The 144179-nt window shown below is 43.1% G+C and overlaps 3 protein-coding genes across 7 annotated transcripts; 1 reads left to right on the top strand and 2 right to left on the bottom strand.

Annotated features, from left to right (window-relative positions):
* The first annotated feature begins 5756 nt into the window (after positions 1-5756).
* Positions 5757-49360, top strand: SMAD9 (SMAD family member 9). 3 transcript variants are annotated; one of them, XM_054808584.1, is made up of 8 exons: positions 5757-5894; positions 20210-20836; positions 27385-27642; positions 30509-30646; positions 32428-32649; positions 37072-37328; positions 41653-41745; positions 42837-49360. In XM_054808584.1, exons 2-8 carry the CDS (start codon positions 20425-20427, stop codon positions 42867-42869), a joined length of 1413 nt encoding a protein of 470 aa, XP_054664559.1. In that variant the 5' UTR covers positions 5757-5894; positions 20210-20424; the 3' UTR covers positions 42870-49360. The 3 variants fall into 3 exon arrangements, with proteins under 3 accessions (XP_054664559.1, XP_054664549.1, XP_054664568.1); XM_054808574.1 differs by having other exon boundaries at positions 41653-49360; XM_054808593.1 differs by having other exon boundaries at positions 30509-30619; positions 41653-49360.
* Positions 49361-50223: 863 nt separating this feature from the next.
* RFXAP (regulatory factor X associated protein) lies at positions 50224-58103 on the bottom strand. Its single transcript, XM_054809054.1, has 3 exons — positions 57480-58103; positions 54713-54820; positions 50224-51938 (listed from the first exon to the last, which is right to left on the bottom strand). The coding sequence occupies exons 1-3, from the start codon at positions 57930-57932 to the stop codon at positions 51828-51830; spliced, it is 672 nt and encodes a 223-aa protein (XP_054665029.1). The 5' UTR covers positions 57933-58103; the 3' UTR covers positions 50224-51827.
* Positions 58104-107266: 49163 nt separating this feature from the next.
* Positions 107267-125926, bottom strand: SERTM1 (serine rich and transmembrane domain containing 1). 3 transcript variants are annotated; one of them, XM_054844098.1, is made up of 4 exons: positions 125846-125926; positions 124090-124219; positions 118692-118790; positions 107267-109913 (listed from the first exon to the last, which is right to left on the bottom strand). In XM_054844098.1, the coding sequence occupies exon 4, from the start codon at positions 109726-109728 to the stop codon at positions 109405-109407; it is 324 nt and encodes a 107-aa protein (XP_054700073.1). In that variant the 5' UTR covers positions 109729-109913; positions 118692-118790; positions 124090-124219; positions 125846-125926; the 3' UTR covers positions 107267-109404. The 3 variants fall into 3 exon arrangements, with proteins under 3 accessions (XP_054700073.1, XP_054700084.1, XP_054700094.1); XM_054844109.1 differs by lacking the exon at positions 124090-124219 and having other exon boundaries at positions 125846-125919; XM_054844119.1 differs by lacking the exons at positions 124090-124219; positions 125846-125926 and adding an exon at positions 124792-124814.
* Between the last annotated feature and the right edge of the window lie 18253 nt (positions 125927-144179).

Raw genomic sequence — 144179 nt, forward strand, 5'->3', positions numbered from 1 at the left:
TGATTTGCCCTTAGTGAAGCCATGTTGGCTGTCACCAGTCACCTCCTTATTTTCCATGTGCCTGAGCATAGTCTCCAGGAGGGTCTGCTCCATAATCTTGCCAGGCACGGAGGTGAGACTGACCGGCCTGTAGTTCCCTGGGTCTTCCTGTTTACCCTTCTTAAAAATGGGGGTTATGTTCCCCCTCTTCCAGTCAGTGGGAACTTCTCCAGACTGCCAGGACTTCTCAAATATGATGGCGAGTGGCCTGGCCACTTCATCCACCAGTTCCCTCAAGACCTGCGGATGCATCTCATCAGGTCCAATGGACTTGTGCACCTTCAAGTTCCTTAGATATTCTCGAATCTGATCTTCTTCTACAGTGGGCGGTTCTGCATTCTCCCAGTCCCTGCCTTCTGTGACCTGGGCAGTGTGGAATTACTTAAAATTTATGTTCTTGTAGCTCAGAGCAGAATTTGGCCCCCAAAATCTTTAATCACAAATAATATGACTTCATTCTTGGTGCAGTTGCTTCAGCAGGTACTTACATACACACAGTAACAAAAATCTTTAGCTCAATTACCGTGCTAGGTAGAAAATTATCCTTTCCGATTCTAAAAGCTGTAGTAACCTGGCCAGTTCAAATGTTTTCCTGAGTCTTTTTTGCTGAGTAATTGAAAGTCACCAAGAATGTTTTAAATTCATTTGTCCGTATCACAGTGTGCTCATTCACTTCTTGACATCTCTTTCAACTCTGAATGAAATGTGCCATGAAGCTAAATTATGAATTTTAGATCTTACTGGTCGTCTGACCCAAAAGGGGCAGAAACCACATTCTGGTGGCAGTAAATGAAGCCGCTCAGCCTGCTTGCCTCTGTGTCTCCCAGTGTCCTGGTTTCCACTGAGATAATTTTCTTCATTGTAGCTAGTATGGGGCTATGTTTTGGATTTGTGCTGGAAACAGTGTTGATAACATAGAGATGTTTTTATTATATAGAGCTGTTGTCATTATTGCTGAGCACTGCTTACACAGAGCCAAGGCCTTTTCTGCTTCTCACCCCACCCCACCAGTGAGGAGGCTGGGGGTGCACAAGAGGCTGGGAGGAGACACAGCTGGGACAGCTGACCCAACTGACCAAAGGGATATTCCACACCATATGATGCCATGCTCAGCATATAAGGGGCTGGGAGAAGAGGAAGGAAGGGGAAGGCGTTCTGAGTGATGGCATTTGTCTTCCCAAGTAACTGTTATGCGTGATGGAGCATTACTTTCCTGGAATGGCTGATCATCTGCCTGCCGATGGGAAGTGGGGAATGAATTCCTTGTTTTGCTTTGCTTGCATGCATAGCTTTTGCTTTACCTATTAACCTGTCTTTATCTCAACCCATGAGTTTTCTCACTTTTACTCTCCTGATTCTCTCCCCCATCCCGCCGGGGGGGAGTGAGGGAGTGGTTGCATGGTTAAACCACAACACCCAGTATTTCTGAACTATTGCTTTACAGTCTTCTCAGGTGCTCCTTGTTATGTGTCCACTCTACTGCTCATTCCCTTTTTTCCTTCTCTCCCTTTAGGCATGCAACTCCAAACCTGCCTGCCTGCCTCCTTCTTCTGCCTCTCTGAATTTATAGCTTCACTTTTAGAGTCTGAAGCAAAGAGGATGAGATGAGCAATTCTAATGCCTTTGCTGTGAGGGAACAGAGAACCCAGCTGCCCAGCACAGTCTCTGCAATGCCGCATTCACCCACATGTTGCACAAGATTGCAGCTGCTTTTTCCACCTGTTTTTCTTCTAAGAACTAGCATCTTAAGCCACAAACATGCAGAAAATTGCAGTGAATAGCATGAAACATGTTTGTACGGAGCAAATGTTTTATCCTGCTTGTGCTGGAAAAGATGTGTGACACAAGACTCCCTGATGGTTCAAGTGTTTACTGTTAAACCTGATACAGATGTGTCCAAACTGCTCAGACCTTAGTTAGGATACCAAGATACCCACACTGCCTGTGAATAAGCAGCAGGCTAAACTGAGCAAGCCCCAAGCTTCTAGACAGCACAAGCAACGTCAAACTTAGCCAAACCCGAGGGTGAGGGGTTGGGGCTGGCCCAGTCCTACCTTGGAAAGGGGAGCAAAAGGTGTGGGGCTAGGCATGCTGCCAGCGTTTGGACTTGTTGTTCATGCACCCACTGAGGGAGTGAGATGGGGATTGGTGCTGCTTGAATAGTCAGCTTCTCCTTCTCAGCAACGCTGCCCTGCATGTCTGACTCCACCCTGCAACACAGGAACAGCCCTCGCTTTTCAGGGCTCTGGCAAAGGCAAAGCGGGCAGCGGAACCACAGCTATGTGGCTGTTCCCAAGAATCTGCTGCCAGAGGCAAGTGCCTGCTGTGTCTTCGCCTAGAAAAAGCCCATGAGGAAAATGTAACTCACGCAGTAAATCCATGATACTGTGGCTAGAAGCCATCTAATGCCTGCGCCAGCACACTTGGAGCCGTCTGAGGTATCTCCATCGCGCAGCACAGGACACTGCTGTTGTAACAGCTATTTCTTGTTCAGTGGTGGACAGTGCCAGTACTTCGCTGGAGCCCTGGAGCAGTACATACAGAGTCGATATATTTACAGCTCTTAGGAACTTGCCGTTCCCTCACAGTGGAAAATTCATGTTATTCTATGTGTTTTACACAGTTTCAGTGCTAAAAGAAATTAGAACCCTTCCTTCCCTTTTACAGCTACATCCAGTCTTTAGTATTTTCTACATATCCTTTTACTGATGATTTTCTTTACAGAGCTATCCAGCATAAAAAGGCAAAATACAGACGAAAAAAAGGAGAATACTCTCAGATCAGGTTTTGCTTTATGAGTAAAGACGGTTGGTCCATTTCTTATGGGATGGGATTTGAGAAGGAAAGTTTACACCATGTGCAGGCTAAGGGAGGGCATTTGCACTTACATGGGGCAGGATGGAAAATGGGGCTCTCAAGAGGGATAATGGCAAATGAGAAATGGAATTAGCAGAGCCCAGGTGGTGCAGGGGAGTGACAGGTGATGAGTCATGCCAGCATGAGGGGAGAGCAGAGCCTCACAATGAGGACACAGGCTTTGAAACCCACGTGGACAACGATTTGGACTTGGGGATGGGTCTGAAAGACTGTGTGGAGAGAGGGGAAAGGAGAGGTGGGATATATGAGCCCTGCTCCTGGGACAATACGTAGTTCAATAGCAGATCACAGGTAATGCCAGCGTGTATTCAGCCATTGTAATAAAACAGCTACGTGCATGTGCCACATGATCTGAAATACAACTGTATGCAAAAAAAAGTGTTCCCTGCTGTATAATCTGTAGTACATCAAACTCTATATCCATGTGATCTCTTTTAGCTAGACTTTTTTAAAAATGGTACAGTTAAAATTGGCACCACACGAATATGAATGCAGTTTGGTCATTTCACAAATAGTTTATGCCTATTTAATTTGAAGATACTATCAAAATAAAGATTTAGGAAATGTCTGGTAAATCTAGGCAGTGGCTCTGCCACTTACCCCACTGGTTGGGATCGCTCCAGTAGCAGAATTGGCATTTTAATTCACCCTGCCAACAAAGATGGGCTGGAGATAGCACAGCAGGCTGTGCACCAGAAAGGCAAGAGTATAGACTCACCTTGCTCCACCACCTCTTTGCTGGCAGCAGCAGAGCACGAGAAACCAGAGGCCTCAACACCTGAAAAAGATGCAGTGAGAGCCAGCAGAACTTGGGTACCAGAGCCCTCAGATTCATGATCAAAAGCCACGCTCAGTAAGTTACACACCACACCTCAGCCAAGACACCCTAACTGTCCCCGTGTATATAGCATTTGCAGTATGAGGTCTTAAGTGCGTAAGTTAAAAATAAACAGCATTATGGATATAAAATCTCAAGTCATGCTGAGTTAGGATGTGTGACTGGCACTTTATAAATGTTTACAGTGATTTATAAATAACAGCATTTCTTCTGCCACTCATCTGTCAAGAAGTCTCCTGTAGGAGAAGCGAGACAGCAGTGGGAAAGCTGCTGATATTTTAAGACGTTTCGTGCCAAAGTGGGAAACAGAAGTATTTGGGGTGTTACATTATATCTCTCTGTTCCCCCACAACCCTCTCTCACACACACGCCTCGATAAATTTGTGCTCTGGAGCTGTAATTGTATTGTGGCTTTTTGATGTCTACTCAAACAACATTAGCTTTTCTGTCATTTTTTACAATGTAAAAAATTTTGGTGAAAATGCCAGCAGGATGGTATCTTTAATCATATTTATTGATTGACCTGAAAAGGCTCAGCGCAATTTAACTGGAACCCCTCAATGCAACCAGGGTCAGGTTCAGCCGGTACCTATTCCTAGCACTGCCCAGAGCCCCAGTTCCACGAGCACCTTTTATTTCTAGTGTCCTTGAAGCCACTTGACTTCCCTGATATTTGTCTTTCAGCCTCCCCTTATTACAGCTAATACAATGTGCTACGTAGCTAGAAATGGTTACTCATAAGTAGTATGAGGGTTTAACAGGTAATACCTAGAGTAGAAAATAGATCTGCTCACAGTAACAGCTGCAGTTCGCTGCTCTCTGACCAGTCCCATGAACTGATGGGACCATTCAAAAATCCTGTGCAGGTATTACTAATCCTATTTACGAACGAGTGGGGGTTTTTTGCATTGCAGTTAAAAGCTAAATGGCTGTCCTACGAGTCCTGCTCACAAAATCGCCAGGAAGATTTTCAGGACAGCAAATTCAAGGTGCTGACTCCGCAGGCGGTGGGAGCCCAGCAGCTGGCTGCCATGGCCCCCAGTGCTGGTGTGAACACCAGACAAAGGGGATTTCTGTAGGACACCCCACATGGGGACAGCCCCAGTGTGGGGTCCAGGCGGAAGAGCTGAGGGCACACCTGGGGAGAGCCAGTGGGCTCTGCACAGCCCAATGGCCCCCAAATCCCTCTGCTTTGTCCAGCCGCCCAAGAGGGACATCTTCCCAGTCTCTCCCCACAGCCAAAGTTTGTCCCCCGTGTCCAAAAACTGGGTCAGCATCACCCGGGGCGGTGCAGGATGGAGGGGAAGTCACCCTGCGTGCCACTTGACTGCTGTGGCCATCCTCGGGTGCTCGAAGGCTTGTGTGAGGGGCCGCAGGCGATGGGCTCGCTGTGGAGGCACCGGGCTCAGACTCTGCCCCGGGGGGGCCCGGCGGTCACATACAAAAGCCTTGCCGACCCCGCACAACCCCAGGCCCGGCCTTTGCCGCCAGCCCCGCACCGGGCCCTGGGCCGCGCCGGGCAGGGGAGGGATCGGGGCGCCCCCTCAGCGGGGAGCCGCGGGGCGGGGAAATGGCGGCGCCTGAGGCGGCTGCCCTCCCGCGGGACGCCGGGCGGGGGGCGAGTGTGAGCGCGTGTGTGTGACGGGGGGTGAGGTGTGTATGAGAGGGGTGCGTGTGAAGGGTGGATTCTGTGCGAGTGGGTGTCTGTGCCGCGGGGTGAACTCTGTGAAGGGAGTGACCGTGTCCGTGTGTTTTGAGGGGGTGAACTCAACGTGTGCGGTGGGTGAGCTGGGGGGCGGGGGGGCACCGTGTGGTGGAGTGCACGGCGTGTGTGGGTGCAAGAGGAGTGCACTGTGTGTGTGAGAGAGAGCGTGTGGTGTGTATAAGTGTGTGTGTGTGTGTGTGAGCGCGGGGCGGCGCGGCGGGGGGGGCGCAGGGGCGGGCCAGCGGCAGCGGCGCTGCTGGCCGCGGTCCAGCCCGGCGCACTAATACAGGCTGGCGGCTCCCGCCTGACTGACGCCGGCCGGGGCTGCTGCTGCCGCTGCCGCTGCCGCTGCGCCCTGGCCCCGCCGCCGCCGCGCAGCTGCAGCCCCGCTCCCGCCCGCGGCGTGCCGAGACCCCAGCCCGCGCCCGGTGGCAGGTAAGAGCCGGGGCTCCCGGCCGCGTCCCGGGAAGGGCGGGGAGGGGGGAACAGGGGAGATGGGGGACGGTCCCGCCGCCGCCCCAAACTTCGCCGCATCCTTTCCCGTACCGCGCCGGGTCCCGGGGAGGCGGGCCGCAGCATCTCTCCTTGCGCCCAGCGGGGCACCCCCGGCGGCGCCCCGGGCCGGTGTCCCCGCGGGTGCCGGCCCCGGCCCCGCTGCGCTGGGGCGGTGTGCGGGCGGGGGCTGGGGCTGGGGCAGCAGCGAGATGAGACAAACCGACGCCAGGACGGCGAGCGAAAGGAGGAGCGCGGGGAAAAAAAACATTTTTATGGATGGCTAAACGCTGACAAGTCTTCCCGCTGTTAGGATTTCTTCTCGTTTAAGTAAGAGAGAGAGAAAAAAAAAAAAAAGAAAAAAACCAAAACACACCAAAACCCCACATGACACGTTTGGAAATACTTTTCCTTTCAGAGGTTATTTTCTGTTCAAGAAATGCCGCTCCTGGACACGCTCCCAAGCAAAACGGAGCAGAATTGCTGGGATTTGGGTTTGTATTCCAGCTAGAAACGGGGACTGACTTTTTTTTTTTTTGGCTCCGAAGTTAAAACGTTACTTGTTAGCAAGTAACCAACATTTCCAAAAACAATAGCCCTCAATATGGCAAATTGTGAATTATTGTAATTTTATCTCCATGCCCGGGCAGCTCTAAGTGGAGGGAATTCAAAGTTCGGCTCATTTATAACAATTTGGATATTGTGCGGTAACTTTGTGTTTTCCTACTTTGATTTTATGGGTAAATTTATTTGATGTTATCCAGGTCTGTTTTAAAAGAGGCATTAGTGGGAATAAAAATAAATGACACACACATGGACGCGCACGCACACATGCATGCTGTTCATTACTTGCGTTTTATAAATTAGTAACAAAAATTTTCAGCCCTGGAACGGTCAACTTTTCAGTGAATGAGCTCTCCCTTGGCAGAAGTGGGAAACGATGTGCACGGCTCGGGAATGTGTTCGAGTTTGCAGCAGTTTGGGAAGGACGCTGCAGATAACGCAAGTTTCAGTACTTTGTATCTCTGATGTGTGGAAATGTGCATCTTTATACATGCATATATTTGTATGGTAGGAGTAATCGTCTCATCTTCAGGAGTATAAGCTGAAGAAAGCACTGCAAAATTCTTCCCCTCAGCAATGGTAGGACAAATGTCATCACTCAAAACAAACCTCATCCGTTTTAATCCAGCCAGACAACTCCCTTCTTTCAGATTTGATAAGTAGCAGTGTCTGGCTGGTTCATGTTTGTTTCCTGTTAGATTTTTAAAGCAGAGGCTGGGGATGTTTGTGGTTTGTTTGTTGTTGTTTGTTTGTTTGTTTTTTTAATATTGGGATAATGTGAGGTAGTAGCTAAAATAAATGTGTCCAAAAATATATTTGAAGTGAGTTGTATCAAGAAGGGTATCTTGTATTATATTTACTGAGTTTGGCAGTAGTTCCCATTCTTGTCTGTCCTTTGTGATGGAGTTACAAACGTTTTCTTCTTCACTTTGTTAACTTGTATATAAGCTGATAAACAGTAATTCTGTAAAAAAGAATGGAATAATGGTCAAGTGTATTTTATCATGAATCCTTTTGATAATCATTATTTGTAAATTGATAGGAGTTGGAGATACAAGCTTTTCTTTACGGACAGCAACTGAAACGAATATGCACAAAGCTGTCAACTGCACAACTTTGTGAAGAAGTTGAGTATTAATATTTTATTAATGCACTTGCCCAAGGCTAAGAGGCACACACGTGTGTGCTAAATATCTGCAGAAGATGGGGATGTGTAGAGAAACGGGGTAGCACCTCTGGTTTGGAAGGTGCTCTCATGGAAACTGGTAGTAGTGCCCCATGTTGTCTTCAGTGGGTACCAGACAAGGCCTAATTCACTAAAACAGGAGTGTAGAAGTGTCAGTATAACGTATCACATAGCATCTGGACAGTTAATCCTCCTTTCTCTCCTTTTATTCTTTTACAGACTTTCTGCATCTCGCGTTTGAATCCTTAGCTATCTGCTGTTATCAGCCCAGGAGATAGTGTGTCATGTAATCCTCTCTCCTGAATGCTGAAGTGCTGTAATTTTGATGGCCAGGCTAATCTGTCTCGATAAAGTTTTATTTTTCCATTGTTAAATTCAAAGGACAATGACTACTAATTACAAGTGACCTCTAACCAAAACACTAGCTAGAGTTTATCACCAGTGCTGATACTGGCTAACAGTAAATCCAGCATCAGCAATATCAGGCACCCTGTTTCAAAGAAATTTAACAGAATAAGGGGAACCAGAATGGAAAAAAATATATGTGCATTGGGTAATTTGTCTGCTGCAAAAAATACAGTAAAAGTGTACAGAGATTCCATTTGCTGTGCAATATACCCCTTACAAATAATAATTACAGGGATGGGGAAGAAAGAAAAAAAAATCATAAATATTTTAACTGAAAACAGCACAGCAAAAACATACATAGGAAAGGTTGTTACGGTAGACTGCCTGGTTTCCTGCTGCAGGCAGGTATAAAGAATCATTAGTGTTATTGTACTTTAACAGCAAAAGATAGTAATAACAATGACAATTTGAGAGAATCATTGCTGTCCTATTAATGTCTTTGAGAACATTTGTTGTAAGGAAGCATTAGACTCTGAATACAGTATAATAAAATTAATTTTTCAAAAATATCCCCAATTATTTCCCATCTTATATTTTGTCTGTAATGTTTGAGTGGTTAATACTGTGGGAATTTTACAGATGAAGAGGTGAATTAAAGAGTCTCAGGCCCTGTGTATTTATTATAGCAACTGAAAACCTTGCTGTGCATTTGCAGATGAGTGGATGTAATAGACTGTGGGATCAAAGCCCAGACTGAGATCCTGACTAATACATGTATGCGTTTAAATCACAGCAGGTGAAACATTATCTGCCCAAGTTTTGTGCAGATACCTGTGATTTTTAGACAGATTGTTCTACAGGACCACTTGCAGGTTTCTGCAAGAGCTATTGCAACATCTTAGATGGGTATAAGGTTGAGCAGTTTGTTTTGAGATTCAGGTCCTCTGGACAAGGGCACAGCAAGGACATGGTGGAGGTGGACACAGAGTGGACTCCATTTCCTAGTTTATGCAGTCAACCCTACATAAAAACACAAAACAGAAGAAGAAAATCTGATAATTGATCTCTGTTCTTCTGAGACAGCATTAAGATCAAAGTGTGTTTCTGACTGGGAGGAGAAATGCCTTATCTTTCCCACATCCTTCTCTCCAGAACTGGTTTCCTTCCCACTCTTTTTCCTTGTCAGTAGCATCACCATCCTCCCCTCTGCCAAACTTAGCATCATCTTTGACTCTTCAGTTTCCTCACAGGTCTTGGTACTCCCAGATGTCTCTTGACGCTTTTTCTTCATGTTACTTCTTACATTCCTCCTTCCTTTTGTTTGCAGCTGCCAAAGCATTAGTCCACACTGTGGCAACCTTCCAGCTTGATACTGCAACCTCCCGTTTCCCAACAAGCTCTTTTCTCCCACCTACGTTCTGCTCCCAGTCAGCATGACCCCTGCCAAAATCCTGTGTCTTTTGCTTTTCTTTCTGAAACGTCTCCATGCAGACTCCTGTTCTGGAGTCTCTCTGTATGCCTGGTCTTTGTTTAGGCTTTGAAAATGTTTCCCACTTCCAGAGTTCCCCAGAACTATTGGCCTCAAACTCACCATCCACTGAAAGAGAGAAATGAGGAGGAAAGAAAATCAACAGACCCTTGGGTCATTACAGTTTGTTCTGCTTCAGGCTTCCTTTCACTCTCATTACCTGGCTGCAGTAGGAGCCGGATTGGCCGTTTCTTGCTAACGGTTGTTCTCTGTTTGTTCGGTCTGGTGCTGTACTTGGTCACACAGCTGCACTGTGAAGAACAGGAGGCAGGGAGCTGGCGGTGGTGGTACCCTTTCCAGAAAGCGGTGTCTGCTAATAGCAAAACTCCATGTAATGAAGAATCCTTTATAACGCAAATTGCTCTGCTGCTGAGCTCAGTACATTTCAACAATACATAATCATTTTTTTGTGTGTGTTTTCTTACCATGCCTTTTCTTCTTTTTTTTTTTTTTTTTTTTTTTAGCATTCCTATGCAGCGTTCCTCATCAGGAGAGGTCATAGTGCTTTATAAAGCTGTCCCCATCAGGGTACCTGTATGACAGATGCAGAAATCGAGGCACTTGAGAGAAAGCCATTTACCCGGAGCCTGTGGCTGGATGCAATCTCACACAGTGCCCAGTAGGCACAAAACTGACCGGAGGCACAACTAGTTCACATGGCTTTTCCAGATTCCCTTATGGTTACTTGCTGGCCTGGCCTATCCAAACCTACTTGTCTCTGTCAAGTTACTCTGGCCCAGCTGCCAACATGCAGTTTCTTACCCTGCAGCACATATGAGGTAGCTAATATATCTCTCTCTCATCAACAGATCTTGAATTACTCCACACAGGGTATGAGGCCTCCATAGGGACATCTAGAGTAGAGAAACCAAAATTCATTCCTGTGCGAGGCAGCAGCCTGTGGCTGCCATGCCTGCCCTGCTGCATGTCCTACAGCACTGGTGCTGGGACCAAGGCTGCTTGGTGATAACCTGCTAGAGACTTCTGGGCTACAGGGGCTGCATGGGGCAGAGCTGAGTGCTGGGAGGGGAGAGGAACAGCCCTGGAGAGATGGGACATTCCTTGGACGCCTGGGGTGGGTCTGCAGAAGAGAGATCTGTGTCTGTTGAAGACTCAGGCCCTGTTTCTGCCTGTTGCTCAGTATTCTGTGTTTTCTGAAGCTGGTCGTTAGCATGGCATGTCATCTTACATGCTAAAGAGAATCCAGCCCTCGTTTTGTACTCCCAGGCTCAATGTAGGCATATGAAGCCTGTTTAATCTCATAAGCAAGTGTTCTGGTTTGTAGAGAAGCCAAGCACCCACATCTTCGGCTGAAGTTACTGGGAATGGCCAGCTGTCTCCTCCTTTTCCCCCCACAGGAGGGAACTAGATAGACAAGTTCTTCTTCGTTTTGTTCTTAGTCCTGTTGTTGTGAAATAACTTCCATAGAGACTCCAAGCATATCCAGATATTTTTAATGGAAAATGGCCTCAGTGCTGTTTCCTGGGAGCATTGGCCCCTTGTCCAATGCAATCCCTGCCACTGAATCAGATCTTTACATGGATCAAACGCACTAACACTAGTGCTTACCTGTCTTCCACACTCTTATTTTTTGCAGTTCTCCAAGATGTAGGCCCTGTGGATGCTCCACCCTTCCTCCCCCCTGCAGGGTTTCACAAGCCACTGAGGGCTCAATTAGCACAGATTACTGCGGATGTTCATGCAGGAGAACCTATATGTCAATCTTATTGCATTAGCAATTTCCCACAGTGATGCACAATGAAAGCCTTTTAGGAAAAACAGATTTGAATGTGATACGGTTTGAACACAAGGAAATACTAATGTGATTCCGTGGAAAACTGCTAACATGATGTATATGGAAAGCCTTTTGTGTGTGAAATACATCCCCCCATATGCACTTGGCCAGGCTTTCTCACCTGGGAGGAAGGAGAGGTGGCCAGCAGTACTGCTGCTCCCTCTCCAGGCCTGCTGTCAGTCAGAGAGGAAGCACTTCTGGAAGTTCTTCCTTGTGAGTATTTTATTGATGATCTATATCATCTATTGATCTATATTTAACTTGCCAAGCTGTGTGAAGCTAAATCTTCCGCCAAAGATGTCTGCCGTGTTAACATGATAGCTGAGTGAGTAACCCTTCAGTCAGACCTCCCAGATGTCTGTCTGTCTCTGGGATGTCAGGTGTTAGGCAGGGAGCCGCTGTGCCAGCCTACATCTAGGAATGTGGCTGGGGGTGTCCTGTCAACCTGGGGTGCTTGGAGGCAACAGACTCCCCAGCTAACTCCCGGTGTCACAGATTATCTCTGACTTTGTGGCATTAGATACCTGGCACAACTAGGCAGCAGATCTCAAAAGCATGAGATGCAGTCCTTGCATGGGGAGAACCAGGCGCCAGAGTTTCCATCACCAGGATCAGAGCTCACAGATCTGCCAGCAGCAGCCAGCCTCCTGTCAGTTCTGTGTATTCCCCCAAGAAATGGAGGTATTCAGCACCGTGCTGAACCTCACCCAGCTGGCACTCAGGTCTCCTGTTAGGTAGATGGGATGTGCTACCATACAAGATGATGAGAACATCTGCTTTATCTGTTTCCCCTGTGTGCACTGTAAATGTACAACCAGAGCTCCAAAAGTGCATTCCTTTCTAACAACTTCAGACACTAAACTTTCAGGATAGGTTACCATCAGACTTGAGCACCACATCCTTGGTGAAGTAATTGTTCTTTAGATGTATCCTTATTCACAGCTTTCTTAATATCTAATTCTAAGCAAATCCTTTTCCTAAAATGGATATTTGGGAATGGCTCCAAGAATGCCAGTGATTGATAAGGAGGATTACAGGATCCGATTAGTGTGGATATAAACTTAAGGCCAGCAATGAAGCTGAAATTCTTTTCTAGTCCCCTTCTTCCTTTGTGAAGTGTTTGTTCTGGGGGCACTTGGCGGCATGCTTTGTATTAGAGACGAGTCAGCGTTTATTTTAAAAGCAGGAACTCTATTTTTTGTGTATTTCAAACCGTTCCATTTTTAGAAACACCGATGGGCTTTGCTACAGTTTCTCTGGGAATGGTGGGTATGTGAGGAATGCAGGACCAACTGTCTATAAAATGGGGATAACCAGAGCCATGAGAAGACATTTTGGCTCTCCAGGGCAGGTTGATGCACCTCCCCATCATATCCCACTGCCTCCTTCCTTCTCCCCCAAATACATCCTTGGAGCTCCCCCGTAGCATGTGTGCTCCTTAGCCTCTGGCTCTGCGGGAGGAGGGCAGCTGAGAGAGGGGCTCTTCCTCAGAGCTGCAGGTCTGAGCCTGAGCAAGGCAGCCGCAGGAAGGGATAAGGCAGGGACTGGGTGAATGGGTCTTCCTCCTGCCTGCAGGGAGCAGGGCGTGGGGCAGAGAAGAGGATGTGTCCCTGTGGGATTGCATCTCAGAAACTTCGGTGTGGCCCAGCTGGGGAACATGGTGCGGTTCACTCCATATAAACATCAGATGCTGGTTTCCTTTAAAAATTAATACCAAGGAAGGAAGTACAGTCAAAGAGAGATCATAGTGATAAGTTGGTCTAGTTTCATATTTTTGCACAGACTTTGGTTGTGGTAATTTTGTGGAGTTCCTTCAAATATTGTGGGAGATTTTCAAAGACACAAATGAGTGAGAACATCCAGCCCTTTGGTTTGGGTTTACCGCGAGCAGCAGGATGCAGGTAGCCCAGGGGCCAAAGCCAGCATAGCTATGTTAGCCTAGCGCTGCACCTGAAGAGAGGGGCTTTTTTGCTTGGTCATAGTAGGGGACATAGGATCGGAAGGGATCATCTCAAGGGGTTTTTCCAGTCCCTTCTTCCTCCCCAAGGCCAACACAGTTCTTCTTGAAGAAAGCTGTGCAATCTACGCTCACAGACCTCCAGCAGCGGTAACTATCCCAATGCGTAGCTATCCTGTTCATACCTTCTCCCTATTTCTTCAAGTGGACATGAAAGACAGATTGCCCGTATCCTGCTTGCAACAGCCTTTTGCACATTGGCGTACTGTTACCATGTCCATGCCCCTCTCTTCTCCCCATCTTAAGTCACACTAACAAACCTTTGTTGAAGCATCTGTCGATGTGCTCACTCAGAGCAGTCCCACCGCAGGAATTGGTACATCCCTTTCCAACTGGGCATCATGGGCATACCAAAAATGAGCTGGGTACTTAATTTTCTTTTGTGCCTGAACTGACACCTCTTACACACACCCACAAGTGTTTGACATATGGAGATTTGTGTAGCTGTGTTAAGGTGTGCAGCTTACATACTCTAATCTGTCCTTCTCTATTTCAAATAAGAATGTGTTATTCCTGTCAAGAGAAGCTGAATGATACTGAGCAGATGAGTTGTTAATATTTGAGTGATTCCACAAGCTCAGAGAAATTATTTGGAAGTCATAGATTTTCAGGCACTGGCATCAAATTTTGTCATTTTATCCAGGAGGCAGTGAATTCAATGAAAACTCCACAGTGTGGACGAGTGGCTAGAGGACATGAAGTGCTGTGGGATTTGCTCTGTGATATTGATGGCTTCACATAAAGTTCAGTGTAGAAGGGCTTTCAGGACAAACTTGAAAAAGTCCAAGAAAATTAGTTTCAGAAGTTTGCATTATTCATTTAAGCTTATAGGAATAAACAATGAGATGTTGCCAGGGCTGTGTGAAACATGGATAAATTTGAGTCTCAAGTACTTTACCTCCTCTCATTGCAGCTGTTTTCAATTGGAGCAGTCCAGGGTCAAACCAGGAAGAAATTTAGTTTCTTAATTAAAAAAAAAAAAAAAGAACAACCTTCTTTACATGCCATTTAATTAAAACCCTGGGTGTCAGGTTCTGTGGTTGTGGAAGAACTTGGTAACATTGTAATGAATAATTCATTCTCTTTATTTTGTTGGGTGCAAAAGACAGTGGTTTCAGATAGGCTCATAACAGCACCCTTGTCTGGCTGGTCCTAAGCACAACAAGAAGCCCTGGGGGATCCCAAATGATGTTGTGGGTGCCACAAGTGGAACATGAGTCTTTTCCACTGATTTGCATACGTCAAGAGTAACATGTGGCCACTGTTCCCGAGCCATGAGCTGGTTACTGGAGCGGCAGCAATGGTGGCTGTGCAGCTCGGGCGCTTCTACGCTGCTCTTGTGGAGTGAACGCATGTGTGAAACCTCTCCTGCCCAGTGAGTGGCAATGACTGTGTGACCTGGGAAGTTCTTTGACAGCCCTGGGTGCACACTGGCTGCTGCCAGCTGGGCACGTTCGAAACCAAATCAAGACTCGATTACACTGGGAGAACTCACATGCTTCTCTCTTTTGTAGGAGGTATAAGTAACTGAATCAGTGCTAGGTAAAAATAACTAACCAAGTGCATGGTCACAGCATTCCTCTCTACATTGTTTGACTGAAATAATTTTCTCCCTTCCAATTCTGTTGTGATTTAGTCACCGAGCGGCAGACTTCCAGCTATAATTGTCTCACTACTCCATTTTCCAGCCGCGTGCATCTCCAAGAACTGCACAGCTTGTGTCTAGACGACCCTCTGAGAAATCTCCCTCTGTGGCCTTACTTAGCTGTTGCAGTGACACCGAGACTGATGATGTCAGCCATTTTCGAGACTGATAGCCATGCCTCTCACGGCTCAGTTAGCCAAGGCAGGCACTCTGAGTGGAGGCAGCGTCTTGGAGCTTTATTCCGAGACCAGATACATACACACATCTGCATACACATGCACTTACACACACATGCACAGATACGCTTTTGAGGGAGGCTAGGCACTGTGCTTTTACGGTTATGTTTTAAGCCTGTTTTCACTAGCATCCGTGCAGTTTTCCTTTTTGACTTCTGCATAAGGCTTAGAGTGAAATGTAACGGGGACTGGTACAATTCCCCTGCTACGCCCATGGGAATTGGATTAGAGAGGAACTTCATCAGCATGTTGGCCTGCACAGACATTCTGGTGAGGAGTGATGTGAGTCTTCCCCAGCACAGTGGATCCTTTTTACATTAAGCGAAAGCTAAATTTCCCAAAATCTTTCCATAGTGGAGGAAATGCATAGTCAGCGTGCTGCCACATGAGACACAGAGGAGGGCATGTTTAATTTCCACAAGCTCTGGAACCCATCTTACTGACTTCAGCAGGACCTGGCTGAGGTCAGGAATCAGCAAGCTCATAATGATGGTGTATCGTCTGTTTTCTCTGCTCTTGGTATGTCAGGCTCTTTAGTAGCACAGTGGAAGTTACTGTAGTGAAGTTCCTGGAGGAACACATTTCTCCTCCTAACTTGAGGACCTACAAGCTAATTCTACACTGGGGGGTGAAAAATGGGCTTAGGAGTAGGAGAAAGTATCCCAGTCCCCTTCACTCCGTGTCCATGTTGCTGAGTCTTAGCCTGGCAATCATTCCTTGAGGTGAGACTCATCTCACACAGCATTAGCTGTATGCAGTGCTTGGTTTTGCTGATGTTTTTCTACGTGTTTACTTCTGGGTGGAAAGTTTCATGCCATGTACATGCATGTTTTTATCAAATACGTATTTAGGGGCTTGAGGGTGACTAGGTCAGATATGTGTGTCAACAATTTGGACATGTTTATGTGGCTGGGGAAATTCTACTGAAAGGCTGTTTCCATGCTAATAAATGAAACATGCCTAACATTTTTCTTAGCCTTGAGGCCAGTTGGGATGGAGAGGCTTGCTTCCATGCAATGGCTGTCTCACCCTCCAAAACAGGGTGACTCTATGCAGACTTCTTATTAGGAGTGACCCCTGGTCCCTGCTAACTCCTGAACTATGCATAAGAGTTATTTGAGAGAGTGCTACTGGCATAGACCAAAGCCATGCCAGATACCATGGTAATAATTTATTCTATAGATAAAGTTTCCATGCTCAGAAATGTTCCCAAGCACTAGTATAGCCATAGCTAAGGTAGGCACCCTATGTTTAGGGAGAATGGAGCAAGTAAACTGGGCTGAAGCATTTCCAGTCCCACCTTCTCCTGCTCCTACAGACCACAGAAACAAAAGGGTGGGTCCATGCTCACATGCCATATGTCTTCTGTCTCTCCCCTAAAGCAAGCTTCAGATCTTAGTCTGAACTTGGCAATGGAGTAAAGATTTACAGCATGGAAGATTGACCATGTTTGGTCTTGACCGGTCACTTACTTACCTGACAGATAGACAAAGCCTTCTTTGTAGTCCCAGAGGAGGGAATCATGTTAGGGATGTACCCTGAATGATGCCTGACTCATACTGATGATAGTACATCATATCGTCACTAGGGGAGGTAGAGGTGGCCAGACCAGAACTTCCATCATGGTATGGCCCAGGGCTTGGTACATGTGGTGGGGTTATGGATCAAAACTCTTAACACTTCCCTCCTCTCACGCCACTCTAGCAATAAGCATTGAGAAATATGATGGATCATCAGCACAGAAAATATATCAAATGTGGTTTTGGAACTTTTCAGTGCTGGAAGTTTCCAGTTGGGTAGGCAAGTGGCCTGTTACAAAAGGCATACAGCTTAAGCAACTACTGTCCTGAAAGACTGTTAAAATTAAATTGTGAATTGACATCTCTATCATTACAACCCTGGAGCAGTGTGTCTGTTGAGGTATTTCATAATGGAGTATCTAAGCCTAGCAACACATGGCTTAGGCTGCTGAATAATATGCAGTATTATGTAATTTAATAACATTAAACTAGGATGTTCTGATAATAATATTATTTGAAAGCTGTTTAGTTTGTAATACCATTTATATTTTGTATGTATGTCAGTTGAATTTGGAGAAAAAAAGATTCTAGAAGAAACTAGGGGGAGTGTGGTAGGAAATTGTGCAATGTACTTATCTGAGACTACATCACATGGTCTGCAAAGCACGGCTTTTGCTTTTATACACATAGTCTTGGCGACTCTCCCACTAGCAACAATAGTGCTCAGACTCATACTGATGTCACTGTTAAGTTATTTAATTTGACTGAACAAGATTAATGTGTTTATTTAAAACCTTGGTCAAAATGGAAAAGAAAATCTCAGGACAATACTTTTACGTGAACATGTATGTTTTCATATCTGATGATTGTAACGTTGCATTAACTTATCAGGGGCAGTTGTTTACACATGCTAACGCCTGGGAGACCCTCTCAGATAAGAAGTGTGAGCCATTTTCCCTCTCAGCCTGGAGCGGAGACTTCTACACCACTACTGGTCCTGTGGGCTTTCATCCCAAGCTCTCCTTGCTTCCTGCTGCTGCTTTCAGGGCTGAGCCACAGAGATCCCTGCATTGTTTCATTTTCTCGCGTGAGGATGAGGTTGATGCCGCCAGGCAATGACAGTAGCACAGTGGTGGATCCTCCTCAGGTTCTCACCAGGGCAGCGAGGGACAGACACCTCCACTGCATGGGATGCCTAGACAGGGCTGGCGCTGGGCTCCTTAGGCTGAGCCTGCTCCCACAAAGGCTGGAGACCGCCTGCCTGAATTTTATCCACATTATGTTTTACAAGCAGCTTGAGGGTTTTTTCCTGTGATAAATCATTCTGAACTTATTTCATTCTCACATATACCTTCTAAGCGTTTGGAATAGACCTCGGTTTTGACTAAGAGGCATTAGTAACTATCCAGTTAAATGCTCCAGGTCATTGGATTTTTACTAATACAGAGCGGGGAAAAAAATCTGGAATCTGAAGTTTCTCTTTGCGTGATGGGACAAGTTTGGGTTGTTCTGTGGAATCGATCATGGATTGCTGAATGGCCCGAGTGAGAGGATTTCTGCCGTGCTCTGTCAAGAACTTCTTTTGACAGTTGAGGACAACTGGACATACACATAGATTAATAATGTAGAAATTTCAGAAGGCAGAGCTCAGTGCTGTTGTGGGTGCCTGAAGCAAGGTGTGCCTGCTCTTCTTTCCACTTTTTTAGTCCCTCTGTTCATATTTTCATGCAGCCTCCTGTTTGCTGGTGCTTGAAATACAAATCTCCTGGGGGAATAGCAGCTGCTGCTGGGGCTTGTGACATGCCAAAGAGTTGCTTTTATACTTTCTCTTCTGTGGGGCCAAGTGCTTCCATCTCCCTAGCTCTGTGGAAGGCTTTTGGGAATCTGAGCCCCTGTCCTCATCATTGCTACTGTCATGGAAGAAGGGAAAAACCTCCTTATGTATAAATGTATCTGCATTTTGCAGGGTGCCAGGCGTCCTAAAGGCTAATTCAGTGGGGTAGAGGAATGGGCATGAGAAGAAAACAGAAGGGCTAGGAAGAAAACAGCTCTAGGCAGTCACTGGTCCTCAGCAAACATTGCACGTTGTCTAAGAGTCTCTGATGCCATGGGCCATGTGTGCTTACTCTGCAGCATGCTCCAGAGCTGTGTGGTGCTGAGCATATCAGGCTATGCCGAGGAACGAGTCTTTGGGACCAGCATCCTGTCTGAATATGTTGCACCTGTGCCTGTGCTCAGTGTCCCCAAGTGCCCTTTGAACTCTTACAATTTAAGGAAACTGCAGACTAATACGGTTTGTAAGCCCCGCTGCTCCCAACACTGGGCAATATCTCTCTGGCTCCTTAGTGGCTGCACATAAGTAGTGCTGAGGACTATGTCCAGGCCTTTACTGGTGGGGGCCAAGAAGGACCAAGTCCTCCCACAAGGGTGGAGTAGAGTAGTCACGGAGCTGCATCTCTGGAGGCATCCATTTAGAAGCTGCCCCCATCTCCTGCTTTAAGTGCCCTCTGTGTAGTTCAGTCCTTTGGACTTGGTATACACAGGGGGTCCATGAAATATATTTGAAGCAGTAAATAGCTTGACACACAAGGACGTTTTTCCTTGGAGTTCCAGTCAGTGGAAATATGTCATTTTCAGCTAAAATTAGACTGGCTCCAGCTACATTTAAGAAAAAAAAAAGGAAAGAAAAAAACCCCCTCAAGAACTAAACTCTTTCTGTTGGACTCTGTCAGATGTAGCAGCTCCTAGCAGAAGTAACTCAGGATCCATCCAGCACAAACCGTGTCCAAAAGTCTGTGATTTTCATCCAAAAACCTTTGAATTGTTGGAGAGAATGAAACAGGCTGGCTAGGCAAACAAGATTTTCTCTTGCATGTGAGACAATGTAAATAAACTTAGAGAATAGTGATGGATCTTTCAAAGGCAATAAATGAAATCTACGAGTATTAATTTTGCAGTTAATATTGTACAACTTTTGACAGTAGAGTGAGATTGGAGGGACAAAGGGAGTGGAAATCAAAAATATATTCTACTCATTACATCTATAAAATTTGATATTACAGATTTAATTTCATAGAAGATACTTGAGCTGAATGTACAGCTACCAGCATAAAAACCTAAAGGTACATTTTCTGTTGTAGTAAGTATATCCCCAACCCTGCAACAATTTGCCTAGTGCATTAAACTCTAAACACAAATTGAATTGACTGGACACTTAATGCTTTCCGAGGTCCAACTCTAAAATATGTGTGAAGGGTAGTGAGGAGGAGAGGCTTGGACCCAAAATAAACAGCAAAAAACACAGAAAACCATTGAAAGTTAAATACACGTTTTGAATAATTTCTCTTTCAAAAGATTTTATTGAAGAAACAATTAAAGAAGTGTGTGAAGCCTAACTATGTATTGTGTTGTTATTCCAGGCTTCATCACCAGCTTTTTGATGTTTGGAAAGTTCTGAGACCCACTCTGTTGGACTACTTGTAACCAGTGGTTAAGGCTACAAAAACATACGTGTGGACGAACCTTTCCTTGAAGGAAGCATCCATCTCAATATTGTGGAAACTCCGTGCAAGCCTTGCAAGGCAGGAGAGTGGTTTGTGCTTCTGTTGACACTCGTGTGTAATCTCTGCTTCTTATGCACTCCAGCACCCCTATCAGTTCCTTGTTCTCCTTCACCAGCCCTGCAGTGAAAAGGCTGCTGGGCTGGAAACAAGGAGATGAAGAGGAAAAGTGGGCAGAAAAAGCTGTTGATTCCTTGGTGAAGAAGTTAAAGAAGAAAAAAGGTGCCATGGAAGAACTGGAAAGGGCTCTGAGCTGCCCAGGTCAGCCCAGTAAATGTGTCACGATCCCACGTTCATTGGATGGGCGGCTGCAGGTGTCTCACCGCAAGGGGCTTCCCCACGTCATATACTGCAGAGTGTGGCGCTGGCCTGATTTACAATCTCACCATGAGTTGAAACCACTGGAATGTTGTGAGTTCCCGTTTGGCTCAAAACAGAAAGAAGTGTGCATTAACCCCTACCATTACCGGCGGGTGGAAACCCCAGGTAATTATATCATCTGTAAATGATTCACATCCCTCTATTAGCTCGTGCACTGGCAGGTCTAGTCTTGGTGCATCCTACCGAGTTGTGCTCTGAAATCTGAAAAGGCAGTTTCCATGTGATAGAAGGTCCCTGGATCTTTCCCCACCCAGTGGCATCACCGCTCCGGCAGCCCAGAGTAAAGAGGGAGTAAGGAGCGCCTTGCCCTGGGGGATCTGTGCCCCATCGACCCCCAAGGGCTCCCGGATCTTGTCCAGGGTGCTGAAAGCGAGCTTCTTCTCTGTGGGCATGGGTGCTGGCAGCCCTCTGAACCCTCTCCTTTCCAGCTAGTGTCCATTTGCGTGAAGTCTAGGCACCAGCCTGAACTTACCTCCCTGGCTAGATCTATGCCTCATTGTCTGAAAACCAACAATTGACTCATTAATCCACAGGAAAAAGGTGTATCACTAGCGCTCCTTTAAAGATCAGAGTTACAGTAAGATGGCTTATTTTGCTGTGGATATGAAACCAGGTCAGTTGATTCTTCCTAAAATGCCTGGTAGCCTGCCTTCAGTGGGATTTACTTACCTGAATGGATAGTTTATGTGAAGTAAATCCCCCAAGTTCACATAAAACTTTGAATTTTTCCACTGATGATTCTCTTTAGACAGGACTTGGTCAGCACTGAAAACTTACGAACTTGCTGAAGGGTCACTTAATTGGGCTTTGTGTCAATGAAACAGCTGTTAAAAAAATATAGTGTTCAGTGTTGACTTCTATAGGGATCTTAGAAAGCAGGGCTGGCAGAGATCTTGAGCAGTCATCCTGTTCTCCTCTGCCCGTACTCCCAAAACAAAACAAATTACCAGGTACATTCCTGACAGATGTTTTTCTAATGAGCTCTAAAAATCCCATGTGATAGAGGCTCCACAACCTCCCCAGGCAAATGAATCTATTGCTTTGCTATCCTTACAGTTCAAAATTATTTCTAATGTCTAACCTAGCTCTCCCTTGCTGCCAAAAATCACAGTAATTTAATTTACTAATGGATACGCTTGGTAAGTGTATACTTATTATTCTGTGATTACTCTTTGTCTGGCATGAACTTTACTCTGAGGTGACATTAGGATCAGATAAGCGAACTGTGGGATGTTTCTTTTCACACAGATGAAATAAGGGAAAGACATTTGTTAACATTTGTTAAACAACAGGGGCTGCTCGCTTTTCTGATAGTCCTTCCACTGCAGCAGAGCTGTCATTTTGAAGTTGTATCTGAACTGCTGTAAACATTGTCACAACTAAAATTTTACAGCTGCAGTGAGTGGTGCTTGTTGTCAACAGTTTTCAGTGGAAAGACCTGATCTCTTGCCTTGCTAAAATAAACTCTTCAAGAATCTAAGAAAAGATGCTCATAAAATATCCCATTTTGTGTATCTTTCTCTTTGAAGGCTGCAGTCTTTAGCGTCTTCTCATTTCTTCTGGTGTAACTCCAGTGTAGTTAGTGGAGTCTCCTCAGCATGGCAACTGACAGCACTGCACAGTTCTGTTTTCCACCCCAGTCTTCTGATCTGTTCAGTGCCAGCTAAGAAACACTAGAACTGGGATAATCCAGCAGCTACTAAATGGCTGCCAAAGCTTGTTCTGACCCCAAAACTCAGAAGGTTTCAGCTGTGAACATGTCTCTATCATTTGTCTGTGGAGCAGACTGGCTATGTCTCTGCTTGTAAATGAGACGGGACCAAGGTGCAGGTCTGAGTATTGCCAAATCAATAGCATACTCTTGGGCACAGCTTTGACCCGTGTGGAATCACATGGACTAGCAGTCCTCAGGGTGCAGGTGTTAGCCCACAGAAGGAACTTGGGGCACTTTGGATGTGGCCACCTTGTTTTGGAGGTGAAGGAGAGCGCAGCTGTGAGGATGCCATGACAGTTCTCCACAGGACCCAGGAACTGGCTGTTGTATTCACCCCTATGGCTTTTCTGACAGGGACAGCTTAGAAGCTGAAGCTCACAAGTGAATCACCTCCCTGCTAAAGATGAGGTGCAGCAAGGAGTACAGTGTACTCAGGTGTACTCAGCGGCAGGAGAGGTAACTTACACCACTGCAAGTGGCAGTAATGCAGGTCCAGGCCAGAGGCAGTTAGAAAGCAGTGCTGCAGGGAGGTGGTGGCGACACAAGGGAAGAAATGAGCTTCAGGAGAAAGTGGTAGCAGTGAGATCACCACAGAAAAGGCTGGGAGTGGTTGATCTAGGTGCCAGTCTGTTTAAGCAACAGTCCTCTTTTAACTACAGGAAATCTTCTGCACCTTGGCTGTTGGCAGTCTTAGGCTTATGTGAGATTCTCTGAGTCTCATCCTCTGGAGCTAAAGAATCCACCCACGAAACTAGTCAGCAGTGCATTTTTTTATAATCCACAAGCTGGTATTATTTTCATATGAATGTCAATCCTTTGGTGGCTCACTTTCCATCACTGCAGTCTCTCTTGCTGAGTCAACCACTCCATGACCAGATCTGTTAACTTTTATTCAGAATGAATGAGTTGTGTCAAAGATGGGAGGGCCTCACCCTTTCCTTAATGGCCTGGCAGATCTCTAGACCTCTGTTACTGGAGAGCAGCTTTAAGCTCCAGCTGAGCTTCAGGGGTTTCATTGCCTCTGCTGTGTCCTCAGGCTGCCCAGCCACATCCTAGTCTATACTGACCAATGCTGCAGATTATGCATAGCTTTTATTGCTGCTACCAGTGTCCCCAGCAGATTTCTTCTCAGGTCTGCTCAGCAGCAGGTGCCATTTAGAAAAAGGCAGCAAATATTTCCTCTGTTTGTGCAACATCCCACTGCAGAGGTGGCTAGGCCACCTAGCCTAAAGTAGATAGGTACGGTAATTAGGCTCTGCTTCCCCCTTCATTGTTTTGCCTCAAAGAGCTGATCAGAAGTCTGAATGGTTGGTTGTCAGGAGAAGCTGCAGTTTCAGAAAAAATATAGCAGCTGCCTAAACACGTACCCTATTATTTTTATATGAGATCATTCATGTGTAGATATTGCAAATTCTAGTGTGCACTGTTGCTGTAGACAGCAGGAGCCTAAATGAACTTTTGACTTAGAGTAACTGATTGCTTTCGTCAAGCCCAAGTGGGACTAAGATGTGGTAGCTTCCCAGTTGGAAGACCACCTGATGATCTCACTGTTGGCCGTGTGTTTGGTGTTTGTGAATGGTCATGGGCATAGGGAACAGGTGGATCTCACCAGAGGGTAGGTCTCCAAAGGTAGTAAACTCTGCAAAGATGGGCTGATGTGCAAGGAATCACAGTGTGGATGTTGTACATGGAATTAAATTGTGAGGCAGATAATTTGTTTGCTAGCACTTGAAGTCACAGGCTCTGGGCACAGCCAAGTTTCCAGCAAGAACTGTTGCAGCTAAAGGGAGCAGGAGAAAGCCTAGTGCAGGAGGGGCAGTGGCAGGACTTGGGGCATGACTGTATTTGTCCTCAGTTGAACAAAGATGGTCAACACTTGGACATGCATAGAAGGAAGGATCCACCCCTGGCTCTCAATGGAGAAGAGCAGGTAGAAGAAAAGGACCCCACTGAGTGGAGACAATGCAGGTAAATTATGAGGACAGACAGGTCCCAATGCACTCAGTCACTCACTTTCATGCCTCTGGTCACAATTCCTTCAGAGTGCTTGAGCCCTGGAGAGTGACATCTGTTACCAAAAGAACAAGGAGAACAAGGCCCTCTGGGGAATTTTTAGCCACAAACAAGAAAATCTCTGAATTCCTCATCACCACAGAGGCTTTAGCCCTCTAGGCAGCCACGGAGCAGTCAGTGGAAAGATTGAGTGAGGTGGCAAAAAATGTACAGCAGAGCAGAAATTAAGAGTACCCTGGTCAGAGCTGGGAAGGAGTTCAAGGCTTGAAAATTCCTCTTGCTGACTCACTCAGGGCGAGTCAAAGGCTTTCCCTGGCGAGTGCTGTTCACACATCCAGATTCTCAGCTTTCATTTAGAGAAGGAGTTGCATTGAGTTCTCACAGGGCTGAAGAAAGCCGCTTTATTAGCGGTGGTGCACGCAGCGAGGTGCCAACCTCCCAACGCTGCATGGCGTTGCTGTAGCACAGCTGTCCCTTGCTCAGCACCTCTGCTGAGTGCAAAGGAATCATCAGTTCCCCACTTTCTAGGGCTGCTGGTCAGACCTGGCTGAGCAGCAGCAGACCTGGCAAGTATCATACCAGTTTCATGAAGCAGCAAAGGAAAACTCCAGAAGCAGCAGCAGCTCACATGTTCCTATGATCCTGGGAGGGATCCAGCTCACTAAAACCACATCTGCAGTGGTGATACTGGCCTTGTCCCAATATGGAGCAGATAAACTGAGCACCAAAAGAGTCTCTTTCTCTCCGCTGGCTGTGAAGTCCCATGGGGGGCTGGGCAGTGCATCTCAGATGTGAATACCTGTATTGTCTATATGAGTCCTACATGGGGAGTCTAGGAAATCCAAAAAGCTAAAGGAACAGTAAAGAAGCAGAAATACCTTTCTCTACCAAAGGACTTAAGAGAGTGGCAACAAAATCTTGATCCCACAGGTAAGGGCATATCAGAGGCAGAAGGAAAGAAAGTAGTCTCCAGAGCACCATCCTTGTGCTGGCCAGAAGCTAATTAGAAATGCATAGGGCCAGAGAAGGGTCTATGTATAGTCTCTTAACAGGCATCCCGGTGCCTGTGTTTCCAGGCAGGTAAGAAGATGAAGGTGAAGCCCCTGTCATCAGTCCAATCTTTTCTGTGTTTTTAGGGCGCAGTTCTTTGGTTCATGGGTGACTGGCAGAAGCATGATTTAACCCTGCCCCGGGTGCAGCATAGTGCTATATCAAGCAAGAAGCTGTAAACCTGTTGTTGGTACCAGGCACAGGTCCTCCTCCTCCCTTAAACTGCCCCAGCTCTCTGAGCAATCGATGTGCATTGAGGGTGCACTTCAAGGAGGATGTTCCTACAGCCTCTTCTCATGCACATGTTTTGCATTATCTATGTATTATTTGCTTTATAGCAATTATTCCACTCTTTCATTATGCTGGATAAATGAGAGTTTGCTGTAATTAAAAGGTGTTAGCTAACCCACCAAAAAAGAATTTGCCTTACCTAAACAGAGCTTTTGGACTCAAACAATATGTTAAAACACGTTCAAACCATATATTCCTGTCAGCATTTATAACCAAGAGCGCACACTGCTATTTGTTTCCATGAGCTAGTCAGGGTAGACTGAAAGATTACGTGCTGCTGGGTTTTAGGCCAGAGGGACTCTGGACACTAGGTCAATCAATACAAGCCTGCTGAATTGTTCCTGGTGTTGGGACAATTCATCCTTGTCACAATAACTCAAATTGCCTCCTTATCTTCTCTGGTGGTTCTTAAATCTGCACGATAGCAACTGGGGATTCATTCTCCCTACTTTTGTTTAAGAGCTTAACTAAGACAATTAGGCACTACGTGAGCTAGTAACTAATAGGGAAATCTTGGGATACATGAATTGCCCGTTGTAGGTGCTGTTTGCCCCCAAAGGACTGTGGGGGACCCAGTTAAAGCCTCAAGTTGAACTCTCATATGCAGAACTATTTAGCAAGCCTCTTTTTGTGTTCCAGCCCAGGGGCTGCATCTTCATAGGTAGCTCACTAATTGGGTTTTCTAAAGTGTTTTTTGACTCCAATTCTGCTCTCCTGATATGTCAGAATCCAAAATAATTTGGGTCAACTTTAGATTTCTCAATGCAGCAATACTATTGCAGCACTGACAGTATGAGATGTAAGTGAAGAGAGTTTGTGAAGAGAGGTGGTATCTTCTATTAGACCAATTTTTACATGGATGAATTTGGATTTCAGTTTTCTGACCTGCGTTTTTCATGCCTGAACTACCAACCATTGACATTTGCCTCCTCATGCTAGATCTTTTCTAACTATATTGCAAGAGCTAAATTAGTATTACTGCAATATTTGAATTGCCATTTACATTTCCTTTTAAAGATCCCACTGTCTGGCTGGCAGCATTTTCAAGTACCTGAAGACCTTTTAAATCTATTGTCTAGCTTCAGGTCTGTGCTTCCTTTTGCCCATCTGTAAAACAGTGGCAGTAGAATATGCAGTGTATTGCAGAGCACTATTAATTGTTATTAAACTTGGCTGTGGTTTTGGCAAATCTTGGTGATAATATTTAGCAAAATCCTGACATGTTCAGTCTTTCAGAAAGGAAGGAATAGGTAATTTTGAGAGGGAGAAATGCATCACTTGCATTTCTGTAGGAGGGCTGTGTGCGCATGCTGTACCCGTGAATTTTATGGTACCTGGCTCAAGTCAGGAAAGTCCATATTTTGCATATGGAATTGCTGTAACTGACTGCAAATTTGGGAAAAAAAGGGATCCAAGAGTCAGCTTTTGATTCTTGTTTTTGGACAGGTTTGTTGCCCTTCAGTGACTCGTATATGGGCAGCGATACTTGGGCAACATGGAATATGCCTCTTTTTAACTTACAGAGAGATATACTTTCAAGGGTGCAGTTTTAACTAGTTTTTTCTGTTCTTGTTCTTATTTTCAGTCCTACCTCCTGTACTCGTTCCAAGACACAGCGAGTTTAACCCTCACCTCAGCCTCCTCGCCAAGTTTCGAAACACTTCTCTGCACAGCGAGCCACTGATGCCGCACAATGCCACCTATCCGGATTCTTTCCAGCATCCTCCATGTACCCCTTTTCCATCATCACCCAGCCACATGTTCTCCCAGTCACCTAACAGCATCAGCTACCCCAACTCACCAGGAAGCTCTTCTGGACCAGGAAGTCCCTATCAGCTCACAGGTAAGAATGAGCTTTCAGACATCCTGACTGAGGCAGTCGAGGTTCTTGCCAGGGCCTGGGGTCAGGTGCCAATTCTGTGTGCCCCTCCACCAGGTTGTAGCTACAAATTGAGCTGTTGGATAGGATGGATTTGGAATGTGATTTCTTGTGACTGTCTCTTAGTATTGTCTTCTAGTCCTTCTAACGGATGCTCAAGGAATTAAGAGTTGTAGTCATCCCACTCCTAGAAGTGCCTGGATAAGATTTCATGATTACTGTAAGAGGAAAGTTGAGGAGAGGAGCAGGTGTGCCAGGTCACCTTCTGCCTGAAGCTGCCCATCTAAGCTTCTGATGCAATCCACGGAAAAGAGCACTTGCAACACCTAAGTTAGGCACCGCTAACAGAGGTGGTCAGAGTAGGGACCTTTAGAAACTCCATTAAGAGAGACAGGATAAAATGGGGAAATCGGTGTGCAGAAATATTTTTTGATGTATGGTGATCCCACTGACTGTATAAACTTCATGAAATTAAGGTGTTTAATAAACTGGCCCAACACTTGGTGAAGCCACCAGGCAGATTCCTATGAGTTTGGAACGTGTTTCATCAGCTTCACAGTTCTGAGGTCGGTAGGGTTGTGTCACTCAGATTGTTTGCGTTGTGAACTCCTTACTTAGTACTGCTCTAATTACCTGAGAATTTAACAATGCTTTTGCTGTTAAATATACCAAGAAGGTGTCACACAACACAGCTGAGAGCTAGCTTTAATGTCAAAACATGGTTCAGATTCACTTCTGTACTTTGTTGAAACTCTCAAATAGTTTCAATGATCTCAGCTTTTTCACAAAGATGAATTCAGGTCAGAATCTTGTAGCTTAATGTTTTCATGTCTCAACTACAAAGCATTTAAATTCATGTCCTTAATGATATGCCTGTTTTGATTTTAAGTGCAAGAAAAGTGTTTATTTTTACAAGGTATTTGTAGTATTTGAACCTCCTTTTAAGCTGGACACTTCAATACAATGTGATGTTTTTCCTTCCCTCTCCATTCATTGAATGAACCTTCATTCATTTCTTCTCTAGATTTATACTTTAGATTAAATCATATTTAGCAACACTGAAACATTTCAGCAAGTAGTAGGACTTGTTTGTCTTCTCCCATCTTTTTCTTTCACCTCTGTGTCACCAAGTTGAATTCAGTGGAGCTGGTCCTAACAGGTAAATCAGGCCTGTTCCAACTATGTAATGACTCTCGCTCGTGCGTTTAACTGAACTTGGGACCTTGCAAAGCTACTTAAAATGGAAGTGGCTCAACCTGAGCTTCAGTATATCACAGCACATGGCATGCTGATAAGCATAATTTGCCTGTCTAACAATCGGGGATGGAAGACTATCTAAAGCAAACTGGAGTAACATTAAGAACCTTGAGTGGGATTGGTGTGACCAAATATAGATGTCAACAATGCAAATTTCTGCATCTTATGCAATTGTCTATGGTCTCTCTGTAATCAGTGGAGAAAAACAGGCACTCCTAGAACAAGATTCCTTGCATCTTAAGGTATATGTCTAAAGTAGCTGAGATGCACCATGTTTGCAGGTGCCTATTTTTCTTTAGTTGGTATAAGGAGAGCTGATGGTGACTAGCTTAGGTGTAGACATCAAAAATACCTGTATAACCACATTATATTCATTTCTGTGACTTGTGTTGTCTTCCACTCTTTCTTGATTTTATTTTACTATTCTAGCTTGTTGCATTTTCTGTGGGAGGGTTATATCATCTATATATTAGAAATATAATATAGTGTATGAAATTCCTAAATCCTGAACAGTTCTTGAATAGAATAACATTCCTGTGCAGTACTTACGTGGAAGATTCAATGGTTGTCTTATGAGACAGTCCACATTTATCCACTCTGGGTGAAGTTGCTCTGTTTTGAGGGCCAGCCAACAGACCCCAAACACAAGAGGAAATTTCAGCCTGGAACCAAGTTAAACTCTGGTCTTCTTAAAGAGACCCTTAGTCCTGCAAGCTTGTATATGCCTGTACTTTACACATAAGCCTACTGAGTTTCTGTTCAAATAAATAAAACTACATGCTTTTAGTGCTTATGCAGTGAATGTTGACATTTTCTAATACAAAAATGAAGTCCCCTTTTCTTTGGCTTTCTAAAGCCCCCTGTCTTTCTTCAGAATCCCCTACTATAGAGTCACCTTCTGTTTTCTAGCTTACTGTGCCAGAAGTGAAACAAATCAGGAGCTGGGCAGGTTGTGAGTTGATACTTTTTCTCTGTATTTTTTCATGACATCCATTGCTCTTTGATAGAAGACTGAACAAACCAGAAGAGGGCCAGCCTTGCCTTGTAGGACAGAGGTAAAAAGGACAAATCTGGAGGCAGTTTTGCCAAGTCTGAGTTTAGAGTGTAAAGGCTTTCCATAGCCTTTTTTTTAGCCTGTGAAGAAAGAGAGCTTTCTCCCGGAGGATCAATTAAAGTTAGCTTCTGCTCTTATCTCAGCATCTTCAAGTTTAAAATTTGTGAGAGAAGTCTGGAACTGAAGGATCAAACTGAGTTACTCTCTTGGGGTAACAACTGGTGTTAACAGAGAGCTTGACGGGACACCAGTCTAGGCCTGAGGCACTGTGTTGACTGTCCTTCTCTTTTTCAAGTGCAGCATATCCAACATGACAGCCCTTTCTTCCGGTCCTCCCTGAACATGTAGTGATCTTGATCTGGAGACTGAAGGGAGGTCAGGTTCAGATTTGTGCTCTGTTTCCAGCCCTTCTCTAGTTAAACAGTGCTGAAGAAGTGTTAAGTATCCACCAGGAGAATTTACCAACGTATTGATTTAGGTGTCTTTTCTTTCTTTTCTTTCTTTTTTTCTTTCTAATAGTGGAAACTCCACCCCCGCCTTACCACGCAAGAGAACCTCCAGGAACCCACAGTGGGCGGTCAATGGATGCAATAGCTGAAAGTCAACTAGTGCTGTCTTTGCCCAATGGAGGTAAATCTGCCGATGGAGAAGCTGAAAGTAAATAACCATTTGTACTATTCTTCAAAGAAAAACTGTTAAGCAAAAAAATTGTTATTTGAACAAGAAGGTTCAGTGAACTGCAGTAATAGGTTTCAGACAGTGCTGCAGTAAGGCCGTGTACTAGACCCATCCATTAGCTAGCAGAATAGGTTGATTTAAGAATTCAATGAATTGTGTGTGAAGTTAGAGAGTTTAGACCTTATTTGCATCCATTGACTATTGCAGTTTGAAAGCTGTTAATGAAAGCAAACACTGTTATCTACGTTGTAGACAAATATATCAAAGCAAGGATGGTGAGGCAATATAACACACAAGAGCACTATCAATATCAGAACTGATTTCTTTATCACCTTCAGTTCTGGGTTCCAAGTACTTTAAAGCCGTGTGGTTGGGACCTTTCTTACTGCCATCTTTCTATTAGTGTTACATTACTGGCTGGCTGGAAAAGAAACGGACATGTTCTAGTGAAGTACAGGGAGGTTTTTACAGAAGGCCAAACTCTTTGTTCTTATATAAGAATGCTTCAGTAGGAGAGGGCATGGATGGTCAGAGTAGAAGGGTCTGGGATCCTCCTTGCTCCCCTTAAAGCAACTTCATGACCTCTCCAGCATGGTCTCCGCTACCTCCAGACTAGTAGTGGCAGGTGATGCCTCCAGCATTTAAAGCCCATTGCTGCAGAGCAGTAAGGGGAAATGGAGTTCCTCTGCTGGGTTTTCCTTTGGCTTCCTGCTACTGCAAAGGAAAAATCACCATTGTTCTTTTAGTCCAGCATATTGTAGTCCTAAACAAATGTCCTTTATGGCATGAGGACTGAACACTGTGCACACATGTGCACATTAAAAAAATTATGCCAGCCTTCTGAAACAGTGAGGAACGTGTATGTATCACAGAACTGGAGCAGAAGGAAGATGAGGGTGATAGGGCTAATTACAGATGCGTACACAGAATGGCCAGATAATAACTAGATATCAGACACCAATACTTTTAAATAAATTGTCGAGATACTTTAACCTCTTTACCATCCCTGATCACTGCCCTAGTGAATATTAGTTCGAAGTTTATTAGAGGTTATGCACAGAGGTGCTCTGGAGGCAGGGGGGCTCACATGCCTGTGGTGGGCAGGCAGGATAAGGTTTCCCACTAATTCCTGTAGGACAAATGAGGCTCAGGGATTCTGTTACATTTTTGAGTCTTTCTCTGTCTCTGAGTTAGAAAACCTGGGCAGGGGTAGATCGAAAAGAAATGACCTTGCTGACATTTCTGCTTACAGTCCCACATGGAAGCGGAAAGCCCCAAAGCATGCAAAAAAATTGAGTGGAGTGATTGATTACTTCTGAACTTCAAAGTTTGGTATTAAGCTGAAAGCTTGGCTCAGTTTTGACTTGCTTTGAGCCCATCTGTCATCCCTAGCTCCTGCTGGTGTGCAGAGCAGATGTATCCCTTACTATTTTCAGTGTAGAGATTGGGCCCCAAGGTTCAGTAAGGAATGTCAGCATGTGCTTAATTTAATGCAGTGGAGTTATCACTTTTAAGAACAAGTGGGACTCCTCAGAGGCTTAGAGTTAAGCTGATGTACCAGCCCTTTGCATGTTTGGGGCTTCAATCATAAAATTAAAAAGAAACAGAAGCTGCTGTTGAGATAAAGCCTGACATAAGTGACTGTTTAGATGAAGAGCTGGGGGGATGGGAGTGGGAGGGAGGGAGGAAAGGAGACAGAGAATGATTGTTTAAAAAATATTACTGAGACCTGAGCAGCTGATCAGGGTTTTTTCCTGCAGACTTTCGGCCTGTTTGCTATGAGGAACCCCAACATTGGTGCTCAGTTGCCTACTATGAACTCAACAACCGGGTAGGGGAGACTTTCCAGGCTTCCTCTCGAAGTATCCTTATAGATGGATTTACAGATCCCTCAAATAACAAAAACAGGTTCTGTCTGGGACTACTCTCAAATGTAAACCGCAACTCTACTATAGAAAACACCAGGAGACACATAGGAAAAGGTAAGAGGAAATCTCTTCTCATTGGGAATATTCAGGGCTTGAAAGAACTGTGCATTGCATTAACAAACCTAGCTGATCTGTTAGATGTACTTGTCTTAAAGCCAAACCTCTGAGATTATTTCTGAAATAGAAGAAAAGCAGCTGATTCTTTTCTGACTGGATAACAATCAGCAGAGTAGCTCCTTACAAAAGCTATTTATTTGGCCAGCGAAGAGAAAAATGTTGTTTATAGTTGTGTGTTCTAATTTAGCAGTATGTATTTTCATTTTATTTATTAGAGCTTCTGGCAACTGGGAATATTGCCATTGAAATGCCACTAAAAGGATAATTGCTGGTGCCTGAGGGCTGGTTCTCCTACTACCAAGTAACAAAGGCAGATGGATGAAACAGTAGTTGAGTTATTTAGCTGAAGTACTCTACCAGAGGTGCCTTTGTAGCTTTTTCCCCCTACCAGTCTGATTCCCTGTCGTGTCAACTTCTCGCCAGTAAAACTAAGTCCAGGATTCTCCCTCCAGCAGTTGTCCCTGTGTGCTCCACTTCTGGTGCACCCATACCCTGTGCACGCAGGATCATATGCTGCTGGTGACAAGTACAAGGAGACCACACCTGGACGTGTGTGGCCGTGCACACTCCATCCCAGCTTGCTAGGGCTGTGCAAGGCCTGATACTCTCCCAGAACTTACTGTTGTTTGTGGTGGTGAGTCAGAAGCCCTGTACCGGCCACTTCTCTGTGCAGACGAAGGTTTGCCTGTTCTGGTATATCCAGTCTAGACTCATTATCTTGCCAACCCAGCCTCTCACCAGTAGCTGCCTGGGAATGGATTTCCCACTGGGCTAATTAACTCTAATTGTTCCACTCCTATTATCTTGTCAACCTCACCTCATTTCCCAGGCCTAGAGCAGTATTTTAATTGGCTCTTGATAGTCTAGTGTTGAATGACTGAATACAAGGAGGCTCTGAGACAAATGTGACATAGTTTTTACAGACAACAGTGAACCTGAAGGCTAGTGCAAGAGATGTTGTACGTAGCTCTTGCACTTTTCTCCAGTAGGGAAAGCCCTTGTGTTGTGGATGCACTGTGTGAAGCCAGTGTGATGCTACAAGTGTCCATCATATTAGTTTGTTGTGAGGGGTGGAAATGAGTTGTACACCTAGTTCTAACTTACTCAGAAAATAAAGCAAAGCTTCTCTATCAGCATAAGCTGTCAGAGAGGTGTAGATCAAAGCTGAGCCCGGCCCTAAAAGAAGAAAGACAAAAGATCCCAATCAAAGCTGTCATCTGAGGATGTTACATCCTGTGACTTTCTGCCCAAAAAGAGGAAGAGACAGAACAGAAAGAAAATTATGTAAATGCTAATGGTCCTCATCCATTCAAATCTGAAGATCTGTCTTCATTGATTAAAAGTCCTTTAAAGTCTTACACTAGGAATCTGCCCAAGGGAAGGGAGCAGGTTGCCCAGAGAGCAGCTTAGTATATCAGAGATCCTTAATTTTACTGCTCTTCCCTGTTTATGCAAATCTTAAAAAAAACATGTTCAAGTGGAGTAGAAGTGGCACCAGTACAGGCCTGCAGAAGAGCACAGAGCAGCTCCAAAAGCGTGTAGTTCAAAGGCATGCTGGACAGATGAAAGCTACTGAAATGGATACAATTGCAACATGTTAACAGGGGAGAAAAAAAGTGAGTAAACAAGATTAGCTCAGTAGGATAAGGATATGTGATTGGATTGTCATCTAGTGTATCAGCGTGAAACGGTTTCCTGGAAATACCACATCAAAGCTAAAAACAATCCAGAACACAATGCAACATCTACTAGCAATTGGACCTGTTTCAGCAGTAAGACTTCAAGGACAAAAAGAGGACTTCTGATCAGAGTGTCAGAAAGATGTGGATGTTTGGAGACTGCTGACTTTCCGATTTCTGCAGAGAGAAATGCAAACCCGCTGAAACATATGGACCCTTGATTTGGTCTTCTACAAATATGTATTCAGCTGCTTGGCTTCCTTGAGGGTGCTTGTCTCTGGCAAATGAATACCAGAAGAATGGAAATTCACACTGACGTTTCATTACTGCTGTATTTGTTGCTTTTAAAAAGTCCAGAAGCAAAAAGCAAACTGTAGCCTCTGCTTTCAGAAGTGACTTGGTGTTTTTGTTATTGTAGTACCCATTTTGGGCTATGCCTTTAAAAGCGTTCATTTTTTTCCAGAAGTTGGGTTACTGAATATACTATGAAAATCCAGCCTCTAAAATTTTTCACCTTTGCACCCAGAAGTGTGATCACCTTAAATCAGCAGTAGCCACACCTGAAGACTTGAAATGTGGTGAACATTTATGTCCTTATTCTTCTCTTCTACCTTGTGTTCTCACTCCATCTATTTCAGAAACTAATATGGACTCCATCAAGGTCACCTAGGATCTTTGTGTTTTCAGTCCTTCCCTTTTATCCATCTTCCAGAGAAGGGAAAGGAGACATAGGTCAAGTAATAGCAGTCACAATGCGCAACACCCCATAATGTCTGGTGCAGTTGGACTGGAGCTGATGACTGGTCTAATGGAGCTGTCACCTTGCCCGTGTTCCCAGTGCAATACTAGTGTGTGCTCTGAGCCACACACCCCTGCCACGCACATTTAATTTGAGAGCTCGTGGGTGCATAGAAGTAAAAGTCAAGTGATGGCTTGAAGACAGACTTCAAGGTTCCTGTCTGAGTCACTCTGGAAGTCTATGGGAGAGCATATTTTTCCCAGATTCCTTTCCCACTCAACCTGTTTTTCCCCAAACCTTTCCCACTTCTGTTTAGAGGCTGCTTTTGTCCTAAGGATGTGCTGCTGCCCCTTGCTGTCATGACCACAGAATGATGAAGAGACTGGGAATATGTAACCAGTCTTTTTTGCATGAAAGACAACAGGAATAAAACTAATTACAACTGAATTATTAAAGCCTAGTTATCACTAGCTTTGCAGGCAGTCCACTGAGACTCTCTGAACGTGTGCATTTGTATGTAAGGGTTTGAATGCTGTGCCTGGGCGTAATAGATAGGAGGATTCTATTTTTATTTAGTGGTGGATTTTATGAGAACAAAGAACTGAGTTCTTCCACCTCTCTTGGCCATGGGAGGGGATCATCTCACCTAATCTAACCATGGGAAGGGTGAATGTCTTAAAGCAGCTTCACAGGATGACTTGGCCCCCTTCAGGGTGTGGTTTCATGCTCACATTTAAGCAGTCTGGGTCCCCATTGCCACCCTTGTATGAAGATCTCACTGCAGATAAATCTTCTTTTGTTTCGTTAGGTTTTAAGTTTATTAGCTGGTTCAGTTTCCCAATATGTATGGCTGCTCAGTCCCCAGCCAGCACAAAAGCAGGTGTGAGAAGCAGCAGCAGGGGCAGGGAACCAGAGAGCCTTTTCAGCACCTGCACAGACTTCCATCAAAGCTGGCTGTGAGCCTGCACTCTGTAGCGGATGGAGTGAATCATCCGGTCACAGTGCCTCTCATCATCTATCAACTAGAGAAGGCATCTACACAAGTAGCTTACACAAGATCCCTAACTTTAAGGTTGCTCAATTGGGCTAAGATAAATTCTCCCACCTATTTAGGTGTATTTTCATGCAAGCAGACATCCAGGGGGCATCAGAGTCTTTGAATGGATGGAAATGCTTCAATCTTCATTTCCTCCAGGCATGGTAAATATTTGAGAGTTAGTGTTGGTAAGTCACTCAGGCACTGAAAAGTCTAGAAGGAAATCAGTCAGTTTCTTGCTAAAGGTCACTTTGAACAGGATCTGATGAGTAAGTCATGTCATGTAAATGCAAATACATGTTTCTGATGTGGTGGATAAAGCAAAATACAGAAAAGCTATTTTAAGTACATGCCATGCTGTGTTTGAACTGCATGAGATAGGATCCTGTAGTAAAAAAATAGCGTGCAATGAAGTGGGTCTTGGTCAGCATGCATATGCTGAGCAGTGAAAATAGGTTTAGATGTGTAATGCGTAACAGATTTGTCAGTTCTTTGACAATTTTGATCCATGCTTTGTACATGGTTGACATATGTTTGACATTTATGTGTCTGTGTATGTATGTGTGTGTGTGTGTCATAAAGTACTTTGCTGTTGAGTTAAAGAAGCAAACCAACCTTCACTGAGAAACAAGGCAGAACAACACATGCCAAGACTTTTTTCCCCAGACCAGTACCTCCAAATAGCATTTATGACAATTTCCTCTTAAAGTTGGTGGGTCCATTGTACAGATAGACGGATATGCACACAGTTTACTGTCTTTGAGAAGGCAATGTGTAGGCACTGAGTACCTGGAATGATGCTGGGCTTGTATGCCCACACCAGTAAAATAGTTAAAAAAATACTGGTATAAAGTGTGTTGTGAACAATGGAGAAATAATACATGTTATTTTTTTTCTTTTTCAAGGTGTTCATCTTTACTACGTCGGTGGGGAAGTTTATGCTGAATGTGTCAGCGATAGCAGTATTTTTGTGCAAAGCCGCAACTGTAACTATCAGCATGGTTTCCACCCAGCCACTGTCTGCAAGATCCCCAGTGGCTGCAGCCTCAAGATCTTCAACAACCAGCTTTTCGCCCAGCTGCTTGCCCAGTCAGTCAATCATGGTTTTGAAGTGGTGTATGAGCTGACCAAGATGTGTACTATTCGAATGAGCTTTGTTAAAGTAAGCATTCTTTGTTTTCTCTTGCATTTCTAAAAAGGCAAATCCCATCACTCACTAGCTTTGGTGCAAAACTAGACCCTATCAAATCCTTCCCAAGTGGGGATTTAGACACCCAACATGCAAATAGCAATTCAGACTGCCTGTTTCCCAGTATTGCCTTAAACTTCTAGGTGCTTAAAATCAATAGCTTTTGTGGTCAATGTGGAAATTTCTTAGATTGCAAAAATCAGGTATTCCATAGGCTTTTTGTGGAAAATAAGCAGAGACTGAATGGTGATGTTCCCCCATTGATTGCATAAAGAGGTCAACTTAGGGGGGCTTAGCAACATGTAAATGTTGTAGCACATATCTTAGGCAGTTGTGATCTCTCCTATTGTTACCGGTTTGCAATAGAGCTTGGTAGAGCCATAGACCTGAAAGAATGTCCTTATGTTTCTAGACTAATTTACAGTCTCATCATTACTATAGACTGGTATATATGTTATCAGTCAAGAAACACTAGGTCCTCCTTCATCCCCCACTGAGCTAGCTGGGGAATTGTTGTTTGCCACCTGTCTGATCCCTGGCAAAGGATCATCTTGATTTCTGATGACATTCACTCTGGTCAGCCACACTACCAAAAGGGCTTCTTGCAAGCAGAATACAAACCCCAAAAGAACATCTGACCTTCCTTCCCCCTGTTATTTGGAAGAGACAGGAGGCCACCAAAGCCATTACTGTTTCCACGTCTTTCATATCTGAGCTTTGCAGTCCAACTGCTGTGTGTGCAACGTATCAGTCTTTGTGGGAGTTTCTTAAATCTTCTGAATGACCTTCTCACCAGAATGAGATCTCTTGATTCCTTTTAGCACTTAGGATTTACTTAGGTGCCTGTTGTAGCATCTAAACCCCAGAGAATGGTGAGTATTTCAAGACTGTTTACAGATGCACTAGAATGACTTCCTGTGGTGCTGCTGGGGAGAGCGGGCATCAGTGTTCAGCCTGCAAACTAGAGAAGTTGCACCATTAGAAGCAAGTTGGTCCTGCTAGGTACCAGAAGAAGTGGCTTGAGTATGTCCCTTTGACTTGCAGATTTGGTTCTATACAAATGACTGAATCAAGCTGATTGAATTCACATGTAAGATACTACAAAACTGCTTGAGGCTCGAGCCCAGTTCCCCTGTATTCTGCAAAGCAGATGAGTTGATTCCCACACAGGTTTCTGGTTTTGACTTTCCAGCCATCCTTGGGGACCCATCTCCTTAACTCCCTGAGAGCATTAAGAGTGCCCTGTAACTTTTCCCAAGAGTCCAAGCCAAAATCTCCCTGCCCGTGACCATGCTGTTGCTTTTTCCTTGGGAAGGAACTGACAACTTATTCACACGCAAGCATTAGGGGAAAAAAAAGAAAGCAGGAAACCCAACAAACAGCATTTTTTTAATGGAAGACATGAACGGGCATGTTGTTTGTAAAGGCAGTTACGCAATATTTTCATTATCTCAGCAACTCAGGGGCAGTCTCTTTGATGTGTTATCTGCCTCCGTACCCAGCATGGCAGCAGAAACGTGGTGTTGATGCACTAAATAGCGCTGCTGCCATATTATCACCTTGCTTTGTTGAAACAATAGCAGCCACTATAGTGCCTCAGGCACCAGAAGACCAGTGCAAGGAGTTTTTTTGAACCCTTTCCCATGACCTTTGGAAAATGGCTATGCAAATCTCATTTAGGTTCTTCCTCCCTGGTCTGTACAAACCCTTTCCTGTACTCAGTCTTCTCAAATTATTTCTCTCCCAAGGTGTGAGCCTCGGTGTGTTTAGCCTGGGGACAAGAATGCCCCTGGGTGTTGGGTATGCAGTGCACAGAGGAGCATGTTGTCTGTCAGAGCCACATACCAAGAGCCTCCAGGTGCAGGGCAGTCCTTTGGCTTCTCCCCTGATTCGTGACCAGATGCTGCTGGTCACCTACAGCCCATCGGGCAGGCAGATGCAAAGGGCTGGAGACCCAGCCTCACCAGTGCTTGAGCTACCCACTGGGAGGCAGGGATGGGTAGGGACCAAGACATGAGAAACTTGCCAGGACTGCATCATCTTCTGGAGGCAGGACATGGGACAGAGGGAGTTGAAGGTCCTGTCCCCTCTGATACCCTTTGTGTGCCCACAGAGCACCTGGGAGGACCTTAAGCCTCTGGCAAATGTGAGTGTGTCATAAGCGAGAGCAGACAGCAGTTTCCATCCTCTGAGCGCTGCTGATACCAAAGCAGGATGGCTATTGTCCCCTCTCCACAGAGGGGGCAGCTGAAGCACAGTGGAGAGATGGAGAGTTTCTCGAAGGCACGGTCTGAACCCAGCACCCATCCTCCCACATTCCCCCAGGTCTTGGGGCTACAGGGACGACCCAGCAGACTTGGCCATGCTCCCCAGCACGAGGCAGCTCAGCGCTCTGGGATGTGGCTGGAGCCTGGGCTGGAGAGAGCTGTTGCCCAGAGGAGGTGGGAAGGCCTGGCAGGAGCAGCAGGACCCCTCGGCTGATTTCTGGTCTCCCCGTGGTGGTGTCAGTACCCTCTTCCCACTCTGCAAACCACCACCACAGCTTTGCAAGTTGTTCTCATTTCATTCCCTCGTTAAGAGAGCTCCATCTCCGAGTACATTTCAGCCCCGGGGACGAAGGAGGCAGCCTGCGGCCCGGGAGTGATGTACGGGAGGCACAGGAGGTCCGACCCCCTGGCATTTCCCCTGGCAGGAGCTCCAGCCGGCAGCCTGAGAGGTTGGGGAAGGCGGCTGTGAGTGCGTGGGAGTTGCCAGCAGAGGGAGATGGCCAGCCACGCGCTGCCAGACTCCTCCAAACCGGGCAGGTTGTGCTTGCAGCGTGCAATTCCTATTCCTCCGCATTTTCCGTCCTGCCAGTCAGGAGAAGTGCACCGACTCCTCTGGCGCTTGCCGTGTATCCTCGCTGCAGCTGAGTACTTAGGACTTCACAAGCTCAGAAACCTGACTGCACTGGTTGGAAGAGCGGCATTTTGTGTGAATGCTTCCAGAAGACAAATCAGAGGTGCCTGTGAACACAGGCCCTTTCTAGCCTGATAAATGCTCTGGAGGTCAGAAAAATGCTGCCTGATTAAAAGTACTCTCTGGGCTTTGGTGGGTCCATATCTTACTCTTCTGCTTTCTTCCCCCTTTTCTTCACTAAGTAGAAATGGATTTTATCCAGACCACTTCTTAGGGCATCTAGTTTTGATGTTGATAGTAGTTTTGCAGCTGATCGTCTGGAGAAACAGGTTCTAGAGGTCTCAGTTGTCTGAGTTTTTCAGCGCTCTACGATTTAGGCATCAATCTTACTATACCTCCATGTCCTTTTTTCATGACAAGAATATCAACCTGCCTGACTTGCATAATGATAGGTAAGGCTCAGATTCTCTGATCAGCGGCCTCATCCTGCAGCAGGACTGCATTTTGCACGTTGCCCTATGGAAATCCAGACTCAGTTCTGGCAGTGAGACAGCCGGTTAGCTGTGAGACTTTGGGCTGTGACTTAGATGTCTTGCATTGCTGTGAAATCAGGCTGCCTGCTTGACAAGCAGACGCTGTGCCCGCCTGAGGTGCAGGGACTTCTGGTTCTCTTTTCTCCCTGCCAGCAGCTCATCCCCGTCTTCCATCAGATGCTCTATAGCCCTTATCTCCCCACAAGAGCTGGAGAAATTACTGCAGGACTTCCCGCAGCAGACAGCCGGGAACTGTGGGAAAAAAGGACATGTTTGAGGACAGAAAAAGTGTGGAGAATGTCTATACATAGGTTAAGGTAAAGGGGACATGAGGAACCTTGCTGGAGGTTTCCAGAGGTTCAGATAAATAGCACTTGTAGAGTCTTAGACTTGTAGGATGCATCTCTACCAATAAACGAAGCAGTGCCCAGGATCATTCCCAGTTCCTGTTAAAATGTTATGACAGGCGTGGCCTGCTTTTCGTCTGTGCCAGACAGCAGTCTGGCAGACTTTCCTGGGCACGTCTCCGGGGTGCGAATGGCAGGGACCATTCCCCATGGGCTATTTGCAGGCAGCCAAGCTTGGAAACAGGCCTTTCCATGCCACTTGGTCTCAACACCTGGAAGTGTGACCAAGCATTTTTTATTTAATAGTATAGAGTCCCTGATCACTGTGATAACAATGACTTTAAAAAGGAGCAATGTTTCTAGAGAAAATTATCCCTAGGACATAGCATTAAATCTTGGGCACTCGAGTGATGGACTACCTGTAGTTGTGTTAGACTGTCAGCGCTGGAGTTGTGATTTAATGTTTGTGTTTTTTAAAAAAAAACAACCTCACTTTTTGGTCCTTTGATACTTTTATAGGGCTGGGGAGCAGAGTACCATCGCCAGGATGTTACAAGCACGCCCTGCTGGATTGAGATCCATCTGCATGGACCGTTGCAATGGCTGGATAAGGTGCTGACACAGATGGGCTCACCTCATAACCCCATCTCCTCAGTCTCTTAAGAATCATCTCTATAGAATTCCCTTAGGATGGATGCTATTGCAGGCAGTGGCTTATAGGATTTCCAGTGAACAGAAGCTTCTATATGTAGATGTATGTAGATGTAAATATATCTATACATAGTCTACTCTCCTTTTTTTTTTTCATGCTATGTTTTGTGGTTTCTAGTTACTCTGATGCCAGTACAATAAGTTTAGAAATTCAGGTATAGCATATCTGTTCTCTAGTACAAAATAAGCCAAATTCCTGCAAAAGTGTCAAACATTTCCTGTGAGCATCTTCATTCCCCAGCCAAGCCAGTAAACGGTGCGACTTCTCAGCACTTTCATGTGGATTCAGAAACCTGGCTGTAGCTGTTCCTAGTAGGTGAAATTCACCCCTCTGCAGGCAACCAAAGTCAGATCTCTGCACCATTTATATCTATCTTACATCCTAATTTCAGGTCTAAAAGAGGACCTTAAGTGGTGCACAGAACTTATGCATAGAGATGACTTTTATCCAGTGAACTGAAGGACTAAACTGCAATTCCAGTCTGTCTCCCTACTGCAAAGCATGGTGGGACAACAGATCCTCCGAGGAGCTGAGGCACCCCTGTCTCCCCTGGGATTTGGCAGGAGGAGAGAGCCCTCAGGACGTGTTCAGCACTGGAACCTTATCAGAGCATTCTGGACACATCTGAGTAGTCTGATACTGTTAACCCAGTAGCGTACGGTACTGCTGCACTGAAAAGCAACAAGCTCCTAAGAGAAAAAAAAAAAAAAGGAAATTTGAAATATATGCCTATAAGTTTGAAAACTAATTAACTTCCAGTGCTTTTTTGCAAAGTACATACATACTTGCATATGTATCCGGCATGTAAACTGAATCCTATCCATTATACAGTATTGATGTAGTTTGTTTTAAAGTTAGGACTGTCTGTAGTTAGACTACTGTGCTGATATCAAGGGTACGTCTAAACGGGACTTGAACTGTGATTCAGAAAAGGGAAATGAAGTGTGCATTGACGAACCAAATAATTACTTTATCATTCATTTTGGGATAGTCTCTGTACTGGGAACAGGAAGCCCCACGCTGACAAGATGCAAGGAGAAGGAGGTGGGAGTCAGCCACATCCGTCCCCTGTGCTGAGCCAGTCCTCAGGATCCGACTGCAACGCTGGGGTTTGACAGCGAGGGCTTCCCTGCCAGTCACCTCGTACACCCCCAGGGATGGTTTCTCATCTTAGATACAGGCTTCATCATTTGCAGTGCTTTTGCCTCGCCTGCAGAGGATGGTGAGGCAGTGTAAGCCATGAACAAGTGAAGAGTGAATCTACGTGCAGAACCTTTATTAAAAGCTCCTTGTCTGTGGTCCTTCTGTAAGCAGGGAAACCTATTGCCCGTACTGACATCCACAGAGCCAGCCTTACAAAATGCTGTTCACTTGGTAACCTTTTCTGAGGAGGCAGGTGAAACATTACATTTTGATGGTCCCCATTACCTTGCTGAAAGGGTAGAGGATTATTTCTTTCCAGGCATAACAGTCCACTGAAAATTGTTTTGCTTTAAGGGTCAGAAAGAAGGATAACTTCTCCAATCTCATTCCTCCTTAGAACACATCAGAAGTATCCTGAGAAAAAACATAAATGTTTTACAGAATGTTTTTTTTCTCACAAAATATCTGGTGCTACACATCTTACTGCATAATTAGAAGAGAATGCCTGAAATCTTCAGCTACATCATGTATGCAAATCAAGTAACATTCACTGGAAAGACTTTCCATGTGTTTTAGATGCTATGTAATACCTGTTATGGGGTGGTAATTATGAACAGAGCAGAAGAATCAGTAAACTAGCAGGGTTACTTTTTTTGAATGCATCTTCAGCTGCCTGCAGAATTTGTAGGGCACAGAAGGATAAATTATTGTTTGAGCAGGAATAGCAAGTTGTATAGGAAATTTGTAAATGCGAAGAACCCTATTCTGTCACCATTTGACGTCAGTAGTGTCACTGTAGGACAGAAAAAGCTTTACAGTCTCCTGCAGCAATGAAATCCAGTAATAACGTTACACAGAAATTCCAGGCATGCCACTTAGTGTTTAGCAGACTTGAGAGACATCAGTTTGGAAAAATGCATTATCCTCAGCTCCCTCTGTCATCAGCATCACTGTACCGAGGTACTGCTAACACAGTTTTTAGCACGTTTATTGCACCTTTTCTCCAGTAATTTCTCTGTGCTTTTCATGTTGCTCATCCCTTTGCCTTCTTAGCAGCTAAGGACAGAGAAAATCACCTCCCCCATCCAGGATCTAGCTCTGTCCTTTATCCTAGATTTTTCCTTGCCTTTTTGGCTGAATCCTCCTTCCCTCCTAATATTGAGAGAAGCCTAGGGGTTGCTTTTAGACATTCCCAACATTGCCATCTTCCTCACAGAGGGCAAAGGGGGATGTTTTGAGATGCGTCTGCTCTTGGGCGCTCCAGAACCCAGTTTCCTGCTGATGCTGTAGAGGAAAATTGGATGGCCAGTGAGGAGAAGCGGGTTCTTCTGGGGCATCATTTGTTTCATCATATGGCAGGTATTTCAAGTAGGTGAAATAAGCTGCACTCTGAGCGTGCTTATGTCTTTCCAATGAGTATAAGGGGAACTCAGGGTCAGCAGCACAAATGTGGACTGCTATGTTGGACGTATCCAAAAGAAGGTGAGGTGGGCCCTAGGGAAGATGTGGTGGCTTTCCCAGCCTACTAATGATGCTAGCTCAGTAAGTGTCCGTGTTGTTTAAGTGGAAGTTGGTAAATTCGGAGCAGTTTTTCCTTTCCTGTACGTCTACTTTTACAGTAATCCTCATACAAATAGGGTTTGGCTTCAATGCAGTCCACATGTGCATCTCATTAAAGGTAGTCACTTTAATATTCCCTTACTAGTAAGTAAAGAGGCATTTCTGGAGGATGATTCTTCTGACCTGTTTAAAAAGTCAGCATTAGGATGAGATGAATTTCAGCAAATGTAACTATTTGCTGAAAGTTTGATCAAAGGGCCTGATTCTGGGCAATCAAAGCCAACAGCCATCTCAAAAGTTGTTAACATTTGGGATGGCTGGTATCTCCGTGTGAACTCCTGCCTGTTTTGATGGCCAGTAAGGCTCTAGTGGCTTAGTCCACTGTATGAGATGCTGTGCAAACACACAGCAGCTGACAGGTCCTTCCCAGGAGAAGAAGAGAGCTCACATCAGTGAGGGAGAAGTGGTAACAGTGGACGAGTCAAACAAGTAAATAGGAAGATGATCCCTGCTCAGATGCAGTGATAAAAAGTAAGGTAAATAAACCATTCATTTCCCTTTCTTTTTGAAGAAAGTCTCACTTACAGGCTTCTCTGCCTGTGATTTGAGATCAATTAAAAATTCAGGTTTCTCATAATTTATAGCTGTGTAACTTTGTATCTCACTCTAATGTCTCCCTATTTTGGAAGGAGATATTTTCTGCTTAAAGGTCTTCATGAACCTATCAACCTGTAGTCAATTTAAAGCCTTTAAATGCACTCATTAATACTGAGTCTTTGGAGATAGGCTTCCTGAGAGATTTAAAACCACTTACAGCGAGACTACTTAGTTGAAGGCAGATTTTTTTAAAATGTTTTTTTGAGCCATCAACAATTTAGACCCTCTTGAAAGTTTCTGTGGAGAAGTACAGCGCATCAGCAGGCAGCGATGGGAGTTTGATCAGGCAGTGGCATAAAGCAAATTCATCATGGTACGTAGACCACTTGTTTTCCTGTTAAGCCGCCGAGAGAAGGCAGCTGCTTAATTGCTGCGAGTTCTTCAACAGCACCATTATTAATGTGTCATTTGCATCCAGAGGTGAGGGAAGGAAATCTGGCACGTGAGTGCCTGGAGCCATTCAGTGGCACTGGTGCTCCAGTGGCTCGGTCCCATAACAGCTGCTGAGGTGCGGTACAGCAATGGCTGTAGCTTTCAGAAGTGCAGCATATGCTTTGCCTCCCCATCAGAGGCTACGCTAAGAACATCTTTACTCCTCACAGTTCATGTTTTGCTGTGCTCAGTCTGAAGGATAACGTATCAGCAACACGAAGGGGAACTGTGGCCCCCAAGTAACATCAGATGGAGTCAAGCAAATTCCTTCCGTGTCTCCAGCAGGTACTGTGTCAAGACTTTCACCCCCGAGCAGCCTTCTCCGAGTGGTCCCTGCCTTGAGCAGGGCATCAGACTCAATGCCCTGCAGAGATCCCTTCCAATTTATGTTATTCTGTGGGTGTGTGCAGAGATTCAATGATAACTGGTCGCCACAGGCAGGAGCTCTCTGTTAGTAGAGACAGTTTCAGGGTGAAGCATGTTTATCCTCAGCTATTTCTGCATGAGTTCAGTGCAGGAGAGTTACGAGGTATTAATGTTTCCTCAGCATAAAATCAACACTGCAAATGTCTCTCACTGTAAACATCATCTCCACCTCACAACTCTCAAAATAGAGAAAATCAGGCATTTGCGATTATAACTTTACCTAATCTGCCCTTGTTCTTCCTGGTTTACAACACCTTCACCTATAACATCTGTGAATCAGAAAGTCTCACCAGCGACTGAGGAGTTGCACAAACAGCTGGATTTACAGAGGCAGCTTGGGCAGAGACTGTTTGCTTCTTGGCTGGATGGAAATGATTTATAAAGAAGCTTGATCAAATTTAGTAACTTTGAAGTGGTCTCAAGTGTATGGCCAGTTTTTTTGACTCTTTAGAGACTTCTCTGGTGCAGCTGTAGTGTTCAGGAATACTTGAGCACTACATGGTGCTCAGCACAGGAGAGAAACATAACATCCTCTGCACTATTCACCTCCCCCCCCAGCTCCCCATAACCTAACTTGGTAACACCAAAAACAATAAAGAAAGATCAATGATTCATAGGGTAGACTAATTAAATACCATTTTTTCAACCTTGAGAAATGCTGCCCAGCGTATAGATTTATATAATGAGAAGTGTACCAAATGTAACGTGCTCTCCAAGCCAAAGGGGAGAGCGCCTTGCTCTGCAGAAGCCTGGAGAGCAGGCTGTTACTTGAACAGCTGAACCCAAGCGTTTCTGGGTGAGTGGAAACCCTGCTGATGGGGCTGAGAACATTTTTATAGAGGACTTACAGCTCATGGTTGGTTTCAGTAGCCAGAGATGCACTTGAGAGGATGAAGGGACTGGGGAGGAGGGAGCGTATGACCGGATCTGCTCAGTGGTCATTGCTGGAGGTACCAAGGCAGTATGCGCTTGGGCAGCCATTGTACTCACTACAGCTTTTTACATTCACATCTAAACTAATCATCAGGACCTGTTTTAGGAGCAGCTTGGAGTACCACTTCATCTGGTGCTTCCTATACACACAGCCTGGCCAAGTCTGCCAGCCTCCTTAAGCCATTAGATATGTTGGGGCAAATGATGTCCCATGGGAGCCAAGGAGTAGGCTCTGGTTGCACCTGGGAACTGCACTTGCAAGATTACTGTCTGCCTCGCTGCAGGACTAATGAGGAGTTCAGCTTTGGGGCAACCATTCAAGGACACTATGAGCATATCCAGTGTGTGCTGCTCAAAGAAAACTGCAGCCTGAACAGAAACTGGACGACTGAAAGACACGGATTATATAGAGCGTCTGCCTGGGAACTGCAATGAAGCAACTCACCTCATGCATAGGTGGGAAATCGCAGTGCCCAACGGAAGATGGAATCAGCAGGAGCCTCTGCAGGGATTCTTGACTGTGAAATCATATTTATAACAGGAACCAAGAATGACCAAGTGTGTGTTTCCCAGAGTGACTAAGAGGTCAGGTCACCATCAAAAAAGAGCCTGATAGAGTTGGTCCCATCTTGCAGCAAGGAGAGAGATTATACGAGACTTTAAAAGCTTCTCAACCTGAGGCTTCATTGCAGTCACTGAGACAGGGCTTCTTCGTAATGGCAGCTCTGGGATACCTTTCTGCAAGGTGCAGAAAGCCTGAGTGGGCATTTAGTCTTTGTTCAGCAGAGATACCACTTTGTGTCTCTAGTGCAGACAGACACTTCTGCATGTTGAGTACCAGCACAAAACACAGCCTTTGGTTTGTACTGATCATCTACTTGTAGGAAGCTCCCGAGTGGCCAGGAGCCGCTAGGATCCTGTTACCTTTTCACCCCAGGGCTTTCCAAACAGCTTGCCCGGGCGTGCCTTACATTATATCGCCACATTGATGCTGCACTTCCCTGCTGGGGAGGTGAGGCGTGTAAGTCCTATCGAGAGGACACCTGCACTTGAACCTGGGCCATGCTTGCAAACTTGGTGCCTGTACGGATAATAATTTGCCGGCCATGTCTCTTATGCAAGGTAGACATATCCACTATGTCCTCCAGAGTCAGCTACTCTTCCATTATAGCCAGTGTGAACATTTCCAGCTAATTGTGAACAGTTTTTACATCTTCAGTCATAGTGTTTTTATTATCCATGGATGCTGCTATTTTATATTCCATGTTAGTATTTGAATAATACTGCATATGAATAGCATAGAAAGAAACAGACCGACCAGTTAATAATTTTAAATACAGACCTCATCAGCAAAGAAAAGCTAGAAAACACTTGGTAAAGTCTGACCCCTTGCACTTTCACAGTAGTGAGCACATCATGTTTCAAAGTGGTTTTTTGATGGTGAAGTGTGTGTTACATCTTATTAATTCAGTTATGTCCATGAGATGCTTTGCAAACGAGAGCAAGGGAACAAACACACTGATTAGCAGAGATAATGCACATTCAGATCAATTTTCTTCACTTAAGAAATTGAGTTTTTAATTATTTATACTAAGTACAAATTAAATGTACCACAGCATACTTTCTGCAGATAATTCAGTGTTCGCAATTTAATCCCTCATTTCAGTATCGCCTCTGTGATATAAATTGGGCTGAGAAGTGAGACAAGAAGAAACAGGCCTTTTAGTGTGGATCAATGAAGCCATAAGGTTGCAAAGTTCTATGCAGTCAAGGGGCCAAACTGGTGGATTTGCAGAAGGTGTGGGTTTTCTGTGTTAAGTGCAAGCTATCAGTCTTGTGCAGAAAAGAACCACGACTCATGCATGAGGATTCAATAGTGTCACTTCTGCCTATGAACAATCCTGCCCTCTCTTTTCCATGAGAATCCAGGGAAAACGTCTGCATCATGCAGACGAAAGTATTATTCACGGTTAGCAACGTTCTGTAAAACAGCATAGATTGCCATATAAAGAACGCTACATGGACTCTTGCCTCCTGAGAATGAAAAAAAATCTCAGACAAACTTAGTTTCAAGAGCCTGAGAGATCAGGGCAGCTCAGAGTCCTCTGATCAGCCCCCAAGTACTCTGTCCCATACCCTGTCCTATCAAGAAAGAATTAACAACTGCTAATCAAGTGGACATTTTCACAAGTATTCCTCCTGCTGCATTTGATTTGAGGCATTCTGAAGTCAACACATTTAGTCTGATGTTTGAACAATACACTTTTTAAACACACTCAATTTTCTTTGGCTGGAAATATTCTATTGTAAAAGGGATTATTCACGTCTTGTGTTTTACTGTTAATAAAGATATTTCTGATTTAAGAGCTCTTTCCCTTGTTGTCTCCTATTTTTCTCTCTGAAAGAGATTAGCCTCGGAAAGCTGTAGGTCCCAGCCTGATCACCAGCAATTTTAGGAACCAGCAATTTTAGAAAGCATTTATTCATACAAGTCAGTTTTAGGCAAGAGGAATCGGTGACTTCACTGAGTAATGGGATGAAGCAATGCTTCCAGCAATATGGGATGCTAGATGCTATGAAATGGATTGAGAATTAACACGGCATAAAATCTGCATGTTATAAAGTGTATGCATCCCTCAGTGTCCTGGGGCAGATTTGAGATGGTTCAGCTTACTTTTGAAGGAGGCAGCCCTGACGCAACAGGCAGTTAACAGGCAGTGATGCTGCTTCACAACAGGAACCCTACCTGTGGACCAGACTGACGTTAGTGGGAAGACAGATTTGAGCTGTGCAGGTCTCAAACTGCTCAAGGAAAACCAGTAAGAATGTACTGTTACAGAAGTCAGGTTTTAATCTTCCTAAAAATCGTGATTTTTGTTCTGCAGTAACAAAAGCAAGGGAGTAGAAGACACAATGGTCCTGGGGCCACACCGATACTGCCGGGTTCACAGTGCCCGAACAGGACAGCACTGTTACCAGCCCATTTCCCAATGTCCACACCAGCCTGTCAGGCACCCACACCACAGACCATCACAAATACAGGGCAGCTGAGCTGCACTGTGCGGAACATCTCTGTGCACATCTTAAGCGAGTTGCATTTGTTCTGATTTAACCAACTCCTTCAGCGCTGTCTTCAACACTCCCCATGCCTCTTTTCTGCTGTGTGCGTTGGTTTTTAAAAAAGTTTAATTGGATCAGTTCACCTAAATACTTTCGAAAGCAGACCATTTAAAACAAAAGCAAATATTTTATTCTACAAATTCAGCCCATTACATTTTCACGTATATTCTGACACACTGAAAAGAGTAATGTGGTTTTACTTAAAGCTAAAATAACTTTTTATAACAAGAACCTTGGGACACAAAAGTTTAACACCACTTAGAGTTAGCCATGTTAGCACAGAAAAAAAATAAAGCCATACAAATTTACTAGAACAAAAAGAACAAGCTTTGGTTTTGGTTTTTTACAGAAAAACAGATTTTACTCAAACACTTACTGGTCCAGAACTGCTGATACAAAGTTTTTCAATTTATTTTTTAAAGAACAACTTGTACACTGCTAAATACAATAAATCCCTACTGAACAAGTTCTATACATACACAAAGCACAGCCTGTAAAAATTCCTAAGACTAACAAATACTCCTGAAGAGATTATTCAGCGGATCAAACTGCTGCAGCAGCAAAGTAGTACTTTATTATAAGCACCTCCACCACTCAGATAACCTCTATTCAGAAACATGGTTTAATACAAAACTGTTTTAAAAACAAAAATACAGGATTCAACACTTACATAAGACAGTGTTTGGATTCTTAACCCAATCAATTGCAAGTTCCATCAGAATTGGCTGAAAACCTGAGAAGTCCAGCACCAGAGCCGATTAGATATCAGTTGTCTTAATAGAATTTTAACTATACTATTTTTAGAAGAAAAAGACTACATAAAGGAAAAAAAATGTACCATTACATTTTAGTTTTTGGTTACATTTACTATTATGAGTTAAAAACTTTAATTTAGTCACTTAAAAATGAGTGATATTCTCATCTGTAATTAAGTTATATTTCATGTCTAAGAGGTTGGTCCTTACAAAAAACTCCATAAAACAAGGTCCAACTCTCAGTTGTATATGTTCCACCTAATTCTTCTCTAAAGCATTTTGCCAGTTCTCTCTTTTGGAACTTTTAAACACAAATTATTTGACATGCTTTGCACAGACAACGAAGCATTTCAAGCCTACTCAACTTGTAGTTAATGAATATATAGCAGGAGGATCACCTGATTTGCACTTTTCTGAGCCACTGGATCGACTTCTTGATGACATGTTGTCTTTAGCCTTTAGTGCAAGGTTCGACTGGACATAAGTTTCTCATATCCCTGAGCAATTGCGGTTAGGTCATGCCACTGGACTGGCTCAAATTCAGGACTTTATTTCACAACTTCCATAGAAAGTAACTGGCTTCCTTCAATGATTGTCATCAAAGAGTGACTTGTTTAATAGTAAATCCCTATATAGAAAAATGTTAATTTAGTGGAAGACTTTGGTAGGAAAAGGGTGTACAGCTAAACATTACTAGTAAATTTCTATTAAAAAATTAAACATTAAAATGAAGCTTTAAAAAGAATCAAAAAATAGACTCCTCCAGATTTGCTCACAAGTTTGCGGACACTCAAGCAGCTCAAAACCTCAAAGTGCAAACAAGAAACAAGTAAAATATGTAACAGCAGCAACTTTAGTTTTCCTTTAAACATTAAGATTCCTTGTATTTATATAAAATATACATTCTCTTCCTCCTTCTGCACCAGACTCATCAGCAGGTCATCAATCTGTTTTGATTACCCAGGTGCTCCTTGAAACTGTTGCTGTCTTTGTTCCAAAGCCTGCTGACTTAACAGTTGCTGCTGTTTCTGTAGAAACTGCACTACTTCTGGACTTCTGAGCAGGGACTGCAAGAAAGAGAACGTGGACTTTAAAGAACTCACATCTATTAAACAGCTACCATAAACATAGTCCCATACAAGCTACTGTGAAGGAAATTAACTGTCTCTCAGTCCAAACCAGTACACCCATATAAATGAGAGTTGAATTAAATGCTGAAGAATGACAAAATGCGCTCAAAAAAAAACATCTAAAAACTGTTTCAGGACATCAGCAGGTAACCAGAAGCAGCATTAATGCACATGCCGAAAGCAGATTCAGAATGCAAAGAATATACAATATCACAAAAACCAAAGATAGCAAAAAGAGGTAATCTCACTGACACATTGAAAACAAACACTTTTCAATTGTGTTTCAGCTTTGAGTCAATTTCTGCAGATAGCTCAAAAATACTACAACAAATAAATAAAATAAAATACTATAATTCTACAGCAAAGCTCAGGTGCCTGTCAGAGTTCAAGTGTCCGGACCACGCTCTTAGTCATAAGGTTTAGTTTTAGGTAGTCCTGTGAGGAAGAGGGAGTTGGGCTCAATGATTCTTATGGATGCCTTCCAACTTGAGATACTCTACGATTCTATCTTCACTGAGTGTTCAATAATTTCCCAACATTTCAAAACAGCAGTCCAGCCATGAGGAATGAGCCAAAAGACAGAAATATCTACAACTATTTGCATCTGGCTCCTGGCCTGAACAGTTGCAGTCTGTGATCCAACTCTGGTTGTTCACTCTCATTCCTGCATGGTGGCAGCACAAGTGTTCATAAAGTCAAATGGTAAATCAGATTGGGAATGGATCCTTCCAAAAATTAACACAGGAAAAAGGTTATTTTGCAGTTGAATTAATTCCCTAGACTGCTTGCTCATTGTGCATGGTCACTTCACTGATGCAACCAAAGACATACTGCATGCAATTCTGTAATCCAGATTTACATTCAAAAGGACCAGCAACTTCCAGGGCAGGGTCTAGAACTTCATGCTATTGGGGCAATTCAGCAGAGATTATAATTGAAAACAACCATTCTGCATAGAACTCACACCTACAGCAGCACTGAACAGGTAAGATAAGTAAATCAGCCACTGAAAGCAGTTACTAATAACAAATAGGCTCAGTGAGCAGATGCACAGTCAACTTTTCCTTACCATACATGAGCCTTATCAAGTCACTTCACTGCACAGGGTAGTTCTGCAGTATGTAGTTCTTTATCTGCTGCTGGTTTATGACATTAAGATGCTTCAGGCTCTCCACCGACAACTTGCTGCTTCTGAGCCCCTCACCTCAGCTTTCTACATCTTTATCCAGTGCAAGCTGCACATCCAGGCACACACGGGCCACCACAAAAGCCTCTCCTCACAGAGATTTAACCACACACAAGAAACTTACGAGCAAGCACAAGGGACTTGGCACTTCCAAGTGATAAACCTGCAGGCAGCTACCAGTAACATGCAGTAACTTCCATGTGCAGGAACTTGAGGTATGGAACAGCCTTGGATATACGGGCTGAGAGGGATCTTTCTGGGTCACGATGTAACCCTCAGGCCTTGTGTTGTGTAGGCATGCACAAAACAAACAGAAATTCTAGAAGAAATAACGCTGACTGAAACAGCGTTGGAGGAAGAGAGAGAAAAAAGAACCAGATCAAGGAGAATATGAATCTCACTTCACTGGAAAACTGCAAGGAAACCTCAATTCTTGAGGAACCTTAACATAACTCTGTGCAAAAGCTCTCAACATCTATTTAAAGAGCTTCTGGTTGCTATATTTCTAGAAAAAAAATCTTTCATTAATAACATACTTTAAAATTTAATTAAAAGCCACATGAATAGAAACAGCCAGGAAAGGGGACAACAATTCAGTAAGCGGGGCTTGAAGAACAACAGAGAATGTGAAAAAAACTCCATAGTTCATTACTTTTTTCTTGTAAAACTGAAGAGCTACAGACACTCTTCGGAGTTTTACACATAATCATTACATAGGTGCTATTATTAAGAATTCAAGAAAATAAATCTATATAACAGTATACCTAAAACTGATACAATGTTTCTTTAAAGACTTCATATTTCCAAACAAGGACTACAGCACTTTAATGAGGCTTGTTAAATTGCTTTGCATAGCTAACAGAGAACAGGCAATCACATTAGCTTCTGGAGAAAGGAGACTGTAAAAACCAGTAACATTGAAAGTTGTAATGAAGCCGCCCAAGGAACAGTATGTACAGAATTATTTCCCTTCCTTGTGCTTAGTTCTTTAAATATACTTGCAGGAGCAACAAAAGTGTTTCAAAACTGACAACACATGCCATTCATGTAGTCTACAAATATTACAAGTCATACTGTTTGCTTTATCAACAAATATACAGGCAATTTCAAGTGTGATATGATAGGTCTACAACTTTTACAACACACTACAGTAATTAAAGCTTACATCAGACCTAAAGTCCATGCATTGTTCTATCTAAAGCTTTAGAGAAAAGTTGGTTTAACAAGTTAAAAACATCTCAGTTACAGTATAAGCATTATTTACCCTAAAGAAATAACCACGTCTATTTAGTACTACAAAAATACTCAACTCCAGTTAACATGGCAGTGATCAATCATTTCAGTCATTAGTATTTTTCATGCTGAGACACACATCTGCACTGCAGCATAACTCAAATTTGAAAATCTGCACATGTAGCACATGATCATTAAAATGATTTTCATGCTTCACAAAGGTTGACAGTTAAACATTGTTACACTGCGTTCCTTTACTTGAGCTCAAACCCTCTAAGAAAACAAAACTTACCAGCCTCTTTTTATTCAATACTTGTTCTAAAAGAGTAGGTCTTGCTGGGCGATCTCCAATGGATCCTGTTCTCTGTTTTGTAACAGAAACTGAACCTTCAACACTATCCTGCACATTGAAGAAAATTAAAAAAAAAAAAATAGAGAAGTGAGACTATAAACCCTGATATAATAATATATTTACTTTTCACCACAGGAAAATCCCAAAAGTGAAGAATGGTTGCCTCATTAATCTGCAGAGGAAAATAACAGCACCAGAACGGAAACATCTCCGTTCAAGAATGGACCTCTTCTTTCCACATTATTTTCACTATTTCATCAGTCACAAGCGAAGCAATGCAGCTGAGTTAGTCTTCTAAATTGTAAAACTGACCAAGTTATAATGGCTAGTTAACAGCTTGCATTTGTTTGATTGCATTTCTTAAAAATGAAGTCATTCACAAAAGCTCAACCTCCAACTTGTGGAAGTGAATGATATTTAACATTTGCAATTGAGTAGGAATGACAATAATATCTTTAATAGCAAAACAAAACATACTTCAGAATACGATTATGAATGTATCAAAACCACAGGAGACACAATAAGATCTACATGGTTTTTTCTTTGTAAATTTATTCTGTTCCTTGCACAATCAGCAGTCATAGAAATTAGACTGTAGAGCCACATTGTTTAGAAGACAATTGGCTACAGAGAAAATATTAATGGTTTGGAAAACTTTAATCAAGGTTGAACCCTATGTGTATTAAATTCACAACTTACTGACACTTCCATTTATCTGAAAGGGTTCAAGCAAAAACAATGCCACCAGAGTATCCCAGTATCTTTCACTTCAATCCTGTCCACAGAAGTGAAAAATGAAACTTCTATTAGGAATCTAACTCTGATTCCACAAGATGACAGTATCTTGTGGGGCCTTGACAGACACCACTGCAAAAAAGCACATTCAGTTTAGCACTAAATATCTTGCTTTCTCCTGCAAGTTCAGGCCTTAATTTCATAACATTCAAAGCAACCTTGCTTGCAGAAACTGTGAGAAGCAAGCCTGCTCTCTTCCAACGTGCAATAATCACTACTTCACATTACAGATCAAAAAGTCTTAACCCATCACTGCATGAAATGCAGCAATTGTACACTTCTCACATACTCTCCCCTTTTCTGAGCTAGCACAAGCATTTGTGTAGACACATCATGAATTGAGTACAATGAATTACTAGGAAAGGGACAGAGAAGAGGGGAAATCCTGCCAGTATAAAAATCTAGAATTCACCCACATCTTGAATACTGTATGCATTTTCTGTTCTCTCATCTAAAAGAGAAGTAGCTACTAGAACTACAGAAGGTTCACAGAATGGTAACAAGGATGATAAAAATACACAATTTTTCACTTGGAAACAAGCACGCTACACCTTTTCACTACAGGAAGGAAACAACTGAAGAGGCAAGCCTACCAAGTGTCACAAACCCAACAAGAATTAGTTGTTCACTGTATCTTCTAATGTAAATGCTAACTGGCAAATTAAGTTAACAGCAGGCAGGTGCAAAAACAAGAAGGATGCTGAGTTTACAAAGGTTCAACAGAAATCTGAAAAAGTACACAGAACGCACAGCACAGTGTTACAAAATACACCAGAAAACCCACCCCTGTCTCAGCAAGTCCTCCGAGTTGAAAGAGAAAGAAGCTGGGAGAACTTTCCCCAGCAGCATCATGTACACTTGCCTTTTTTTTTTTTTTTTTTTTTTTTACACACCTGCTTCATGGCACCTTTTACAGCTAGACACAAAAAAAAAAAAGATTCTTTGCTGTGACACCCAGTATGGTTGCTGTTATGTTTATACGAAGAAAAACAGAAAAAGGAAAGTTTTTGATGGTTAGTTTGGAGTTAGATCAGCTCCCAGTCACACAACTCCCAAGACAGCTGTGCTGACAAAAAAGGATTGCTTTTAGGAGGACCACCAAGTAACACTTTTTTCTTCTGGCAACCACTATTTTATACTTGTCTCCAAGCACAAACTAGCCTGCACCTTCAAAAGTAAAATGATTTTCCTTCTTCTAGCTCATCTAAATACAAGATCTTAAAAGCTAATTCGGTACAAGCAACCATCAGAAACTGTTATCCTGGCTGAGTCACAAACTGTAGGGAAAAAAACTATCTAAAAAGTTGAACATTAGCATCAGTTCTCCCACTGATATTTCCCCATCTAAACAACATACATAAGTTCAGAAAAGTAAGTATGACCTATTAGTGGTCTAAATATTTAACTGCCATTCAATATAATAAAATCAACAAGTATCTTGAAAAACCTACACAACTGATTTTTATATACAATATAAACTGATATCCAATGGCCTTTGTTACTTTAAAACACCGCATTTCAGCACCAGCTGGGCAAGACGATCAACATCTGTCTTACATCTATGCTTTCATCTTTTCTCCTGTGAAATAAACACACACTACACAGCAAAGCATCTTTTAGCAATTTTTTTTTTCCTGGAATCTTCTTGTAAGCTGCTATAATTTATATCAGAGAAGAGAAAAAGAAACGGGGTTTGCTCTGGCACCAGAGAAAGAGTGAGCTCTAGGACTGTACTAGATTTCTTGCCCTTCCTCTGGGCAGAAAGGTCCCACTCCTCTGACAGAAACCATTTCCCACAGGGAGCCCCTACTCCGAGGGGACTACACGGCTGCCGGGCTGCCCACCGACCTCCCCACCCGACAGGGCCCCAGCTGAGGCCCGCACCACCACCACCCTCCCCGCGGTGCCTCACCTCAGCCCGCGGGCCGCCCCCCGCGGCGGCCGCCCCGCCGCCTCCCAGGGCCTGGTCGCTCTTCTTGCGCTTGTACTTGTCCTTGTAAATCTTGTTGCGGTGGCGCTTGCACATCCAGGGCTTGCGCTGCTTCACCACCTGCGTGGTGGTCTCGCTGCAGCCCTGGTAGGTGCAGCTCTTGCAGCCGCCGCCCGCCGCCGCTTCGCCGCTCGAAGTCGCCGCCGCTGCCGCCGTCGCCGCCTCCTCCTCCTCTAGCTCCTCCGGACTGGCCGTGCTCTCGCCGCCCACAGCCTCGGCCTCCTCCCCCACCTCGGCCTCGCCGTCGCCGGAGCCCCCCAGCTCGTAGAATAACATGAGGCCGCCGCTACCGGGGGGCGGCAGCGACGGGTCAGCGCTCGGGAGCGGCAGCACCCCCCCCGCCGCCCCAACCTCCTCGCCGCCGCACGGCTGCATCACGAGCAGCGCCAGCTGCGGCGGCGAGGAGGAGGCGGAGGAGGAGGCGGAGGAAGAGGGAGCGGCGGCGGGGCTGGCCCGCAGGGCGCCGGTAACCAAACCCGCCGCGCGCTCCCCGGCACCTCAGCCCGCGGCCGTCCCGCCGCACCCACAGCGCGCAGACGCCGCCCCGCCGCGCTCTATCGCGCATGCGCCCGCGGGCCGCGCACGCGCCCTGGGGGCCGGCCGAACGAAAGGCCGTGCGCGCCATCTTGCCGGTCGCAAGAGAGAGTGAGCGCGCATGCGCGGTTTGAGCGTGCCCAGGTGCGAGGCGCGGGAGGCGGGGTCACGTGCCCGGCGGTGCTGAGGGGAGGGGGAAGGGCCCGGGGTTCCTTGATGGCGGCCTGGCCTGCCGGGCAGGTCTCTGGGACTTTGCTTTGAGACTGTGCCAGCTCCACTAGCGTGACGCCCCCACGTCTTCCCAAGTGTGATGAACCACCTTGTGGCCATGTCGTGGTTTGGCTCTGTCAGCCCGTTCAGCCCCTGGCTTGCTGCAGTCCCATGATGGCTGTCTGGACCAAACTGTCCAGCCACTGATCTTCGCAAGTGCCTTCCCTGGGCTGTGCATGTGTCCTCGCTCCCCAGCCACTGCCAGCTGGAGAGCAGGGACCCAGGGGTGCAGTTTTGCTTCCTCTCCCACTTAGCCTTTTTATGGCTTCCAGCCTGCTATTGCTCTTGTAGCTTTCAGCTCGCTGTTCCTTGCCCTTTTGTCATTTAGGTATCGATTCTCTCCTCGGCTTACTTCTGCATGGCTCTTTAGATGCTTTTCCCTATTACAAGGTTCATCAGAACAGCTAAGACCATCTTCACCCAGTTTGTGCTATTACAAAGTAAACATCTTTATTCTGCAAGGTAAATGAATGCTGTATCTGTAATCTTAGCCATTTTTCCACTCCTCAACCCAGTTGAGTTTTTTGTTGGTTTTTTGTTTTGTTTTGTTTTTTTTTTTTGCAAAGGTCTTACATTTTATTCCAAGAACAAATGCAACTGTCATGGCTACCTTCAGTTTTCCTTCTGCTTCCTCCTCCTGTGTCACAGGCATGGAATTTTCCTCACTCCTGCAGAGAAGCCCCACTGACCTCCATCTCTTTGGTTGCCTACCATTTGCTCCCCTTCATTTTTCTTACCTCCTTACTCTCCATGGGTTCCTGCCTTTCTCATTGCATGTGTGGGTTCTTCCCATGTTAAAGAAACGGTGCTGACCCCATTTGTTCTCTGGCAATTACCACAGCTCTCTTTTCCTGTCGTTAAGGTAAACAATTACGCTGTTTACAGTTGTAGCTATTCGGTTTCCCCCTTGACGGTGTCATAATACAGTTCTCTCTCGTTTGTCAAAATAGCTAATAAGGTGGTATATCTATAGGACAAATAACAATGAACTGTGTAACTGTCCTCATCGCCTTTGACCCACCAGTCACCTTTAACATGGCCGAGATGACTCCCAGCTCTATTGTTTAAACTGGAATTACAGACTATTTCTTTTTTGTCAGTGGAGACTTAGTTTCCCCACACCTGCCTCAGTGCCTTTGCATCTCTGCTACAGCCATGCTGCGATGACTTACGAGACTCTCTCTTCAGGACTTAGCCTTGCACTTGTGCCAGTAGTTAAACATGTAAAAATTACATGTAGTGATGTTGTCCTCCTGCCTCTTACCTCTTTAGATGTGAGCTCCTCAAGGCAGAGGTTACCAGTAAATGTTTGGATTTTTTTTTCACATTATAGTTCCATTGAAATAATTTTAGTTTATTTCTTTTGATTTAAGTGCATCTTGAAAGAATGCCTACTTAAAATCCCAAATGCTCCTGATATTAATTAAAATAAAATCCAATGTAATAATGAATCAAAAGCAATAGCATTTTTCTCCAGCTATACTCCCTGCATGTATCCACACTGTAACTAATTCAAGTGCAAATAAGAAATGGGAAGCTGACAGCCTTTAAATCCCAGGAAGAAGAGTTGCTGGTGTCCTTCCCTAACACTTCTCTGAAGCCCCACTGAGGCAGCTAGGTTTGGCACGGGCCAGTCAGACCAGTAGAATGAAGCAGATCGAGGCTAAATGAGAAAATTATTTCTGGAGTGAAGGTTTCCAAGCAAACATTTTGCTGAAAACTCCCTCTCTCTTTGAATCAGTTGGATTCTACCTCAGACACCCTGGTAACACGTGGGGATCTCATTGGAGAGTGTGTCTGGAAGCAGACTTCAGCTCCTTAGTTCTCGTTTTCCTCATCTGAGGGAAAAAGAACAACAAAAAACCCCAGGAAACTAACAATACTTTACAAAGATATTGAGGGGGTTAATTAATTAGCAAATCGATTTGATGTTTAATGAGCCTATTACTGGACTGCAATGTGAAGTATTATCCAATTCTGTTTACCCCAGAACCTTATCATCTGCTTGCTCAAGGGCATAGAGACATAAACAGGAATTAAATTAGTGACAACTAACAAATGAAGCCCTTCTTAAAAAGCTGCCATTGATGGGGTTTTTTGTGTGGTTTTTTTCTGCCCAGTTTGCTCAGAAAAGTGAAACATTGTGATGGAAAAGAAATCAAGCAAAGTACTAGTTTCCTTGGGCTGCACTTCTGGCAATCCAGCTCTTGGGGAAGGAAGGTCATGTTTAGAAAATTTTGTCACTAGTCTGTACGTCATTGCCATCCAGCCAGGAGCAGCTGCATCATGTTTTGCCTTCCCAGGTGCAATTAAGAGGAGATGCCAAATGTGATTATTGAAATCTAATAAGTTCATTTGTCCTTAGGCTGACAGCTTGTTGTTTAAATAGATTCTGTAATTTTCTCCTGTCTCTTTCATTTGTGTTTGTGAAATACTTCATTTTAATGTTCTAGATATCTGTGCCAGTTCTTAATATCCAGTTCTTAATTGTCTTGGGAAACAACATGTATTAAAAAAACAGATACAGGATAAGATTCAGGAAGGTAATCATCATTGGAGAGGCTGATCTGTCCTACTTACAGACCAAGATAGTACTAATGATTTTAGCTGCAGTAATATTTTCAAATTGTGAAAGTTATTTCAGCATTTTCCTATGAGTGATGATATGAATTCTGTTCACTCAATAGTTTTCTGTCTGTCTATCTTTTACACAGAAGTGCATTTGCCTTTATGATGTGTTTTAAGAGCATGGGCCATACTAAGAACTTCTGTGAGAAGTGAGACTATGAAATTTGTGCATCCAGTGTTGTGATATCCCTACAAAGAAAACATAATCTAAATGCAAATTATCTTGTAACCTTATTGCTCTGTTATAAAATGAAAAGGTCGAGTCAAGGAGAGCAATTGGGTTTTTAAAACAGCTATGAAAGGTACTTGAAAGATACAAGGGAATGAAGACTGCTGGAGGAAGCTGAGAACTAATTCTTTTTAAAACACATCTCTTTAGAAACACATCATTTGATGAGGGAATCAAAATGCAAGTATATAGTCAAGAGAGATTTTTCTACTTTATTGTACCTCTTACTGCTTAGCAATCTCCCTGTTTATTCCTCCTACCTGCTGTTGGGGTTCAAGTCAAACTGTGCAGTGATACCATGATGGAAAGGTTCAAAAGCTCAGCAGCCTCAAAACAGATCTCCCCTCAAAGGGAGGCAAAGTGCAGAGTGGTCAATATGCTCACTGATACGAATTTCCAGGTGACAGTGAGTACTGAAGTCTTACCATGAATAGCAAAGCAAATGACTCTAAGCCACTGTAGTCAGTTTGTTAAAACTTGGTTTTCAGATAAGTGTACAAAAATTTTATGCCAATTTTATCAAATCTTATAAACATCCCTTTTTACACTATTCAGGTATTTCCGTTTCCCATCGATACTATGCAGTCAGAAACTTATTAGACTTTATGAATTACAGACAAGTTTATTTTTGCAAATCATGGAAATAAAAAACCTCTAAATAAACAGAAGTTTGGTTTGCATTATGGGTATGTATTCTGGTTTTAGTATATGTATGACATAAAATGGCCATCAGAAATGGGTTTCTTTCCCCAGGCCCTTCTCATTTTGCATGGTTACCTTTGTCCCATGACAAGAGATAAATTAAATAAGTCTGCTGAAAGTAAGTCTCCTCTTTCATTTATTTACACTTAATTAGACATAAATTAAGCAGCTTATAAATAAAAATACCAACCACAATATAATCAATCAAAAATAGAGCTGAATAAAAGTGTGCAGGACAGGAGTTAGAATATACTTTGAACCTCACATTGAACATTTATTAGCCCTTGCGATCTCAACAGCTTTAATTACTAGAACACTTATAAATCTCAGAACAGTGTTTCTTTGATGCTCTTTTCAATTGCTGAAGTAGACCTTATCTGGAGCCCGTCTTATCAGTCTAGGTGATTTCCATTCACAGTGAATGGATGTGGGGTTATTGCTTTTAGCACACAAGCAGGATCAGTGTCATTCCGGATGTTCTCCTCCCATGCAGAGCCAGCATCCTTGAATGTGTCCTGAGATGTCTCCTGTTCTGTGTGAGTCATGATATATGCCTTTGTGGTATGGAACAGTGCCCACCTTGGCAGGGCTCAGTATCTGTTAATTCTAGTTATTACTGTTTTACATATTGATTCCTTCTCAATCTAAATAATTTTATTCAGGTCTACTTTAAAATAACATGCCAGAAAATCTCTCTCCTTATAGCCAAGAAAGCGTGAATGACAGAAGAAAATTGCTTACCGTAACAAAAGCAGGCAGAACCACTCTGCTTAATGAAGCAGGAAACATAAATAATGGGATAAATTTACAAAAATAATAAAAAAAAAAGTAATGACCTCAGTTTTAGACTATGAAATATTTTCTTCCAGTAGAAATAGGGAGAGCCTCACTTATTAGGAAAGTTAAAACTAGATGGAAGCAAAGCTCTAGATAAGGGAAGCGATCCTCTGTTGGCAGGGAAATATTTCAGATTAGCTGCTCTGTCCGTTGCTAACATCTGTGACTGCCAAATACAAGCAATGCATGCCCGTATCTGATGTCAGCATCTTTTCCTTCCTTTCTTATAACAATTGGTAACGTTGCTCATGTTTTTTGACCTTCATGCTGACATTCTTTCATGATCTAGAGGAGTCATGCCTTGGGGTGAGTTACACAGGTTGTGTTCTGAGTAGTGTTTTCTCACTATAATCAAGCAGTGAGATATTTCCTGTGTAGTTCTCATAAGTAGGTTTTGCATGTTATTTCAAGCAAAAGTTGGAAGATTTACTTCTGGCATAGTTATCTGGACAGAAAAATTCATATTTTCTATTTTTGGTTTAATGCCTCACATCTCTCACATATAAGTATTATCAAAGGTGTATAGTTTTTCTGAAAGATGTATTTCACACTTGAGAGTCCCCTTCATGGATGAGGATGGCTCTAACCCATTGATAGGAATTTCTTTCTTCAACTGGAGCTATTTTTCCAGACTTTTCTATCACTTTCTTGAAGCTGTGAAATAGCGACTTTGCCAATTCTTTTACACAATCACAGAGGTTTCCTTGTTTTCATTTTTCAATATGAAGTTGGGGATTTTCATTTTGATGTGTTCTGTTTAAGCCACCATTCTTTAAAAAGAAAGAATCGCAATCCGTTTGTCTCCTTTGTACTGCAGGGATGGAGAGAGTACCGGTTCTTGGAGAAGGACAGAGGCGTAGAATGTTCCTGACACAGGAAAGTCAAAATGCCCTGGTTTATGAAATTGCATGTTAAGAACTGTCGGTGAATAAGATTTGTAGGCTCCTCATTTACATGCTTTGCTAGCCCACTCTTCTTTACAGAAAGTCAGGGAAAAAGCAGTCGAATTAATGGCTTTGTAACTTTTGTTGTATACTGCTCAATAACTTATTCCTATTCTCTTTGAAATGCTTGGCAACTACAGCTACAAAGGGAGTTCATATATAGGGACTTCAATATGGTCAGATTCAGACTATCAGAGATCGAAAAGGACTCATTTTTTGCAGGAGAGAGGGGAACAAATTAGCACTCTGCAGAACTGAAGCATGGCTTGATCTGCAGAAAATAATGAATCTGTGCCTAAGAAGCTCTTTCTTTTCTCCTTTCTTAAAATGATGTTACAAGACATGTATATTTAGTAACAGGAATAACATTTTCCAGGCAAGTATGCTGTCTTTGTACTGTGTGCATACAGCTATTCTCTGCCTTTCATCTTGACAACCAAGAACATGTCTAATTTGGACCTGAATGCCTGCCCGCAAGCATTCAGGATTAACAGCCTGTTGGAAAGTCCTTGGGGACCCACCTGTTTTCAAAGCTGTTCTATTAAAACTGGATGTTTAAACAGTTTAATTCTGGAGGAGTCAGGGGCCAGACTTCCAGCTGGATCAAGTTGGTTCCAAATACAGGAACCTGAGACCAACCCGCAGAGAGCTCAGAAGAGAGACGTTACTGGGCCAGAAGAGCACTGCTTAGTCATTTGCTTCTCTCTCTCAATTCCGATTGCCTTATCCTTCTTTTTCAGGGATATAGGGCCAGCTCCTTGGCTAGTTAGTAGATGCCCTGGGACTGCTACCTCACATGAAACTTTTTTCTCAAACATTGAGTTTATTGGTCCCATCACACAACTTCCCCTCAAGCATTTGTATTGATTTGCAGTCTTTTTACCACATTGGCATTGCAGCTTCATACACCTGATGCAAGTGTTTCTGGAGGCATATCACAGACTTCAACATCAAAGGCCATTTCTAGGGAAAAGAGTTCCATGTATTTTTTTCAGAAGCTTTTTGTGAACCCAGAAGTCCCTGTAGCCTGCCAACCCATTTGGCTGAGGCACATCTGTTTCTGCATAATTCTTATCCATTCCAGCCAGAAGGATAAATGTGATTCACGGGCTGAACTTCTCCCAGTTGTGATCAATGGCTTGTACCATTCAGTAGACACTCAGACTCTGTGCAGATCCTGGTTATTATTTTAGAAGCAGTTATTGGCATACAGAAAACTAGAAGTTAATTTGGTCACTACGGACTTAATGACTGTGCAGAATAATGCTACTGGTTGCATATTCCAGTACAGGAAAATTAGTGAAGATTATGTTGCTTTGTACATTGGAGATGATCAGCTTCAGATCCAGAATTTTTCCAAGGAGCAGCAGACATTCATGCAGCTTTGTGAAGGAGTTACCGTGTTGCTTCAAGTCATAGCACTCAGAGGAGACCACCTCCTTAAAGAAGCAGAGCACAATGTTCCCCTTTGAACAGTGCCACCCCAACTGCTGCAGATTTTCTGTAACTTTGTTCAGCACAGGGAAGTCAAGCTGTTTGGATGGCAGTGGTGGAATGTCGTGTGATGGTTTTTATGAGTTGACGATAGCTAATAAACATTAGGAATGGTACGGCGTAAGTGACTTGCAGAAAAGTAGGATTCCTCAGTTCCCAAGGGCCATAGGTGCTGTCCTAGAGGAGAAAATGAGTTGTTGAGTCTGTAAGTCTACCTTGCAAGGTAGAAGGATTCATGGATAACTATACAGGAAACATGGGAAAAGTGCTGAGAGATCTTGGCGTATCCGATGTTGAGAGAAGTAAGGACAAGTCCTTCCTAAGGACTTTGTATATGTAAATATGAAGTTTATTTTGTGTTCTAAATACACAGCATCATGTAGGCTTAATGAATTGTTAGAATTCAGCATCCTTTTTTGTACTGTTTTGTGAGCAGTCTTACAGCGATCTGTGCCACACAGTCAGACTCTCCTGATCATCCATTGGATTGTGTTTCGAAGGGAAGGGAAAAATGTGCAACCTAGACTTTTCTGTCCTCCACTCTCAGTTTCCTAGACCATTTTGTCCATCCTATATAGAGTTGGGCATTTAAATTATTGAAAGCAGGGTAGGGAGCTTAAAATGCAATTTGAACATGCTCAAACCATTGATGAATTTTGTTTAGCTCCCCACATGTTAAACATAGAATCATAGAATCACAGAATGGTTTGGGTTGGAAGGGACCTCAAAGATCATCTAGTTCCAACCCCCTGTCATGGGCAGGGACACCCTCCACTAGACCAGGTTGCCCAAAGCCCCATCCAACCTGGCCTTGAATACTTCCAGGGAAGGAGCATCCACAACCTCTCTGGGCAACCTGTTCCAGTGCCTCACCACCCTCACAGTAAAGAATTTCTTCCTAATATGTAATCTAAATCCACTCTCTTTTAGTTTAAAGCCATTACCCCTCATCCTATCCCTACATGCCCTTGTAAACAGTCCCTCTCCAGCTTTCTTGTAGGCCCCTTTAGGTACTGGAAGGATAGTTATGACTTAGCCTTTCATCAACAGAATAGTTTGTATAAAAAAATTCTCACTACTTCTGAGTGTTCCTCCTTATATTGCAGCTGTTGTACAATGCTATGAAATAAAGTGGTTCCCATGCTATTATTTTCTTATTATAAATTATTCTTCACACAAGGGTTTTAATGAAGACAATTTTATTCCAAGTAATGTGTGACAGTTGTCTAAGAATCAGATAATTCTTGCTCAGCTGCTTTTTCTCATTAAAGAATTATATGTCATGTTTAGAAACATGTAAAAGTCTGAAAACTGTAAATCTGTTTCTCTTCTCTTTGGCACTGCCACTCCACCAAGAGTTTCCTCCACTACTCTTTATCCTGAAATGAGGAGGGCCAGTAGCTTCAGGCCAGTGCTTTGAGGATAAAGCTAATTGACAGTCTGCAGTGTAAGGAGTACACAGATGCATATTTTGGGCTTCATTAGTGGTGATGAAAAATGCAAATGCTGTGTTTTAGATAATAAACACAAGCTGGAAGTTTAGATCATTGTGCTCCTCTGAAACTGCCTGTATTACGAAAGATATTTAGAAGCAGAGAATCTAGGTTTTACAGCCTGCCCTCTCATTTATTTTAAATAGACACTATTGGTTTGATTGTTTTTAAAACAGTATTAATAAAGTGAACCTATGTCTATATATGTTTGTTTATTATCTAGTAGGAAGGACTACTAATTGCCAAATTCAGCTCTGATTTAAAGCCCGAGCAGCCTCACTGAAATCAGTAAGAACAAAGTCAACCCTGCCAATCTGCACATAGCTGTGCAAATACCACTCAAGGCAGAATTTGGACCTACAAGCTATTTATTTGTTGATGGTCTCTTCTATGACTCAAGCCCTACTGCAAAGGAAATCACAATGCTTTTACTTATTCAGGCAGTGTCTGGAAGATCCATCTTGCTTGTAGAAAAAAAGAAAAAGAAACATTAACACAAAAATCAGTCACCATTACTGACTGCCATGATATCCCTGAAGGCTAATAATTTATTTTACTGTGTTTAGTCCTCCTAGTTTGCCCATGACCTGGATCTCTCGTTACAAGGGTAAGTGTGTCAGATGTTTGCAATGACGTGACCAATTGCAGCTGTGCTTGGCCTATTTCCATCAGCATCAGACATGAGCTTGTATACAATATCCTTAATTTCTTGGTAGCTTGCTGACAGGCAAGACAGCCAGCACTACTTAGTGTATTAATGTAATCCATGAGAGTTGTTCTTTAACCCATGTCTAGCCTTGTTAGTCTTCTCTGCTTCTTTACTCCCACATAATAAAGTGATTGTACTTAAAGTAATGGGCTTTCAGGCATGTCCTAGTCAGGCAGATCAACAAAACTTTTGATCTTTTAACAGTTTATTCTATAACAAATACATCATCGTATTACCTTAAAAGTGTAGAACACCAAGGAGGGTGGGCTCAGACTGCCAGTGCTAAGACATTGTTAGACTTTCTAAACATTTGACATGGTCATTTTCTTACACGAAAGATGCTGTGCTGTTTAGTGTCTGATTATGATAAAGAAGAATTAATCACAGAGTGGAAGGTTGGTGGACCAGTAACCAAGACTAATTGCAGTCACTGTGGAAAAAAGATTACCCTAAACGGTAATTTAGAAAAATATGTACTACACGTAAACATGTACAGCGTGTGTATAAGAGTTAATTTTTAAAACAAAAATGTAAAAAAAAAATGAAAATACTTGGTTTAAAAGAAGAATTTATTAGATGGTTAAAAATGACAGTTCCAATCTATCAGAAGGGACAACTTTGGTTTAGAGCCAGTCTTGGCACAGTAATGAAGCCAGGGCAGGATTTGTAAATAAAAAATTATAGATAAGGAGCCATATACAGTCATGAAATGTAGAAAAATTGCTAAAGAGTGTTAGCATCATATAGAAAAAATGAGAAGCTGAGGATTATTAGAAAAGAAATTCTTAGGCTTGCTCCTAAATGGAGATTATGAAGTTATTGGTAAGGAAAAAAAAAAGTTTAATAAATAAAGTTTCTGTTAATTCGCTGGAGAACATGCCATGCTTTTTTTTCCATTGTAAGAGGAAATGAAAAGTATTTTCCAGTTCTGTAGCAACTAAGGAGGATACATCTGCAAAAGAAAAATTTTGTGAAGTCTACAGGCCTATGTAATTTGTACCTAGAAACCTGAGGAGCTGGCCAGGTAGACCTCTTGTCTGTTGAAGTTTAGTTTTAATAAATCTTGGAACACCACAACTGTTCCGAGAGACAGGAAGACTCTTAATACAACAGCAATATTCCAAAGACGGGGATGATGGCTCAAAGTAGTATATACTGGTTATCCTGATGTAAGTCACAGGTATATAAATCTTCATTAGTGAAGACTAGACATGAGTTACAGCTATTAAAGAATTGGATGTCAGGCATACAGTAAGTGCCAATGAAGATTCTTTTTCATAGGAAACAGGCCTTTTAAAGTGAGTCTGATTTTAGTTTTGTTTATTGTGGTTTGGGTTTTTTTTTTAATTGTATTTTTAAGATAGTATATGTTTGCTTGAGAAAAGTACAAAATGTAATTTATTTAGGCTTTGGTAAGAAATTTGGCAGTATACCAGTGCATTCTGATAAAGATCAGTATTGTAGATGAACAGTAAAGGAACAGTAAGAAAATAGTCTGGGAAGTGATTTTTTAAACAGACGCCAGTGATGAATTGTCCACAGAGAGTCATAACTCAATATGAATGTCTGTAGTGGGGTTTTACATAGACTTGTACTAATTCTGATATTTTTCAACATTTGAATTAATGATGTGGAAGTAAATACAAACAGCTGATGAAATTTGCAGACCATATGACGATACATAGTATGGTAAATTACAGTGAGGCCGTGGCAGTGACCCCGGCACCTTCAAAAAATGTAGTTTACGACAACGTGAAGCTGAGAACATGAAATTCAAGCCAAGCTTACAGAGTGGTGAACTTTTGCTGCAAGAATGCAGTTCTGAAAATGATTTAAAGGTCACAATGTGTAAGCATCTCACCAAAAACTCCCACTGAGATGTTCAGGTAAAAATGTCACTTTCAATACTCACAGGGAGATAGGTTCCTTTTCCTGTAGAACACTCATGAAACTTGATTCTGAAATACTACTAACAATTCTAGCTTTTCTGTTTTAAAAGAAATGTATAGAAAATGGAATATCTGCAAAAAAACCTTCTCAACTGGGCTTTAAGTGCAGGGATGGCTTTAGAATGAGACACGAGTTGAGTCAAAAAGAAGACCTGACACATGACATTTTAAGTACCTATTTGAAGAGATAATAATGGTAAGAGACTTGAATTAAATTGAATTAAATAGAGAAAACCACAGCAAAAGAACAGTTTCTGGAAGCTAAAGTCATACAGATTCAAATGGGACATTACGCACAAATTTTTAACAGCGAAGCTGCTTAACCACTGGATTAAGCTAATAAAGCAGTGGCGGATTCTCCAGCTTTCTGTTTCTTGGATTCAAGCCTAGCTAAATTGCTGGAAAATGTGTTTAGCCAAACACAAGATACCGCAATAAAAGGGGCACTGGGTGATACATCTGTGAAATACCAAAGATTCAAATCCAATGATCTAATACCTCCTTCTCTCTAAACCACCTTCGGTTCAGCTGTAGGTACCATAAATCTCTTTTGATGGTACTCAGGTTATTAATGTCAATGACCATAGAGCTCAGTCACACTAGCTAAAATAGTTTGCAAAAGTGTTTATTGTTTGAATGTAATGACCCAGCCAAATCTAGTGCAAAGATGTTCTGCAGATATTTCTTTCCCTTCCCCTGTAATCTGGGGAAGGATAATTCCTCCGTTATGTAGGGTTGTGTCTTCCCCACTGTGGCAAAGGAGAAACTTGTCTTCTTTTCCACCTCTTCCCTTATTTCGTCTGAGTTGCTCCCTATACTCACGGGAGTTTCCTTCAGCAAGACAACGGTCAGCACTGCTACCTGTGGTGTCCTTCTCTCTAGAGCATCAAGAGAGGCAGGGCTGGGGTGCTGACCGTTGCCTCTCTCCTTATCTGTGGAAACAGGCCCAGTGCTGTTGTAGCAGTAATGCACTTCTGTGCAACTACTGGGGCTTTCCACAGGGCTTTCAGATTTCTTCACATTGGACAGCAATTTGGGAATTTCTATCTGCTCTTGTATCAATTAGATGGAGCAAAGCATACCTCCTGCAAAGCTGCACCTCAGATAATGCTGCTACTTCGTGCTCCTAAAGAGGCCCAGCAAAGAAAGGCCTGGCAGCTTCATGTACAACCAATTGTATCCTTGAGACGGTGCCAGCAATGCTCTGACCTGAGTGTTCCTACAAAGAGGAGGGCTTTCTTACAGACAAGTTGCCGCTGCAGTGACTGTGCAGTAGGCTGAGGCCATAATGGTACAGTGGGGGTGAGGGACAAGTTTTGTAGACCATGTGGGCAGAATAGAAGAAACGGGCAAAAACTTGTGTGTCTACCCTTCCTAAAATGTTTCAGCATTGCAAGCAGGGCAACCCCATGACGCTGCTGGTTCTGGCAGCCCTTGCCGTGGAGGGACAAGGCAATCTCAAGGCAAAGGTCAGATTCTGAAGCTTTTTATACCTCATGTTCCATTCCCTCCTAAAAGCAGGATTTTGTCTTGCTCTTTCCATGGGTATGCCAACAGAAAGGCTTGGCTGGAGAGTTTATAGCTGGCAGGAACAGGGAAGGATGGCATACATTAACACAGTTCTCTGTCCCCTGCAGCCTGTCATTGCTAGCTTTCAAATCCATCCTCTGACTTCTGGTCCAGAAGAAAGAAATTGGACAAAATTGTACTTTAGTGAATTCTTGACCTGAGCTTTCCTATTAAAGGTTTTGTATAAAAACTAATTCTTTTCTAGTCCCACTGTCTGATAAGAATCCATACTGATATTCATATAAAGAAATGAGTATGTTCCAAAATTAAAGATTAAATGTTCTAGCTTGAGGAAAACTGTTTCTACAGCTCTAGATGTGAATATTTGAGGTTATTTGTAGGAAAGACACTGGTAATTCACAGAAAAGAGGGAGGGGAGGGGAAGGAAAGGGAGAGGAGAGGCAAGAAAGGGAGGGATGAGATATGAGCCATCAAGAAAAAATTCTTGAAAAGAAAATGTGTTAAATGCTCACTTCCTATTCTCATGTGGGTGAAGTATGTTTTACCCAGCGGACTGTGTTCTGTCTGGTTCTTACCCAGAAGTTCTTGTGGCACAGAGACTGTATCTGTCATTTGCCATGCTGCATCTACCAAGAGTCCCAGAATCATGAACTGGCATTGCCAAGAATCATCAAAAGAAAAAGACATAAGCTAAAATTATCTAAATAAGCTAAAAGGTGTTAAACAAGCTAAATAAGCTAAAGCCAAAGACATACAGCTGAAAACCTGTTAAATGCCTGCAGGAAAAAAAAAGATTTAACAAATCAAGGCTTATCACACCTTTCAAAACACAGTAGTAAAACACTCAATTAGAAAAATGGAAATGTGAGAATAACGAGGGACCATTGCTCTCCTACTCCTGCTGAGTACATAGTAGAGTATGCTTCTCTCAGAGATTGTAGGGTCAGGAAGTAAACTGCAGTGCAGTAAGGAAGGAAGGCCATTCACAACCCCTATATGAGCAGAAACTCCACCAATGCTGATTTCATTCAGCAGGATTAGTTTCCTTTATTTCCTACTTCATTCGTGCAAAGTCTAGAGTGCTGTTACTGAAACAGCAAACTCTAGTCTTGATCTGAAATGAGCTTAGCTTCTTGATTTGAAGATAAAGGAGTTAGACTTGTCTTCACACAATTCCATGAGATTCTCCAGTATTTATATGGAAATGTCCCCAATTTCCTCAGAAAAGGATGCCTGAAATTGTGAGTGCTGCAGGGTCCTGGTGGGGCTGTTATAGGTTAGTTTAGTGAGTCTAAATGTAGAATGACATGTGAATAAGTGAATATACTGTTAAAACTTTTTTTTTTTCCATTTTCTCCTCAGCAGATCTGTTCTGTAGATGAGGACTAAGAATTGGAAGTGTTCCTTTCATCAGCATCTCTGAATAGCTTTACCAAATCAAGTTGAACCTGGTACTGGAAATGTTTTGGATCACCCATACCTAGTTCTAAATTAGTCCTCTTCCCTTTGGCTTCTTTTTCCTTTATTGGTCATTCTCAAAAGTCACATTTCTCTCAAACTTCTCTTTTCCCAGTTTCCTTATGCATGCCATAAAAATTCTCAGCATTTCTCTCCAAAGCTCTGATAACACGATGATGGCATTTTTGGTTTTGCTCTCATTCAGTTGATGCTAATCTGTCTCTGTTCCTTTCTTTACATATTCATTTTCTTGTTTTCCTGATTAAAATTCTGCCTGTCATGACTCAAAATTCAAACCCTAATTACTTGTCAAAGCCATGAAAACTCTGAGAAGAAGCCTCCTCACAGTGCCTGTCTTCCAAACGGTGCTGTGTGTTTATGTTGACTCCAACCAAATCTGTATGGAAAACACTGAGCTAAGAGAATTACTTTAGTATTTGAAGGCCTTATGCTGAATCAAAATTAAATTAGTTTTGATCTTTGTAATTATAAAACATGGAAGTAGTTCCTCCCAAATGAAAATCCTGGAATTTCTGGAGGAGCCTTTTTCTGGGTGGGTAGCTAACAGTGGCAGGAAGCTGTCCCCTCACATGTCCCAGCTTCCATGCCAGGTAATTAAAGCTCCTTAGGAAACTGTCCCCAGCTGAGAACCATAAAGCATCAATCTAGATCTCCTTCTGGTCCAGTAAGTTATGCAATACTGCTCAAATGCTGGCCCCTTGGAAATGTCATAGCCCTTCCGTAGAGCAATAAATGCTGGCAAGAAAAGCACAAGGTTAATCAAAGCATTATTTTTAATAAAAACTCTCATTTAAGACAGTTCCTTAGGGTTCAGTAGGAGGCAGCGGTCTTTCTGAGTTATGTGTGACTTCTTTGCACCTTTAGCATCTTTCCTGCTTTTGCATTTAGTGTGCCAAAATCAGTTCATACCTCATTGGTGCTAAGGGATAATCTAGGGTATTTCCTTGTTATTTCTCTAATATATTTTTAATTGTTCTATCTTTAAGCAAAAAGCCACTAATGTATTAAAAAATATTAGCAAAGCAATAGCAAACTAAACAGAAAATAATATGCACAGTGTGCCTGTTGGAGGTGCTCAGTACAGTTCTGGTTCTTCTATCTCAAGGGCAATAGCAAAACTGGAAGAAATACAGAGATGAGTGATAAGGATGATCAAAGGTATGGAACTGCTGAATAATAAATAGACAAGTGAGTAGACTGGCAGAGAGATAACTGAGAGGGTAGAAAGGTCTATGAAAACGAGTGGCTAGAAAGGACAATTTTAAATTGTTATTATAAGCTGTCTCATCCAGTACAAAAGCAAGAGAACTTCAAATGAACCTAGCAGATGACTAGATAAAAGCGAACAAAAGAGGTGAATTTTCATACAATATTCAGTCGAGCTGTGGAACTTTTCCCTGCAGAAAGTTATGGATGCTAAAAGTTCATATAGTTCAAAAAGTGACTGGACAAATTAATGAAAGAAAACTTCAAGCAAAGTAAAATGCAGATGTATTGTGTTATATGCAATAGTACTGTATATAACTGTATATAACTGTATACAACATACATTTTAAATATCCATTGTGTACTACGCAATTGGATTAAACAATTGCATAATATGGTTGTAATATACATGGTGACAGTATCTCTGACTCAGGAAGTCCTTGAATGATTATTTGTTGGATGGCTGCCACGAGAGCATTTGGAGGAAGCACTCCTGTGAGCATACTGTTCTTATTGCCTTTATCAAGCATATGAACTGCTGTTTTCCTGGGGATTGTTATTGTTTTCATCTTTTTTTTTTCTTTTTTCTTTTTTCTCCTCAAAAGAAACTAGTCTTACTGAATTGAGTGCCAGCAACAGCTCTCTGGAGTCTTTCACCAAAGGCCCCTTAACTAGAGGGGTATTACCATCCATTCCTGCCACCTTTGAAGTCTGGCTGCTGCCATGGGCACAAAGCCTTGCTCCACTCCACTGGATGGTGCTTTCGTCAGTGGGTGTGAGAAAAGGGAATTAAAAACTGGGAGGTGCTCAGGTTTCATAGGGTCTCATCTGTCACTGCCCTTGTCTTCCAATTCTGTGATTTCCAGTAGCACCAGTCCTAGTATCAGATGCCTCCCACACCGATATTACAGTAGCTAAGAAGTAGCCCTCTAGCCTCAGCAAATGAACCAGAGCATGTAAGTTAGGAGCCAAGGTAGACAGCGTGAAGAGTTAAGACATGGAACACATTATGGGGCGATGCAAGAGTCTCAGCTAGCACCATCATTACAGTCAGGTGGTAGAACCCAAAAGTAGAAGAGCATCCAGCACTTCAGTCTTTTCTGCACATAGCATAGACATGTCCTGGAGCACCTCCAAAGAGCAATCCAGAAAGCCCAGGAATTAGTCCATGGGAAAAGGGGTGGTTGAACTCCAGACCTTCTCTACTGTTAGAGGCAGGAACCTGCATTAAGTGCCTCCATCAACTTGAGTGCTACGTCCAGAAGCAAGTACTTCACAGAGCAGAATTCACATCTTCTAAGAGTCTAAATCATCCAGGAAGTGTGGAAATTGGATTCAGCATCCTCATCAGTCTCAGAGTATGCAAACCATCTACCCTTCCTTCCAACAGTGTGTTGACCTCCAGGCTGTACCTGTGAGAGGGGCAGGGTACCCACAGCGCTTCCCTCCAAGTGAAGTCTCCAAGCAGCCAGGAAGACGAGCACAATGGGGTCAAGAGATCAGTCCCCAAAAAGACCCTAAGTCTCACAGCTAAGTTTATAAGGTGAAGACCTGGGTTCCCTCCTCTGAAGTGATCACATAGCTTTACAGAATCCTTGAATAAAACCAGAAGTTACCCTGTGAACAGGAACCACAGCCCCCAGCTCCCCACACCCATGTCTTGTGTACATTGATCCCTGTCAGTCAGTACCAAATTCTGGTATGGTAGCTTTCACTGTCCAGAGATTTACATAAAAACTAGGCATCTAGGTCCCTGGAGGAGAGCACATTGAGCAAAACCACTGCTTAAGTGCAGAGTCCTGGGGAAATGCTGGAATAGCAAGCTGTAGGGACCTCCAGGATGAGGTTGCCATGAAAGTTGGGGCTTTGGGATGACCCTTTGACATAAATTTCAAGCCCATTCAGCTTTAAATTCAAAAGCAAGCAAGCATATGCTCCAAGATATTCTTAAAAGTGATCGTTCTGAGCCATCTGTCCCAGGTCACTAGCAATGGAGAACTTGAAGGGGCTTTGGTGGTCTGTGTGGAGAGAGAATTACAGACCTCTTGTCTTGCCGTGTCTGTTAGCTATTCCAACAGAGAAAAAAAAAGGATTTATAAGGAGTCTTTGGTTCCCTCTTGCAAATATAGATAATTCTTCCAAATTAGGAAGGAAGTAGCTCAAAAAAGGTCAGAGGAAACTTGCAATAATTTTGCTGTACCATTAATGCCTGTTAATCTAGCTACTTACGTAAAACCACATTTCCTTATTAAGAGGCAGCAATGATCGCTCAGGGAGATGGCCAAGATCATGGTAAGGATCAAATGGCAGCAAGGTAACAACAGGAGTCCATTTCAGAGGAAGATGAGGAGGAGGAGGAAGAAGCAATAGTTATTGGACTCACTGTTCTGCAACAAATGTAAGGATGCCAAAGTTTGTGCTCAACACTCTGCCAGTCTGCCGTTCCACACCACCATGTGCTGTCATATGGTCACCCAGTGCTGTCCAATGCATGGGGCCATCAGGATTGCTTCTGTAACAGAGCTGCTGGCGTGTTCTCTGTCGGCTCGCACACTCATGCAGTGGCACATAGCTGGCCTGCATCAGACACGAATCATGATGGTAATGTCAGACATGAGTAGGAAGAGAGCAAAACGTCCTTCAACTTCAGAAAATTCCTCATCAGCTGAATGTAACCTTCAAGGCTTTGAGGCATGCCAGGGGTTCTGCTTGTGCAGCAGTTTGCTATGCTGCTTGATAATGCGTGTCAGAGGCGTTTTATTGGAACCCTCTTTTAGGGCATGCCAGCTGTGTGATCAAGTACTCTGAAAAGTTCAGTGATTACACTGGTGCAGGCTTTCAAGGAATCAAGCCATCAGAAACGATTTATAGCCCAGCTCTCTTTTTACTGCCAAGTGTTGCCCCTGATGAGAATGCAGAATCCCTGAGGGCCTGGTCTTATACCGTGTTAGTGAGTAAAGCTTTGAAAAATTGATGTTTTATAAAATCCATTTGACTGATAACACTACCCAGTCACCTTCCAAGCTTCCTTGACTGTCCCGCATCTCTCATTCTGATTTAAAATGAATTTTGTTCTTCAGGAGTACACAGTAATTCCCAGTGGTGATTGTTACCGATAGCTTATAATAGAGCTCAGCTGTGTTGCTCCTGGATTTCTAATCAGCTTAGCAATGATAGAACTCCTGTCGGAGAATTACACTAAGCCTATTTCATATTCGAAACTAGACAAGGAAAAAAAACCCCCATAAAATATTTTAATATACTTTATCACAAAAAAAGGGATAAAATAAAAAGAGGTGGTCACTTTTCACCTATGGAGCGTGTCTTCTAATCCTTGGAAGTCAGCAGGAGTGACTGACTGCATGAACAAGTTACCACAAGGCAAATTTACACCACAGTAGCTGTTCTGCTGTGAGAGTGTTTTCACCCCACAGCAAACGTGAGGTAGCTTAGCCTGTACTCGCCAAGGCACAAACCGCTTGACACTCAACCGCAGGTTAAAGAACAGTCGCTACAGGGTGACCAGTACTTTGCAAAGTCACGGCTTCCCTTGCCTGTTAGTAAATCGTTTGTGTTGCTGTGTTCAGAGTATCAGAGGTTATCGTCAAAGTGGTCCCCTCAGGATTCCTAAATGCGCTGTGCAGAAGTCAGAAACAGTGTTTGGTTGTAGCTTTGGATTCATATTTATCAGATTCAAGTGCCTTTTCTGTAATGGTCGCAGACTTCCTGGTGACCTTTAGCAAATCGCTTTGGCTCCGATCCTCAGAGATAATTAGTCCCACACTTCCACTGAATTCATGATTAATCATCTTTGAGGATCTAGGATTAATCCTTCATTTCCTCAATTGAGGAGCAAAGGCAGGAGGCAATAACAGACCTCTTTACCCTCTTTGTCTATACAGCCTTTTTGGTATAAACCACAATTACTGCAGTGACTGCAATGTAGTGTAGATCTACCTAGCTTTGAAGTAGGGGGGTTTGTGGTGGTTTTTGTTCCCCAGAGTAATAGCTCCATGTTGGGAGAGCGTGCTATGATGTTTCGTAGAGCTACAAAGTATTTTTCTCCTCTGATGACTATCACTTTGAAACTGAACCAACTCATTTAAAATTGGTAAAAAATGCCAGCTACTGATTGTCACATACACATGTTTATTCAGCTGTTTGCCCAAGAAGGGATATCTGCCACATTTGGTCAGTTCTCTGTGACACTGATTTTGGATGTTCATGACTAAAATAATGAACTTGCATCTGCTGAAGTGGATGTGTAGTTACTCAGAAAGAATCTAACCTTATTTTCATTCTAGGAACAGTATGGATACCTCAGACCATTTAACATTTGTAAATCAGTGAGAAGATTCATTTAAAACCTGAACTGGATGCACTTTTTCTGTCTCCAATCTCTGTAATGAGCCACGAAACTGCATTTCAACATGACAAATTGGTTTCATTCACGATAATTATCTATATAGGGCTGAGATACGTTCCGATTGGGAGTCATCTCTCTCTGAAAAGGCACTAACCTTTTGTGAAATAAAAGTTCTGAGTGTGATGTAAAAGTCCTCACACAGGAGAGGACAGTTTCTTCATGGTTCCTTTCTAGTCCTCTGCTCTCAGCGAACCTCATTCTCTTTTTTTGTTTTCTTCTTAGCATTTTTTGCAGTGAGCAGTGTCCTGTGTTCCCACTGGAGATGTTTGAAGGGTGTCTGTGAAAATGCAAGAGATAATGGTTGGGATGTTTATACTTGCCACTTTAGGCTTCCCTTTCTGTCAGCGAAGTGAATAAGTGTATTAATTGTAAAATAGATAGCTAAAAACATCCGACCATCGTGCGTGCCCTCACAGTGTCTGTGTTTCATCACTGGTAGTCAAGGCAGCCCTGGGTGCTCTGAGGTAGGTACCTAGTGTACAAGGTAAGAAAGACAAGACCAACTCCACGACTTTGGGTTACAGAGACTAGCATTTTTTATATGATCCAACACTGTTTTTGTTGTCTCTAAACCCTCTGACAACTTCTGACATTGCAGCTTCCCAAGGCATCTAGCTATTATTCCCTTCTCATGTTAGTTTTTATGCTGCTCTCAACATCACTGCTTCCTGGGCGGGCTCCAGTTAGCACTCTAGCTGATGAGCGGAAGAGCGTATTATAAGCAATTGCAGCTTTTTTTGAGGCCCTTTGCTGTGAAGAGATAACCATCCTTCTCTAGGTTACTCTCTTTTTACTCTCAAAGCCGAGAAAGCAATATGACCAACCACAGCAGAGGAAACAGCAAATCTTTTTTCCCCTTGTTACTGAAGAGAAGGGGGAAGGAAGGTTCTTGCTGCATGCAGATGCGTTCATTTCACTGTTCTCATGTCCTGACATGACGTCCTTCAGAAAAGGTTAATTTTCTAGGGGAATGTGGCTTCTTCATTAAGCAAAATTTTAAAAATTTTAATTGGCATAAAGATGAAGATATCTTGAATGCAGAAACACATCACTGAGGCCTCCTATTTTTTACTATTGTATAGCCTGGTTACTAAAAACAGAGTTTAAGATGTTATCATCAAGGTGGCAAACAATATAATTAATCACTGGCTCAGTGTGAACTCAAGCAGTTAGCAGAGTGAAAAACAGAAGTGTCTGTTATGGCACACTGTAGCATAGCTGTACTGTCTTTCAGATGTTTCCAGGTGTTAGCAGACTTGGCTTACCTTATCCGACCCTTCTTTTCAAACAGCCTGCTGGTTACACTGGGCCGTTGGGCTGGCTGCAAGACCCTTCCTAAAAGGGTCCTTGACATGGGCTGTGGCAGAAGCAGCCCAGGTTTGTGAGCTGTGCTAAGCCCAGCTGCCCATCAGTGCCACCACAGATATCATCCTACATCTTGGAACATCAGAGGAGAGCCAGGTCATGGACACGTGTGGCCATTAACTTTATGGGTTGTGTCGTCGATGATATGTGATATGTTACGATAATAATACACTGTAATAACAATGCTCAGCAGAGAATTGGCCTGACAGAAAGGTGAATTGCTTACTGCCAGAGCAGTGAGTCCTTTCGGCTCAGTGGGATGGCCAGGGAGCAGCGGGCGCAGGGCTGTGCCACACAAGCCGGGAGCCGGAGTAACAAGAGGGCGGGCAGGGCAGAGACCCCACAGCAATGTCCCACAGTGCCTGAGGGAGGCGAGAACAGACCCTGTGATGGTAGCTGCCTTCAGCCAAGAGCCCAGATCACTGGACAAGTCCCTAGTGTTGGGGCAGGGCCTGAGGTGAAGCTGGGAAGTTAAGTCCATGGGCTGTGGCCATGGCAGTGAGATGCATTGCCAGGTGTAGGCATGGCTGCAGTGGAGCTCTGGCAAGGACCAAGGCAAAAAGCATCACCTTAAAAGCCTCTCCCAAGCAAAGGGCAGTTCACTCCAAAGAGGCACCTCTTAGCTCTTTCTCACTTAGCTCTTTATGGTCAGGCAGTTGCCCCATATCAAAGTTGGCCATGAGCACAGGCAATCATACCCATGGAAGCAGGGTGAAGGTGGTGATACACTCAGGGCCCTCATGTGCATGCTGCATGGGAAAGAGGGAGAAGCCAAAACTCTCTCTTTCAGCCACAAAATGTTAGATGGACTCAGCCATGGTATTTAATTTCACCTCCAGATTTTGATGCTGAAATCAATGCGATGCTAATGCAAGAGCTATTCTCCAATACTGCAGCTAGTTCTACCAGGATTAAACAGAAATACTAAATCTTGATTTTTCTACAATATGCAATACTAATTTAAAGCTACTTTATTCAACGTCAAAAGTATCCCTTGGACAAAGGAGCCTATCTTTGTTGAGCACTGGTAACTCCATTCAGTGAGGTAGACAGACTGTAGACTACTTGCAGTAGTTTCTAACCAGCTTGTACTCTTAAGTCAGTAATACAGCCAGCTTCTTCTTACATGACTCAGCAATCAATTCACTGATGTGTTTGCATATATCATCATAACTAATAGAAGCAGTAGTACAAACTGTGCATTAACTAAAGACCTCCATAGTCAAAGGGCATGTGTCCGAGGCTGTGGTGCAATGACGCCTTAAGGCACTGCCATCTTCTCCATCCCTTGCCTTTACTCCACCAGGCAGTTCCCCTACAGTTGTGCTGGCAGGGCTGTTTGTGAGGGTATGCCATGAATATGATAAGGAACTAAATCAAGCTTAAAACAAATTTAAAAAGATACATCTTTGTTCAGTTGCCTCATCCAGTCCAGTAGTACAACTGGGAGGGTGAGCCTCCAGCTGTGGGAAGGGAGCACCTTAGGGAGAGCAGTGTTTGACTTGCGGAGTTCTTCAGTCAGTAACTACATCTGATGTTCTTCTGAGGCAAAATCACTGTGGCCTTTGTGACTGTAGAAATACTGAGTTAGGGCATCGGGCTTTAACTCATAAAACCTCTGAAAGGGACATTAAAAGCACAAGGAAGCAGAGGTGCTTTCAGGAATTAATTCCCATGACGGAGTTTTTGTGTTACTTTGATCACTTTTTCCATGTAGTCTCCTTTGTAAGTTATTAATGCTTTTCAATGCTAATTCATTCTGATATAAAAAGATAGAGTGACTTTGGACTTCATTTTAGTTGATGATTTCCTAAGAATATTTGGATGACAAAGAGCTTTAGTATCCTGCTCTGTAATTCGAATGATGTAAACAGTGAAGTGCCTGTTGTGAATGGTCTTTTTAAATAAAAATATGAGGATGCCATGAGTATTTGTGACCACTGCATACTGAAACATTTATTACTTATCTTTTTTCTGAAATCTGTTTAATGAAACAGGACTTATCAGCCTTCTACTACTTGTTCCATCACTGAAGGAGAGGATACTCTTTGTCAGGATCTTGTTTTACTCTTACCTGTGGCAAGTCAGCACGAAATCCATGACAGGAGACAATTTGGGCCAAAGAATTTAAAGATATCCATAGTGATTTTTTTGTCTTATCTGATTTTGTTGCAGAAAGAGACATTGCGAAGCAATGAAAACTGAAAGGAGCAGGATTTCAGATGCTTGCCTGACAAATGGCAATCCCAAAGTGGCTTGAAACTTTAAGATATAATGTAGTATATTGAACTGGCATTTTGTTAAATTCTACATCACCACATCACCCTCAAAGGTACTGACACAGATTCACAGGGCTTTTCTGGGTGCAAATCTATTTAAGACTGCTTTATGCCACACTTAGTATCCTATTAAAAAGATACCCTGCCGGTCTTTAGTGTGCTCCTTTCTCCTTAGATATCTGAGCAAAAAGAGGCTGTGTTTCATGTCCTGAAGATCCAAAACTGGTTTTAAAAAATCATCATGAATATCCGAGGCCTCAGCTTCAAAGATCTCTCCAGGTTGCTATTAGCTGTGTGCCTGGATCAGCGTCATGCCCACACTGATGACATCAGAGGATATCTGAGGCAGATATCTGAACCTGAAGTTTATCTTACACTGACCTACCTCCCCAGCAGTTTTACCAGAAACACAAAGTTAAAAACTAGGCAACAAAGAGTTAGTGAGAACATGTCCAGAATTGCATTTTGAGTAGCCGTGGTGCTGTAATTTCCTTAACAGAAGCTGGCAACTTCCCACTGAAGGGAAGTGTTAACAACCTTCATCAGCCTCACTAACCCATAACCAACTTCACTCCACTTCATCAGTGCCAGGTTTCTCATCTCTGTTAGAAACACACTTGATGAGAGTTGTTAGAGTGGAGATTAAAATGTTCCACATGCCTACAAAGTAGAAGCACCCTATTTTTCTTTCACCCGGCATTATAGAAGTCAAAAAGAAATGTAGAAAAAAAATATTATTGGTATGCTGTAAATTTTTTATCACTTGATTTCTGTAGCTCATTTTTGTTGCCAGCAGATAAAAATTAAAAACTGTAGGTATTGTAGTCTTGCCAAAGTTTCTTATCTGCTCAGTTGGAAGATTTGTTAAATTATAAGACTAAAGGGAACTTATTAATTTATTCTTACATTGTGTGACTATGATTAACTGATTTTTTCCATCTCGCCAACTGTTTCTTACAATCCTGCTGATAAAGGCTTCACTTTTAAGAATACAGCTGAAGTGTTGGAAAGTGTTACTTTGATTAAATGTCTCTAAGAGTCTGAAGATTCTATTTCCATTCTATTACTCTGATTTGCCTACCACGGATTATCAACTTTATTGCAAGGATTTTTCTTCACTTAGCAGTGAGCAATACTGCCAGTAATCTCCTGCATTCTCACGCAGAGAGCTCTACACAAGCTTACCAGTGTACGCTGTAAGCTCTCCTGGTGAAGTCAGTGCAATAACGGTGTTAGAGCATACCTGGAAGCACGTTCAGTCCCGGGGAAGTCAGCGGGCAAGTTTGAAGCTAAGCATATATGTCACACTGACTCGGCCTAATTGCACAAAGTTGCAGAATTATGCAGGGACGTAGGCAACAGCACTCTGCAAGAGAAATAGTGAATTTCTGGCTCCCTGGCCTACCCTGAAGGTGCCAGAGTGACTTATCTTCTATTAGCGTAAAGTATCCAGTTCAAAGTGATTCTAATGCCTCCTACTAGAATACATCGATGATATGTCAACATTTTCTGTCTGTTTGAAGTCTTTTGGTATGAACTAGCAGAGGCTTTAAAAACTTATGAAGGTAGACTGACAGAGTACGAACCTACAGCCTGCCAAGCTGCCAAGCCATCTGCTTAGTGTTTCAACCGTCCAGTGCTCCAGATATAGATCTCAATTTTGGTTCTCAGTGAGCCAATACAGGATTTACCTTCACTACCCATCTAGTTTCAGAAATTATTACCTCTTAACAAAACCGTCAGGGACTTAGAAGGCAAAATAAGGTGCTTCTCCATTTAGAAAGGAATTTATTGACTCAGGAAGATGAACCAATATCGTTTCCTGGATTGAAGGCATCCAGCAAAAATGGAATATGCAATTTGGTTAATTCCCAAACTTACAATGAGTAAAACTCCATCCCAAAGTGAGCAAGACGTGCTTTCTCAGCAGACGATTCCTTCTTGGGTTAAAAAAAACAGCTAGAATAAATGTTCTTAAGGCTCCATGAAGGAGCTAGAATGACTGTGCCTCCTTTGTGACTACCGTCACGCAGAACAAAATAGCTGGCACTTAAAAAGCAGGTCACAACAAACAAACCAGTTTAGCAAGTGTGCACATATTGATTCATTGAACAGAATAATTTGTCTCCTTCTATAAAAGATCTGCCATCTTTTATTACAGAGGAACCTTGGTAGTTTATGTTATTCTTTTTTTAAAATTTATTTCTAATTCATTAACCCACAAAGCACCTTTTCCTAAAGCCCTTGACACTCTACTTGAGGTAGCAGGAGAATGGACAGGTTCTCACTATAAAGTCCCTAATTCTATAATTAAATACTCACTGAGGATTTAACAGCAAAGTGCTGCTGCTGCTCTACCTGCCACTGCTATGGCTTCATTAATTTTACAGAATATATCGGAGCACATTGTTCTGAAATATTGTCAAAAATAATTATAGTATAATCATACTCTGGAAAGCAGATAGGTAAAAATGCCATCTTCTTACTCAAGAGATCACTTCCCTGTGAGCATATGGTCAGATCTGCCTATTTTGAGACAGAAATACCCTTTTTTGTGTTTCAGTTCTGCAAGCATCTTGTATACATAATATCATTAACACCGAATGTGTTGAATCCCTCAAGGGCATTCTCAACACAGTGATCACCAACCTGGTGTCATGGGGTTGTGCACAAATTGTAAAAAACCTCAGTTGGAAGATCTTAGGGCTGACAGAACTTGCATGAATTCGAGCCTTAAGTTTCTGTAGGCATCGAAGCAGGTGTAAGGAGCAGAGAAGCTAGTCAGAGTTTTAGAAGGTAGGCAGAATTTCCGCGGCTGGCAGAGCACATCCCTTATTGATAAACGGAGTGTGTTTGATCTGAAGGTCAGTTAAGATATAACAGACATGGAACCCCAGAATGCTATTTTACATCACTTTTTGTTTTCAAACAACACTGCAAAATTAAGTCGTAATTGTCCAGTGTTACATTTTATTGTGCAAGAGCCTTGTTTCAGCGAGGCTACTCTCCTAATCATGTTGCTTCATTTCTTTATTAATTCACATAATCTTATAATTTTCAGTGTGCCATCAATTCAACCATGGATACAATTCAGTCATTCTTATTAGGTTTACAGGCCAATTTCAACGTAAATATGAAAAGATAGGGAAGTTTGGTGTTATAATGAAAGTGATGAAGCAATAATTTATAAATCAGTTCCCCCTATTGTAAAAATTCATGTACTGGACAACTTCTTATGGCCCAATAAACATCGTCACTTCAGGTGACATTTTTACTGTTCATATGCTCTTCAGACACGTTATAAAGAGCCACTACCAAGTCTTTCTATGCCTGTTAGCGGTAGAAAGTATATACAGGATAGAAAGCAGAATCTCTTCTCATTTGCCTCTTACCTGCAGATTACTTCTCTAAATTGCAATGGCAGGACAACGTTTTTGTGCTGGATCCAGTGGTCTAGCAATAGTTGAGACAGGTGAAGATCTGTTCACCAGGGGAAGACCTGTCCCACCTCTTCTTGCTTGCATGCTAAGCACACATAGAGCTGTTGCTAAGGTCTGGTTTGAATCCCATTTCTACTCATCAGCTGCTGAAGCACGAGGCACGTGTGCTTTGCAGCGTGCTTGGTTTTCCACATACTCTTCTCAATACGCCTAACGCCATGCTTCTGTGCAAGCCCAAAAGCACTTTAGCTTTGAGGTGCTTATCTGCTAGATGCCTAACTGACTCCTAACTCCAGTTGAGAACTATAAATCAAGTAATTTTTCATATCTTTCTCAGATAAACACTACACAGACTGAAGTGCCAGCAAATGCTTTTCCAAAACAGGAGGAACAAGCAAGTTTATCTTTTTATATAGCATGCTAACCCTCTTCACACTTATCCAGCAAATGACATACTTCGGTTCAGTTCCTTCCTGCACCTCAGGGAGGACTGCAAAACGAAACCACCTGTACCTTGGATGAATGAACTCCCCGCTGATCAGTTGCTGTTGTTCTACGTTACTGGGAATATAAGTGCTCTGGCTGGGTGTCTGAAGCTAGCTGGGATGGATCTGGGTTTCACAGAAGAGTAAAGTCATTGTAGATTTCCTATAGAGTCTTCAGAGACCACTAAAGAATTGAAACACTCTTTCTGGGGCAGCAACACGTGATGTGAAGGCATCTGCTAGACCATTCCTCCTTTACAGTCATGCTGCAAAAAAGGTCCTGCTTTAGGGCAGCCCTCAGGCCTTTCCTGTACTACAGCCCCTGCGGAAGTTATCCTGCAGGGATGCCATCCTGTTGGGAACAGCACTTGGTTAGTGTCATTTATGGTTTTTTTCTGTACTGGTGGGTGATGTTGAATGAAATATTGCCAGAGTCAGAAAGTAAAAAATACGCTTCAAAAACTACAGTTAACGAGAACATTTGATAGTGGTAGTTCCATAAAATCACACTGTGAATGTATAATTTTCATACGTTAGCATTTTTATTAAATAATCATTATTTTTCCCTAAATATTGCACCAAGCTCAACAGGATATATAATGTGAATACTGAAAATCATCTGTGTCAGCTACAATCATGAATGTTTTTGTGCTTGTCCACAAAGTCCCAGAGTTTGAGTAGCTTCTGCCTAGTTTTTCGCTATATATTCCAATACAGGGCCCAGGGAGAATTCTGTGATGTGTAGGGGCCTACCTGCAGCACATATGCCTCTGGGATATCTACCCTGAATGCTGAAAATTTACTTTGGATAAAATTTCTGCTGCAGAGAAGCAATGATTTAACTACAGGAGGATATAGCTGACTGAGTATCTAATCTGCAATGCTGAGCATATCCCAGCTCTGTGTGAAATAACCTCCTTGTAGAGAGAAGTCCTTAGCATAACACACCTGGAACCCCATGCTGCCATTTTTATAGCATTCCCAGGCAATAATTACTATGCTGCTTACCATAAATTTTTTAATTGTCATTGCCTGTTATTTTTTTACATCAGCTGTGTATTTAATACCTCAGAATGCATCCAGAAAAGCAGTCCTTCTTTCTTACTTTTTACATTTTTTTGGTGTCAGGTTCCATTCCCAGAGCTTAAGTGGTACCAAAAATGTAATTGCACTTTTAATTCTGGTTAGTTTTAGGGAGGTGAACCTTCTTTCATATTATGTTCCCAGTAAAGAGAACTGCACTATGCTATGCCTTGGGGTAGAGAAGTGGGAAGACACACTCAAACTCTTTGTAAACTTTTCTTTTAAATGATAGCCTCTCAGCATCCCAGTTCTGGCTGGGTTATCATGTTGAAACATCCACTATTCCAGAATCCTAGTTACCTTCATCCACCCAACAGAATTTGGATCTTCCCTAGGGCATAAATGAAAGAAAGCTATAGAAGAACTGGGTCACACCAGAAGTCCATTGAGTCCAGTAGCAGTATCAGTAAGTAGATACCTAGGGAAGAGTATAAAATCAGGACAACTAATTTTAATTTCCTCCAATATTCTCTCAACTGCCAACTATTTTCAGGTCACAGGCCTTCTGAGCCAGCTGTTGTTTGTATTTATTTAGAAACTTTAAACATATAAACTTTTAGCATCCACATTTTTTGTCAACTACTCTTTGCATGAGCCACTAACTTCTCTGCTTTGTCTTTTTTTTCTGGCTCATACTACCTTCATTTGCGGCTCCCTCATCCTTACATAGCAAAAAAGAATTAACAACTGATCCTCATCCATTCTTTCCATGAACAAATAATTTTATACATTTTTTTTTCCAGCCTGGAGAGTCTTTATATAAATACCATTTCACACCTTTGAATATTTTACTGTCTTCTTCCTTTCCTACTAAAACCTTTTGGGGATGAGGAGAGCAGAACTGCACACAGTTTTCGTGACAGAGGGAAACCATGGATTTGTACAGTGGCAGGAGGATGTCCACTGCTTTTTCCTGATTTCCTTGTCAGCTTGACCACAGCTGAGGACTATGATGGGACTGCTGTTTTCATGGGACTTCTATTATAACCCCAGGAGCTCAGTCCTGGGTGGGGATGAACAGCTCAGAACCCATCAAATGTCAAGTTTGGATAGACTTTTTTTGAAGTGCATCCCTTTATAACCCCCTCTTCCAGCTCATCACAATATTATATCAAATAGCTAAAAGATCCCACACAGCTCCCTCCAGTCTGAAAAGTGAACAATTGCTCCTCATTTTTGTTTCCCATTTCTTTACTATTTACTCATCCAGAAAAGCATTGTCCTGCTTGCTCCATGGCTGCCTAGTTTCCTAAGTGATATTTGGCAATGGGCTGAGTCAAAAGTCTTTTGGAAATCCAAGTAGATAGGATGATCTTTATCACTTCCATCCATATTCTTAAAGAACTTGCACATAAGGGAGGATTTCTCTTCACAGAAACCTTTCTGATTCTTCTCAAATAGACAATTTTTATACAAGTGTCCACTAATTCTAATCTTCATTATACTTTCAATTAATCTGTCTGGTAGAGGCATCAAGATTACAGACCTAGAGTTCCTCAGAGCTCCCCCGGAGTCCTTTTCAAAATTGACATCACACCCTGCAGTTTTCTGGTATCAAGACAACTCAGCACAACTGCTTCCCAGACTACTGTGATTTATTTATTCATAGAAATGTAACAAGCAGAGAGAACAAGATTAAAACAAGTAGAGCCTTTATTCCAGCCCTTCCTTGCCAGATCAGTCAATTTTTTTCTAAAATTTAGGTTCCTCCAAGACTTGCCCAAAGAAAGCATCATATAACTTATTCTTTCAGTGTCTCTGCTGGTTTTCCTGCAAGCAGTTGCTGGTGAGTCACCTCTTTCTCTTTCTTCAGGCAAGTCTGTTTAACTCTTTAGTACCCTTGGAGAGTAAGTTTTCAGTATTGGCAACACCACTGTTTAACTTGTTTTGGAGCTTTGATGTTCCCATTTTGCAGATAATAGCTGGCTGTTTTCTCTCAGTTCTTCTTACCTACCTTGCTCTTCCTACCTACAATAGCCTGTTACCAAAACAAGCCAGGATTTGATCCACTGTGCTGTAGCCGTACTTCGTAAATAGCTAGGATGGCAGAGGATCACGAGGTAGCAGAGTACAACATTCCCATGACACGGGCTAGTTCTTGTGTCCCAGGTTCTTAACAGAAAGCATGAGATGAAGGTTTATTAAGGCCAGATGCAGCTGCTGTTTCCCCTGAAGTTGGAGCAGATCCCTCCAGTACTTTAAATGACCATTTAATCTGCTGAAGAGGTTTCAGTAGGGTTGGACAGCCTGCACTGGCTTCATGTTTAATGTACCATGGTACATCAACAGCAAGGGCAAGTGTGGAAGCAAAGGATTTCTCAGCTTCCCACTCCTTGCTCAGTCCGCTAGGCTGCAACAAAGCTGATGTATGATAATATGGCCTCTGTACTAAATGTCTTACCAACAGTTTAGTAACTCGGTGTGCTGGGCATGGCCACAGTTGGTTTTGCTTATGTAATTGTCAGAAGCTACAACATGCAAGCTTTAATTCAGTGGCAGTGCCACTCATTTTGCTTAAATGAGAAATGCGTGTACTTTCAAGCATCCACAGATATGCCAAACTAAACCATAAACTACATTAAACAATAAAAAAAAGTAACCAAGGAAGAGATGAATATTCCTAACACTTTTAAAAATAACTGCGGAGGTGCTCGCACAGCCCACCCGTGGCAAATGGCCTGAATAACACCACCTGGTAACACAAGAGTGTGAGGTAAATAGTGTCTGTGTGTGTGTGTCTGTATCGAATACACAACGCTGTCTGGAGGACATTTGCCCGTGTTAATTGATCATGTTAGAGATGAAGGTGACCATCAGCCCCCAACTGATAGTGTTAAAGAGGAAGAGACACCATCAATGGATTAAACAGTAGCCAGGGAACTTCAAAGAGAGCTTTGAAACAAAGGAGGAGTCAGCCTGAAAAGAAGTATGAAAGAAGTGTGAAAACTGGTATTGGAGGGAAGACAGCTTGGAGGGTAACCAGCAATAGTCAAACCTGGTTTGACACTGCCAGAAGCTGCCCTGTCAGTGTTGCAGCCTCCACCTACATCAAACGGAGCATCATCCCCGTGGGATGCGCTGTGAAGCCTGTGCTCAGTGGGTGGCGTGATGGTATGGGGTGCAACAAGTGGGGACCCACACCCGGGGTATGCATAGGGGAGCTTGTGGAGGGACCTTTCGTCTCCTGCAGGAGATGTGGTTTATCTGTTGTATTACTGATATTGATCCCAAATGTACTGCATTTGAGTTATGTGTCGTTAACAAATCAATAAACTGCTTCAATCTTTATTTGGTTTAAATTATGAGAACTGAACAGTTTTTCCCTGGTGCATTATTTGGGCAGGGGACGATAACACAAGAGGAGTCTTTCCATTGGAGAACACTGCTGAAGAGGCTGGTTATTTTCAACTATCTAGTTGCTAATTTCCAGTTTATATGAAGTGAATGAAACTTGCTCCATCAGACGTTGATGAAGGAACTGTAGAAGGAATGAGTTTAAAAAAACAAACCTCAAACTTTGTCTACACTAGAGTTTTCAGCTGTTGTGCAAAAAGATAAGTCTCTGATCTATGCTTGGTGGATATGTCCAGAAAAGGGAGATGCAAAGCCAATGCATTACAGCTTTTCTGTGATAGTTCTGCAAGCAAGGCCTTCAGAGAGCAGAAGCATGTGGACGTCATCTGCCCCATCATAAACCTCTGCAGTGGCAACACCTGAGCTGGTCAGTCTAGACTCCCTCGACTGCCAAAAATCAGTTCTAAACCATGAAATGCGACATCAGAAGACAGATATCTGAAACAAGTCAGGTATTTGGAAGGTTTTGTTCCATTAACTCTGTTTCCCTCCATTAATTGTCCAGGGAGTCTGGAGTAGCTACTTCAGAAGTGGATATCAAAATCTGGTCAGTACCACTGATAAAGCCTAGAGAGTTATGCAGCCGACCGTATACAAGAGTGTTTATGTTTAGATGAATAGCTCCACTGTGTGTATTTACCCGTATGTCTCACCTTCAGTAGGAGGTGCTTATTCTCTCTGGATTAACTAGCAGTTAGTAACAAAGAAAAAAAACCCCAAACAACCCACAAAACTCCAACCAAACAAAAACCCCCACTTCAAGATAATGAAAATTAAGACATTTCAAAGTAATTTCGATAGTGCAGGTCCCCAGCTTGAGCCTTTTTTAACACTGTAAAGTTTTGTCACCTTTTATCAGCTGATGTGTAAAAGAGATGGCCACTTAGCACCGAGTGTCTGTAGCTCAGTGGTAGTATGGTGGGTCTAACTGTGACTCCTGCAAGCCGGTGATTTCTATTCCCTAACACGGTAGCTCAGTGGATGGTGAGTGATGGCTGCGCAGCCTGACTGCAGCAGGAGGGATCTTGAACACTGTGAAAAATTGTTGCCACCTGAAATGAATGAGCAGGGAAACAGAGACTGCAATAATAATGTTTTGGCAAAGGGTTTTGGTTTGTGCAGTATATCCAACACTTCTCTAAGTTCAATGACCTTCCCACATTTCTTTTCCGTTTATGTAGACATATTCATGCCTCAGATCCACACTGAGACCCAAGCCAGATGGTGAAATATTCCAAAAATCCTTTCAAAAAGATTTTGGTTTTACTACTATTTCATACATTTTGCTTCAATTCAAAATTATCGATCGCTTTTAAGAAGTAGCTTTGCAAGTCATCACAAATGATATTATTGTTGACTACTGAGATTAAGAAGTGACCAGCCACATATTCTAAAACACTGTTGTGAGTCCTCTAAAGTAAAACTAAAGCTGCTTTTTTTTTTGTTGTTTTTATTTTTCCCCCTGAATAATGCAGTCAGGGTTGAAATGTAGTATCTCATGCCCTATTAATTTTTCCTTTAGGGAAACTCAGACACTCCCTGTTTCAGGTAGTCTTCTGTGAAAGTCTTTGTGTTTAAAAGAAAGGTAAGTAAAACACAATGCTGCTATACTCAGCTACCTCACAGGCCATGGCATCTTGTGGTAAGGCAAATGCCTCTGAGATGACAAAATACCTTGAAGTATTTATTTTTACTGTCAGTTTATGTAGGACAGAATTTACTGTAGCAAATAAGTCTAAGACCAGCGGAAGTGATGAGTTTGTGATTCTGCAGAAAACAGAGCCCTTCTGCCAGTTTCATACTTTTTCCATTGCTTAATAGCAATTTCAGCAAATATTCCCTCCGAATAAAAGTGGAGATGTGTTTTATGCTCTGATACTGTCATGCTCAGAGGTTGCACGCCACTAGCTGGGAGTCTAAGTGCTCTCAGTGGCCAGGAGTAGCGTTACCTGTAGCGCTGTTAAGCAAGCCGTACTAGAAGGCGCTGCTCCTTTTATGCAGTGTTTAATTTCGTGCTTAAGGCTGAGATCTCAGGAATGCTTTGAATTTCACCTCTTCCCCACCATCCTCATCTTCAGCTCTAGATTCGTGAGCTGCACAGAAGGACCGAGATTAAAGAAAACCTGCAACAACAAAACAAAACAAAGAAAATTGTCTAAGGCTTTTCAGGAAAAGGTATAAGGAGGAGAGCCAATAGAAGTGTAGTTGGAAGCGATCAAAGGACAAATGAAAAATATAACACATTTTAATGAAGGCCACTTCCTGTCTGAAAAAGGCTGCCAGAAAGGAAAACATCCAGAAATCGGTGAGGGGATTAAATTCGCACAAGAAGAGTTTTATCTGACTCTAAAAAGGTTATGTCCATAATGAGAAAGAAAAAGAAGAGCATTTAGGAAGTAAAGGAGATCTAATAAAAGACCTGTTAATTGCTAAACCAGACATAGACTCCCGGAAAATATAAACATAAAAAACCTCAGTAGATTCGGGTCATATGGCGATTGTTGTATTTATGCAGCAAATGTAGGGTTTAATTGGGAGCGGCCACATTGCCAGTTCCTGCAGAGCCCGAGACAGTTGAGATGGTGCCTAGGAGAAGCCATCAATCCTGAGCAGCTTTAGTGATGCTCCTGGAGCTGGATGTGCTTCCCAGCCAAAGGCCAGCTGCTGCTGCTGAGACAAGGCAGGAAGAGACTTCCAACAGTTGTTTAAGGTTTGCACCAGAAAGAAGTGGATGAAAAGTGATGAAGCAAGCCCTGTAGCTCCATGCACGCTCCTTGAAGGGGAGATCTCTTACAGGGACTGTCTGTTAATTGGTGGAGTTGACCGCAAGGAGCAGGAAACTCCCTAGCAAGGCAGCTCATGCTCTAAGAAAATCAAATAAAGTTTGGTTTCTCTGGAAGGGAGGAATGACCCTGGCAGTTACATTTGGAAAAGGATAAGCTCCCATTCCTCATCGTGTGATGGAGGGAATGTTGAGGAAGGAAAACCCCAAAGATCTATGAAAGGAAAGCAGAAGCCACAGAGGACAGTACTGTAGACCTTTCCCATCCAATGCAGCAGTCTGTAACTCTCCCAGCTGTATCTTCTCCACGGTATCTCATGGCTCCATGTGCTGCCCAAGCTCCCCTGTTACCCCTAGGCCCTGGCTCTGCCTCAAACAGGCAAATTAGGGAGAAGAAAAGCAGAGGAGGTAACAGCAGCACATCTACAGATCTAACATGCCTAATTCTGTTGATAGCTCTGACAATTTACACCAATATAATTACATTTTAGTAATGCGCTAGGTAGAGTCATTTATGAAATATTACTCTCATAATTGTCTTGATAGGTACTTTCATTAAGGTGAAAACTCCCTGAATTGTAAACAAAGCGTTTATAAACATTAATGTATCAAGTTGGTGCTTGGCAGCTTACTGCTGAGACTGGTATTACATGCAGGCTTATTTAACATCTTATTTAATGAACTGGATGAAGGAGTAAACAGAGTATTAAAAGAAATCCCAAGGGTGAGCTAAACTGGGACAAGGTGGGCACAGTGGAGGTGAAGAACTGATGAAAAGATGCTGAGGGAAAGGTTGCTTTGAGGTTAATGGAGCGCACCAGAGTTCGGTTTTCTGACTGCACCATGCACAACGTCCCTCTGCCCAGTCTTCCAAAGGTGCTGATTGATTTCAGACCCTCCCAGATACTTTGGAGGATAGGCGTGATGGGTTCTCTGTACCGTGTATATCCATGGGTTACACCACTGATAACTGTGCTTATTCCTCCAATTCTACTTAATTTGAAACACGTCAAATACTGAGTTTAACACAGAGAGGGCCCCAGGCAGTCTCTTTTGTAGACTTACAGCACAACAGGCAAATAAATAACAATGATTCGTGACAAACATGGGAAGAACAAAACAAAATGAGGTTCAAACTGGGAAAAGGTAAGACACAGCATGTGGAGAAGCTCAGCTGAGGCAGAGATTTCCAGTAGGAGCACGAAACCAGGGCAACAGTGTACTGAGGCTTAGTGTGATGGGGAGCAAAAAATGATTAAATGTGAGGTTGTCACATTATATGGCCAATGTGGGGCTGTTTATGCAGAGGCATCTCCTTGCAAAGCGAGAATCTAGCAAATTCTCTGCATGCCTGTGAGGTGACAGGAGCTGCAACATTGTGTGGGATGCTGAGCATCTTCCCTGAAGCGATTGACAAATTCAGAGAAGAATAACAGAAGCGACTGGGAGGATGGAGGAGTGTGGTGGTATGCACGTAAGCACACAAATACATAGATGTGTATATGAGAGTGAGAAAAAGTAAAATGAACTAATTTGGCATTGTCAACAAACATTTTCAGGATGTCAGACAAATCTGTGTTTCATATGTATGGTCTGAAAATCACCATTGGGAGGCTTCTTTTGGTCCATAGCTTTGTGAAAGCAAAGCCTTGATAAGTCCAAAAACCTGTACTGAAAGTGTTTCTTTAATGTTTTTAATCCAAACTTTACTACTGGATTTTGCAGGGAAACAAAATAATCCCTAAATAATAAGGAAGATTTTTGTAATTAAAATATTGTAATTCAACCCTGCAAAACCACAAATCCTTGGGGACTTCCAGAAAACCAGGATGCAGTGGTGCAGAGGTCTAAGTATTCAGATGGGTGTTTTATGAAAACAAAATAGAAAGTATCTGAAATAACTTAGAAAATAATGTTTTCAGAATACGTATTATAGAATAACACCAGTAGTGTTTTAAGAGAAGGAATTCTCTCTGAGGTGATCCCATCCCATAAAGCCTGGCTTCTAGGAATTCGTTTAAATCATAAAGTGTATTAATGTGCATTCAAGAACATTTGGCAATGATTTAATTTCAGAGAAGGAAAACCATACCATGAAACAAAATCCTCGCTACTGTATACTTATAACCTATTAAAATTCATGGACATCCTGTACTAAAGGAAATTGCTTTTGAAGTGATTACTTAACAATTCCTTCACTGGACTTTAGCCCAGAGATATAAATTACTCAGGACTTTACTTCCAGAGTATGGACGCAGATGTTTCATAGAAATCACTGACACAATTTCTTTAGCTCTGGTATTACAGCTGTGGCCAGCAGAAAAGTCTCAAAATGTCTAATGCCCTCAAGGAATCAAGACTATTGCTTTCTCAAGTGTTAATTTATGGTAAGCATATTCTAATACTTTAACTATGAGCCGTTAATCATTTTATCATACTGTATTTTATTAGGATTATGTTGTAAAACTTCGATGAAGATGCATCTGATATAGCACCCAATTATTATTAGTGTAAGTTACAAGGTTTTTCATTGCAAAATCCTGTTTACGCTTACTGCTGTATTGCCAGATTGTATTTCTTTAGGCTGAGAGTTTCTTGCCTGGTGTCCAGCTGAGATGATTTTTTTCAAGTTTTCAAGGAAAAAAAATGAGAGGAGGAAAAAAATGCATTACTTTTTGCCAAGTTCCCTTTTCACTAATTTTTTTTTTTTTTTTTGGTACCTTTATGCACCGAATTTCAGATAGTCCTTTTGAGTTTCCCATGAAAATTTGTCCAGGTTTGGGCAAGTTATAAGGCCTAAACATTGAGATAGCACGTCTGGATTTATTGTGGGCTTTTAGGCAAATTCACTCCCTGAAGTCCTTCTGTGCTGACATTAATGCCAATGGGGCATCCCGTAGAGCAAGTCAGCACCCTCCACCGTGGGGCTCAAAGTGCTGAGCTGTATTTGCCTGGCAATTCCTTCTCCTGGCTGCCAGCTTTGCCGTGACACTGGACACCAGCCCTCATGGCACAACAGGCAACTTTTTCGTCTTTGGAAAGAAAGGTTGAGGTTAGTTTTGAGGAAAAAGCCTCTCTCCAGATCTGAGTTCGTAGGTGTGAATTGTGACAGGAAGCCATTGCTTCCCTGCATGCTAGCACAGGTTGTCCAACACTTAGGATGGGGAAAGAAAGAATTATGCTACGTTCTCCATCCCCACTTCTAGTCGGAGCAGTAATCTGCCAGTTTTTGAGAATCCCATGTTTAATCATACATCCTTCCTGGTGCCTGTATATAGGAAAAGGGCTCTATATATACTCAGGGCTGAGTATTTTTCTTTGTAGCAGCCACCCTGAGAAATCTAGCTGTATTTAATAATGATTAGTACAGAATTGAAGAAATTAAATAGTGCCAGTGAATTGTGATAGAACATGTAGTAGTGATAAGAGCATTTTCATAAAAGGGCTTTGTAAAGAATTGTGGCAGCACCACCTTTAAGCATTGAAAGTAATTGATCTTTATCATACTTAGCAAACATATTGCCCAAAATGGTATTTACAGCATTTCCTTATTTAACTGTAGAGACTTTTCACATTATGTGCTCATCAGATAGGCATGCTGAATTTATTAGGACTCAGGAGACGCTTGGAGGATCATTACTGTTACAAATCCAAAACCCACATGAGGTGCCGTATATTGATATCCAGATGAGAGATACGTGGCTAAAACTACATCTTGTCAGCTGTGATTTTTGTTATATACCAGCTCCACTTAAAATTTGCTACAGGGAACCAGGACGAGCCAAGTCTGCCTGCACGAAGTACTTGTTCCCTACCCTTTTGATCTGAAGCAGATGTACCTATTATCAGCAGAAAGCCCGTGTTGCTTGCTAAACAAAGTTGGTAAAATTCAGTAAAGGGCATTGGTAGAGGTACGCTTGAGAGGGATAGGCCTGTGTTATTTACTGCTGTCAAGTCACCCTCCTGTTTCACTGCAGTTTTTATTGCATAGGTTTTCTAGGCTCAGTGAATCAGCAGGAGGTCAATTCACACCTAGTTACTGCACCGGAGGGCTTCGGATTGCTTAGCATAAAGTGCCACGTACGTAGGACAAGCAGTAATTTTGGAAAAACTAAAGAAAATAGGAAAAAAGGGGCTTCCTGAAGTACCTGCATTCAAGGGGAGCCAGCTAAAGTCATTGTCATGTTTCATCTGCAAAACCCAACATACTTCCATTGTGTCATTGCAGACGTTTTTGAGTCAGTTCTTTCCGCCCTGTAGGCTGAATTAATGAATAACGTGATCAAATCCATCCCGTGGACAACTGATACATCACTGTCCTTAATGCAGATGATCTAGTCTTCCTCCTTACAGCTCCGGAGGTCTCTGCACGATGATGCACACAGTTTAGTTACTGACACTCGGTTTCTCAAAGCAGACGTTTTACACATTTTCAGGGACGTGGTTTTCTGAATACAAATTAGTTGAAGTGGCAAAGGAAATGGAAATCGGTGGTATTTGTAACTCAAATGAAAACATTCACATTTGCCAATTGCTCTGTTTCTGGAGCTCTAATATAATCTTAAGCATTTTTCTTATCTGATTACATTCTCATTCCAGCATACATTTCTTTTTTCCATTAAAAGTCAGTAACTTGGGCTCTAAACAGCGGAAAAATTAAACACCAATCAAAGCAATTAGAAAAACACTAATTCTGTCTGCTGAGTCTGGTTCTGCATTCCCCTTAGATGCATAACTTCCATGGAGGTCAACAGAAGGTCTATGTGCACACGTGCATTAGGATCAAGTCATGAAAGAAAATTAAATTAATGTTTTATAAATAACTGACTTTTTGTTTTTTTTCTGGATGAATTAAATAATTGAAAAAATTCATCACAGGTCAATCTGAAGCAAATTTTCTTCACAAAAACACAACCCTGCTTTTGAAAAAAAATCTACTTTTAGGTTAAACAAAATTGTTTCATTTAATCTGTACAGACATGCTTTGGGTACTTTTTTTAAAAAATCAGAGATATTTGAATCACTTTTAAATATAGTTCAAAACAATCTTCTCTCAGAAGCATGCTTGTTTCAAAAATATTGTAATAAAACATTTCAGCTTATAATGTGCTTTATTTAGCACAAACAGTTTTGACAGAAGTGCATTAAGCTCATTACAGTAAACTGTAACCTGTATTTTTCAAAGGATGGAAAAAAATAGGAAATGTCTGCATAGGAATTTGCTGCAGGTTTGGCTGCTGGCAGGTTAATTCCAATAGAATCATTGCCCACTGCCTGCACATCATTTATTTCAGAAACACAAGTATCTAATCTTTTCTGTGGTGAAACCATTACCTCCCACCCTGCTTCCTCAGCTGCTGCACTGTTTTAAGCATAGCAATTTTAAGTTATCTGTAGCTGTAAGGGCATAGTAGATGATAATAAGGTGAACAGTACTGAGTAATAATAGGATCTCCCGATGGAAATAATGACCGAAAGGCACAGTGGTTGTTGATGGATTTTAAATGGAGTTGAGACATGAACATGACTAAAGTGAAAACTGTTTTGACCAAGGTGATGTGGAGATGGACAGAGCCCTTCTTTGTGTTTCAGGATGCTCATCACAGTGAGGCATCAGTCACCTTGAGTACTATTATAATACAAGTTACCAGGGATAATGAAGTCAGTGAAAGCTAATCATTTAACTGGAAAAAATGTCATTGAAAGTCATGCTTGTATTGTTAATCTTTTCCCGCCTCTCTCAGTTGCAATGTGCAGAGACACAAACTGGTGCATCAATACTCCAGCAAAACGTCTTTCGAAAAAGAGAACAGGGAAAGTTGTAGCATATGCAGGCTGGGTTGGTGTCCCACCTCTGGAACCAGACAGTGCTGGCATACCAAAAATCCTCTTCTGCACTGAAGGCTTGGAGTTACTTCAGGGCCAGTGATCTTCAGGGCTCCAGGAATGATGGTGGTCTCCTTCACAGACTTGGAACCATTGCTTTCCTCGCTTTGCCCTAGAAGAAATGTATGAACTATCATGGCTTCTGCTTTCAGTGAGACTTTTAAAACACGAGCATATCAAGGTTAATAATAGAAATTGCTTGAATCGTACTAGGATCCATATTATGTCTTACACCAAAGTAGACTTTACTAAGAGCAAATGCTGATGTTACAGCCAATAGCAATGGACAAGCCTTGTACTTCTACATTAATTTCTTCAGTGTTGGGCTGAGATTAACTCATATCATGGAATTATAGAAAAATTAAATTGGAAGGGAGCTGTAGAGATCATAAAATCATAGAATGATAGGATGGTTTGGGCTGGAAGTGACCTTAAAGATCATCTAGTTCCAACCCCCCTGCCATGGGCAGGGACACCCTCCACTAGACCAGGTTGCCCAAAGCCCCATCCAACTTGGCCTTGAACACTTCCAGGGATGGGGCATCCACAAGTGTGAATGTTCTGTGATCCACAAGATCACTTAGTCCAGCCTTGACCTCACAACAGGGAAACCTCAAAGCCAGAGCAGGCTGCCCAGGGCCTTCCCCAGGTGAGTTTTGAGTATCTCCAGGGATGGTGTTTCCAGTCTCTGTAGTATGCACCTATAATTTATTACCTGATATGTATACCAATACAACAGAAAGAGGATTGAAAGCATGTGTCTGCAGGGATGGATACAGATAGCTATGAACTTCTCACCTGATGCTCTGAGCTAGGATGAGAGGAGATCTGCCATAGAGGGTATATGGGCTTATATGCTTGGGACAGCACTACTTCGATGAAGGTGTACGGCCCCTACACCAGCGCTGGCCCAGGCCCAGGGAGCAGATGCGGCCTTGGATCATCCTGCACCCACTTGTGCAGCCACAACTATGTGGGCTACCACAGCTCAGGTAAGGGGTGGGGGGAGCAGCTGGGTTGCTCCTGTGTGGTATCATTTCTTTACAGTTTTAATTTGAAAAAAGAACAGATTAAATCCACTGTCAGTCCTGGGATCCTCAGGAATGACGTAAGGCAAAGTCAGTCCCTCAGTCCTGTACTCTGCCTTGCTCTCATTCTACTTTTATTTCTTTATTCTCTTTGCCACAGTCCTTGTAGTAGTAGACAATACCAGTGTAACAGAAGTATCTTCAGATACAAGTGAGGTCTGCTTTTCCAAGTTAATTTTATGTCTTTGCTTTAAAGAAAACAAAATCAACAAAACAGGAAAAAAAAAAAAAAGGGATATAAAAACATTTTTTCCAAGCAAGACATAGGCCAGGTAGCTGCTTTAGGTGACCATGAAGCTGTCCTAACACATTTCTAGCTGGTCAGTATGCAGACGTTCAGAGGGGGAGTCACGCTGTCTCACAGCAGCTCCTGCAGCACCCTGGCTGCTGGGAGAGGGGCGGCAGTGGCCAGCCCCCACCAGCCATGGACACCTGAAGCTGCAGGACAGCCCCTGAGGCTGTCTGGAGGGGGAGTAGGTGGAAGCAGGTGAGCAGCAGATCCTGGCTGGCTCAAACCCCACTCAAAACTCACAGATCCCGGCGTTACTGAAGGCAGAGTCAACCTGCCCATTATTTCTTCTCTGCAGAGATGACTCTTTCCCTCTGTTCTCTCTGGCACATTTCCTGGAGCAGCCGAACACACAGGCAGAGCAGATACCATGCTCCCCAAACACTTAATCATATCCGTTCTCCTAATTATCCTTCCACTTATCTATTTTGCATGGTGGGTCTCTAGTTGTAAATAGGAAGCAGTTGGTGGGTGGTTTGCCACAAAGCAACATTTTTCTATTTTTTTTCCTCTTGTCTTTCTGCATCCATTTCTTTTTTCTTTTTTTTTTTTTAATGGAAAAATTAGATAGAATTTGAACTGAATTTGGACCTCTTCTATCTCTCTATCTACACATCTTTTCCAACTCCTTTTGCTTGCTCTTATTCTCTATGTATTTATTTGTATACCTATTTATTTATGTATCCAGTTCTATTCTGACTAAAACTTCCTTGTTTTTTGCTTTTCACTTTTCCCTCTGCAGGGATCTGTCCTAGGGGAGGCAAACCAAAAACCATCCTAGAAGATCATCCCAACAGGGTGAATTTAAGAGGACATCTCAGATGGATCAGGGCATGGGAGAGAGCAGCAGCAGCGCTCTTCCCTTTTGATATCCATTTTGACAAATCTGGATGACAGAAGCTAGGAGGACCCAAGCTGAGCAAAAGCATTTATCAGCCAGTCTGTCTGTCTGTCTGTCTTGCTCTTTTTCCCACTTTCCCTTTCTCCCCGTAACCACCCTGGTATTACAAAATTACAATCGTTTGTTGTAATGCAAAATCATGCAAAGCTGTTTTTTTTTCTCTGTCTTCTCTTCTGCTTTGAATGAAGCACTCTGACTCTAGTACCTAACTAATTGCTTTTGATCTTGCTGAAGTTCAACTTACTGTATCTGATATTCTTCTTCATCACAGCAGCCTACATTTCCACTTAATGAATACTGATGAGTTAGACACTAGAAAGCACCTTTGGTCAAACAGCTTGCCTTGTTCTGAATTCTCAGTAGATCCAAGCAATTATAAATCTGTCAGTCCAATCTTCTTTCAGCATAAGCTATGATGTTTTCTAACACAATGGAGAGTTTACCAATAGTTGGGGGGTTTTTTTGTTGGGTTGTTTTGTTTTTTTTCTTTCCTGGAGGTTTCTCTGGGGAGTGAGCTTGATTATGTTACATACAGCTTCTGGGTCCCTTTTCAATACGTACATGTAGGTTGAGCGACTGAGGCCAGCTAAAGTGTGCATCAATGAATTAACATTTTTATCTACCTGCAACAGTCTTTATGATATGGAAACCAGAAAAACCCCTTTGCTTCCTAGATGAAAAAACCCCAGAGATTCAAGAGGAGATGGCAGAGTCCTTTAGTCAGTAACATTTGACCCTACATGCCAACAGCCACAGAAAACCACTCGAAGACAGCAGCTGGGCTGACAGAGGTGTGGTGCAGGTGCAGTTATGAGAAACTGGAGGATGACATGTTTTTCTTGTCATTGGTTGTGTTTCTCTACAATGACTTTGCTGGCCGCACATCAGCAGCTGAGAACAGAGCTTGGGCAAGGGCATGTAATACCTGCTAAAGGGGTGCTTCACTGGGTTTGCTCTTTTGAAACATGTGGAGGTAGAAAACACACCTATGGCACTGGATGGAGTTTATTTAGGAGGTTACTTGAGTCACAGAGCCCATCAATGTCCAGCGTGGACTTGCCCAAGCCAGGATCCCAGGCACGGTCATTCCAGAGCATCTGTGCAAGGACCAGGTCCACCCTGGGCCACCAGCCCATGCAAGAGCAGAGGATGTGGGAGAGTGCAGCAGTGCAGGAGGGATAGATACCCATTCTGGGTGAGGATGGGACCGCAGGAGCTCACCTCACCTCACCTGCTGCAAAGCACAGACTTGCCCCTTGCTTTGCATCAGCAGGGCTGGCAGTTCCTTCCATGCCTCCAACACACACCATGAAATTGGGTCTAGCTAAATTGTCTGGCAAATCTAACCCAGCCTTTAACCCACTGTTGGGATCAGACATTGGTGTTAGCCTTTTTCCCCATGAGCACTTGTTTTCCTGCTGATGGCTGAAATGGCAACCCTGGCCATTTCTTCATGAGTATAACATAGAGCTGTAATCTGGAATAGTGCAAGTTCCTCAAATATAGAAAAAGTTAATGAAGGAAAATTATCCCAGAGGAGATACAAAGACATGTTCACTCAGGAATTATTTTCTGAATAAACCCAACCTCTTAAAGCAGGCATGGAAACTAAGAACAATGAAGCAGCTTTTACTTTAAAGAAACTACTGAAAACTTATGTTGTTCATTCTTCAGTCTTTTTGCCATAGAGACTAGACACAGTCCTATGGGTTTTCCAACAGTGTCACAATAACATGCAAAATTACTGTAAGGATGGAGTTATTTCTCATGGAAAAGACCTCTCTGGATGCATAAAGAACTGTTTTTGAAAAGCAGTTAGTTCCAGATGTGCTGAAACACACAGCTACGTTAGCAGGTGGTAGGATGGGAAACACCAACCCATTGTTTCCAGAAGACGAGGTACCTGTCAGGTCACACCATTAGTGCCATCTGTGTTTGGTGAAGCCATGCTTCCCCGTGGAGGTTGCCTCTTGGGTCTAAGCTTTCAGGCCAGGCTCTCTGTGCCATCAGTCACAAGGTGAAGGTCCCCCTGCCTTCTTGGTGGCTCTGCCTAGGTACTAACCTCAGTGCCCCCCTGCCTGTTACCTGTCCCCATATCCCCCCAACACTGGCACTGAGGATGGGAGGAAAAGGCACCGTGTGCCTCCTGGGGGATGGTAGCCCTACTTATCTTTTTGTTGCAGTATTGCCCATTTGTACCTAATTCACCACCCCCTTTCATCAGAAGATGCTTTTCTGTCACTGCTGCCCATGTTTCTCCCACCACCAGTGGTCCTTCTTCAGTTTACTTCTGCCTCAGACACATTGTTTTGCATTTTTTTCAGGCTGCATCTCATTTTGCTCCCTGTTCCATGCTTCTGTTCTCACTGGCTTTGTATATTATTCCTTTGTCCTGGTAGGTGTTTGCAGCTTGTCCGTATTTAATATCATCCGCAAGCCTCAGTGTTTGCTTCCATCTTCTGCTTCCCGATGAAGCTGTTTGGGAAAAGGGGTGCAGTTGTGGGGGTACCTCAGCAGACAGCCACCGGCACACGGCTCTGAGCACCGGAGCAGCATCCAGGGAGCCAGAGCAGGATTCGCCCTGAGCAAAGCACTCAGGGAACCTTTGACATAAATACGTCCCTTGCATATATTTCTTACTTGTCAGCAACTGCTGAGTCTGGGCTCAAGATAAAACTGTGCAAATGGGCTGTTAACTAATATTCTAGGACAAAAGACAAACTGATCTGTGTGTTTAAGGGGTAGTGAAGGCGCAATTCACTAACTAAAACAGCTTAGTCTCCATCTTATACTTTATTAATAATACTTCATGACAAAAAAAGGGATGTAAACATATTCTAGGACCTGATCTGTGTGACGAAATCAGTATGCGGTATTAGAAGTGCAGCTTTGTAAGTAAATATGTGTGGTAAAATTGCTCTGGCAGACACCTACATCTGTTTATTGAGGCTAAGGCAGAGAAATAAAAGTATAGAGTAATTATATGCCCCTTAAAACAGTAGAATGTCTTGCATATAAAAATCTGTGGGCAAAAATATTTATGTCAGCACAGCTGGAATAAAATGCTCTATTTTTAGTAATTCAACCAAATAGTTTTTCCACTATTTTTTAGAAATGGATATTGTGGCAAAAAAAAAAATTTCCAAAGAAAACTTCTGAAGTTTGCTTGGAAAATAAATATACATTAGATTATACTTAAAAAAGCGGACTTTTTTTTTTTTTTGCTTCTAATCTTTTAATAGAAGTTGCTCACAGAGGTTAATTGTATTAAAGCTGCATCTTTTGGTGAGCATGTTAACTGCTGAAACAAATTAACCCATTGTACAGTAAAGAACAGAAGGTGAACTTAAACCATGCAAAGGAGCCTGGTCCAATTTCCTGAAGGCTCACAGGGATCCTAGACCTGCTGATAGCCACCTGCCAGGTTTTCAGACTTACAGTGGTGATCAGCTCCTACTGATCTAAACCAAGGAAAACACCCAAAGAAGTGAAAAATAGCTCATCTCACCTGGTCATGCTTGCTGTCACCTGGGTGGTGATTACCATGATTACACTAACGCACTTACCTGGTCTTGAAAGCAAATCCACAGGATGCTGATGCTGCTTTTATCTCCAGTGCTGGGAGGAGCCATGAAAACGTATTTGTGTAGCATCAGCAAAGTGGCCCTGGCCAAGCCCCAGCCTGGGACAGCATCTTGGCAAGTTTTGGCCACCCCACTTATGGGTGGCCTGACAGAGCGAGGAGTTTTATGGAGCTATGGTGTGAGAGTGGGGCTGTGATCGCAGGTGAGTCCCATTTGCACACCAGACTGGCTGGCCTCGCACAGTTCATTTAGTGTAAAGCGGCTTGAGGGCTGCTCTGTTACGCCAAAGACATAGGCAAGAGCAAGCCCCCGTTTCTTGGACAAAAAAAAGAGGACTTTTTCAGGCTACTTTTGCACCCTGAATTTGGGGCATGTAATCCTCTCCTGTAGCCACAGAGCGGGGCCATTGTCTTTGGGAGTGGACGAGGGGCTGAGGATGTGAAAAGGCCATTCAGCTGGGGAAGCAGCTGGGCTGTAATTCACAATGTTTCCTTAGACAACCGTAACAGATGCAGCAAAAATGGTCCCGTCAAGAAGAATGGGAAGTATATGGACTTTGTAAATAACCTTCCCACGCAGATGTCTTTCCCAGTCATCTCAGTGAAAAAAAAAAAAAAAAAAAAAGACTCTGAAGGAAAAAAGCTAAAGTACAGCAGAGCACAATGCTCCGTGGGGATTCAGCCTTGCCAGAGTACCACAGGGTTTGACAGTGAAAGAGGAGGGGAAACAAGCTGCGTGGAAGAAAAGTAAGAGTTGTTCCCAAGTTAAGAGGTATTTGTAGGAAATCCAGACAAGACTTTGAGCTTACAGAGACAAACTCTGCAGGTGATCTGGCAAGAAGAGAAGGGCTGAAAGGAGAAAATTCATTCAGTGGAATAAACCCTCCACAGAGTTGAGGAGTTGCTAGGTGAAGAGCATGACACTGTTTCAAGACAGGGAAGGGAATAATTTGGTAACATTGAGGACAAACGAATATGATGGGTTAACTTGACAGTAAGGCCAGGGTGGCCAGCAGTCCAAGAGTCTTAGCTACAGAGGCTGCTACAGCACTCACCAGGTACTCTTTGATTAACTACACTTAAATGGACCGTACTTGTTGAACTAAAGCAATGCAGTCTTGGAGTCATGCATTACTAATGCTAATGGCACTGTTGCTGTCAGAGGGCTTAGTAAAAATAAAAGAGGCCCAGGGCAAAAGCGGACTATGAAATGTGAACCCACTCCACAAAAAGGCAGTGGAAAAGTGTGTGGCTGCAGGCAGGAGGAGGTACAGAGCAGCTCTTCAGTAACAAGTTATTGAACAAATCACTCCCCAGTAAAGATGTTTACTCAGCTCCAGAGCTGATAAAACACACCAGGAGGAGGCAGCGAGCTAGAAACCACTGAATTTTTTCACTGACACGAATCACAGAATCACAGCATTGATGGGGGACCTCTGAGGATCATCTAGTCCAGCCCTCCTGCCTAAAGCAGGCTCAGCTGCAGGCAGGTTGCCCAGGTCAATACATGGAGACTCCACAGCCTCTCTGAGCAACCTGTGCCTGTGTTTGACTACCCTCACAGTAAAATATTTTCTTGTTTTCAGATGGAATTTCACGTACTTCAGCTTGTGCCCATTGCCTCTTGTCCTGTTAGTGAGCACCACTGAGAAGAGCCTGGCTCCCTTTTCTTCCTCCCTCTCATGAGGTATTTATACACATTGATGAGATCCTCCTGAGCCTTCTCTAGATTAAACAGTCCCAGCTCTCTTAGCCTCTCCTCATATGAGAGATGTTCCAGTCCCTTAATCACCTTAGTAGCTCTGTACTGGACTCACTCCAGTAGCTCCACATCTCTCTTGTACTGGGGAGCCCAGAACTGGACACAGCAATCCAGGTGTCCCACTGGTGCTGAGCAGAGGGAAGGATCACCTCCCGTGACCTGCTGGCAGTGCTTCTGCTAATGTGGCTCAGGATGCTCTTGGCCTTCTTTGCAGCAAGAGCGTGTTAATGGACCATGGTCAACTTTTTGTCCACCAGGACCCCCAGGTCCTTCTCTGCAGAGCTGTTTTCCAGCTGATGAGCCCACAGTTTGTCCCAGTGCCTGGGGTTATTCCTCCCCAGGTGCAGGACTTTACATTTTACCTTGCTGAACTTCATGAGATTCCTCTCTGCCCACTTCTCCAGCCTGTCCAGGTTTGTTTGGTTTGTGAGTGACAGAAAGAAGGGGAGACAGAGAGAGGGAGAGGTAGAAAACACAAAAAAAAATGATGAAAATTAAGAACCTAATCTGTTTTTCCATTTGCCATGGTGGAAAATCCCTGCAACTCTAGATCAGGTTGAGTTTGGTTTTGGTTTTGGGTTGTTGTTGGTTTTTTTTTTCCTTCCTTTTTTTTTTTCTTGGAGAACAAATACCTAGTACTCCTCAAAAATGCCATGGTGCTTTTTGCCTGGGGCTTCTCCTGATGCTATTCTGTTGGATCCAATTTGCTTCTACTCAAATCTGTCCTGAAGAGAACAGGTGCAACTCAGCTGAAATCATGGTGACTGTGTATAGTCCCATATGTCACTACAGAGTGGAAAAAAAAAAATAGACTCTAGTAAACTACAAAGCAAAATCAAATGTGTGGTTTCAGTTACGTTTGCTACTTTGTGCAGTCTGAGAAATACTTTTTGCTCTTGTGAAGCTTGACAACGGCTCATTGAACAAAGCCAATGGGTTTTCAACAGTCTGTATTTAATATTAAATGTCTCTATATCCACAAGCATAAACTAGTAATGGAAAACATATTGCTGGGACCAATACCCATCTCAACCTGTGGTCTCATCTCTGGTTTTGATTACATTCCTGCATTTGCAGCAAAGGAAGCAACAAATTTACAACTTTGTAGATAAGAGAAGATAGTTGAACAGTTACTCCATCTTGATTTACAGTTCATTTATTTTTATCTACCAGTCAACACACAAATACATTCTGTTACAGGTTTGGGATTTGGAAGAGCTTTCAGGAAGGAAATAATGTTTCTCGATCACTTTTAAAAAGTTAACTCTTTTCCCAAGGCCTGTCATCAATTACAGTGAAAAGTGACTTACTTACAAGAAATTTTTGTCTAGATGAATAAAATATTCCAGAAACTAAATATATTCATCAAACCTGCAGGCTTAAGGTCTTAATTAGTCAGCAAGTTCTTTGACCTTTTTAAGGAGCTAATCACCACCGTAAGTCATTACCACTTACCATACCATACGTTCACTTTTAAAAATTGAAAATATCGACTCCAGAATCATCTGTGTGTTGTTTGGCACTGAACAGCTGCATTTCTAATGATTATATTTACCCCGGGTTTTCCACATTTCTCTTTTAAAGCCTGTGTAGTTAATGGCAGAACGCGTCCTGGTGATGAAGGCATTGACAGCTCGGCAGGAGGGTATTTGTAACAAATCTGGTCGGGAGGTCTTCTGCAGCTCCCCAACCCATCGGCTGGGCAGCAGCGCCGTGCGCAGGGAGAGCAGTCGCCCCGTGCTCCTGCTGAGACCGGCCCAATTCCCTAATTCCCAGCTGACCACAGGATCCTGTTCACAATGATGCTAATTATTTTACTGCAGAAACTGAATGCCAAGTTACAGTTTGGGCAGGGGGAAATGCTAACCCAGACCATGGCATCGCAAAGGTAAGTGAGATATTGTGAAAGATTATCCGTTTCTCACCTGCACACCTCTGGCCTCTCCTTATGCTGATGGGGAACAGGGGCAGAACCACTGCCTTTTTCCTTCCCATCTCTTCCTAGCCTCTGCAGGCACACTTTGCACCTCCTGAGTGTCAGAGCATAGGTCTGCCTGGCCATCACACAGATCCCCATGTCCCCCCTCCACCCCAGTGTGCATTTGTGAAATTACAGAACAAAATCCATCCCAGACAGTCCTCACCAGGACAAGCAATTTCTGTCCCTGCTGGCCCTGCTCACACAAGTACAAATGTCTTGTACCTAAAGGACAGTTACAGGACTTACTCAGTTGCCAGCTATGGTTGTTGTATGCAGATCTTCTAAAAGAAACCACTGGTTTGTACTGGTATCCATTAAGAATAAGCTAGGGGACCAGTGAAGGATGCGAAGGAATCGTGTTGTATTTATGGTTCAGCAGCAAAAGCTGCCCCCTGCAGGAGCAAGTCATTAGGCAAATGAGATGCAACAGGGTCCAAAAATACTTCCACACATTCAGCAGTGAGCATCGTTATTGTAGTCACTTTACTAAGGTAGCCAAAGAGACTCAAAAACTGAAATACAGAGACTTTATACAGAATGAGTTGTGAGTACAACTAAACAAAAGCAACATTCTTCAACAAATGGATTTTAGTCGTGTTTTATAAACATCAATAAATATTGCAAAAGATGTGAAAATTAAAAAAGAAACAATACAAACAACTTTAAATTGTCCCAATATTTATAATTTAAGCTGATTTTTGATACTTTTGCAATAGGGATTTCATCTAGAAGTCCTTATCTAATTAAAAAAGGAAAAAGAAAAGTAGTCAGCATATTACTGATACAAAACCAGGGAAGGGGTCACAACTACAGCAGAAAAATGACACAGCCAGATAGAACCATATTACAATTTGGCAGGAATACTCTTAATGAACACCGTATATGTGTGAGAAAAAGACAGCATCACTATTACAGGCAGGAAACGATGATCAAGTGTCATTATCCATTGTCCAAAATGAAAAAAGAACATTAGTAAAAGGCAAAACGAAGACTAAAAAAATGAAAGAAAAAAACCCCAACAACTAAGTAAACTTTAAAAGCCACCTCTTCATAATAGTCTCCTAAGGCAAATGTTGCATGCACTACTTCCCCAAGAAACTAGACAAAGCTCTTCCATTCCCTGTGCGTTTCATTTAGTTTCATGAAGAAAGATTTGAGAGAGCAGAGCGCTGGGAAGAAATACTGCAAACCTCTAAATTAGTGAAAGAACTTCCAGCATCACTATTATATTCTGGGTAGGAGGAACTGGAAGAAATTATGTTTTTCAGCCTCTGAAGTGCAATGATCAATAGCAAAAGGAGAAAAGCTAAGAGACTAAGGAATATAGAAACATAGACATAGACATTGGATAAACGGCCAGGTGATGAATCCACTGAAGTTGAAAGAGATGTGGGATACAGCTCCAGAAAAGTCCCATTTTCCATGTTTCCTACAAATCCAGATGAAGGGTCGGGTTCTGACATTTTTGGGTTTGTATTTTAAAAATTACAACTGATCTTGGAGTCAAAGGCAGTTTTAGCAGCATAACAGAGGGTTTATTTTAGGCGACCATTTTTCCATCACAATGAAGAGATGACAAGTCAACCAGTGATAAAATTTATCCTTTACTGCTTAAGCCCAGGACAATGTAAGACTGTGTCCTTTGGAACTGCAAGAAAAAAACAAACAACAAGTTTAATTTACTAGTTGATAATGTGAATTAATGTGTGCCTCAGACAATCTAGTTCTTAAGACTTACAAATTATTATTCCTTAGCACTAAGCTGCAATTCCTAAAGCATTAACTAACAACTATCTTTATATCTCTATTTTGCAAAATGCAGGGATTAGGAGAAATCCTCCCCATCAATGAATTAAAATTGACCCTTCCCCACCATGAGTTGTTTAACTGAGGCACAATCAAAAATGTACTTTATATGGAATAGACATATTTGAATCCAAATTTGTTTTGTGGATAAAGTTAGTCAAGGAACAAAAATCCCTCTCAAGGCTTCAGCTCCCCAGCCTAGATGAGCAAGGCTGCTCAACACCACAATGGATGACGAATCAGAGAATGGTTTCGGTTGGAAGGGACCTTAAAGATCATCTGGTTCTCACCCCCCTGCCATGGGCAGGGACACCCTCCACTAGACCAGGTTGCCCAAAGCCCCATCCAACCTGGCCTTAAACCTGGCAATTTGTTCCAGTGCTTCACCACCCTCACAGTAAAGAATTTCTTCCTAATACCTAATCTAAATCTACCCTCTTTCAGCTTAAAGCCATTGCCCCTTGTCCTATCACTACATGCCCTTGTAAACAGTCCCTTCTCCATATCCCAAGTAACCAGGTCTCCTGTTTCCTTCCAGAGAGGCCCCACATTTTCCTTAGTCTTCCTTTATAACTGATGTACCTATAGAAGCTTTTCTTGTTGCCCTTGATGTCCCTGGCCAGATTTAATTCTGTCAGGGCTTTAGCTTTCCTAACCTGATCCCTGGCTGCTCGGACAACTACTCTGTATTCCTCCCAGGCTACCTACCCTCGCTTCCACCCTCTGTAGGCTTCCTGCTTGTGTCTGAGTTTGTCCAGGAGCTCCTTGTTCATCCATGCAGGCCTCCTAGCAGTTTTGCCTGATGTTGTCTTTGTTGGGATGCATCGCTCCTGAGCTTGGAGGAGGTGACCCTTGAATACTAACCAGCTTTCTCGGGTCCCTCTTCCCTCCAGGGCTTTGTCCCATGGCACTCTACCAAGCAGATCCCTGAAGAGGCCAAAGTCTGCTCTCCTGAAGTCCAGGGTAGTGACCTTGCTGTGTGCCCTCCTCGCTGCCCTGAGGACCTTGAACTCCACCGTTTCATGGTCACTGCAGCCAAGGCTGCCCTTGAGCTTCACATTCCCCACCAGCCCCTCTTTGCTGGTGAGTACAAGGTCCAGCATTGCACTGCTCCTCATTGGCCCCTCTATCACTTGGAGGAGGAAATTATCATCCACACATTTGAGGAACCTCCTGGATTGCTTATGCCCTGCTGTGTTGTCCCTCCAACAGATTATCAGGGTGGTTGAAGTTACCCATGAGGACCGGGGCTTGTAAATGTGAGGCTGCTCCTATCTGTCTATAGAGGGCCTCATCCGCTCGGTCTTCCTGATTGGGTGGCCTGTAGCAGACCCTCCCACTGTAATGTCCCCTGTCCCTGCCCTCCCTTTAATCCTGACCCATAAGCTCTCGGTTGGCTCCTCACCCATCCCCAGGTGGAGCTCCATGCACTCCAGCTGGTCACTGACACAGAGGGTGACACCCCCTCGTCGTCTCCCCTGCCTGTCCTTCCTACAGAGCCTGTACCCTTCCATCCCAACACTCCAGTCACAGGAGCCATCCCACCACATCTCCGTGATGCCAGTGAAATCACAGCCCTGCAGGTGTCTGCAGGTCTCCGACTCCGTTTGCACAGAGGCATTTCAGTTGGGGACCACTTAAATCCACTACCATTAGTCACTTACTCTATACTACCTTGCCAGAGATACCCAGAATGAGAAGATGTCAGACCTGCTTTCTTACTCTATATTTATGAAATGGATCAAATAGTTTCAAAGATCAAAATGCATCTCACTGTAATGCTGCCATGGAGATCTCAATGGCAGGCATGTTTCAGGGAAATATTGCAGCTTCTGATACCTACAAGCAAAATCCTGAGGGAATGGGCAGCCCTGGCAGCTCAGCAACCACGAGGGAACTAAGGGCAGCGAACACTAATGGGAAAGAGATCCCATCTTTGAAAAAACTTTGCCTCCAGCCACTTTGTGTTTGAATCTGGACGCTTGGGTGTTGGCAAAGGTCAGAGTAGCACAGGGTGACCAGATTAGGGTACGCTAAGCTGCCTTTCTTTAAACTGACGTATTTAGTTCCCAGGTGTAGTCTGGAAGCATAAGAGAAGGCTTGGTGATGAGGAATTGCTTGTAAAAAGCTGGTGTGCTATAGCTGAATTATACAGTGTAACCCATTGCCTTTGTTTTGATACAAAACAGATAATGCAAGGTAGGAAATGAAGCTCATTTTCTGCATAAAATCATCCGCATGCAATCTTTCTATCCATCCATCTGTGGTCAACCTCTCACTGCAGACACTCAGGCACCACAAGGAAAGGCAGCGAGCTTTCCTCCCACAAAGAAGACAATATCCGTACAGAACTATGTTCCCAGCGTGGTCCCTCTCATCTTGACCTTGCTTTCAGCCTCGTCCTGTGGTCCCAGTTCAATACAGTTATCTCCAACTTGCAGTTAGGGGCTTTGAGGAAAATCCCACTGATTTTCATGGTGATAGAGCGAGCAAACACTGTCAGCATCAGCCAGAGAGACAGAATCAGGCCCTTGAAGTAATGATGAGACAGTCCATGGTCTGTCCTTCTGTGTGTCACACAACTGCCCAAGTGTCTCTGAGTTTCCATGAAAGTGTCCCAGCGCTGTTCCCAGCAATGGTCTGCCCTATAATTTTCCCTTTAAACACGCTACCTCTGCTAACTTAGCAAAGCACCTCTTTCTTCAAGAGGCTGACACTTTTTGACGCTAGGTGTGACCCAACCTGGACTAAAGATCCTTAAGAAGGATAAGGTACTTTTCTGCTGGTGCTGTTTCTTCTCTGAGAACACAGAAGCCTTGGAGACATCCACTGAACATGCTAAGAAGTTTGCTCTCCAGTCACTGAAGTTATTTGCATAGTTACCCACTGTACTTTTGCATTGTAAATTAAATATAGGAGGCTATGCTATATGCCATAAAAAGCCCTAAGTGCCTGAGTAAACAAGGACTACATTAAGCAGTAGATAGAATCTAATTCTACATATTTAAACCCTATTTTATTTTCTACACCTCAGAACTACATCTATACTACTGCATAAAACAGGTCAAGGCTATTCTCTGGTCTCAGGGACAATTTGTGTGGCATGCTGCATCAAGATGGCTAAACTTCCTTTTGTCCCCATGGACAGGATGGCCAAATCACAGCTGCCTTTGGGAATGAATGATGGCCAACCCTAACCCCAAATATGTCCAGGCATTGCTTGGAGGGTGCTGGCTGGCCAAAACCATGTCAGGAGGTGTGTTCACCAGTTCAACAGGAGAGATGATGACAGGCCTATGCCCTGGCCTGGATTAATTTACTACTACATACACATCCATGTTGTCATGGATAAAAGGTTACATTCCGGATGTTGTTTTATTATTTATTTATTACATTTATTGCTTTACTGCAGAGCTTTCGGTAGTCTTAATCAAGCATCCCAAGAGTCTACAAGATATGCAGGAATACAAAACTGCTTCTGAATACCGGATAAAAATACTCTTACCCTTGTAGCATATAACTCATACTGATGCATAAAATATACTAAACCAAAACCATTTTCTATCTCTAACAGTATTTAGCCCCACAAGAAACAGTATTTATTCTACGTCATGAAATAAGTCACAACAGACTGAACAAAGAGAGATCCTTATGAGATTATACTCCTTTTGAACTGTGTTTAATTTAGTGATCCAAAATTAACTAATGGAACAATACGTGTTCATTTCATGTTCTGGAAGTAGTTAAGTGTGTTATAGCTAATTTATCCTTTTTAAAAGATAAGCTTTGATATAGAAGATGTTTATCCTTGATTCCTCATCATAATGAAAAGCAGATCCATTATTAATTGAGTTATTATAACATCTATAATAACTTAAGGAATTAATTCACATAAATTCTTTAACATGGCAGAAGTTAAAAGTCTTTACATTCTTCACAAATTTGAGATGATCTATGTTCTACTTTTACGATTAACTGTTTTGGCCCTGGTACAAGGAAGAACTTTGGCATGGGACTTTCTTTGAAGTTAGTGGAAAATTTATGGTCTTAAATAGGACTAATCAGAACCTCACTTTTAAGCAGAGACGTGCATGCTTTGCTAGATCAGAGCCTTTATAGGTCTTACAACGTCAGCTGGGCTATTTTTAACCAAATATTTTGTAGTGAGATCAGAGACACTGTAAACTCTGATTCCAAATGACTATGGCCCAGATCCTAGTTGCCTCACTCACACTGTGTAGTGATGTGATGTGTAAATGAATCTCACCATAAAATGTAGCTTCAGCTAAAGTGGCTCTTTGGGTAGTATTTTAGGAAGAAAAAAAAAATCTATGTTGTTTTAATCACAAATTTAAAAATACGGACCTAAAAGTGTAACATCCTACTCAATCTAAAAGGATTTTTACCAACCATCTGTACCTTGTTGGAGTAAAACAGCAAAATCCTATCAAGTGTGAACATATCTGGTCCTGGTATCTGAGTAGGATTCATAGGTAAGGTACAAAACATGTACGGAAATAAAATGGATGCGATCCCGATCCCTGACAACATTCCCTGGTGCTGTTCCAGCATTGCAACCCCACTGGAGAGCAGCCAGGAGGGCTCAGCCAGCAATGTGGGGCAGGAGTGCAAATGCCGTTCTGGACCGAAATGCAGCTACACAGTCCTAGGGCTGCATGAACCTCTGCCACACCGCAAATAAGACCTCCCAGCCTTCAAGAAGGGGATCCACAAGCAGTTTTATTCAGTGCATCACGGGTACTGCTTTGGCTCAGGTTCCCGCTTCTGCCAGGAGAAGAAGGTAAGTGGCATCAACCATTTGTCTCTCTTACCCTCATCCTCCCAAAGGAATAACCCCCCAGTAAAGCTAGGTGTTAACTTCACCTTCTTGTTTAGTAATTGGTTTTGTGCATTTCTGAAAACTAAACATAACATCATCAAAAATTGTAGCCCAAATCTGGTCCCAAAAAAGTGATTGGGAATTTCGTCACTGACTTCAAAGTATAATGACAAAATTGAAAGTGGCTAACTGCAATAAACCCAGAGAGCCATAAACCAATCAAGGAATTCAACTAAGGAACCAAAGTTTTCCCATTCTGTAGCGGTCCATACATTTCCCTTTTCTATTGTTGGAAAGTTGAGTTGGTTTAAGGCAAAGCCTGAATTTAAAGTGCTGTTGCTGAATGACCAGAGATGGAGAGGAACTCTGACAGGAGAAGGCTTCCCAAAAACTCCTGGTACAGGAGAACAGGGACCTGTCTCCTGGGGCACGCACTGGATCTGGATTACCTTCTCAGCAGCACTTCTGCAATGCCAGGACAGGGATGCACAGCTTGAGGAGGCTTCCTCAGTCATCAAGCCCAGGCCCACCACTGCAGGAAGTCCCAGGTCATACTCTGCCTTTCTGACACTGGCTGAGTTTTCCTCCTGCTATTACTCTGCTGTTACACAGCCTTGCTGCCCTGATGGACAAACTGCTTACATAGATTCAGGCACTTCAGTAAAACAACTCACTGTACCAAGAAGGCACAGCCTCCACCGCCACTCTGATGGTTTTAGACATACAAGAGAGCAAAACCTTGTTCTGTTACTTTAGTCCCCTAATATGAGGGCTGGCACACAAGGAAAGGCCCTGCTAGACACATGGTGGCATTTGTACATCCTCGCTTTTCAACCAGAAACACTTTAAGTATTATCCTCCAGCTGTGCATTGTTCATCCATTCATGTCCTCGGTATGAATCGCTTTTCACAGGACAACCAACTCTTATTCCAAGGGTAGGGCTACCTGGCAGATACTGTAGGCAGGCTCAGCTGGAGTTTTGCATCTTTTCTTTTATCCCATGCTAAGGGGGAGATAGGCAAATCAGCCTTCACCAAAAGCAGGGCAAATGGGGGACATGAGGGATTAAGTAAATCATCACTATGTAAGAGGTAAATCCCAGGTACCATGCAGTATCATGCCTGGGTAGCCATGCCAAAGATATCAACTGTTTGCATCTTTGATGGTACCTGTCATAAAACCTGTTTCTTCAGAAAATGGAAACGGGGTCAGCAATGGAGGCCTCATGAATTACCATATGCCCTGGGTGCCCAATTATATGTAACATATGCAATTTAATCTTGAGCATCGCTGAGACAGTAGTCATTTCTGTTCAAAGGTGAATGTTAAATGAGACAGCAGCACTCTCCAGGGTGGCATGCAGTAAACAGACTGCTTTTCATAGTCCCAGTGTCATAAATCCTTTACCAACCAGTTGCCTGTATTGTATTTCTCTGCATTTCTTGATGCAACAATTCTATTTCTCCAGGTTCAGTGAAATATAATTTAATGGAGCATAGTCACAACCACTGCGGCTCTAAAAGTTGAGGAACAAGAAGCAAAGATAAGTCTGGTAGATTGATTTTCTTGGGAAATCGTAAGCCATAGATAAGCACTTTGTTTTCTTGGTTCTTCCTGGTTTTTCGTGACTACAAACTGAGAAATAGCGTGGCTATTTCAGAGACTTAAATGTTTAAGCAGAGAGACAAATTGACATCAAAGAAAATCAGTGGTTTTATGCTACATAAACTAACATTTTTGTCACAATCTCCCATCAACTCTTTCTTCGCAGTCAGAAGATATTCTAAAAAGACCTTTTCTTATTGTGAACAACTCCTAACAGAGGAGAGCTTAATTTGCCAAATGTTACAGCAGTGAGGTCCCTTGTCCTGTCAGACATCAATATGCTGTTAATGGTATCTACCTTCCTTCCCTAAAAACCTAAACCCCTTTTGGTTGCTTTCAGCCCAATGTATACAGAAAGGCAGAGGCTGAATGCAACAGGAGGATTAGATTTCTACCATCTTCTCTAAAACAGAGGGCTCTGCGGGGGGGCAGGGAGTTGCTTGCTGACCCAGCACCCACGTCAGATGTCCATGGATCCTGGCAGAAGGAGCCTCTGGCCACCAGGTTTCGTTATCTCTGCACACACTGTCCTCCTGTGGATCCAGCTCCCACGCTTGCACGCATGTGTGCGTCCAGAGGGGACACGGAGATGAGATTCGAAGATGCACACTGACACTAGTGGAACAAGTGCCCACAAGAGACCATCCCCCTGATGGGGAGGATTTGGTGGTTAGCAAACGGCACTGAAATTACTGGCCATTAATCTGGCTAGGAAATGGCTAGGAAAGGGAGATTAGTTGCTTAGATGGTACTCTGGATCTGTGCAAAAATTGCTTGCTCCATATGAGGCAGACAGCTCTTTGTTTTGAGTAGGAGAGGGGAGGCAGAGGACATTCATTAAAGATGACACTGATTATCTCTATGAAGGGACTCACAAGTGTGTTCTCTGCTCTCTTTTGCCCTTTTGGAAAGTTAAAGCCAGGAGCGAGCAGATGATGATATCATCCCCTCATGACCTGAAACCAGAATCGCCTCTCCTTCGTTCAGCATCAGGGCAGGAAGAGCAGGAGGAGGATCGCGAAGGTTCCCAGAAGAGAGCCCAGGCGATACGGTGATGCCAGTTCCAGGATGAAACCTCCTCATCCTTAAAAGTGTGTTGCTGTCGGCAACACGCCCCCCCCCCAAGTCCTGTTATCATAGTGACTACTTCCAAAAGCTGGCAGCAAGTTTTCACTAGATCTATTAAAAAGATTAAGGTTTCTCTTAACCTTCACTAACTCGGTATATGTACGAAGGCCACCAAGCTTCTGGTTTAATTCTTTCATCTTCGTTTTCTACATTTATTTCCTTTAGCATATAGGACTATATCAACGCATATGGTTCTTCCAGCTAATGTGTAACACATAGCATTTAATGCCATTAAAAATACGTTTGCGTGCTCATATCAAAAGACTGAATGAACTTTACATACAGGGAACCCTTCAGCCTTGGAAGGCGATTTGCTCTAGATTGGAAAAATATAGCAGTTTAACATCATACAACTAAATTAGACAGTAGCTCTAGACAGAAAAGAAGTTAGCAACACTTTATTCCATTGAAAATGTACGTAGCAAAGGCAAAGAATGACTGCTCACTTGGAGTTTAGCAAGAATATGATCCTTAATACTTCTTATTCTTGCACAAATGCCTTTGGCAATTGAAAGCAAGTAGGATGCTTTTTTTCCTGTTACAGATGGACCCTCCAGGAGCACAGAATCCCTTTACCTCTCTGCCTGGGAAATAGGATCAGTCACCAACTGACTCAATAAAAGAGTGCACTCAAGGAAAAGGAAAAACTATTTCCTGCCACAAGGAAAGTCTTCCTTTTAATTTATGATCTAATTTCATTTTTTTATTATGATTTAATATGATTTAAATTTATGACTTTTAAAATCTAAGACGACAAGTGCCCAGATGGCTTGTTTGCAGGTTAAAATCAAGTTATATTTTGTTTGGGGTTTTGTGGGGGGCTGGGAAAAGGAAACTCTCAGAGCCATAAGGAGACTTAGATTAATTCAGATAGGATCAAATGCTTCTATCATTTACATTTCCCACGGATCTGCACATTATAGACTTACTTATATCGATGTAAAGCAAAGACATCATGACCTAGGATCAGACCCAGAGCCTGTCAGTTCAATCTGCTCTTTAAAAGTAAGAGAAAAACAAGCAAAGAGAATGAATAAAATACTTACAAGCAGGAAGGTACGGGGATGCAAGCCAAATGTCCGATGCGCAGGATGTGGTTAGTTATCACGCCCAAATCTAAAGGGACTGCATGCTGAGATAAGCCCCTATAAAAAAGAAAATCAAAGCCTAAGAGTTTAGTAATAACTACATTAATAAAAAAAAAACAGGGAGGAAAAGTGCTGAATTTTGACTGCTCTCAGTGCCAGAAATTTCAGAGGAAAACAAACCGACTGGAATCCTGGCTTGTTTCATTCCTGCTAGCCACATCCTTCTGCTGTCCAGTTACAGCACTGCATGTATAATATCAAAAGCATGTTCCTGATCTCTGCTTTACAGCCATGCTTTGATAACACCTTTCTTCTCTTCTTTTGCAGAGTGCTCCAGGACCAAGACAGCCTGCTGTCCCCTGGCACTGCTTTAAGCACCAGAGCCCTGTATCTGCATTCCAGTTCATTTCACATTATCCCCTAAGGACTCCTGCCAGGAATCAGGTCTTTCTGGATTACAAGCCATTATTTATTTATTCTCTTTATTTCAGACAATCTGCAGTTTAAGTTCACTTACCTGATATCCCCAGACTGAATATTGTATATGCACAAGACATCTAGGAGATTTTTGTGTGCTACGTTCGTTCAATACCTAAAATTAAACTGTGGCCCCTGAACTGTTTTTAATAAAGCAAATTAAACTGATTGTATATGAAGAAACAATCCCAGATGATGCAGATTAAAGGAAAAGTAGGGCCACTTTCAAAAAGATCCTCCCCTCCGGGAAAGAAAAGACACTTGCACAATCATTATACATCTCCGAGCTCTACCCTTTCAGCACATTTGGTTTGAACTGCATTAGAGAAGCAGATCTCTGGGGATGAATGTTAATGCATTGTTGTGTTGCTTTCATCCCTTCAACCACTGAATCACTTATGGTTTAAGCCTGTCCAAGTTCAATAAAGAAAATTATCTAGTGCAGCTGTTAAAAGTCAGCATTGTTGAAATCCAAATGTTTTGATAACATCGATTATACTAATGTTCCACCCAAGGGGAGTCGGACAGCTTCCTGATCACGCAGAAGGAGAGGTGGGAGGCTGCAGGTGAACCCCGAGGTGGGCTTCCCCGGGGATAGACCCAGCACATCCTCTGGATGTGAGGGCATGCACCCCATCGCCCAGAAGCACGTAGGCTGAGACAGGTAGTGGTACTGGGATGGAAACGGAGATGCAACAGCCCCCATATACCTTTTCGCTGGCAAATCTGCCTCGCGTAACAAAGACCTCCTATGCCCCTCAGTTTTCTCTACTAGTAGCAGAGACCCTTTCCCTTCCCTTTGTTTCTTTCAGAGCACCTCTCTTCGGGGAAAGAGGCACGAATGCAAAATGGAGTTTATCTTCAAACAAAACAAATATAAATGATTTTGCTTCTTTTCCAGCTTTCTTTTGTCTCCGTAGGATCTTTTTTAGTCCCTCTCCCCCCAGATACACAGAGCACTGCTCTTGCCCATTTAGCCCTTCATTCAATGCAACGCCCCAATCCCCGACAAGGCGAAGGGAACAGAGCCTACCAAATCTTGAGCTGATTAAACGCGCCAGAGATGCAGTGCAAAACACAATGCATCCTCAAGGCTCTTTAAATGCGTGCATTCATATTCAAATGGCAAGCATACACAGTGAGCTGGAGAGGTCTGAGATTTTAATTACCTTTGTAGAACACAGAAATATTTGGACCAGAACATCAAGAAGCTTATCTACAGGCATACACAGTTGTATCCCACGGTCCTGCATCCTTTTTTGCACCAGTCTAATGCCCTTCGCAGTTATTTTCACAGTCTCAGCTGCGGCAGTAGCCCACATCTGAGGCTCACACTGACCATGTTCAGGCACAGCAGAATTTGGCCCAAACATTGTATTCACTCCCATTGCCAATAAGATAAGTGGGGAGCAGGGACCTATCTGTTCCCTGTATCTCTCGGGATGTCAGTGGGGAAAGGAGTCTCATCACTGTACATCTGGGACTTCAGATGGGGAAACAGGACCCTCCATGCTCCTGCCTCTCATGGGAGTGTGAGTCTGAATCTCACCCAAAGGACACACAGTCACTGGGGAGATCAGTTTCTTTCCTGTGTTGGTTTGCTAAAAATATTTATTATGCACTTTTGTTGAAAATTTCCTGTGAAAAATTACAGGTTGCTAAAATAAACCCAACAGACCTCAAAATCCCACTCTTCCTTGACCATAGTGATGGGTGATATTTGATTTCTCGGTGTCCAGTCCCAGCTTTATTCCCTTGATTCTTTTGTTCCTGTTGGTCACTTTCAGACAAACTCAACCCCAGGCAGAAACCTCAAAGACAGTCAAGCTCCTAAAGTTTAATGACAGCGGATGGTCAGGAAGAAGAAACATGAAAGTTCACACAGCCGTTTGGTCCCCCCCCAATAGGTTTAGGTCTCAGTAATTGACTTCTACAGTCAAACACTGCCACCGAGATGTCACTGCCAAAGTAACAGCCTGCGGGTGCCCGTGGAGACAGCAGGCTGGAACGAGGTCCAGGGCAAGGTTAGCCAGGGAAGAGGGAGGAATCGGTGGGTATTGGGATTCCTTAATTTCTGCATTTTGTGGAATGACTTCTCGTTTGATTTCTTGCAACCCCAAATTTGAAAGTTTTGTTTGAACAGAAAATTTTGTGTAGGGTGGAATGGCTGCTTAATTAGAATGTACTTTTTCACAGGGCGAAAAGAAAGGAACGTAAAAAAAAATTAAAACAAAAATCAGTCAAACCCCATTTCCCTCATTGGAACAAGAATATGAAAGTATTTCAGTTGCTTTTGTCTTGTCGTCTCCTTTCACGGTTGAGTCATCCCACTCCTGCTCCCCCTCCTTGCAGAAGCTGCAAGCGGCTGTGTGGACCATCCCAACACTGATAAGCCTCTTGGGAGAAGATGCCACCCAGCACGTGTGGGGTGATGGTGATACAATTAATCTCAGAACAAACAAAAGTTAATTAAGCTTTGTTAGCTCATGCCTCACTCCTAATATGGGCTCCTGATAACCACCTTTTGTATTTGACACAAGGGGACCGATGCTGGGCTCCACGCTTGGGCCCAAGTGGCAATGGAGGGCTGTGCTCTGCATTCACCCTTCCTGAAGCCACATGGACTTCTCATGGGGCAGTGCTCCAGCTCCTCCACATCATTTATGCAGAGCAAAACCTACCAGATAAAATATCAAGCCCCAGGGCAAGCAGTCCTTGTTACCAGAGCTTGCTTTCCTTCTCCATCACACTCACCCATGAAGCTAACTAACAACTTGCAGGGCTTGAACCCTCAGGTTTGGCATCCCTCGAGGTAAAGGGGAAAAAAACATCTGAAATATCGGGCACAGTACCCTTCACCTACAAGGAATACAGTTTTAGGACAAAATGTGGTTAAATCTGGAAGCGAATGGATTTAAGGTCTCTGTTGTCTCCTCCAGTGCTGCGGCACAGCATCCCACCCAGTGCCAGATGAGGTGGCTGCACACACGAGCGTCGCTGAGAGCCTCTGTCTCTTGTACTCCACGGGGGCATGTCCACCACCCGTGGGCACATCGTGACAGCAGGTCTCGGGAGCCCTCCCTGCAGGCTTCAGCAAGGGGCTCTGCTAAACAAAAAGTGGCCCTTAACTTCGCTAGTAAAGGAGGTTATTAGTCCTTAGCTAATGAAGTTGTGAGCCAGTAAATGGAGTCCAGAGTAATAAGAAAACACTTTCCTATGGTAAAATTCAGCTGACACACATGCTTCAATATATTTTATATAAACAAAGAAAGTATATGGTCCATATCAAACCCTAAAATGTCAAGCAGATTTCAGTTTAACCTACTTAGAAATCCTGGGACAATATAAAGCTAGGATAGAAATTTGTACACTTTATTCAACAGAAACCTCTGTTAATGCATCATTTTGTTTCAGAATTTTTTCTCCCCCAAAAAAGCAGATTCAGTACCAACTACGTACTGTGAACTTAAATGTCAAGGGAATTTTAGGCGCAGATGTGCTATCACAGCAACTCTCCTCGCTGTAACTCTGCTTCCCGACTCAGGTGCCTCAGCCTGCTTTACCAAGAGACGTATGGCCTTTTCCTTCGATTCTACAGTTCCCCTCAATGGTATAACAGAAAAGATCTCCATCCTCACGCCATTCCTTATTTTACCAGTGCAGGCTGCATGCCTTCCCTTGACAAAGAGACTGTGGCATTATCATATCTGTATTTGTGTGCATAATATTTACATATTGTCACTGTTTGCAAAACAGTCTGCAATAACTTATGCAAAGATACAACACTATTGCGAAGGGAGTTGCAGTGAACCACGCTGTAATGTGTAAGCATAAGGGGGCAGGGTTGCACCTGAAATACCAAAAAGAGCAAGTGAAGATAACACAGACTATGGAAGGAGAGCTTCTGCTGGTGCTAGATAGAGTTATCTGTGCGACATTGCCTCTCAGGTGTCCTAGCTTTAGAGGACACTGTTGTGCTCAAATGCAGAGCCAGACTAATTCCAGCAACAGGGATGTGTGGCAGCACGGGTGAGGGCTTGTCTCAGCATCTCACCAGACAGCCTCTGAAGGCATCACAGCAAAAGCGAACGTGCTGGGACACATCAGGGAAATTATTGAAATGATGGACAAGGTGCCTGTATGAAGCTACAAGTAAGCGCAAAGGAAGCTCAGGGAAATACAAAGGTGATAGCTTGAGGGAGACAGATGCTGAGAGCACGGGCTGATCAAAGTCTAGGGGGTATGTCTTGGTAAAGGAGAGGTGGTACATCACGTACGGGGAGACTATTGAGGACACTTCAAAGTGAAGCCTGTGACTGACGTGTCAGATGAAGGGGAAAAGGGGGAGCAGCAGAAGGACTGACGAAGAAGGGAGACGCAGCCAAAGCGGCAGGCTGAGAGGTGGGTTTTTGCAGCAGTGCCGTTGATCGACTATGCCGTAACAGGATTTCCTCTGTGCGAGCCAGGAAAAGGAGGTAACCGCAGTCATGAAGACACAAGGGGAGGAGTGCTTGCAAGAGAGCGTAAGAGGTAGAGGTGAAAATGCCTTGACTTTTTAGTATTTAAATTCCAAGTCTCAAACCTATCAGAAACACCAGGTTTTTTAGTAACTTCTGGATGTACTCTATGGTTGAGCTAATTCCTCTTCTGCTTCTGCATAGATGGGGCACCAGGAGGAAAACTGCACTGCTTCCTGCCTCTGATGGGGAATTTACAGAATACAATTTATAATTTGCGCTGCACCAGTAAGACCCAATTATGAACCAAGCCACTTGGCAGACACAAGCTATCCCAGTCAGCCTTCTACATCTGAAAACATTAACAAAATGCAAACAGCAATAACTTCCTAAGCCAAACACATGCATACACATACACTCACCTAGATGGTACTAGAGTAGACTTGAAAATAGCCCCACCAGTCCAAGGTCCTACAGCATTTCTCCTGTTGACAGCGATGCACGCACGCTGGATATAGCAAGCAGCAGTCTGCAGGCAGGCAAGCCTGCAAGCTGGAGCAGAGGAAAGCCAGGGAAACATGAGGGAGATGGGAGTGACATGCCTGCCTCCTCTTCCCCCACCTTAGGTGATATGGACGACCCAGTCTGAGGAAGAGGTGGCCAGTACCCAGCAACAACCAGCAGCAACCATCCCTAAGGGGGACAAGCTCTTCTAGGCACAATAGGAGAGAGGAGGCGGCTGGTGGTTTCAGGTTGCCCTTCCTTTCAGTCTGTTCAGGCACAGAAAAAGTCTGAGTGGAGTCAAAATGACTGTAAAAAGCAAAATCGTAATGGAAACAGACACCAACCCTTCAGCTGGATCCCCTATCACAATAAAATTGCCAGCACTGTGTACATCCTATATGATCTGGATTTTATACATTTCTTTTATTCCACTTTATCCCATTCTACTATAACCACCTCAGAATTAAATTTAATAATACTCATATGCATTCCTAATTGTCTTTGCTTATATAAAAATGTAAGCAATACGGCAAATCCTCAGCCCTTTACCACTATTTTCACAATCTCACTCTAACTACTGTTTAGCATTTGCAAGGATAGGAAGAGTTTACTCCACTTACTTTCTGTCCCAAACTTCATTACCTCTACTGAGATGATATTGTAACAGCCTGCAGCTTATAGCTAGATGTAAAGTGTTTGGAAAGGGCACGTTTTTGTGCATCCATCCTCTTTTCTTTTTCCACGTTGAGCTGTCTAAGCTCCCGGTACATTGGACAGGCATTTTACAATTTATTTGCAGAGGGAGCAATTCCTTTCCTGTCATCTTCCTGCAAACAATGTGAAAGAGCACACGAGTGGCAATCTATGCTTATACCCACAGAACCAAAAATGTGCTTGCACAGTGATGACCCAACACTTCGCACAATCAAACCTCTAGTTTGCAGCATCTTTCAGAAATGGAAACCAACCTGTGCCTCCCTTCTCTCGGCATCCCTCCTTCCAGAAGCAGTGCACCCCCAGACACTGTCCCCACACTCTCACAAAGCGCTCCCCTCTCTGCCTCCAGCAAAAGCAATTTCTCCGAAACGAAGAACTGTTCATTCAATCCAAGCACTTTGACAACCCACAAAGTCCGTAAGCACAAAACCAGGTTTTTTCCAAAACAGATTTGGGAACAATCAAACACAGGCCTAACACACACCTAGGTTAAGCACACATGAAAATCGAATGCCCTTGATTACGGCACGCCAAAGACAGAACGTTTAGCAGACTCTCCCGGAGCAGCAGCAGCCGGTGAGGCACGGAGGACAGACACCGACTGCTCCCCGTGCGCACAGCGGCTTTCAAACCCTGCTGGGAGACCCGCCTCAGCCCCGCTAAGGCACCGCTCGGCACCGGACAGCGGGAGGAAGCGGTGCTCGGCGCTGCACAAAGGTGAGCGGAGCGGGTCAGCCGTACCCAGCCGAGCCTCAGCTCACACCGAGGGCGCGAATAAAGCGCGCCGGGATTTAGACGGGGAGAGAGATGAAACACCCTAAACCCAAAGTGCCGACCTCCCCTTAAAGAGGGAGAGGACCAGACCGCGCCGAAATGCTTCGGTTCAGGCGCAGCTGGCAGCGCGGCACCCTCCTGCCCGCAGCCGCCCCGCCGGGGCCAGCCCCGCGCCCCGCTCACCGCGCCCGGCTCCGGCTGCAGCTCCGGCTCCCGCTCCCGCCGCCGTCCTGCTCGGCCGCGGAGCGAGCACCGCCCCCGGCCCGCCCCTCGCCCGTCCCCGCCGCGCTGCCCGCCCGCCGGCCGCCGACCCCAGCCCCGGGGCGCTGCGCGGCTGCGGGGGCCGGAGCGGGGCGGGGGCAGCGCCTGCCCCTTCGCTCGGTGGCGGGGAGGGTTGCGGTAGTGCAGGGGCGGGGGGCTGGGGGACACACTGCCAGCCCGGCGGGCCCCCCGTGCTCCACTCACCTCGCCGGGGGGGGCGAACCCCCTCCGCCTTGCTGCTGTTAGGAGGATGGAAGTCGCCGGGATATATCGGGCATCCTACAAACCCGCACTGACACCTGCCTCTTACCATCCCACGGCCGTCCCATAGCATACACCGCTGAAATGTGCTGCTCGAGCTCCCGAGGCTGATCCTTTTTCCAAAGAGAGACCGTGTGAAGTCTACATCTAACTGGGCAGAGCAGCCCGTGGGAAATGCAGGCTCCTCCGTGGCAGAGTCTGCGGCGGGTCAGATTGTAGCACCACGACCAGGAGCTGGGCGCGATGAAGGAGTGGGTTAGAAAAGCAGGCTCCCTGGGAAGCGAAAACTTGCAGGTGTCTTTCTGAAAACTCTTCCAAGTTTTCAGGAAAGCTGCTGAGGCCCTCAAGGATGCTTTGACATCATTTACACAGGAGTGAGTTAATAGTTGTGCCAAGACCAAGTCAGATAATGCCTGTAAAGTAGTGTAAATGAGAACAAAATCTGGCTTTGCTAGTTCATTTGGAGAGTGTCTTACCTACAGATATCACATACTCTGGAATCAAATATTGGGAAAATGCTGGCTGGCTGGGACACATTTCCTTCTGTGGACACTGTTTGAGGAAAGGCTCAGCTGGCTTCTGGTGCACTTGTCTCATCCACTACGATTTTTTTTGGCCAAATGACTTTACTGTGGGTTATAAATCAGTGATGAGCACTATGAAGAGCAGATGGGGAGTTTAATGCACCCTCTGCAGCTCAGTCTTGTGTCTGGCTAATGTCCATGTGCAGTTCTGAAAAGGATGTTGGAAAAGGTTGTTCTTCATTTTAAATTGCTCTTTGGGAGCTGCGCAGTTCGTAATATGCTGCGGAGGCACTTCTGTGAGATATGTTTTCTTTGATATAGTCTATACAGTCTCAGTAGAAGACTAACTTGGGATGCCATGAAACAAAGTCAGTTTTGGAGGAACAAGACACATGGATAAGTAAATAAAACACAAATCTTCAAGGGAAAATAATTCCCAAGGAATGAACTAAATTTCTGCTTGATAATAACCTTTGAATTCAGTGACTTGCAAAAGAGACGGGTTTGACAAGTGATAAAAATGCCCTTTCCGTATTTTACCTATGATAAAGGAAGTCAATGTTTTCTGTGGTTTTGTGGTGTTTTTTGTTTAGGTTTGGCTTCTCAGGGGCAAAGTCATGTGTACGGTATATGAACACAAAAAGAGTAGAGTATCAGTGATTGCTATGATATCCCTAATCCAAAAGCAGGCCACTGGCTCAGTTCAACTTGCAGCCACTGCAGAAAAGGGCACATTTGACGTGGAGCTGCTGATTACATGAGCTGTTGTGGCAATAACACACACAGCCTGTTGAATCTGTAAGGAAAAAAATATTGTAGACACCTACTATGCTACTGGCAATGATTAACTTGCAGAGGCGAAGAATCCCGCTGAAACCATTTTAACCAAAATACTGAGAATTTGCTATATCCTTTCTTATTTGTATACTCAGACTAGAGGGTTCTTTGGTACAAGTCCTGTGTCTGGGATGTCACTGGATATAAACAGAGACAGATGGTGGATTAAAGCGCTCAATATTGATTTTATCATGTTATAGACAGGGGCCCAGGTATGAAACTCTAAGGAGATGGGAGAAGCAAAATTGGTAAAGCAAAATCTTTGAAACTTGAAAAGAGAAAGAAGGCCAGAGAAATGCTTCTTTTGGTTACAGCTCAATTATTTCAACAGTGGAACTGAAAGCAGGGACAGACAGCAAGAATTTCCCTCTGAGGTCAAGCGGGAGAAAGAAGAGAAGAAAAGGCAAATGCAACAGAACTGAAGGGGCTGCTAAGCCAAGCATGCAGTTGCTAGCACTGGCCAAAAAAAAAATTACTGGTGCTTTCTAAAGAAAACAAATTGTGATCCCTTGGACTTTTCTCACTTTAGTGGATTTTAGTTCAAAGCCTAATCCACTGAGGAATGAGGAGATTCCTAAGTGCTTCCTACTGATGAATGTGCTTACCCCACAGCATCAGGCATAGTCATTAGTAATCCTTGGTCCTGGGAGAAGCTCAGAAGTCAGATCCAGATCTATTCAATATGTCTCACAATCTCAACCTATGTAATGTAGGCTAGGTCATATCATCTTAGCTCGTATAGCTACAAAAAGATACCAGTACTTAAGCAATGAGTGGGAATTCATTTTTGCAGCTGTGCTCTGATTTTTCACTCTTTTCCTGAATAAAGCATCTCTCAAGGGGAGGTGAGCAGTGCCGCTAGAAGAGGGTACGTGTTTGTTCAGCAGAGGAGAATGGGGCAGAAAGGCTTTTGTGCTTCTTAGAGGTCACTGATATTTCCTGATGTTTTTTTAGCTTGGGTTACATCACTGATGTCCTGCCGCTCTTTGTGGCTTATTCATTTGCTGTGAGCTGCTCAGTGACATTGGTTAAAGCAGCGCTAGAGGAGTTGTCAGCTAGATCATGCGTCTCTCAGTCAACTTCGGTGGCTGCGTCAGGACCTCATGCAGAGGCCGTGGTAGTGGGAAGCACTGCAGCTCCAAAGTAATTAAGTCGCTCTTTTATTGCTCTTCCTCCTTCTCGCTTTCTGTGCAAACAGCACAGTATGAGCTGGCCCTTCCTCAGGACAGTGTCTTTCATGCAAAATGCATCTCAAAATGTTTTGCAAAGATAAAACATTCCATTAGAGCATTAAACAGAAAAACAGGAAGACAGAAAAGATCTTTTCAGAAAAGGTTTGAAAAAAAGATGAAGGAACAGCAAAGCAGAAAAATACATGGAGAGTCTTCAGATGGTGAGAACACAAAAAAATTCCTTACAAAGCCACTTTTCTTTTTTTTTTTTTTTTTTTTTTAAATACAGCTACAGTCAACTAGGTACTGACTTTGCCTTGGAGTCAGAGTGGTAGGTTGAAGGTCTGGAGAGCACTCTGGATGGGTATGGTTGCCCCTGAGGTTCTGGCCTGGAGCGGGCATGTCAAAGAGATATGGCTTAACCGATGCTTAGTCCAGTTGGCCTTCCAGAGCTCAGTGTCATTCCTGCTGCTACTTGGCTGTCCATGAGACAGTATGGCTTTACTGGATTTAATGGCTTTATGCACAGAAAAGTATGAAAAATTGCATATTATTATTGTTACTGCTTTGACGGTTCTTGATATGATTCCTTGTACCTGCTCAGAGTCATTAGGTGGTGGAGTAAGCAAGCAGCTTCTTGATTCCCCCACTCTGCTGGAACATCTGCCAAGACAGTTGCTATATCCGCTTCAGTTGTGTGTAGCGGATGCTGTCTGCTTGGCTTCACAAGGTCTTTTCTGCTTTAGTCTTCCTTCCAGGTGTACCACAGCTTGGGGAGGAAGAAACTGATACAATCCCAGCCTTCTGTGGGCTTCTACAAAGTGAAATGCAGAACTTTTTCTGTTGTTACGAAATCAGTCAACAAAGAAACGTTTTATCCAAATTTCTCCCTTTACCTTAGTGGCTCTTTTTGACCTCACCAAATCACTGTAATTTATATATTGAAGTGCTTGGTTGGATGCAGCTCACCCAAATTATGCATCAAACAGAGCCGTATTTTAAGGCTCTGAAGATGAGTCTTTCTGAAATGCTTAAATCCACTTTGTTGTCAATGGAAAGTGGTAGGTGACTGTGAAAACCTCCAGAGGGAGTTCTTATTCATCTAGGTTTGAGCACGAGTTAGGTGTATATGACCTTTTCTGATGGCTTTAAATCCATTTATCTTTCTGCTTTTGAGTATCTAGAGAACTTAGGATCTTCCTCAGAAAGGGCTGCTTCATGACACTCCTAAGATACAGGCACATAGCAGTTAAATGAACTAAACCCCACTAGAAAATCGGATCCTCATCTGTCCAGCTGAGATCTTCACTTTAAACACTTACCTATAGAGAACGCAGGTCTACTAAGAGCCAGGATGAAAATAAAATCCTTTGCTATTTGGACAGATAGTCCTTTCCCCAGAAATGCTGGCTCTCCCCTCATTCTTTGCCGAGCTCCCAGGGGAAGACAATGAGTAGCGACACCTTCCTGAACCTGACCATGTTGTCTTAGTGCCTGGATTTGTACTCGGCTTGTAGCACCGCATTCTGCACATATTTTGTCTTGTACCTTTTTGTGAACACAGTGGCTGAAAGCTAATGAGTTTGCAGGGTAACATTTTCCGATACTGAAAAGGCTTCTGCACTACAATTTACATAAACATTACTATTTAATAATGGCCAACACTGCAAATAGGAAAAGCCTTTAAAGACTTATTGAGCCAATATTTAACTTCTAATTCCTCCATCACATAAAAGCTACTTGTTAATGCAAGGACCAGCTAAATGATATTTAAAGCTCAATTGACTCCATCATTAGATGTTTTTAAAATACTGTTAGACCACTATTAGACCTAGAATTCTCCAGATACCTCTGGTCTTTTTAATTACCTGCAGTCATTATTAAAAGTAGTCACTGAAAAGTTCATTGATTCTCTCCATGCTTCCTACTAATTCACTTAGGAATTTTGCCACCGAGCAACCTCAGGAGAGGTTATGTTTAATGAGAGCCCTATGGAATAATGGGCTATTCATTTCCCTAAATGTCACTTGTATAATATTAATATATTCACACGCTAATAAAAGAACAAGTGCCTCATGCACTGCTTGTCCATGATATGAAAAGCTGGCATGGATCAGCTCTTTCTGTTAATAGTTAACATTTATCATAGAATCTTTTTAATATTTATAAGCCAACTCTTTGTTTAGGACATATATGCAGTGAGGTACATGAAGTACACAGATAATGTCCAAGGTCAGCTGGTGGTGTCTTCTCATGTCCGGGGACTGCTGCTTCTTCTGGGAATCGGGGTGCATGAATAGCCAACAGCAAATCCTGTAATACAGAGAGAGATGAGAAAGTTGCACTTGATTTTAAAGGCAATGAAATTCATACATACCTTATGATGAATAAAGAGTTCTACAAGCACTGGAACTGCAAAAACTTGTTTTCTTAGAGATTTGTGTCTTGTGGCTAATGACCTCTGGTCTTTACAAAGATGCAAGCTCCACTTGAAGCTTTGCTAGGCATAGCAGTCATAAGGTGGCACGTGTATGCATGTGTGCATGTGTGGTTTTTCTGATGCCTAATAGCACTTTTCTCTCTCTGAGGAGGACTATGGTGTTTCTTGCCCTGAGTTCACATGGTCTAATTCCCCTATTTCAGTGAAGTGATTTCTGGTTTACATAAGTATTGGAAACATCAGATTAAACCCATAAACTGTGGCATCTTAGGCTTGATTCAGTTGCCCAGAGTGAGCCATCCATGACATTTTAGCTGTCATAGGGCACCTGAGATATTGTACAGGGCTGGTAGATATGAGAAGGGCCTATAGGAAACCTGCAGATTTCTTTCATGGTAACTGGGAAGCAGGCAGGATGCCTAAGGGCATCTCAGATGGCGCTGAGCTGAGCCGAGCCCAAGTTTTCCACTGTCTATAATGGGATCTTGCGCACTCAGCTCACATAAGACACCTCCAAATATGCACATACAATTAGGTATTTTAATGACAAGCCGATTCCCACTCCTTTTAAAAATTTCTATTTATTTTATTACTTAAGTCAGGGACAGTGAACTGCAATCTGGAAAGGGGTTTGTGCCTGCATGGATCTCACTGTGGTGCCAGAAAAACTTTAAGTGCCAAAGCAGGATTTCCAAATTCAAATCTTGTTCTGTACCTTTAACCTCCCTGCAAACTCCAGCCTCTCCCAAAAGCGTATCACTGCATCGGCCAGTACAACCCGTGTTTTTCATTGATACTTATGCCCTTTGCTGATACAATCAATTGGTTGTTGTGCTCAGACTATATATATATATGTGCATTTTTCTATGTGCAGCCAACAGCCTGAATGTGATCTCCAAATTGTAGAATCTGGTCTCAGCCATATAGTCCATTTCCTCAGTTTCATTGCTATATTCGCACAATGAATGAGCCAACACTATTCTCTGTAATAGTTACTGATAAATTCCCAGATCAGAGTTTCTCTCCTTATAATACACATTCAAAGTGCTGTTTGAGGCATAATTTTGTATTAGGTCTTTTCACAGATATACTCATGGCTGCTATTGCACCTATATCAGATCATCCACTTACGAGTGCTGGATATACCCGAGGCAGAGCTACCCTTGTATTCCTACCTGTGATGTCTTAATGTTGATGTCATTTTCAAAAGATAGATATATAGCTGTTAGTTAATCAAAATGTTACAAATCTGATGGCCATGTACTCTACAACCATTTTATACCATTCTGTCAGAGCAGAAGTGCTTTAAAGTGAGTACAAATGTGATCTAAGCTGATTTTAAAGCCCCATTACACTGCCAGAGCACTCCAAAGTGGCCTAAGTATAAATGAAAATCAGGACCTCCATCACAAAGATAAATGATCCCATAAAAAGATCAGTCTCATCACCACAAAACAGCAGAAGCGACGATAGTAGAGACGAATCTCATCGGGGGCCTCCTGTCTGAAGCCCACAGAGCCGGCTGTGGAGCAGACAGCGAGAAGGGAAAACAAACCCAAAGCACAAGACATATCTCACGCGGAGCTGCCTTTTACCCAGGGACTGTAGCACAGCTACTGCAGCCCATCTATTTATGTGTGTCGGATGAAATATTCCCAAAGGGGGTCTCTATCTCTTTAGAAGGCACTTTTTCTTTCTTTTCTTTCTTTTTTTTTTTTTTTTTTTTTTAATACAGTAATAGATTCTGAGCTGAGAAAACCTTAACTAGTGTAAGGAAAGAAAGTTCATTATAGTTTAAAGAAGTGAAAGGGTTTTTGATAATTTTAGCATCTCAAAGGTCAATGGCTGCTGCTTCTTTTTGTCCCTGAGGGGTAACATTGCCTTTTCCAGCAGTGTCCCTGTTTCATCAGAATCGGATGTAATCTATGAACTGTGTGATAACCTTAGCTAATTATTCAGAGAGTGGTAACGTAAAATGCTATGACATCAGCACCGAGATAGAATAATTCTGACAATGTATCAGCTCCTGAGTGCATCTACACAAGCTAGCCTAGGAACATACACTCTGAGAAGATCAACTTTTCATCTCAACCCTGTAATGAAATTCAGTTTCTGTCACCAACTAAAAGTGATGAAATAGCAGTTGTTCCTGCCTCTTTCTGTGATCTATTCACATTCGAAGTGCTGGGCCAGTGACACCCAAGATACACAAAAGGGACAAAAGCTTTTTATTTCCAAAACAGCTATGCTAATGGCAAGTGCAATATTCACAGGCTTTTTGATCAAGACAGTGTTTAAATAAGTTGGATTTGATTCTGAGAAGTACTAAACATGCACTTTGTAATCCAGGAGGAGAGTCCTTCATTGACATTAACATCAGATCCTTTGCCTTTGGCTTCCCTTGGCTGCAGTCAAGGATGCTAAAGCATAAGACTGATAGACTGAGAGGCAAATAACTCTTCACTGCAAGCGCTTATCTCCTTGTAGAAAGTGGAGCTTTGCAGTTTTCTACACTCTTACCCTAAAGCAAGCATATTATATATGCTATGCTATGGAGCCATGCTTCAGACCACTTATAAACTACAATTCCCTTATTCCTGCCTCATTACATTCTCCTTTATAGTTTCTCCTCAGGTTTTAAAAAGAGAACTCAGATATAGATTGTTATGCTTTCTCATACAATTTTATGTGCATCTATCCAAATGCAATTCTTTTTTGCTATTGCTTTTTGACTGTATTTCAGATCAGAGGAAGCCTGACAGAGAAGTTCTTCCTGTGTTGCACCTTTGAGGCTCGGAAGCTCAAAGCTCTGCTGAAGTATAAACCGGAGCACTAAGAGAAGATGCCTGCTCCAGCCGTTCAGTGGGATAGGTTTGTCCTTGAAAAGCAGATCATCTAGGTCATATTAGATTTCTGGGTTATGCTTTCCAGCTCAGGCTCATGCTGACTACGAGCAAGACTATTATCCAGGGCTAGCCAACACGGAGTGGGTAATGCAACACTTAGCCATATGTAAGTTGTGTCATGAGTACAATGTCCTGTTTTTTGTTAGTCTGATCAATTTTAATCTTAGATTTTTCCCTTTCCAGGATTTCAGGTTTTGCTAGCTTGGAAAACCTTACTGTTATTTTCAAAAATCACCCAAGGTGTCTGGAGGGCCAGCTCTGTGGTGGGAGAGACAGACGGCACTTGGAGGACAGGACCCGTCTTGGTGTCTCTGATGAGACCTCTCCATCACATTCCCCAATGTCCTTTCTTGTGTGCTAGGCTATTTGAGAGCTCTTCCAATGAAAGGTGCTATAAAAAGGATTTTATTTCCTAAATTGTTAATCAATAAAATAGAGCAAAACTAAACACGTCACTGTTGAGAAGACTCAAGGGATGACTGAGAAAGATGGTTTAGCAGTTTCAGGATGGTAGGCTAATAGCTGCCTACTGGGGATGATTCACTTCTCATATAATTTTATGCACGTGCAGTTCCATGGACACCAGCGAATCACATGAGTGGCAAGAAAGAGAGAGCCCTAAAAGGAACCCAGACCCATGTAAGGAGCAGTCAGCCACAAACTGATTTATCCCCTTTGCTCAGTCTGGAAGATAATTTTCTTGAGCTAGGTTCCCAATACTGAAATCCATGAAATTATTCTGTTTGGCAGCTATTTCTTATTGTTAACAGCAGAAGAAGAAAATGAATTTGTGATGTGGTTTATAATCTCTGTTCCAAGTTGTCCTTCATAACTAATTGAAGGAGTTCAGCTGGTGCCAGTTTTTCACTCTCTGCAACAACAAAAAACCCATCACTGCTTAGAATCTGATTTTTCATAGATTTTCTCTTGCAACAGCTTTTTATGATACAACTCTTCGTTGCTTTCTCATAATTTACACCAATACATGCATGCATACATACTAGTAAGATGCCAGGTTTCTTGGTCTATAGTCCTGATTATCAGTACAAGGTAAATTCATATCCCTAGTTATGGTCACATGAACTGTGAAGGACTTGACATTTGGAAGCAAGAAAACGTCAAATAGTGCTATTTAGTCAACCTTTTAAATTTTGGACACGCTGTAGTGTAATGAATGCAAAGTCCTCAGCAAATAACATCACAAATGAAGGAAGGATTTGATTTAGTATTTCTGTTGCCCTTAAGCCGAAGTAACTGTTTTTAATCTGTATAAATTGGTTAACAATAAAAAATGAGTTGTTATTATTATGCATCAATAATGAATTCCCAGAAAAGAAGTTGAATATATGAGTATGAATATTATTTTTTTTCCCCTAGTAAATAGAAAAATATGGGAACTAGTTCTAAAAATTCACAAGCTTTCAATGTGAGGCATATACTGGAGTCTTTTCCCCAGGGTCGTTTATTCTCTTTAAGTCCAGCTCAGTAATGACCAAAGTCTTTAGTTTTACCACTTTCTAGTTATTTACTAGTCTATCTGAAAAAAGACTGGGTGTCTCAATCCATCAACTGTGCCAAGTTAAATGGATTAACACAACATTTTTCATGTCAAATCAGTTCACAGAGGTAACAGTATTAAATGCATACAATAGCTCTGAACTGTACTGCTGTACTTTTGGTAGGCTACAGAAATAACCCCATGGAGGCTGGAACCCTACGAGCTTGCTCGACTGCTTTGACATATTCTTTGTAGAAATGCCAGAGACACTGTTTTACAACAAGGTATATCAACGTTCAAAGTTATGACTTGAATTAAAGCAAAGGCATCACACTTTCCCCCCCCCAAATAAACTCTTACTAAACTGTTGTTCCTGTTTCTATCATGCAAGTTGTGATATTACATCTCCTGACTTCCTACTCATCAAAGTGCACTAAGTTATTAGCTGATACCAGAATACTATTTTTTTTTCTTTAATTTACTAATATTCCTGTCAATTATGTATGTTGATATATAACTGAAATAACACTTCTGTTCTTGGCGAAAGGACGGAGGTCTAAAACCAGAACAAGCAATACAGGGTCCAGATATACAAAAAAATTAACCATGCTACTGATACAAATATATCAAAGTAATTCTTACATTGCCTTACGGCAGAGTCTTTATTTTCCTCTATTTCCTACCCTGACTTGTAGGTATAAAAATTTCCTCTCGTCCATACAGGTGAAACTACTGCCCAGCAAGGCCTCACTAATGACTGAGGTGAGAGAGGTTTGGATCCCCGTGCCAAGTGAGACAGAGCAAGGATTCCTGTCCAGCTCACCTGCAACAAAAACGAATATTCTCATGACTCAGATTTTTATTTTTTTTCTTCCTGAAACATCCTTAACTTTGATCTGAACCCTCAAGTTAATGATGTGCTGGAAATACAAGAATTACCTTTGCACATCTCCTCTTGCATCTCTCTATCTGGAGAACCCTGTGTCCAGAGCTTAGACTTTAAGCATCTTGTTCAGCAAGGGACTGCTTATCTGTGCTGCTGTGTGAATGGTAGGCAGATAGACAGCCTTCATCTCCCTAGGGGGAAAGAGAGGGAGCCAGGGCATCCACCTCCAGCCACTCCACATCTCTTCCGGTGGCCCATGGCTCCCTGGCTATGACCACCAAATCCCTATTTTTCTCCTTCAGTCGTGGCGTGAGTCACTGGCCCACTGCTTTACCTGCCCCCAAAGTTTGTAAATTTTAAAGAACTTTTTGAGACAGCTCCTGCAGCAGTCTCCCACTGCTCACACTGATGCTCTGTCTTCTGACCCAGCCTGTGTGTGGCTTTAATTATTTCCCCTTCAGGTACGTGCCAACCGCAGACTTCTGAAGTTGAAAAAGCAGCCCAGGTTGAGATCTCAGTCACACATCAGTGGAGCTGATTCCAAGTGCATGAGAAGGGGATTGAGACTTTAAATCTCACTACATGGTGTGGTGAGTTGAGTTTTTCATGCAGAAACCAGGAGGGGTGCTGGTCGTGACTACCCTTTCCTTTCCCAGGAGTGGGTGGTGGAGAAGGGCAGCGGTCTCGCAGGGCGCTTGGGGTCCTGGGCTCAGGAATCTGCAGTGCAGAGCAGTGCCGGTCCTCATCCTGCTCAGCCCGTGCTGTGTGGTCTTGGACAAATAACCCAGAGGTGCTGTCAAACAGGTTTCTATGGTGCTTCTGTGCACCTGGCCTACAGCCCCTGAGTTCAAGAAAGAAATGAGTGCACCAGCATCGTGGGTGTCTCTGTTCACCAGACCTTGACAGGGTCAGAAGAGACAAGTAGGAAGGGTACCCAAGCACCTGCTGTGGATACATCTCATCAGACTTTGCACACTTAAATGTTGGACACCTATACTTGTTATGTAGTGATGGGAGTATGGGATCATCTTCTCAAAGTACCTCTCACTGCTGATCCAGATCTTCTAGGTCCCTTGAGCAAGGGGAAGGACGTAGCTGAGGGTGTGATGCCTTCTGCCCATGCTTACAGCCCGCAGCAGGTCAGGTTCAGGACCAACCTGTTAGGTGGTGAAAGGCAGCTAAGAGCCCTGACCCTACAGGCTGCTGAACTTGACAGAAACTAACACTGCTGGTTGGTTTGCACGGGCTGCAAAGATACAGCTGGGCACATAGTGACTACAGCAGAGAAAGCCTGCATGTTGCCGGAGGTCTGCAGGATTTCAAGAGGCAGTAAGTGCTGATTCCTTTCTCTATTTTTTTTTTCCCCACACTATATCCCATGGCAGGATTATAAAGCTGGAATTTATCCCATAAACCATGCCAGGGTATCTGAGTTTCTGTAGTGTATCTCTGTTCTTAGCTTGGGAAATAATTACAGTATTTAAAACTGCCATCTGCAGCTAAGACGGTAACCAACCTGGAGCCCAAGTGTTTTTGCTTCTATAGGAAGTCAACAGTCATGTGTGAATATGCCTCTTCTCTTCATTTATCCCTCCCAGCTGTGCTATTTTATATGTTAAAAATATTCTTTCATTCATTTAATCTTATTCTGGAAGACACTGAAGCATTTCTAAGAGGGCACTTAATTTCATTAGCTTTTCTGAAAACAAAAGCACAGCATGAACACCTAAGTAGAAGAATTAAATTACTAGATGCAAGTCAGAGGAGGCAAATGCCCTGATACCAGCTTTACAGACCGCAGACTCTTTATAAACTCATCATGGTGGTAACTAAAATTATAGCCACAATCCCAGTGACCAAAACTTTGTGCAAGGAAGAGCAAGACAGGGTGACTTACTGCTGTGGTGCTTTATGTGTGTCAGGAGAACAAGGCTATGTCTGAAATTAAAAAAGCTATGAAAGCAGTCTCATATGGTTCTCGTCTATTAATCAAATAGTTTCGCTGTAATATTGAACATTGTTCCTCTCTGAGGTATATTTTGTCTCCTTTTAGCTAGAATAGTCTCTGAAAGCCATGGCTGCCCAGGTGTTTTCTTCTCCAATAGCTGAAAACCCTGAGATTAATTTATTTGCTTCTGAATAGAACTGAAACAATTGAATGCTATTTCTCCTCTGAATAATTCTAATAATCAGCTAGATACATGCAAATTTCAGGAAACCTTGCATAAATTTTATAAATTTAGATTTTATACATATTTTTAAGATGTATTGTTTTGCTTTAGCCATACATACTCCATTCAGACCTTTAGTTCATCATCAAGGTCTTGTAACTTAAGAAAAATAAGTTCTTTTTTAATCTGCTCAGTGATAGTAGTATACATCCACAATAACTCAGCAGAAATCAAATTAATTCTTCTGACATTACATCAGTTACAAGAAATAAACACCTTAATAAACTTTACAAATTAAAGCCTGCATAGATATTTATGCCTCCACTTCCAACATTATTGCTTAAATTTCATCCACAAAATGCTGATATTCATCAGTTGCTCAAGCAAATGTGTTTCCACAAGCAGAGTGGGTTCTTGGATGGGTAACACAAGATTTGCATAAAAATAGAGGATCACAGAATCACAGAATGGTAGGGGTTGGAAGGGACCTCTGGAGATCATCTAGTCCAACCCCTCCAGCTAAAGCAGGATCACCTAGAGCAGGTTGCACAGGATGGTGTCCAGGAGGGTTTTGAATATCTCCAGAGAAGGAGACTCCACAACCTCTCTGGGCAGCCTGTCCCTGTGCTGTGTCACCCTCACAATGAAGAAGTTTTTCCTCATGTTGAGATGGAACTTCCTGTGTTCCAGTTTGTGCCCGTTGCCCCTTGTCCTGTCACTGGGCACCACTGAAAAGAGTCTGGCCCCATCCTCTTGACGACCGCTCTTTAGATATTTATAAGTATTGATTAGATCCTCTCTAATATACCACAGGTGAAGTGTCTTCTGGTTACTGCAGGAGTTTGGGAGTCAAATAACCTGGTTTGTAGTCTTGCTTCTACCATTGCCAATCTTGTAAAGTGCTGGTTGCTCTCAAGACCTTCCAAAACCAAAGCTGTGGTCATTCACTCTATTGCATGTAATACTACAAGTAACAGTGGCTGTGACAATTAAAACATTGGATATCAATGCTAATGAGAAAGTGGCAATCCTAGCCAAACACGTAGCAGCCACTGTGGCCACGGGCACTGCTGGTATGGCAAGCCTGGCCGCCTTCGCAGAGATGAAGTTGCCTGGCCTCCAAACGCTGCTACTATACAGATAATAATAAATAATAGTATTTCTGATCTCAGGTGACACTCTGTAGGCAGAAAGGGACATAAGATATAGAAAAGTAATGAGCATTATATTGGCTCTAGGCTTTCGTCAATATTTCCAAGTTTGGAACCAATATAAAGGCTCAATTGTAGGATTTTTCAATGTTATTTTACTTAAAAGGTAAGCAGGATAGTAGCTGATGATAAAATTACTAGTCATCTGTCCATTCACTCAGCCATGAATTTAAAGGGAGTTGAATGGACAAATCTCCATCCATTCAAAGCAAATCAAAGGAAGGATATTTGGTTCTTCTCAAATGATCCAAGTTCCATATTTCAGTGAAAAATTTCACGCAAAAACATATTGGATTTTTGGTCATCTTCGGGGCTTCTGGGCTGGAGGAATTGTAGCTTTTGATTATCAAAAATGCTAATAATGGAAGAGTCATCAGCAATGACAATGGGACAGCACTGGTTAAACATGGACTGGTGACAGAATTTCATCTCTTATAATATGAAGTCTAATTAGTGTTAATATATTCTTTGAGCTAAATTGCACCCAGTGCTTTGCATACATAAGTAGAGGAAAATATCATTTAATAGCTTCATAGATCAAAGTGCTCTATGTAAGACCTGGGTACCTGCCACACACAGAAGCAGCAGCTCTGGTCGGGGTTTGCGGCACGCTCTGACGGTACGTGGGAGGTGACCAGAGGTGGGGGACTGGGAGGGCGGTGTGGGGACCTAAGGATGCAGAGGTGAACCCTGGGTGCCTTATGGATCTCACCTTTTTAAAGAGCAGAGATGTCTGAGCGCAGACATCTCACACAGATTATTCCTACTTTTGACAGAAACAAGTGAGCCAAAAAGACTATGCTTGAGGTTGGGTTTAGAGACACTTTGCTCAGAATATATAATAAAAATAAAGGACATGCTGTGGTAGTCTTCGTATTATCACTATTCTATATGCATTCTAGATGTCAGAAAACAATAATCTTATCTGTTGCAATGGGTTTAATATACACCGCATACTTAATATAATATGATGGTTGTAAAGTGTTTTGAAAACGTAAAGTGCAAGTGCTAAGGGCTGTTATTGTAATGGATGTCTTAATTTTTTCATAAAAGACATATAGCAGACAGTTATAAAGCAATATCCTGAAAGACGAACAGCACTTATTAATTTGATGGCAACAAATAAATAATGAATAGCCATTGTTGGAAGCTTTTGCTTCTTTGGGTAGTGTTATTCATTTCTTAATTTATTAATTCTTTATCCCAAGACATATATGGCTCTTTGCAGTGAGAAGGATTACAGCAGAGGGAGATGGGGAGGAGGTGGAAGAGAAGGCTGAAGAGCAACAACATGGAGATGAATATTTGGTTAAAGAGGAACATGTCAGCCCTTTGCATTCATTTTTAGGGGTTTCCCTGTGCTGTTTGGTCCCTGTACTTGGGAAGGAAATACAATATTAGAGCAGCCCCGATGCAGCAGAATACCCCATCAGAGGGGTTGGGGTTTCAGGAGGAGGGAAAGGGTGGGTGAGGACCCAGGCACAGGAGGGCAGGAGTTTCCCATAAATCCTTTTAGGAAGCATTGGTGGGAAGAGGAGGGCCAGACATGATTTAGGAGTCTGAGATTTGTGTGTAAAATACAGGGGAACCTGAGTGGAAACCGTAATTTTTGTGCTGCAGAATTCTTCTTTAGGCATTCATTTTTACAAAGGAACAAACTCTCCCCCCCCATTAGATCAGGTAGGCAAATTTCAAGACTTTTTAAGCCATATCCTTCTTTTCAGTCCATGATTCGTGAAACTTTCTTTTTTCTTTTTAGTTTGCTTGTTTGCTTTTGTTCTTTCAGCAGAAGATTTTTTTGGCACGGAATTCATCCTTACTCTTCTTGCTCTTTAGTCATCAACCCATCTGCATGGCTTGGCAGTGAAGTTGCTCTCCTGTAATGCGAGGCTGTTTGCAAAGCCCCGCTGAGCATTGCTCTGCAGCCCTCAGCCGGGGAGCCACATTTCCTAAAGATTCACTTTACTTCTGATAAAACTCCAAAGACCTACTCTGAACTTTTTAATCAATAACACTTCAATTTACCGAGCGCGGTAAGCCCAGCTGAATGGTGAGTTGCTGCTGCTATTTCAGTTTAGGCATCAGTCTGTCTGTCTTGGACTTGGCAGCTCATCCGAGACATGAGCAATCAATTGTTTTTTCTGCCTTTTGCATCATAGTTTCTGCTCCTGCTGCTGTTGCCTGCTTTTGCAGCACTATGCCCCAGCACAAGGCTACAAAGAAAGGGAATTATTTTTTTTTTGGTGCATAGGGCTGCTCACCTGCCTGAGCCCAAGGCTGGGATGGGCTGTCAGACAGCATTCGTGGCACTCTGTGCTGCTGTGAGGGAGGCCAGCATCTTCCCCAGGCCACAGCCGTGCCTGGAAATCACTGTGAAAGTGGCCCTAAGTGACGTTCCCTAGGAGTTGGAAGACACTGGTGTCATTTTAACATAAACTGGCCATATGGATGTGTACAGGCATATTTGGCATCAAGGAAAAAATACATGCTTGCAGTGAGGATGGGAGAAGCTTTCACTTCTGGAGCAGTGGGAGCACTGCCAGAGGGTTGCCTTTCTGGGAAAACTGTTCTCAGTGTGGCCTCAAGACGTGAGGAAATGCCTGCAGAAACCAGAGGACATCTTGCAGGCCATTAACATTGTGCTTCACTGTATTGGGTCTGGCTGGGATGGAGTTAATTTCCCCACAGCAGCCCTCACAGCGCTGTGCTGTGTGTTGGTGGCCGGCAAGGTGTTGGTAGCACCCCGGTGTTGTGGCTACTGCTGAGCAGGACTGGCACAGCACCAAGGCTGTCTCTGAACATCCCCCCTCACCAGTAGGCTGGGGGCGGGCGAGATCTTGGGAGGGGACACAGCCAGGACAGTTGACCCAAACTGACCAAAGGGATATTCCATACCATATGACGGCAGCTCAGCAATAAAACTAAGAGAAAGTAAGAGTAGTGACAACATTTGTTATTACGAGATTTGTCTTCTGGAGCAACCACTACATGTGCTGAAGCCCTGCTTCCCAAGAAGTGGCTGGACATCGCCTGCTGATGGGAAGCCTCATGAAGTTCAACAAGGCCAAGTGCAAGGTCCTGCACATGGGTCAGGGCAATCCCAAGCACAACTACAGGCTGGGCAGAGAATGGATTGAGAGCAGCCCTGAGGAGATGGACTTGGAGGTGTTGGTGGACGAGAAGCTCAACATGACCCGGCAATGTGAGGAGAACAAATCTTTTCTTTTCCTTTGTTTCTGCACATGGCCTTTGTTTTTGCTTTATTAAACTGCCTTTATCTTAACCCACAAGGCTTTTTTCCATCTTATTTTCTCCCCACTTGTCCTGCTGAGGAGGGGAGTGATAGAGCAGCTTGGTGGGCACCTGATGTCCAGCCAAGGTCAACCCACCACATTAATATTTGGGGGTCAGTCAGAATTGCTGACAAACTCAGGTAGCAGGCAACTAAAAGTCAAACTAAAATCTGTTAAGGCGAAATACAAACATATTTATTCCAGTTGTTTGGGACATAATGTGGTTGAACTGAGTTTTAAATCCTTCTAGAGGGTGACCCTCCTCTTCCAAAGTGAACCTTTCCCTTTCTTCCCAATGATATTCTTGTTCTGCTGTGAAACCCAAAGTATTTTCATTTAAGGGTATGTGGGGACCTTTAGAGTAACCCAGTTGAGTCAAATGTTCATGCTTAAAAGAATTTCAAGTTTTCCTGTTATTAAAACTGATAAATTATTAATTATCTGATAGGAGGAAATCTGTTGTTAAATAATCCTTAGGCACAAGTTTACAATGCTTTTAAATTCAAAGAGAAACTATTTCTTCTGTCATTTCCCAGGGCTTGTAATCTATGTTCCACTAATTAACACACTGTTTGAATTATACATTAGCTCTTATTCTTGCTGCTATATAGCTCACTGACTGATCTGCACTTTAGCTTTTTCCCTTTTAGCCCTCAGCCCCTGGGAATCAGGCTGAGGTTTTTATGTGGTACCACTGTGGTCCAGCTGGAGTGATAACCCCTCTGTCTTAACTGTTTTCAGCTCCATTTGAACAACTGGAGAAAAAGTAATTTTTTGTGCATGAGACTTTTTATCTTTTTCCCCTCTGTTTTCTGTTTTGTTTTGTTTTGTTTCCTCTCAGGCTAAAAAGCAGCCTGTTAGGAGAACTCATGGGGTAGGATGGTTTGTGCTGTTCTCTGGATGTAGTTAAGGAAAACTTCAAGTCAGAGCTGAAAAGGGTCTCATCAATCTGATAAACATAGATCTGAAAAAAGGGAATTAGCAAAGGGGAAGACGAGTGCCCATCCTGCAAGGATGCAAGTGCCAGGTGACCCACCAGCAATTGCTTCCAGAGTTT

Source organism: Grus americana, chromosome 1 (assembly GCF_028858705.1).
Source record: "Grus americana isolate bGruAme1 chromosome 1, bGruAme1.mat, whole genome shotgun sequence".
NCBI classification, from domain to species: domain Eukaryota; kingdom Metazoa; phylum Chordata; class Aves; order Gruiformes; family Gruidae; genus Grus; species Grus americana.

Excerpts from the sequence above, each read along its gene's own strand:
- SMAD9 (XM_054808574.1), top strand. The coding sequence starts at position 20,425 with ATGCACTCCAGCACCCCTATCAGTTCCTTGTTCTCCTTCACCAGCCCT. Across the intron at positions 27,643-30,508 it reads AAGTCCCTATCAGCTCACAG|TGGAAACTCCACCCCCGCCT; the intron begins GTAAGAATGAGC and ends TCTTTCTAATAG. Across the intron at positions 30,647-32,427 it reads TGCCGATGGAGAAGCTGAAA|ACTTTCGGCCTGTTTGCTAT; the intron begins GTAAATAACCAT and ends TTTTTCCTGCAG.
- RFXAP (XM_054809054.1), bottom strand. The coding sequence starts at position 57,932 with ATGCAGCCGTGCGGCGGCGAGGAGGTTGGGGCGGCGGGGGGGGTGCTG. Across the intron at positions 54,821-57,479 it reads GGGGCGGCCCGCGGGCTGAG|GATAGTGTTGAAGGTTCAGT; the intron begins GTGAGGCACCGC and ends TTCAATGTGCAG. Across the intron at positions 51,939-54,712 it reads TATTGAATAAAAAGAGGCTG|TCCCTGCTCAGAAGTCCAGA; the intron begins GTAAGTTTTGTT and ends TCTTTCTTGCAG.
- SERTM1 (XM_054844098.1), bottom strand. The coding sequence starts at position 109,728 with ATGTCAGAACCCGACCCTTCATCTGGATTTGTAGGAAACATGGAAAAT.